Source organism: Trifolium pratense, linkage group LG4 (genome assembly GCF_020283565.1).
Source record: "Trifolium pratense cultivar HEN17-A07 linkage group LG4, ARS_RC_1.1, whole genome shotgun sequence".
In the NCBI taxonomy this organism is placed as follows: domain Eukaryota; kingdom Viridiplantae; phylum Streptophyta; class Magnoliopsida; order Fabales; family Fabaceae; genus Trifolium; species Trifolium pratense.
In genome coordinates, this window is record NC_060062.1 from 6,998,007 (window position 1) to 7,131,024 (window position 133,018).

The window sequence follows — 133,018 nt, forward strand, 5'->3', positions numbered from 1 at the left end:
TGAGACACAAAATTGTGTGACACATTAAATGTACCAAATCTGATTCCCTTTATATGGAGTGAGGGAGAATAAGGTATGAAAAGGACAAAGAAATGTCAAAAAAGCATATTTTATTATTAAAGTTGAAATGAACGGAAATAACAAAGTCCACAAATGAACCCACTTGGGTTGGTTGATCTTTGGAATATGCTCCTCTCAAGGTCTTAAGTTCGATTTTTTCTGATGCTAATTTCGATGGGTTAAGTCCATACAAAACAAAAAAACTCTGGCTTTAAATGGAACCCCACAAGTGAGAGAAGCAATTAGTCGATCCTAGGGCCGAATACCAATTTTTTTTTTCAAAAAAAAGTCCACAAATGGAATTAGGAGGACCACCAGACGGCTCTATAGACAATAGGCTGAGGTATGTATTCCAAATAATAATAGTATAATATATACTTAACATATGTTGTCAAATGTTAATAAAAGATACAAAACTAAGAAGAATTAATTATTATTAATTTTGATCAAAGTCCTCCTTTTCTTATGATGAATTTGTTAGCAGCAGCTGTATTGGTATCAGTGATCTCTATTGCTAATGCATTCAGCAGGAATGATTTCCCTCCTCACTTCTTGTTTGGTGCTTCAACTTCAGCTTATCAGGTTCCACTTTCTCAAAATTGGTTTTGACATGTTTGCATGTTCTTGTTTTTACTCTCAAATTTATTGTTCAAACATAAATCAATTTACATAATCAAGTTTTGCTGTGAATTCTTTGTAGAGATGTCTGTCATGAGGTTTTTTTGTACAATTTGCAAAATCTTGTGTATCTTTTGCATGCCCTCTGTTTGATCTTGAGCCTATTAACACATTTTTCCCTGTCAAAACAAAAATGAAAAATTTGTACAATCAATTCATTAAAAATCAAATTTTGTCACCTCAGAGTCAACCATAGTCATACACAAACAAACACACAAGGGGTGTCTGAATCAAATAGGAGGACAATATATTAGAGGAGTTAATTTTGATCCAATATCATGTATACATCAAACCTTAATTTTATTTAGATTTGATGCCTTGCAATGTATATTTATAAGTATGTAGATAAGGTGGAGGATACATTTAAACTGGAAATAACTTTCGTCATAGTTACACTGTTAAATAACTTATTGTAGATGTTAAATTTCATTAATCTAACCGATGATTATCGTTGTATTATCTTGTTATATTGATTTCAAGAAAAGAGAAAAAAAAATAAGAAAGTAGAAAATGTGACTGTGTATGTTGGCATGTTGCATCAACAAACTAAGGGTGTTTCGTAGGCGTACGTATGAGCCTCCAAAAGCACATATCTTCATATTGTTTTAACCATGATGCACACCAAATTTCAGTTAAAAGTTATTAAACAAATGATTAATTTTGGTTCTTTGTTTATGGTTAGACTTAGACACGCTAAATTAGCTCTGTTGATTCTGATGTTCTCACTATTTACTATACTTATATTTTCATTCTAAAGCTAATTTGGTGTTAATTTTTGTATTTTGGATGATGCGAAAGGTTGAAGGTGCAGCAAATGAAGATGGAAGGAAGCCAAGCATATGGGACACCTTTGCACATTCTGGCAATGGTACTGCTCTTTCTTATTTATTTGTATTACCATCTTCAATTTTTGTGAGTGTTTCCTTAGGATAATTCATTGGGTGTATTTGCCTATTTAAATATTAAACTCTTACCGCTGAGCTGACACCTACAACATCATATTGCGATTAATGTAGTATATATAAGAAAAATTCTCATATCCGGAACATAAGTAAGAATTTTTGGCTATATGTATAGAATACTGGCTAAAAAGAAAACATAAAACAATTGTTATGAGAGTTTCGTATAATCCAAGTCCAAGGTTTGGTGTCGAGAAATTATATTGATGTTACCATGCCCCTGCAAGTGCATCAATTAGCATAAAATCTCAATCTATTTACAATATAAGTTGATGCTAAAAAGTCATAGTTACAACATTGAAATTCGGCATTTGAATTAAATTTACAGGAGGGCTATACAAGGGAGATGGTGACATTGCATGTGATCAATATCACAAATATAAGGTATACACTATAGGAACATCTAATATAGTCGATCCATAAAATATATCTAATCTGTCATCTGACTTACCAAGAAGAGACTGGTTTTAATTTAGGTAGTCTTCCTTACATATATGCTTTCATTTCTTGCAGGATGATGTCCAACTCATGTCTAAAATGGGTTTAGATGCCTACAGATTTTCTATATCATGGTCAAGACTTATTCCAGGTATGATCTTACAAAAGGTTACACATGATTGATTCTTGTATGTGTTGATATGAACTAAGATCTAAGAAAAGTAATTATTTTAGCATCAGATTCAAGACTAATTTCTAAAAATAATGTCTGGAGATGATTGTACTTGGTTTGATTCTGGAGCTAATTTGTAGAACCAAGACTAATTTGATTATGGTGCAATTAATGAATCTCTTTAATAGAATCTTTAAATTCATAGCTTCTTGCATCAACTGTTTGTTATTCTGACATTGATCTCATTTTAATACAGATGGGAGAGGGCCAATAAATCCTAAGGGATTGGAATATTACAACAACCTCATCAATGAACTAACAAGCCAAGGTTCTTTTGCGAACTAGTTTTACCTTGTAAAAAGTACAATTGGTGTTGTCAGTTGCAGACTGTGGAAAATAACAGTTTGTTCAAATTCCGCTACACTATAGTATTATGGCGCTATTGTTGCCTCTATTTCACTAAATAGCGTATTGAGGAACAATAATAATTTTTTCAAACTCCGCTCTGCTAGAGAGCTGCTGTAATCGCTATTCGACAACACTGAGTTCAATTAACATTAAAAAATAAGGCCTTTCAATTATATAGTCATTTCCCCCCTTCATTTGTAGGAATTCAACCACATGTTACATTGTATCATTGGGATCTACCACAAGCACTTGAAGATGAATATGGAGGATGGGTTAGTAGAAGAATTATGTATGGTTTCCAAACTAAAATTTTCCTATTAACATGACCATTTTGTGTTAGATAGGAGGAGATCAAATTAAACAAATTATATCTAACACAAAATAAGAAATCTTTCCGGAAGTAACATTTGTATATTTATGTATGTTTTCTTGCAGAAAAGACTTCACAGCATATGCAGATATATGCTTCAGAGAGTTTGGAGATAGAGTTAAACACTGGACCACAGTGAATGAAGGGAATGTGGTTTCAATTGGGGGCTATGATGCAGGATTTTTACCACCACAAAGGTGTTCTCCTTCGTCTATATTTAACTGCTCCAAAGGAAATTCTTCAACTGAGCCATATTTGGTAACTCATCATATGTTGTTAGCACATGCATCAGCTGCAAGACTGTATAGAATTAAGTACAAGGTAAACCAGTGTATGACACATGCACCACTTTACTTTGTCATTCATCTAAATATTTACACATTTAGTAATAGTGTTGTCAATCACAAAAAATAGCGATTTGTTCAAATGCACCTTATGTTGCTGCAACACTATATTGCTTCTGTGATCATTATTCGACAACACTTTGTACTAAAATATAGCGTATCTGATAGGACTCGATCTCGATTACGATTAAACATTGATCAATAAAATAAAACAGTAGAATATAGTAGTGAATAGAAATTCTTATTGCTGGAAATAGCTAGAGTTCATGTAGGATCTAGCTCACAATACAAACAGAAGACTAAAATGTAAGGAAATAAGCTGTAAATGATAAATGAGGCACTTCGAGAGGCCTTAGCTCTCCTAGGGTAAAATTCACCACTCAAATCATGCATAAAAAACAATGGCAGGGAAACACTCTCCTATTTAATCAATCAGATCTAGATTTACTTTCTCTTCCCTCGCTGAATAAGGAAACATTCCTATAAGGGAATGATTAGCTGTATCCTTCTGCCCACGTTTCCTTTTATAAAATCTGTCATAACTATCAATACCTCCCCCTTCAAAATTCTCCTTGACCTCAAGGAGGAATCTGGGAAACTCTTTTCTCATCTTGTCAGCTAGTTCCCAAGAGTTCTCAACACCTAGAAGTCCTTTCCGCGTGACTAACACTTCAACCTCCCCACTTGCATTCCTTCTGGTATCTAATGCTTCTTCAGGTTCTGGTTTCAGCTGCCACTCTTCATTCAAACTAGTTGGTAAAGGTTGGAAATGATTATGTTTGCCATAGACCCAATTAAGCAAACCATAGATTGAATAAGATTTTCTCCAACAACTTTCACAATCAACTTTAGCCTTAAACACATTGAATTTCCCGGGGTCCCATGGTATTATCCTCACTGATGAATTTAATATCATAGTTGCAAACATCAAAGCTTTAGAGATAAAATAGCCCCTTTCCATCTCAAGAAATTGAATAAGTGGAACAACAACAACCTTGACATCATACTGTTGCAATACCATCTTCACAACCACCCAAATTGATTTCCTCGCAATTGGAATGTCTGCATTGGCATTATATTCACGCTGCTCTGTCACCATCTCACCTGTGTTACTTTCATTTGCAACTGCGGTCATCATTTTCAGCCTCAACTTTTTGACATCTGATGGCCCACTATACTTGTCAGTAATCAGTATATCCAGTGGCGTCTTTTCTACAAAATCAAGAAGCATGATAAAATCACAGACTGCATCCTTTATTGAGAAAATGGTTAAATGAAAAACAATTGCTGCTGGTGCTATGCCATTTTCTCTGTTCTTGCTGTCCATAGTTGGATTTAAGAGCTTTTTCACCAACATTGGTTGACCCCCAATTTTATCCATGTCTTTAAGACTTGAATTGAACTCAAGCATGTTATCACAGATAAAATATTCATAATCATGTCTACGTTCTGCTATATCAACTAGAACCACATCTAACCCATTATGAGAGGCCTGTTGACATGCTTCCTTTGCCACACCAACAAGATCTTTGGCATGACCTTTCTTTAATACATATGTTTGAAATATAATTGCAAGTGCCCATAATTGTTTAATAGCTCCCGACTGAATTGCATCACAAGTAGATAGTATAACTTTGTTATTGTGTTGTTTGAGCCAACAATCAATCCTAATTAGATTAGAATTCCCCACTCCCATAGATACAACGACAGGTCTGCTTAGCTCCTTGGTAACATTGATATCCTTCAATGTGCCAACATAATGATTTGGAATGAAAATATGAACACCTATTTTCTTCCCTGCATGCCATGCATACTCACATGTAAATGCCCACTTGGCTATTGCATATGTCAACATCTGTAGCACCTCTAATGCCTTGACATCTTTATATTGCCACTGGGAAATGACATATGTAGACATCCTTAACACATCTAACACTTTGACATCTCTAATCACTATTAGTAGTGAACCAAGACCACAAGGAAGGTAAAGTAACCTTTCTTCTGTCCCTTGAATTGGGATATGTGAATTTCCCTTTTTCTGAACCCACAAGTTGTTAGTTTTGAATTGGGCCAACTCTATTATTTTTGCTCCTGCCCCATTGGTGAATATCTCAAAAAGCAAAACCTCATTAACATGGGTCTGGTTCATTAGATTAAAAGATGTACCAAATTCACAGATTCCCCATTTTGCCCCCAGTTTTTCTAAAATTCCTCCCAATATAGAAATTACCTTTTTTGCCCTTCGTCTTTCCAGATTTTTCTCAACTGAAGTGAGATCGATCTGCTCGGTCGATCTAGAGGTCATCTTCGCCGGTGTTGCCTGTGGTGGTGGACTTATCTCTGCTCCTGAATCGGTGGTCAGTGACTGCGATGATGGTGGTAGCTTGGCCAACGACCCATTCCCCTGAACATAATTTTCCGGATCGGGAGGTTTAGGTAGTGGAACTCGTTGTGGAAGGACCATCACTGATTGGTTGGAATCTGACGGGTCTGGCTCTAGTAGCTGTGTGTGCGCTACCGGTGCTTCAATGATTTGGAAGTTTTTGGACACTGGAGGTTTGGGCGGCGCAACTTGCCGTACTAGTGTCGTTGTAGATCGAACGACGTTCAGCGGTGGTGTTCGAGACTGCAAAGCTGGTGTAGGTGCACAATCGTTCTCCTCCGTCGTACATAGCACCCTCATCTTCTCTGTCACAACCTTCACCGCAGTTTCACAAACCTTCAATTCTGTTTCTGGTTGAAACTCTAATTTGTTGAGATGAATTCCTTCTTCAACGTCACAGAAACTCTGATCATTATCACCGTCAGTTTGCTGTGGTTGAGATTGTGAGTCCCACGACCACGTGCTATTATCGGTCCATTCCTCTTCTTCGTCATAGTGGTGATCTCTTTCCCGTGGTCGCCCCCGACGACGGTTACAACGATCCCGTTGTTCTAGGATGAGCTCGCGAATCTGCTCCACCGTGACTGGTGGCGGTCGTGATTGTTGTTCCAAAACCAACTGACGAAGCTGCTCAACTGCAACTTCAGCTTTGCTCATCCTTTGTTCTAACGCATCAACACGTTTCTCTATTCGGTGATTGGATTTTGGATTGTAACCAAGGCTCTGATACCAATTGATAGGACTCGATCTCGATTACGATTAAACATTGATCAATAAAATAAAACAGTAGAATATAGTAGTGAATAGAAATTCTTATTGCTGGAAATAGCTAGAGTTCATGTAGGATCTAGCTCACAATACAAACAGAAGACTAAAATGTAAGGAAATAAGCTGTAAATGATAAATGAGGCACTTCGAGAGGCCTTAGCTCTCCTAGGGTAAAATTCACCACTCAAATCATGCATAAAAAACAATGGCAGGGAAACACTCTCCTATTTAATCAATCAGATCTAGATTTACTTTCTCTTCCCTCGCTGAATAAGGAAACATTCCTATAAGGGAATGATTAGCTGTATCCTTCTGCCCACGTTTCCTTTTATAAAATCTGTCATAACTATCAGTATCAGAGAACTATAGCAATTTGTTTAAATTCCGCTATACTATAATGCTATTGTGTGCTATAGGCTAGTCACTATTTGACGACATTGCATAGTTATGCAGGATATTATATAAAGTCGTAGTTATGATATCATTTTCACTATGATAATCAAAGTATTTTCTCTTTAAAAATGAAACCTATGGTAACTTGCAGGCCAAGCAACAGGGATTTATTGGGTTTAATCTCCTTTTTTTTGGTTTTGTTCCACTAACAAATACTAGTGAAGACATAATTGCTACTCAAAGAGCCCAAGACTTCTATACTGGGTGGTAAGTAACATTTTGGTTATGATATCTATCACTAAAATATTTTGTCATTGTAATTTTGTCATACCATTTTAGAGTATGCAAGTTTGTCTTCGAAATTGTATCATCAGTCAAAACAGTTCCCAGTTTTTGTGAATTGGCAAATACATAACCTGAAATTATAAAGTGTCCATCAAAATAGTCCCTCTATTAGCTTTTACCGTTAGAGACTGTGACATGACAGACACATTAACCAAATATGTGGCATGTTAGTGAGATAATTTAAATATCTTAGGGATTAATTTGCCCATAATTTGTCCATGCCCAATTGCAATCATTGACGTTATGTCCCTAATGAGTTGGTATTGATGTAAGATTATTGTGCAATGTGACATGATCATTTGTCGTGTCACGTCATAGCTTATAACAGTAGGACTTCACTGCAGGGACATTTTGAATTACATTTAACAATTTCAGAGATGTATTTGACAACTCGCAAAATTGAAGGGCTATTTCAACCGATACTTACAATTTCGAGGACCAATTTCCATATACAATAATGAATTACTAGAATTAATTTTATCTATTCTTTGTGGTGAAAGGTTTATGAATCCCTTCATTTTTGGAGAATATCCTGACATCATGAAAAAGAATGTTGGCTCGAGGCTTCCTTTCTTCACCAGTAGGGAATCAAATTTGGTTAAGGGCTCCATTGACTTCCTTGGAATCAATTTTTACTACGCATTTTATATTAAGAACAACGCGAAAAGCTTGCAAAAAAAGAATAGAGATTACACAGCAGATACGGCTGTGGAATTTAAACGTATGATTGTTTCTGTGTCATTTATGGTGCTGCATAACAGTCTATATTGATTTTAAACAAGTAGCACACACATAAATTTCACTTTATTCTATGCCTCTTTCATCTAATTTTGAGGTAATTCATCTATTAATGTTTTTATTTTCTTTCTATTTTTAGCCTTCCCTGGAAATGGTACATCTACAGATGAGGTAAAAGTAGAGTATGAACATTGAAGTTCCTTTTATTCTTTGAAAGTTGAAACTTCAATATATTCCAACTTACTAGCTGATTGATTTGTTTAGATTCCAGTTATACCCTGGATTTTGCAAGAGCTGCTTCATTCATTGAAGAATAATTATGGCAATTTTCCAATTTACATTCATGAAACTGGTATGTCTTCTTTAGATAAATATGTTGAATGCTTCCCAATCCTTTTGTCTAGGGATGAAAATAGGCCAAATTTGTTGTCATGAACCTATGGCCTAACTTGCATACATTCACTAAGAACATATTATTTTGCCACTTCATATTATTAATTTTAAGATTTAGTTATAAAAGTTGGCTGATATGTTAGACTATTGAATTCTCATCAGATACTTGTCTAAAATTGGTTTACCCTGATAGTGCATCCCTTAAAGATCCTTAAAAAAAATCTATTTATAAAAATAAGGTTAGGATACAGATAAGGTTTAATCTTTTGAAAACTTAGTTTAACCTAGTATATTTCTACCTGTACTTGTATCAATAACATCAAAATCTTCATGAGCTATGATGTGAATCTTTGAACTTCAATTCTCATCAGGTCAACAAACACGTAGAAATTCATCCTTAGATGACTGGCCAAGGGTGAAATATATGAATGAATACATAGGGAGCCTGCTTGATATGCTAAGGTACTGCTATTTTCATTTTCAATTATGCATTTCCAATATTCCTTTAGTTCTAGGGTGTCCTTAATTGATAAGCACCAAAAAAAAAAAGATGTCTAACGGGAGACCTCTTCTGTAGCAGGTTTATCGAGTTGTTTTTGTTGTTATTTTTTCTCTCTCTTTTTCCTCTCCATAATTTTTCTGTTGCTGTGATCACCTTGACAGGAATGGACTGAATATAAGAGGTTATTTTGTATGGTCCTTTTTGGATGTGTTTGAGTTACTAGGTGGATATAAAGCAAGTTTTGGCTTATATTACATAGATTTGGAAGATCCAACCTTGAGGAGACAACCTAAACTTTCTTCTGTTTGGTACTCAAATTTTCTAAACAACAGAACTATGGACTCAAAGATCACCTTGAAAATTGAGGATAATTCATCTGCAGTCTCCAACACTCCCTTAATGCATGCTTCCACTTAAAGTAATTAGAACAGGTTAAAATAAATGTTTACTTTCTAGTTTCCTCAATCTTTTTTCCTTGGTCATATTTTGCTTCTTTGTGTGACCATGTGAGAGAAAGTAGCATGAATTATGGTGTTTAAACATATGAAAATGATCAGAATTTTAATAGAAATGAGATTCACATATTTCCTATTATTACATTAGGACTATGCATAAAAATATGTCTATATATTATATTCCTGATAATGTTTTACATGAAGTTATGTCTGATATGAAGCTGATACACTTGATCTTATATGATTAATGTATACATTTAGTTCATTGAATTATGCTGAAATGACATAATTATTTTCCTAGTGTACATCACAGAACAACATAAAGGAACTTAACATCCAATTTCAAAACACAAACTGTCGAAATTAATGCTAAAGATAAATTACAATATTCAAATATTTGACAGTTCACATAACGTTTGAACAAGTACTAAGGATATTCTTCAACGCATAAAAAAAATCGGTAAACATGTACGCATAAGCTTTTGAAGGTTTCATTTACTAATTTCGATTTCTACCATTGATTATTTATCTTTTGAAGCATTACACTTGATGTTAATAGAGAAAAACCTTAATTTCAACTTTGTTCCCTTATATATTTGATCATATTCACGAAAATAAATGACAAGTGTTGCAAATAAATTAAATAACGATATAGGGGACATAGTTATATTAATTTCCATATAAAAATATATCAAACATAAAATTAACACATTTTATATATCTTGCTCAAGTGACATACCACTGCTTTTGTATCCTAACTTATAGAATAAGGTGATATCAAACTTTCAAAGCAGATTGCAAAGTCTTCTCCAAATACATTAAACTTTGAAGTACCATTTTTACAATTGTAAATAATAAACTTCCATTTGAAACCTACTAGACACTTCAACAGCACTTGATCATTCTCAAAAATAAGAATTGTGTGGACACATAAATAAGATGGTGTAGGAGGAGCTCCCATTAAAGAAATAGTGAACAATTTGGTCCAAGACTCTTTATTTCCATATTCCTTCATAATCCAAACATCTTCGCCAAAAATCAAGCACAAGGAATGCCGAAAAACACTCAACTGCAAAGTAGTTCTATCTCCCTCGCCATAACTGAGTATAGAGTCATATACTTTAGGCAGTGGAAAGTGTGTGTGGTTGAAAGATTTAGATGTTTGTTGGCGAAGTTGGGATGAGAGATTAGAGAGTTCCACGACTTGCAAACACATCGAAGTTGAAGAAGGAGTTTCACAGGTAACATACTTAATATCTCAATAATAAGATCAAAAGGGCGTGATGGTAATGTTAGGGTTCCGCTACATAGAGCCATTTGATCACTGTGCGGCAACGCAATGCAATTGATGAGAGGGAATAGTATATATATAAGATACAATTGCCAGGGTGTGTTTGTTTCAAGGTTTGTAATGTTATTCCTGGAAATGAGATCTGGAATGTAATATTACTATGTTTGTTTCAAGTTTTGAAAGTTTGTTCCCAGGAATTTTTTAATCCCAGGAATGTTAATTACACATAACTTCCACACTTGTTATTCTCATGCTAATAGGGTGGGAATATAACATTCCCATGGGAATAAAACTCAACTTCCTATAACTTATCATAACTTCCCACTACCACTCACATTTATTTGCATTTTTATTTTTTCAATTTTTTATTTTATATAAATTTTAAAAACATTCCCAGGAAATCTAAATTTTAACCAAACACATGAGTAGGAATGTTATTCCTGGAAATAATATTCCTAGGAATATCATTCCAAGGAATGCAATTTCATACCTTGAAACAAACACACCCCCAAAATAAAGGCGGTTCTTTCTTCTACTTCTATTTTGTAGTATAATATTTATTTTATAAGTTCAGTAAAAATTGTAATTTTATAAACTATTTTATCATAAACTATCATGACAAGCTTATAATAATATATAAAAATTGTATAAGCTGTTTGCATAAGCTCTAAAAAAAGTTGGGCCAAACGAACCTAAGATTTATAAAATCTAAATCAATCATGTAGTATTTAATTAAGACAATTGAGATTTTTTTAAAGTAATGAAATTTTGATATTCAACTAGTTTAGAAACCTGTGCAAGATTTTTATTCGATATTTAAGTTTATCATTATATTAAATTAAAAAATTTATTCTATAAAAAAATAAGTTAATTTTTTTTAGGAGTAAGAATAAAATATTAATTTTTTTTATAAAATATAGTTAAACTATTTGTGAAAAAAAAATTATGTATCACCGTCAACACTTGTCCCATAACGATTTAAGACCATTTAATTAGAAATTTGATTAGAAATATTTAGGGTAATTTAATAATTAAATTTATTAAGTTATTAAGAGTAGTTAGCTATATAAATAAAATTAGTGTATAATTGAGTGGAAAAAAATATTTTTTTAGTAAATCAAAGATATCATTCGCGCGGAATTATAGAGACTAATCCCCTCGAGGTAACTGAGATTAATTTATTGGGTTGACTTGACTTCTTCCAACAAATGTTTCTCTATACGCACCGATTGGAGATCGAACTCAGAACCAAATGATTATGGACCCAAGTATCTACCACTTGTGCCACTACATTTTTGGTCGTAAAATTTTCGCTGGTTCAATCAAAACGAATGTTTTCTTTTCCTCTTCTCGTCGTTAATATATGTCATTACATAAGACTACTTACAATGGTGGGTATTAAACCCCAAAATAAGAGTTGAATAGATGCAATGGTGAGTTTAATGTTGGAGTTGAATGAGATGGAGGAGAGAGGGGTTGAATTTATTCAACCGGGATTAAATTGAAAAGGTGAGAAAGAGAGAAAGTGGGAGAGTGGGAAAGTGGAAAGATGATGGAGTGTAATGAACACGTGGCACGATCAGATTGGATACTTCCAGCAAGTGTGATGCACTTGCTTAATAGTTAGGTGGGTTTTGTTTTTTCGTTTTTTTTTTTTTAAATGTATATATATTTGTCATATTTTGATTGGGTGTGTATATTTTTATTTATTCTAATACTTTCAGGGCAATTATTGCATAGTATATTTTTTTAAATATTTTTTTTTTAATACCAAAATTCATAATTTTTAAAACTCTATAAATAGAGATATGGTTTCATATACTTTTAACATGAAAAAAAAAACTCATTTTTACACTTCCTTCTCTAGTTTTTATTTGTGCAATGGATCAAAACAATTACTCATGTAACAACCAAAACATGAATAATCATCCATTTCATAGCCAAAGTTCAAGCAATTTTCCGGTGAACAACCAAAACCCTAACCAACCACAACCTCAAAATCCATCAAATTATGGTTTTGCACCTATGTTTGGTATGCCTTCAACTGTGCCAAATTATCCACCACAATACGGATCCATGATGCATTATGGACACCATTCTTCCCAAACAACCCATTATGCGATCAAAGTGCACATCACCAGTTGAAGGCTGATCTTGTTGAGCATATCTGGAAAACATTTGGAATGTTTCGTGACTAGCATTGATTAAGTATTTTAAAGTGTGATTTACGAGTTTGGTTTATTTCATGTGTCGAGTAACTTGTATTGTGTGCTACACTTTTTATTTATTTATGTGTTTTACTAATTGTACTCCGTGTGTAACAATTTCTACTATAATCGAGTTGTTTTTGCGTATCTTAATTGAGTTAATAATAATAAAAAAATTATGGTCATATTCATAAATTTAGCTGATAAATTAAGGAAGAATAATAATATTAAATATGTAAAAAAATATTCATTATTTCAAAAAAATATAAATAATAATTATTATTATACAAAATTAAATAATATAAATAAAGAATGTGAGGTATATGAAAGTGAGTTGGAAGAGAGAGTATTTGGCTTAAACTAAACCATTGTAGGAGTGAAAGTTGAATAATAGTTTAATTGGTATGTGGAAGAGAGAGAAAATGATGTGGAGTATTGGGAAGTGAAAAAATTGGGGTTTAAACCCAAAACCATTGTTGATAGCCTAATGTGTTTCAAATGAGTCCTTTGTTTTTCGATGGCACACAAAATATATTGAATTTTCCTTACACTGAATTTATATGATGATGTGTCATACAAAACTCTATTCCAACTTTTTATTTTTATTTTTGAATAACTATTCCAGCTTCTATTACTTCATTACTCTATTATATATTTTGTATGGTTATCCAAAAGGATCCACCAATATAGAATTATTGTGAATAAATAGCTATTTAGTTGATCGATTTTTTTTTTATTTGTATTATTTTCAGTTTCCATTTTTGATTTGGTGTGTTTTTTAGTATTAAAAATAAATTTTTGCCTTGGTGGTTGAATTGTTGAAGGATTTTTATTTTATTTTTTAATAATAAGGAGATAATTTTTTTTGTTTTCATCACAGTTTAATCTGGTTCGAGGTCAGTTCCGACATCAAGTGATGTTATTTTAAAAGGGTAAATATGAAATAAAAAAATTATAATTTATTTCGCTCCATTTATTTTCCAAACAATGGAATGGAAGAAAGGAGCAAAGCTGCACTCTATTGTTAGACTATGATTTCTTTTTTATGTTAATTACTAAAATAATTATATTTTTATGTTATTTACAATTTAAATCAATGATGATTTCTTTTATAAAAAAACTTTAAATTTTTTATTATTTAAGAATCACTTTTATATTTTGCATAGAACCTCCCACCCTTGGCCTTAAGAATTCTGATATCTTTCAACTTCGTCTCAATAAAAAAAAACTCCAAAATATATTTTTTCATAAAAAAATAAATAATTTAAATACCTAAATGAGTAAATCGAATTCGAGAGTTGGTGTAGGAATTCACATATGGAAATAGCTATCTTCTCTCCATCATCACTCTTCTTCGAGGAAGATGATGATGATAATGATAATCACATTCATACAAGTGGTACTACTCTCTCTCTCTCTCTCGGCTTCTTCTTCTTCTTTCTTCCATTGACAATTTGTGTTTCTGAATGCAGTTGAGGAAAACGCAGAGACTCAAGAAACCTATGTTGAGAGGAAGCACCAGTTTCCTGGAATGGTAAAGCTTTCATTTTTAATATCTTCAGTTGTTACTTTATCATATTCCTCATCTGGGTTTTTTTTTGGGACTGTCAAATTGAATGTTTTAGCTTATTTGAAGAGTACAATTTGAAGGGTTTAGCTTAATTGAAGGGCTGTGCACTTTGTTTAGGGTACAAATAAGTTTGGAATTGAAATGAGTGTTATTTATTATGAGTGTTTATTTGTTTGTATTCATAGTGTTGTATACAACAATGAGGTTTTAATCAAGGTTTTAAAAAGTGGTCGCGGTAATGGTCGCAGTTGCGTAATCACCTTTGCTATTGCGGTCAAGTGCGGTTGACGCCTTGACGTGGACTCAATCGCAGCTGCGTTTGAGATTGTGGAGAAAACCCTGATGATGTAGTTCAGATGACAGTTGTAGACCTATACTTAAAATCTTGATTGTATTGTCTCTTCAACGGAGGTTCAATTTGATATGTGTTATGAAAGGTGGAATTTTTGAGTTGATGTTGATTTGTTCTACCATGAAAAGTTAATTTTTTTTGAAAGCTAGTGTATTTTGCTGAGCTAGTATTAAATGGAGATCACCAACCATGTAGGGTTTCTAAAGTCTTAGAAAACCAGTTGTTTTCTTATTAAGATCTTAGTGTTGAACACATTTTTAGGCAATATACCCATTTTTCAAAATGATTAAATGTACTTGGTTGGGATGAAAACAAGGGAAGTAAAGATTGATAGTATTCACTTGCTTGTTGAGTATATCAGAATAAAGGAATAAAACAAAGATGTCTAGTGTTCAAATATAGCAAATTATTGCTTCCAATTGTATGCTTCTATGATCTACTTGTAGAAAGAATAATTAACATTGTTGTTTCATCTGAGAGTAGTCAAACGACCAAGCTGCATAGGTGCTAGGAAGGTGAAGCATGTTGGAAATGTTAAGATCCAATTTGTGTGATTTGCTTTTGCTGTTTCTGTTAAGAACATGGGATGGTCATTATGTATGTATTTTCTTTTAGACATGCTACTTGTGTGAATTCCCTTAACAGGACATAAAACATTTCTAAACTTCATTTCTTCTGTGTTTGAGGTTTTGTTAGCATCAACTAGTGGTGTTAAATAGTGGCACTATAGTGTGGTCACCACACTGTTGTGGAATTGGAACAAATCACCCTTGTTCTGCGATATATTATTTAGTACAAAATGTTGTCAAATAGGGGCGCCATAGCACCAGTGTGCTGCGGAACTTGAAATTTTGAATAAATTATTTTTTTTCTTTCTACTATCTGTGATCGACAACACTGAAATCAACATGTATTGTTCTGAGTAGCTTTGTGCCATTATCTTTTATGCAGGAGTTGATAATCCGAGAGTTTTCCTTTCATCAACTAAATGCTAATTTGCTCTGGCCAGGAACTTTTGCATTTGCAGAATGGTTAGTTCAGCACAGATCATGCATTGAAGGACGGCGTATCATTGAGTTGGGGAGGTATTTTAAATACTCTCTCATCCATTTATCTATATAAGCTATAATTTGCAAAGTATGCAATTCGTTTCTAAAATTTTGAAAGTGACCCCTCCACGGCTGTATATGTCTATGTTAAATTTTTCAACACTTATAAACTGCTAACTTGATCCTATGTCATTTGCATGCATCTATGATCTATCAATAACCACTCTTGGTTGTACGTTTCTCTTTTTGAATAGAAGACTTAACTACCCTCTCTTGCAGAAATGTATTAACATGTTCGTAGTTAGGGGTGAAGCATTGATCCTTGATGGTGATCAAATCAATGGAACTGTTTGTATTACTTTGAGATGTATGCCACTGAAAATTAATGACCTTAGTTGCTACGATATTTTTGCCGTATAATTTCATGAGCCAACACATGAAAATATCCAGCATAAAAAAATGAGCTTGTTGATGTTATATGATTTCATATCCTTTGTAGATTGCTCTTCTAATTTCAGAAATTTGATTTCATTTTTTGTCTTGCTCCTGCTGCATCTGTTTTCAGTGGCACGGGTGCTTTGGCGATATTTCTTCGAAAATCATATAATCTTGATATTACAACCTCAGACTATGATGACCAAGAAATAATGGAGAACATAGCTCACAACTGCAGTGCAAATGATTTACCTGTCATTCCTCATATAAAACGTGAGTATTCTTTCAAATGATCGAGTCATCTTTTGTTCCTCAAACACGCATATGCTATCTGCCAATTATTTTTCTTCTAAGAAAAGGTTCTTTCAGGTAAAATTAATACATATTTGTTAACTCCAACGACCAGTTTGCTGATATGTTTGGAACTCCATAGACTTTAGAGAGCCGTGCATTTACTTTGTTTTAATATTTAAGCACATATATAGTGACTTGTTAGAAATAAGAACATGGATAATATTTAGAATTTGTTGTTACTGACTTATTGGTTGATCAGCGTGATTAACTCTAATTTGGGAGATAATTGGTTTTAGAATTAATATGGTACATAATGTAAATATCTGCTTGTTTACCAACAGGGTGTTGGGAGAGTTGGCCACATGACTCCCCCAGGAAAATAACCTGAGTTTAATTCCTGGAATCACCATTTGGAAGGAAGCCGAACCCTAATCAAAATAAAAAATCTAATTTTCTGCTGCCGACTCAAGAATTAGTCTTGTAGTTGTAGCGGGTCCAAAGGGCCTAAGCCTAGGGATACCTTGGGGTGCGTACTGTGGATCACAGATCCCAATTAGTAATTATGCTGGTTAGCAAAAAAAATGGTTGTTTAAACTCACGTAGTTTTTCTCTAATTCTATATCATTTAATGCACCCTTTGCTTTACCATGTATCATGTATTTGCTTTCTCTTTTCGAAATACTAAATGTGTTTGTGTTTTCAGACACTTGGGGAGACAAGTTTCCAAATTCTGACCCTGATTGGGACCTTATCATTGCGAGTGACATCTTATTGTGTAAGATTACTATTACTATTATCTTCTAATTTGCTGTCTTGATTGCCCATAAGTAATGCAGTTTATCCATTAAGGAATATCCTAAGTTGTTATTGGTCTTAAACCAGTAAAACTGCCTCTCAGAATAGCATTATTGACAAGTCTAGTGTCATTTGCTGATATTCTAAGGGAAAATTGCTCTCATCGCCTGAGATAAGTCTAAATGACACCCCCCCTCCCCACCCCCCCTCTGTTTTGTAAAAGGAAATTACCTCCCTTCAATTACACTTGCCTCATAATATAGAGAGGATGTATGTGTTATTTTGACATATCTCAGGGGAGCTGTGTGCCATCTAAACTTATCTAGGGGTAGATGAGTACAATTTCTCCGCAGTAAAAAAAAAGTACAATTTCTCCAACAACTAATGGTGGTTAATTTTTGTTGAATAAATCAGTAAAACAACATTTTAGTTCTTGAAATTGTAAGAGTCGGTCAATATAGTTCCTCAAATTGGTGAAGTTGCAATTTAGTCCTTTAAATTGAACAATGTTGGTCACTTTAGTCGTTTTTTCAAATTTAACACCACAATGTTAAGGGTTCTAGATTTGTCTGCAACAAGAGACCATTAAAGTTAAAATGTAGGTCTTTCATTGGTTTTGAATTTCGATAGATGTTTAGATATTTTGGAGGAAAGACTAAATTGATTGACATTCTTTAAGGGACTAAATTGTTATTTCGTAGATTTCTGTTTCTCTTCTCCTTTCTTTCAGAGTCAAGATTATTACATGTGGAATCAAATTCCTAACTAATTTCTCTCTTAAATCTTAAATGTTTGTAGATGTGAAACAGTATCCAAATTTGATACAGACCATTTCATTTCTTCTCAAGAGTTACAAGCACAGCGACAAGACTAAAGTTTCTCCAATTAGGAATGATGAGACACATGGTATCTTGCTAGCGACCCCTTTTAATCATCTTTCTATTTTAGTTGCTCAAGATTGCATTTTTACCCAGTCTTGTGTTTGCAGGAGATGTAGTGTTGCCTTGGCCAGCTTTCCTGATGAGCTGGAGGCGTAGAATCGGAAAGGAAGATGAATCGATTTTCTTCGGTGGTTGTGAGAAAGTTGGTCTAGAAGTGAAACATATCGGATCTCGTGTATATTGCATCAGTCTCATTGGAAATGAGAAATCAAACTAATGCTTGATGAAAGAAGATAGTGTTCAAGCTTCATCAGGAGGAAAATGAAGTGAAAATTTGAAGTTTGGTCTATTAACAAAGTTTCTTAAGGGTCATTGTTAGTTTAATTTGCTTCAACTAGTAACTGATAGTAATCATATAACCATTATGAAATTTTCCATCAAGTTTAATATGATTAACCTTTGTGCTTTGGTAGACAAAATAATCATAAGCTTATAGATAGACTATTTTTTTTTCAGTTAAAGATTACTGGACTTGAACCGTGAACTTCCAACTCCTTAATCCTTACATTAAGTTACTGCAATCTCCATCTATTTCTATATACATGTTTTTTAAGGTTAACCACATTTAATATTCCAATAGGCAGAGCCTTAAGTCTATCTTAGACTTGTTGGCTCAATGAAGAAGAATTTACTATACTGCATTATGAATTTATGTGACGGTGTAGCACATGCATGTGGGGACATGCTTTGGCGCACGTGCATTGAACAATGACATTCATGCAAGTGTTGAATTTTGGAAGTGATTACATGATAAGTGTAAAGCTCAACGAAAGCTAGTTAGGGGGATTCTTATAAGTTACAGTAGGCTTTAGTGATAAGGACAACAAAAAACGACATTCATATTTTTTTTTCTTTAAATATCTCTTTCAATAAAAGAGGGGTATAATTTTTTCTATATACTATGTTTAAGATAGTGATATTTAACATATGAGAGACTAATTTGTGTGTCCTAACTCTCTCATTCTCTCATCTCCTAAGTTCTAACCCTAGCCATCACCTTTTTTCTTCTTCTTAATTTATCAAAGAGGGGTGATTTCAGGTCAAATCTTGACCTAAAATCACCCCTCCAAATTGTTTTTTCTTTCTCGTTGTTAAATAAGTGTGATTTTTCACATATTTGTTTGGTTTTGTGGTATTTGTTATCCCGTCCTTGTGCGGTGTATTCTGTTGTGCCGTCTCTGTGCGGTGTATTTTGTTTTCCCGTCTTTGTGCGGTGTTCATTTGTTTCAGGTTGAAGGATTAGATCCGATCAAGTACAAATCTATCCAATGTCGACTTTTGTGTCATCAACGCTGCAGATCTGGGGGCATGGACATTCCAGACACTTCAATATAGTCATATATGTAGGCTTATGTAATTTGCCGTTTTATGCTATTAACATCGATGCTGTGAGTTTGTTTGCAGATTCATCCTTTTTGTTTTTAGTAAATTTGAATTTGTATTACATCGATGTACTCTATCAGTTTGAATGAATGAATATCCTTTATTTTTAGTCAAAAAAAGAAAAGAGAAGTACAACTGGGTCTAAAAACATTGTTTACGACAACTTTATTTATTTATTTTTTTTTAAAAATAGTCTAATTGTTAGAATTTTGCTTTTAAAATAAATAAATAAAGTGTTTGAAATTTGAACCTTCGACTTTTACATATAAAATGCGATATTCATACCAACTGAACTGTTTGACGAAGAAATACCAAATTCATTCGATTCATTTTTTAATTAGTTATATAGTTTTCCTGTTTTGTAAAGATGGATACTTTTTTTTTGACACATTTAAAGATGGATACTTATCGTTTGTAAAAACAAAGTTTTATGAAAGTGAAAATAAGAGAAAAAAGATGTAATATTTCGTTAAAGTTTCCTTAAAGTAGTAAAAATACAAATTTGAAATTATCAAAAATAAAAAAAGAAGTACAACTTCGAAATATTTTTTAGACGTGAATTTTAGATGCACCCATTACCCATAAAAAGGGAAATGGTTATAATATCATTTTTTTAAAAAAAAAAATTGTAAAATCACCTTTACATTTTTTTTAAGGGTCATGCTAAACGGTTCTCTCGGACACTAATTAAGCATATTAAAAAGGAAAACAAATAATAAAATTAATGATGAGAGAGGATAACATTTTACATATTTAAGGCATTGAATGCACAATTTACAATAGAAAATTTCCATTTTTATATCCTTAATTGAGGCACTGTCTAGCATTTTAATTCATACTACCTCCGTTTCAAAACAATGGTCCGTACGCATACCAATGCATAACTTGAATCATTAATATCTTTAGTTTTCTTTCATGAAAAATTATAAAAATTTAATATTGTGAAAATATTTATTGAGACAAATCAAACAAAACCTTATTTGTTAATATTTGTCTTTATACATTTGTTAAAAAAATACGGTCAAAATAAATGTCAACAGTCAACCGAGACAATTGTATTGGGACGAAGGAAGTATTACATGCACCTTTATTTCATTGTATTGTATAATTTATTATTTTAGGAAAAACAATACTCTAAAAAGAAACATGTATTAATTCCTATTTAAGATAATTTAATTTTCTTCATTTAAGTTATAGAAAATATATAAAATAAAATAGAAAGTAGGAAGCTTCCTAGAAATTGCACACAGATTCACATGCCACACACCCAAGAATTTCTCCTTAAATTAATCCCTATAACATGCAACATTGTAACATATATGTGAGTGCCTCTTTTTTGTCCTAATTCTACCACAACAACAACATCATAAATTTTGTTGTTCTTCATCATTTGAAAAAATGGGTTCTCAAAACTATGATCATCATGAGTATGAAGCATGTGTTTTAGAGAATGGAGGCAACATAAAGGGAATATTAACCAAGGAAATTAGTATGAAACATGGTAGAACAGCACATAACATGTCATCATCTTCATTGCGCATGAAATCTGACATAATTCTTGTCTCAAAAGTTCACTATGGAATCATTAGAAATCTTTTGGATAATTTCCAAGAAGTTATTCTTGGAACAAAGCTTTCCATTCTTTTTCCAGCCATTCCTTTTGCCATTTTAGCTCAATGCTATGGTTTTGCAAGAGTAAGTATATACTATACTTTTTAAATGTATGCAATGGTTCTAAATTGTGATCGCAGTGTGATTGTTCTAAATTGCGATTGTAGTCACAATTATGTTGGGAATTTTTATATTACAACAAAATGCAGATAAATGCGGCCGATATAGCCACATTTGTTATTTCAATGCCATTTCAAAGACGCTAAAACAGACACATTTTTTATTGTGGCCGTAATTACGTAATTACTGAACACAATTTAAAAGTGTGTATGTTTTGTTCTTGCAATGTCAATTAATTTTTACCTACCCAAACTAAATTGTCTGCATGTGCTATACGTGTTACATAGCAATCTAAATTGTGGACATGCTGCAATTGTATTTGTAACATGTATCATAGTTAATACTATTTTATTATAATTATTATTACTTTTCGATGCCTATTTATTCTTTATTTACTTATTTATTTTGGTCAAACTTTTCAATGCTTAATTACCTTAATTATAGTTTTTATTTTTAATGACATTATGATTATGATTATGATTACACTATTTTTTTCCTCCTATTTCTCTCCTTGTGTAACACTTTCCATAATTATTTTTTTCATAAAAAAAATAACCACAAAATACATAAATATGTTACTTCTATATATGTTTTGATTTTGTAATAATAAGACTAATGATCTTTTTTAATTCAAAAAAAAAAAGTACTAATGATCTCTTTAATTGTTTGCATACATACAGCCTTGGGTTTTTGCATTGAGCTTACTTGGTCTTATCCCTCTTGCTGAAAGAGTCAGCTTCTTGACAGAGTAATAAAAATATGACATTTATTGCTATTCTTTTTGACACACATTATTAATATTTATTTATTATTTATTTTTAAATTTTTAACTTTTTTTTTTAAACATTTTCTGGTCTGAAAGCTAATTCTAGTTTTTGATTTTTTGCTCATTGGTGATGTGGCAGACAGATAACTTATTACACAGGTCCCACAGGTATAAACCCACAACTAAAATATACTATCAACTATATTGTTCATTATCAAGGTTTTAAATCACGGTCGCATCACAATCTTTGATACTACGGAGAATCGTGATAAAATGTGGCTGACGTAACCATGGTCATAATTAAGTCGTGATTGCAATTACCGAGACATTAGAAACATTGATGTTGCGGTCTAAATTGCAGTCACGAAAAAAAATTGGTCATTGTTACGAACCATGTGATATATGTCAATTCGTACCATTATTAGAAATAAAAATGTTCCTAGAATTTGTGATTGCAAATTTGATCAAATGCTAGTTCATGTTACTAAAGTTTTTTCATTATACACATATTTTGAATAACAGTGGGAGGACTTTTGAATGCAACATGTGGGAATGCTACAGAACTCATCATAGCAATATTTGCACTTAGAAATAACAAAATTGCTGTAGTCAAGTATTCTCTACTTGGTTCCATTCTCTCCAACCTTCTTCTTGTTCTTGGAACCTCTCTATTATGTGGCGGCATTGCAAATATTAGAGCAGAACAAAAATATGACAGAGTAATTCTGCGCATTCCCTTTATCTATTAATTATACTTTTACATTGAAGTTTCTGTCTTAGTTACATTATAATCGTTGATAGTACAGACAATTGTAGATTAATGTAGTGTTTGTTTGGTTCTTCCGTGAAAAAATTGATTTTGACTAAATTGATATTTATGAAATAGATTTTGGTCGAAAGTGAGTCGAATATAAAGTAATTTATGTTTAGATACATTCACGAAAAAAACTTGAGAATTGATTATGTGTCACAACAGAAGCTGAAAATGTTAGCTTTTTTGTGGTCAAATCACAATCACGTTTGACTAACCTAAACGTAGAACCAAACATAGGCATACCAAAGTAGTGCAGCTGCAATTGAGGTCGCGATGCGGTAACAGAAGTCGGCAAAACCTTTATATTGCAGCCGCAGATACCGTGGACCGCAAATTATGACTATTCCACTGTCTTGTATATAATGACTTGCGTTGTGGATGGAACGTTTTATAATTTTCTTCTTGCCTGATTAATTTGCAGAGACAATCAGATATGAACTTGTTTATGCTTCTTATGGCATTCTTGTGTCACTTACTGCCAATGTTGTTTCAATATGGTGGTGCTTCGATGGCTTTCGATGCAGACTCATCTCTGCAATTTTCAAGAGCTGCTAGCATTGTGATGGTTATTGCATATTTTGCATATCTTATCTTCCAACTATGGACTCACAGGCAATTATTTGAAGCACAAGATGTATGTTTTGTTTTCTTTAATTTTGAAAGAGTGAAGCTAATTGTAAATTTTATATATGTTTTGTGGTAATGTTTGATTAGTAATAATCAATTTCACTAACTCAATGCAGGAAGATGATGAAGAAAATGATTCGGAAGAAGCAGTTATAGGATTTGGGAGTGGTTTTGCTTGGCTAGTTATTATGACTGTTTTCATTGCTATTTTGTCTGAATATGTGGTTGACACAATTGAGGTAAATGAGACTTCTTTTAATAATAATTTGAGCGATGAAACTAAGGTTTAAATCATCGCCACGTCACAAAAAAATTTGAACACCTGAAAATCGTGGTAAATCACGTCTAAACTCGTGGTTAATGAATGTAACTCTCTACTGAACATAATTAACCACATACTTGAACTACAGTCGTTCCATATTGACTACTATAACACTTTGACAAGAAAAATGTGAATTGGAACAGGATGCATCGGACTCATGGGGTCTATCTGTCAGCTTCCTCAGCATAATCATGCTACCAATAGTTGGAAATGCAGCTGAACATGCAGGAGCTATCATATTTGCTTTCAAGAACAAACTGGTTTGAGTTTTTACTAGTAGTTTTTATAAAATTTTACATTTCTTATTTATTTGACACAAGTTTCTTAAAACTAACCTATTGACATTACATTAGGACATCACTTTGGGTGTTGCTTTGGGTTCTGCAACTCAAATTGGAATGTTTGTGGTAAGAATTAATTAATCTACTATTATTTATACACCTATGAAGATAAAAATTTGATTTATGAAAGCTTACATCAAGGAAATTTAATTTAATTTTGTTACAATATAGGTTCCTCTATGTGTAATTGTTTCTTGGATTCTTGGAATCAAAATGGACCTTAATTTCCACCTCCTAGAAACAGGTTCTCTTGCTATGGCAATAATAACCACAGGCTTCACATTACAGGTTTTCTAAGTCTTACTTTGGCAATCATTTCATCTAACTTGTACCTATATCTTGATTTAATATTTCAACGAAATTTAAGTCTTTTTTTATAATTCTTTTTTATAGGATGGAACTTCTCACTACTTGAAAGGCCTTATTCTCTTGCTCTTGTACATTGTTATTGGGGCATGCTTTTTTGTACAAAGAACACCCTCTGGTGAGCATAATATATCATATACAGGCTTCCTACAGTCGTGACAAGATGCATTTTTGTATTCAGAAAATTTATACTGTCGGATCACGATCAGACGACTCATTCAAAATTAGTATTTTGAATCATATTTACGAAAGTCAACACATAAGGCGTCCAATCTTGATCCGGCATTGTTGATTTTCTGATTGTGGCAACCACAGTTTTAAATTGCGGTCATGGTAACAATTGTGGTCGTGAAACCTTGATATTGTTGCAGCCAAATGCAGCCTCATTCGCTGCACATTATGTTGTTGTGGCTCAGATCGCAGTCTCAATAAGTCTCATACTTTTATTTAAAACCGTGGTTGCCATTGCTTTCATTTGCAACCACATGACATATAAATCCAATTAAAACCTATACACACATACATATCCTGAAAGCCTAATTCATATCTAAAATTTGGTCACCTTTTTTTCTCAGACCATGCTGATATTGCTAACATAATGCTTCATTCAGCAACTGATGCCAATTTTAGAGCTTAATAGGTAAGTTCATGTTATTATGTATACACATGTACACATAATATTTTCCTTACACAAAAAAGACTTATATGGAATTAACTGCATGTATTTGATTGCAGGCTTTGGCACATTTTAGTCTATTGGAGGTCAAAAGTAGCTGCAGCAACCAAACTTATATAATAAGATTTAATTTAATGGATTTGTTATTTGTTCATTAGTTAGTTATAGACTTATAGTAATCTCTAGAAAGATAGCTAGCTGTTTTAATTTGTACATAGACCTTTTCAAATGACTGTGTCCAAAAATTTAAACTTATTCATGTAATATGATATGAGGGTCCTGACAAGAGTTTGTTAGAAATTTGGTGTACTTATGCGGGCGGGTTCTTACTTTATCATTGGCATGCTGGGTGAAGACCACATCTAAAATTGTTCTTATGTGACAACATAAATACGAACACTTTTCGAATTAAGCATGTCTCAATTAGACATACGTCGGTATCTGATACTCTCACAAAACACAGACACAAATTATGTTGAATTGATGTGTTGTCGTGCCAGTACTTCATAGCTTTTAAGCATTAGTGTAACTCTTTTCTAAATGCCTAATGTCATTGATAATGAAGGTGAATCTATTATCCCGTTGGTATACTCAATTAGGATACTATTGGATGAGCAATTTTAAAGTTTAAGTTTATATTTTTGGTTGTTTAAAAAAAAAAAGTTTATATTTTGGTATATATAAATTTTTTTATTTTTTGTAAGAATAATGTGATATATAATAATTTTTTTGACACCATTGTGATATATAATTATATAACATTTTTAAAACAAAATAAAATTACTCCTATATAACATTCAATTACACTTAATTTATTTTTCCAAATTATATTACAGCTTCTTTAATTTAAAAAATATAAAAATAACTCCCCACTCCTCCAAACTTCTTCCCTCAATCCCTTCATAATTCTAGAATTGAACAATATCGTCTACTTCAATTTGTATCTATGGTAAGTTTTTTTTTACCTCACTTTAATCTGATTTGACAGTCATTTCTGGAACTAATAACTTTTAGTACAAATGCATTTAGAAATTTCTTTAAATGTAGCGTTTCCAATAAATTAGTCATTGTAGATTTTTAAGTATTAAATCAATCATTTAAAGGAGAAGTTTGTTTGATAGTCAAATGTAACTATTGAACATAAGATAGACGTTAATAGTATTGAAAGTTTTTGTTTTATACGATATTTGGTGGATAAAATATTATTTTGGTATATTTTTTTTGGCTTTCACTATCGATTTAATCTGGTTTGGCGGTCAGTTCTGCTGTTCTGACATCAAGTGGTTTCAGCCCCCCGAGGTCCTCCCTACCAAGTTCAGCGCCAATCACCATTGAACCAACTAACAATTTATATTATTTTGGTATTTTTGTAGATGATAAAAATTGTCTCGTTGTTCAGTACGGGACAAAAATTTAAGGTCCAATTTGCCCAAAAAATTTAAACTTATATCAAGTGGTTCTAGGTCATTTCTGATCACAGTTGCGAGAAATCAAACTGTAATTTCTCATAACTAACGTCAATCATCACTAATCCTACATCCGTGTTCTAGATACACATCGACCACATTTCCGAGATGTAAATCTACAAAACACTTGTTAATATTACAATTAATTAACGTGTTGGATTGGATTAGAGAGAAGTGGTGGCATTGAACAAAAAAGTGTAACTATTTTCTCAGATCGTTGTCTCTAACTTATCCTGATCACAATGACAGACACAAAGCACAAAACCGTCGTCACGTGGCGCAATATCCCCAACCTCAACTCCACCTCCCATGGCGTCGTTTCATCTAACCACCTCTTCAACGACGCCGTTTTCACTTTCACCGACGCAAACACCATTCGAACCAAATTCGCCACCATCTCCACATCACAAACTAAACCGAACAACGAATTCACTCCGACGCCGGCTCAGCTTCTAAATCACCCGCTCGCTGTTGTCGCACTTGTTCCCAAAGATGCTGCATTGTTTCTCGCCGGAGCTGTTGCCGGAGCTGCTGCTAAGACCGTCACTGCTCCACTCGATCGAATCAAGCTTCTCATGCAGGTTCGTTTTCGCTTTCCACTTGATAGCGTTGTTCTTTTCGCCGTTTTGAGAGGTTTGGTTGTAATTTTGATGTTTATGAAACGACATTGCGTTTTTGCAGACTCATGGAGTGCGAATTGGACAAGAAAGTGCGAAGAAGACAATTGGTTTTGTTGAGGTACTATTTAATCTCTCACATTCTATGAAGCAAGGACACTCCTTCCTTTGATTAGGCGTGTCCCGATTCTCAATGTGACACCGATTTATTTATGATTACACTCAACTATGTTATTTTCTCAACTTATTATCAGAGCATGTTCTACCGAGGGAATTATTCCCTTCTAAAACTGAAAAATCAGTTTCTGTGAATAGATCCCAAACAGTCCCCTCTTTCTAGACCCACATCTGTTTATATCTCGACTGTACAATAGTAACTCCAATTTAGCTGTCTACTAGTGTACAAATTTAGTACTTCTCTCTTGGAACCACACATCCAGTGATGGTGTCTTTTAGAATATTAAACACTCTCGAGACTATGAAATTTATTGAGTCAATTATTATATGATGGATGAACTTGCCACATGCCCTTATGATCTCTTCAACTTGCTAAAATATTCCTAGTGAGCCTTAGCCAGATCCTTTTATACCCTCAACTTGATGAAATACAGCTCTGTTAAAACATTTTTGAAAAAAGTTAACAGAGGAACAACACTCAACACTGCTTTACAAAAACATTCTTGTAGATGTGACTTCTTTCAAAATGAAAAAGGTAAATATATTAATGAGTCATATATCTCATATATAACACTATATTATATAAAAAACTAGAAGATGGGAATCGTCGATATGACTTTCACATGTTTTATTTTTTAAACTTATGATAACATTACCTGTAAATTTCATTGGAGCTTACGTTGACAAGATTTGCAGGCAATAACAATGATAGGGAAGGAAGAAGGTATTAGAGGTTACTGGAAGGGTAACCTACCGCAGGTTTGCATCACTAAGTATTTCTGCATGTATATGTCCTTATAATGTCGAATAGTCTTTTTTATTTGTTTTGGTCTTTCTTTCCAGGTTATTAGGGTTATACCTTATAGTGCCGTCCAGCTCTTTGCTTATGAACTTTATAAGGTTAACTACTAACTATCTTTCACGAATTACTTATACCACACATCGCATATTCAGTTCTAAGTTTTACTTTCAAATTTATAGAAAATATTCAAGGGAAAAAACAATGAGCTATCTGTTGTGGGAAGACTTGCAGCAGGTGCTTTTGCAGGCATGACATCAACTTTTGTAAGTAATATTTCATTATGAGACCTGTCCTTGTTTGGTTTACAGTTGAAAGGTTTAGTGGTTGTATTAACTATTAACACTTTGAGTAATTTTTTTTTGTAACATGACTTTTTATATTTTCTCATATATTGATGTCAATATGTCCTACTTTGTTTATATATGTAGATAACTTACCCTTTAGATGTCCTGAGATTACGATTAGCTGTTGAACCTGGGTGCCGAACAATGACAGAGGTAAATGATTAGCTTGTTAATTTAAGATTTTTCTTAGATCTTCGTGTTTTAATAAACCAAATTGTGGCTTTTCTAGGTCGCCTTGAGCATGGTAAAAGAGGAAGGTTTTGCATCTTTCTACTATGGCCTTGGACCTTCTCTTATTGGAATAGCTCCATATATTGCAGTTAACTTTTGTGTTTTTGACTTGTGAGTTCATTAGCAATCTCTTTATCTTTGTAAGTACATTGGAGTTTGGGTGTTGACATTGAAATTAAAACATCCTAACCTTTTATGGGTAATAGACTAAAGAAGTCCTTGCCAGAGAAATATCAGAAGAGAACCGAAACATCTCTAGTCACCGCCGTGCTTTCAGCATCTCTTGCCACACTTACCTGCTATCCTCTGGATACAGTACGAAGACAGATGCAACTCAAGGGTACCCCTTATAAGACAGTATTAGACGCCATTTCAGGTTCGTTAGGATTGCTCAGCTTTTCTTTTTAGCATCATCATTTCTTGTGCAAGCATTATAGTTGAACAATCTCAATTAGTAACAAATGTATCAGATTAACTCCCTTCATATGTAAGCACACTGATGGAGAATATTTGATGCTTAAATGCTTCAATGTTCTTGTACAACTGCCATATTAATATTTTGGTTGATGCAGGTATTGTGGCTCAAGATGGAGTTATTGGCTTGTACCGGGGATTTGTGCCCAATGCTTTAAAAAACCTTCCAAACAGCAGGTATTTGTGATACTTTATTTCTAATCGATTTCAGTTTAAATTCCAATTTTGTTGATAGTTGATACATAAGTAACATCTTGCGACGTTCAGTAAATTTGCTGAAAAATAAGTAGATAAAGTCCTGTTTGAAACTGGTTTTTTTTGTATAAGATTGATATACCAAACTACTAAGAACACAAAATTATGATATATTTAGCTAATAATGGTAATTTATTTTACTACGTAGTAGATTTTGTTTTGTTATTTGTTCTCTAAAAGAAGAGATTGTGATTAATTACCTGACCTATTCCTAGATATTTTTGCAGCATCAGGCTTACTACATATGATATTGTCAAACGACTTATTGCAGCTAGTGAGAAAGAGTTTCAAACAATTGCCGACGAAAACCGCAACAAACTAAAGAAACACCCATAGTCAATGATGGTGAACTTGGGATTTATATTGATTTAGCCATTTTTTCATGCTGAAATTGCTTGCAGATTAAATGCTGCAATAAATTATCCATCATTTCCTGAAGAGGGCTGCTAGCACTGATATATCTCAGAAAGGGGCTGTAAATTTTGTAGGACACAACTTTATTCTTTTCCTGAATGTATGCTGTAACTTATTTATTAGATAAATTTAACTTAGAACTGATAGGTAAAAAGTTGTACTAAAAATGCTAACTTAATGGAATAGAAATATAATAAATTATGTAACCAAAAAAAAAAATATAATAAATTACAAGGCACAAGACTTGATTGCTGTATTACTAAATTACAATATATAGTTTTTTAGATTAACTATTATTTACAACAGAGAAATGAGTGTCTCCGGAACACTCTTTATGCATTTCAATTCGGAAGTAAAATTTAGCTGCTTAGAAGCGCCTCTCAATTCTCAAATATATCATTTGAAAATCTCGAAAATATATCTCATTTTATCAATTGTATGTAATATGCAATTAATATTCGAATTCTGATATTCTTACTTAAAAAATTACTTTTTTTACCCCAACATTTATTCTTCCACCCCTACAAATCAAACGTTTTCCCGATTTTACCCTTTATCATTTCTCTTCACCCATCCCACAAAGAATTACATACCGGAAGAGATTGGAAATAATTTCTGGTTTCCTCCCATTCCCTTATGTTTCACCCTCTCTCACACCCTTCCATTACTCTCTCCCTCTACCAGTTCCTCCTCCAAACCCTTCAGTGATTTGGTTTCTTCCTCGGGAAATAGTACTCGACAATGGGTTGTTCAAATTCAGTAAAAAACAAATGAGTATTCCTTATTCACTTAAAGGTTGTTTCTTTGCAAAAATTTAGTGATGATTCTCACGCGGTGGTTTTAAAATAAACCATTTTAGTGTTTTGGTCAAAAGGGTGTACTTGGATTCATGATGATTTGGATAATTTACAAATTATCATGGTATGTGGTTTGAGTTGTTCTTGGACAAAATTATATATTCTTCATGATGATTTTTAATTTCATGAAATTTGTTGTTGCAGTGAATGTTAATAATCAATTGAAATCATATAATATATCTTAAACGTTATTCAATTTTTTCTACATGGGTTTTATATTCACACTTTGGTTAACGGTGGCTAAATATCCATGGGTTTCAGGTCACTTAATTCAAGGAATCTGCAGTTTAATATTCAAAGGGAGTTCTCTGAATTGAAAATTGGTAGTGAAATTCTGCAATTCAAAACGAGGCTATGGTTTAATCTTCCTCGTTGTCATGAACTCCAATTCAAACCTCTATCTTGTTTTCGTTTTCTATATATCGATCCAATATGAAAAAGAAGCATAAGTAGTGGGTGTGATGTTTAAGGTTTGTGATGTGAGGGAGGCTTCTCTTCAGATCTAGAAATCCAGATTTTGCTTCTCTTCAAAGTTTTCCGCTAGCAATTTCCATGGATTTTGTTACATACCAGATCTCTTTTTTTTTTTAATTATTACGGTTTGGAATTTTGACCACTAAAAAACAAAAAAAAAGTTGTAGGGGTGAAGTCAAATGATAAAAAGGATAAAATTGGGAAAATTAATTATTTGTAGGGGTAAAGTTCTAATTGTTGGGGTAGAAAAAAAAAATTTCTCTTACTTATTCATTTTAAAAAATCTAATTTTATACAAAAAATATAGGTTTAAATGCAGTTTTGCTCTTCCTATTTTGATTAAATCGGAATTTTACCCGCCGTTTTAAAACGTGGACTTTTACCCCCTGTTTTATAATTTTTTGGATTTTGCCCCCCCTAAAATTCTGCTTTCGAGTCACAACTTCAAAGCTTCGCACACAACTTAATTTGGATCAATAATTCACCAAACGAATATCGAAAAGACCGTAATCGAGTTATCTTTCCATAGAATCAAACCCTACTAAATTTGGAGTTACAAAAAGAGATTAATTACCGTTTTAGTGAATGTATGTCCCCCAAAATTCTGCACAAAATCTGCTTTCGAGTCACAACTTCAAAGCTTCGCACACAACTCAATTTGGATCAATATTTCACCAAATGGATACCGAAATGATCATAATCGAGTTAGCTTTCCACAGAATCAAACCCCACTAAATTTGAAGTTACAAAGAAAGATTAATTACCGTTTTAGTGAAGGTCTGTCCAATTACTAATTTTGCAGAAAACTACTTATGACCTTCAAATTCAACATCGTCTACCAAACACATCGTAACTTCAAATTTGACGAAATTTAAATGAAAACAAGGGTAATTTCGTTAGCTTTCCGGACATGTAAATACTATTGAAAAATGAGCTACAGGGTGAGAGACATGACAAAAATATCAGTAGTAGTTCCATACAAGAATTGATTTGGACAGACCTTCACTAAAATGATAATTAATCTCTCTCTGTAACTCCAAATTTAGTGGAGTTTGATTATGTGGAAAACTAACTCGATTGCGGTCATTTCGGTATACGTTTGGTGAATTATTGATCCAAATTGATTTGTATGCGACGCTTTGAAGTCGTGACTCGAAAGCAGAATTTTAGGGGGGCAAAATCCAAAAAATTATAAAACGGGGGGTAAAAGTTCGTGATTTAAAACAAGGGAGGTAAAATTCCGATTTAATCAAAACAGAGGGTAAAACTGCATTTAAGCCAAAAATATATTATAAAATTGTCCTTTATTCGAAAATGGTATTTAGAAAGAAAAAAAACATTAATGATCTGTTATTAATTAATATTATAAAGTGATTTGTAGAGATTGTTTTGCTAAAATCTTTCATCATCTCTAGTCAACTTCGAGTCTTTCTTGTGCTTCTAGGATGTTTCTTGCACTAGAAAAAGGTTCATCTTTAAAGAAGGTGATTATTGGAATTTGACTAAATACTGAAACACGGTATACATATATTTGTCGAAGATGAAGTGGGGTATTGCTTGTAAAAGATGGTAGTCAAAAACATGATTATGCTTATTGAAAGCAACAACTAAAGCCGCTTGATCTAATATGAGGGAATTGAGTAGTACGCTATAAATTTTGGATTCGATCATTAGCTCATTGTAAAAAAAAAAAAAACAACAACTAAACTACTAATGTCCACATAAGTTTGATCTACTCTGCTGCGAAATGCTTGCATAATTTCTCTCCTCTATGAACTTAAAATAGACACTCACCATCGATTCCCACTAGTGCCAATTTCGGTAGGCTAAGTCCATACAGAGCAAAAAAAACTCTGGCTTTAAATGGGCCCCCCACAAGTAGGCGGTGAGATTGGTCCCCTTGGATTAGTCGGTCATAAGCCAGATACGAAGTTTTCAAAAAAAAAAAAATAGACACTCAGCAGAAATGTAAACCAACACAAAAAAAAAATTTAACGTGGAAATTTTCTCAATGAGTTAAATTATGTTGAGAAAATTTCCACGGAAAGAATAGCAGAATGAAGGAAAAACCACATAACATGTAGGCGTGGGCGGATCAACTTGGTGGCATGGTGTGGCTTTAGCTACACCAGATTATATTGAGACTGAGTATAGTTTTTCGACTAATTTAAAAGTATCGGAAACTCATGATTAAAAAAGAAAAGAAAAAAGAAGTATCGGAAACTCAACATGAAAGTGAGTCACAACCTAGAATTCTACCCAACTTGACCAGGAACATGATTATGAGTTGTTGAAAATGGATTCAGGAACTAAGCCTCCAAATTTCAAGCTATCATCTTGACACCGGCTTCATAATTATGTTAGAAATGTTTGATGTGATCCAAAAGATGCAAAATTAAAAGGACTTTTAGATCTTCGTGCAAAACGTCTGAAAACAAATAAGTGCAACATATTTTATATGGTTTTATTAGCTTCTGAAGTTGCTTTAGTCTTATCGATAGAATTTACGTGGTTTTTGATTTTGAAACATTTAAATATTTTTATTTTTTAGGAAGACCAGTAATTGCATTACTACCATTATTATTAATAATTTGGAACATTATGATTTAAGAAGACTAATGATTGCATTATTGTCATTACTTTATTTGTCCTCGTAAATATTTTTATCTTCATGTCGTATCATTAGTAATCTCATATATTGTTTATTGTTTAACTGAATTAGGATGAAAAAAAATTTAGAACAATCAGAAGTAATTTTTGCTCATTTATATAGACTATTTTCTTTGTAAATGTAGTTGCCACTGGATTTTAACTTTTTAATAACTAAAAATATTAACCGGATTGATAATTTATGTCTGATAATAATAATAATAATAATAATAATAATAATAATAATAATAATAATAATAATAATAATAATAATAATAATAATAATAATAATAATGGAAATACGAATTAGGTGAATCTCACTATATATTTCAATTTGTAGATACAATTCTCAGAATTGCCAAACATTTCAAAATGTTTCTGACACACTTTGAAGTTAAGCAACAATGAAGAAAATAGAGAAACCCATGTGTTTCTCATGGTTTGGAACGTGTCCCACATAGTCAACTCCAAGTCTTTCTTGTGCTTCCATGAAATTTCTTGCAGTACAAAAGTGTCATTTTTTAGTACTATATATAATAAGGTGATTATAGGAATATTCAGCATAAAACTATAGAAAGTAACACAATATATATCCATAGATTTGTCAAAAATGAAGTTGGGATTGATAATTAGTTCCTTTTTTTATTTTGTGATGATAATAATGTTAATGCAAAATGAAGATGGATCATGTAACGGATGTTTAGAGAATGAGAGAATAGGCCTTCTAGAGATCAAACACTACTTCTTGTCACATAAAGGAGCAGATCTTTACAATGATTTGGGTTCATGGGTTGATGATAGAGGTAGCAATTGTTGTACTTGGAATAGAGTCAAGTGCTCTAACACCTCTTCTGGACACATAACTGAACTATCCTTCGATAGGTTACTATACTATTCATCAGATCCTATGATAATGATGAATGTTTCTCTGTTTCGTCCATTTGAAGAATTACGCCTCCTCGATTTGTCCTGGAACGAAATTATAGGCTGGATGGGCAATGAAGGTACTACCTTAATTTGTGTTTATATATAAGATTTCTTTATCAAATTCATACTTGTTTGCGTTAAATATGTTAACAATTTGAATTATATTTTCAAAATTATAATACTTTATCAATGAGTACAAGTTTAAGTTTTATAAAAGAGACCGCTAGTTATTCCACAACATGAAAAGTTGATGTTCAAATCTCAATTATAAGATTGAGTGATTATTTTTTAGCTAAATTGTTCATTAACTTATTTTTTGTAATTTTACTTTGGTCTCATACCTATTGTTTTGTTCTTATAAATTTCAATGACAAAATTCCTATTAAAAATGCTCTAAATGTAAGCTTATGATAATTTACTCCGCTTATTTTGAAGATTTTGCTAAATTACAAAGGTTGGAGACCTTAGACCTTTCATGCAACAGTCTAAATAATACAAGCATATTGTCAAGTTTGAATGGATTAACTGCTCTCAAAACTTTGAACCTCGGTGGTAATTCACTCGATAGCTTATCCGCTCAAGGTATGTTCAGTTTCATATAATTTATTTATTTTTTTGACGCAAATGAAACTTATTTATTAGGAGGAAAGAAATTGGAAAAAACATTCGATTTTTTTTTTTGGGAAAAAAAGTTTCCAATTGTCATATCTTACCATCGGCTTCTTTTGAAGGTTTTCCTGGACTACAAAAGTTGGAGACCTTAGACCTTTCATACAACAGTCTAAATAATACAAGCATATTGTCAAGTTTGAATGGATTAACTACTCTAAAAACTTTGATCCTCCGTCGTAATTTAATTGATAGCTTCTCCGCACAAGGTATGTTCAGTTTCATATAATTTATTTATTATATGAGTCAGGATCCGTTGACACCAACTAGTTTGACACCAAATGTTACACCTCTCAATAACGTTTTAACCGATATAAATTTTATAAAATCCACCGTTGGATTGAAAGTTTACATCATATAGATCATTTGTGTAAAATTTCAGACAAATCCAAAATCATTTGATATGCTATTGAGACACATAAAGATTAACGGTTTTTGTATTTTTTTAAATGCCGTTAATCTTTATGTGTCTCAATAGCATATCAAATGATTTTGGATTTGTCTGAAATTTTACACAAATGATCTATATGATGTAAACTTTCAATCCAACGGTGGATTTTATAAAATTTATATCGGTTAAAACGTTATTGAGAGGTGTAACATTTGGTGTCAAACTAGTTGGTGTCAACGGATCCTGACTCTTATTATATATGTGATGAATATATGTTTGCTAGTAGATGAAACTTTTTAATTATAAGGTAGGAGAGAAATTGGAACAAAAAGTGAATACAATTAACACAGCTTGTTTGCACATTTAAACTACACTTATCATTCTGTCTTTGTTGAAGGATTTTCAAAAACAAAGGAATTGGAGATCTTAGACCTTTCATTCAATCAGCTAAACTGCAGCATCATAACAAGTTTGCATGGATTCACGGCATTAAGGAGTTTGACGCTGTATTATAACAACTTGGATTGTTCTCTCTCTGCATTAGGCACGCATCTTCAATTCTTAAAACATTTATAATATGTGATGTTTTTAATTTCATTTTTTTGAAAATTATATTATATGTCCTTGCAACAGATTTCACCAAATTTAGTCAGCTGGAATTATTGGACTTGGCCGGTAATAACCTTACTGGTTCTCTACATGTTGAAGGTACTTTTACTATTACGTTGTTTCAACTATTACAAATCCAGAAACTAAATTTTTTATCACTATTTATGGCAAAATAGTTAAAAGGAAATTTTCTTTTCCGTCTGAGAAATTTAGGCTTTACTTGGGAATCATATATAGATAAATACATAGAGAGAGAGAGAGAGAGAGAGAGATAGAGAGACCAACACCACACAAAACTCAAATGGTTATAACACAAAATAGGTTGCACCTTCCACTCATAACTTTCTTAATTCCTGTTGTTTAGCTAATAAGATCATATGTTAGAGACAAAGGTACCATACAAACAATAACAAAGACATCAATCAAGCCACAAATATTCCAAAAGTAATACTTTGATGAGTGACACCATGTTGAGAATTATATCTCTGACTATGTGTATTTATATACCTTTTATGCTGCAGATGTTTAGAATTTGAGAAACTTGAAAATGTTTGTGTAAGGCATAATTACATGAAAAGTATATATCTGACTATGTATTTATATACTTTTTTCTTGTATGCTGCAGATGTTCAGAATTTGAGAAACTTCAAATCTTTAAGTTTAAGCTATAACCACATGAATGAGTCAGTTGAAGGTATTACTATTACTCCTACCTATACCAAGGACACACATAAAAAATTGGTTTGAATTGACATATTTTCTTTCATCTAGCCTCCATTGTATGGCATGCTCTCATAATCACTTCAACGAATATTAGGGATGGATTACAATTAAGATAAGAGTTTTACCATCATGTGTAAATTTGTACTCCCTCTGGTCACATTTATAAGTAAAAAAACCAATTTAAATTTTAGTCACTATTATAAGCAAAAGTTAACTACTTTTAAACTAATTAATAGTACTATACATAATATACTCTTATTCATACTATTTTAAAACCTTACTAAAAAAAATTACTATTTAAAAAAAAAAGTATTTAGGTCATTGACATCATTATCAATAATATTTATGTTTCTTATTATTTTCTCCTATTCATTCACCTAAATAGCACAAATTCAACGATAAGTTTCACAAGATGGATTTAAAATGCAAACTATAAACTTGAGACATATTGATTTTGACAGGACTATGCCAATTGAAGGATTTGCAAGAGCTAGATATCAGCCATAACATGTTCAGTGGTCAACTTCCTGAGTGTTTAAGCAATTTAACAAACCTTAGAGCTCTTAATGTTGACAGTAATTTCTTCCGTGGTCGTTTTCCATCCTTCACTACCAATCTCACATCCCTGGCATACTTATCACTCTGTGAAAATTACATGAATGAATCATTTTCATTGAACACTTTGGCTAATCACACCAATCTTGAGGCTCTACATATTTCATCATACAACATTGGAGCACACATTGAAACTGAAAATACAAAGTGGTTTCCTAAATTTCAATTGAAGTCACTCATTCTTAGAAATTGCAACCTAAACATGGACAAAGGAAGTGTCATTCCTACTTTTCTTTCATATCAATATAATTTGATACAGATGGACCTCTCTAGAAACAAACTAGTTGGCTCATTCCCAAGTTGGTTGATACGTAATCATCACATAGAATTTTTGAATATATCAAACAACAATTTAAGTGGTTTTCTTCCAAGAGATATTGGTAGATTCCTTCCTAATGTAACATATTTGGACATTTCACGGAATAGCTTTGAAGGAAATATACCATCATCAATTGGTAAAATGAAAGAACTTTGGTACTTGGACTTCTCACATAATAATTTCTCTGGTGAGTTACCTAAACAACTGGCCACAGATTGCAATAACTTAGAATTCTTGTTTCTCTCTAACAACTTTCTAAGTGGGAATATCCCTAAATTTCGTAATTCAGTGAATATGGAAGTGTTGTTTCTCGATAATAACAACTTTAGTGGTACACTTGAAGATGTATTGGGAAGCATTAATACAAGATTAAGAGTGTTATCCATATCCAATAATTCAATCTCAGGCACAATTCCAAGTTCGATTGGGATGTTTTCTGATATGTATATCCTTCTTTTGGCTGAAAATCGATTAGAAGGTGAGATCCCTATTGAGATGTCCAACATGACAAATCTTGAAATTATGGATCTTTCTCAAAACAAGTTAATTGGATCAATACCATATTTCAGTAATACAAAATCTCTAAGATTCTTGTATTTAGGAAAGAATAAACTCTCTGGATCCATACCATTTGATTTGATTGGAAGCTCACAGCTGGAACTTCTAGACTTGACGGACAACAAATTTTCAGGTAAAATTCCAAACTTGATGGGTAATCTCTCAGAGTTACGTGTTCTTTTACTAGGAGGGAACAAATTGGAAGGAGGTATTCCAACTCAATTGTGTCTGTTAAAAAATATCAACATAATGGACTTATCACGGAACAAGCTCAATTCTTCTATACCATCTTGCTTCCAAAATATGCCATTTGGACAATATGATGTTGATGGTTATCATCCTATTTTTGAAATCATGGTGGGTGGCATGTCATTTTCTCGTTATTGGTTCAATTCAAGTCTGGAGTCTTTTTTTCCTGATCTAGAGCATGTCAACTTGCTACATTTGGAAGCAGAGTTCAGAACAAAACACATCAATTACAATTACAAAGGTAAAGTTGTAGAGAACATGACTGGATTGGATTTATCATGCAACAATCTAACAGGTATCATCCCTTCTCAAATTGGAAACTTGCAAAAACTCATTGCCTTGAACCTATCTCATAATTACTTGTCAGGCCCTATTCCTATCACTTTTTCCAATCTTACTCAGATAGAGAGTCTTGATTTATCCTACAATAAATTGAGTGGTAAGATACCTTATGAATTAACCCGGTTGAACTCTTTATCAACCTTCAATGTGTCATACAACAACCTTTCCGGAACACCGCCTAGTACAAGACAGTTTGCAACCTTTGATGAAGAAAGCTACAGAGGTAATCCCGGTCTTTGTGGACCACTCCTTAACCGGAAGTGTGAAGTTATTGCTTCTTCACAATCCAATGACAGTGGAGAAAAGGAAACCAAAATTGACATGACATCATTTTATTGGAGTTTCACAGCATCTTATATTACAATATTGTTGGCCACCATAACAGTGTTGTGCATCAATCCACATTGGCGCATGGTCTGGTTTTATTTCATTAGTAAGGTTATACGTAGATGTTTTCCATCTTTTCCAATATTGTATTGAAGAATGTCCATAGTACCTGTTGAAACATTGGATATTGTAATGTATCTTTAGCTTTAATTTCGACAGTTTGATCAATGTTGAAACATTGGATATTCAGTTCCTTTTGTCAACTTTATGTTCATCCTCCTTGTGTTTGTGTGATGTACTTGTTAGAGTTGTTTGAAGCTATCGTTATATATTATTGTAGTTTTTCTTCTTCTTTATATTAATGCTGACATAATTATATTGTTTGAGCTTTTTGAATTGAAATAATACTATTGTAGATTTGTAGCAAAACAAACACAAAACAGAACAGAACCTATGGACCATGCATGATGAAAACAGAGCATAGCAAAAAAGGAACACAGCAGAAGCATAAATAAATAGATCCATTCTTGACAGGTTATGCTTTGCAAGGCTTGAAACGGTGGCGCGGTCACCGCGGTGATAGAATGAAACATATTTCATCTAATTATAAAGCACTTTTTGGAAAGAGAATTTGTGACTAAATATAATTTGATTAGTGCAAAGGATGAGTTAAAAAAGATATGTTGTTTTGAATTTCTTGAAGGTAAAATGCTAGAGAACATGAATGGATTAAATCTATTATGCAATAAATATGACATGTATCATCTCTTCTCAAATTTGAGGTCTGCAACAAATTCAGGTTTATTCATATAATTACTTGTCAGGTTTATTCCAATCAGTTCTTTCAATCTTAGATAAAGGGTCTTGACTCTTAAATTATATCTTACAATAACTTGACTGGTGAGATGAGATACCTTCACAACTAACTCAGTTGAACTTTTTATCGGACTTATGTGTCTCTTATATCACATCACACGCCTCCTTAATTATATCTAGAGAATGATTCTCTTCTACAACTGAAAAATCAGTTTATTGTGAATAGATCAACGTCTACTTGTCTCCCAACTGGACCGTGGTGTACACATTTAGTACTTCTGTTTTGGAACTTAACATCCAATGGTGCCTTTATTGAGTCAATTATTATCCAAAAGATGAACAATTGCCATATATATGCTCTTATGAATTCTTCAACTTGCTGAAATATTCCTAGTGAGCCTTAGCCAAATCCTTTTATACCCTCAACATACTGAAGTACAACTCTGAGCTCTTACAAAACATTTCTGTTAACAGAAGAACAACTCTGATTCACAAAAATTATTTAACTCGTAATCTTGTAGACGCGACTTCTTGGAAGACATAAAAAGTTAAATATATTAATCAGTCATATATCTCCCTTAAACATGTGATAACATTACCCGTAAACTTGTTAGTTAGTGGTTGGTTAGTTAGTTACTTGCTTTACAAGTTAACCACCTTGTGTTTTTCAAAATCTATAAGTAGTGTTAGATCATGATTGTATCAATAACTTTCACTCTCTTAATCAATAGAAAACTCCATTTTTCTCTCGTTTTCTTCATCTTTCTCAAATTACAAAGCGTTTGTGTGTGTGTGTGTGTGCTCATAGGCTCGGTTTGCGCCTATTGCTTGCTTGTCCCAACAAATATCAGTGATAGGGAAGGAAGTAAGAAGGCATTAGAGGTTACTGGATTGTAACCTACCACAGGTTTAGGGTTATACCTTACAGTGACATCCAACTCTTTGCTTAAGAAATTTACTTATACCACACTTTGCATGATCAGGTCAAACTTATACTTTCGAATTTACAGAAAATATTCAAGGGAAAAAATGATGAGCTCTTTGTTGAGGAAAACTACAGAGGTAATCCCGGTCTTTGTGGACCATTCCTTAACTGGTATTGCTTCTTCACAATCCAATGATAGTGGAGAAAAGGAAACCTCGATGTAACTATAAGTATTAACACTTTGTGTAATATTTTTTTGTAAAGTGACTTTATCTATTTTTCTTGTACCTTGATGTCAATGTAACTTACTTTGTTTATATCTCTGAAGATAACTTACTCTTTAGATGTCTTGAGATTACGAGTAGCTGTTGAACTTGGATGTCGAACAACGACATAGGTATATGATTAGTGATAACTCCCGTTATTACACATTAAAAGTGACCAAATTCAAGGTAGTTAGGAGGAATTGGAGCGTTTTACTCTTAAGAAATGAAGAAAATGCATGAAAAGTGAGATTACTTGCAAAGGAAGAAAGAAGGATAATTTTGGACGATTTACTGAAAATTTCGCCCCAAGCTAAAGAAGTTGTGCCTATAGGGCGAAAAACTGAAGCTCTGCAGCCTTGATTAACTGGAATTTTCGCTTGGGGCGAATGATGTTTAGCCTGGGGCGAATTGTTGTGTGTTGCTGCCTACGTGAGTAACTGGAAATTTCGCCTGGGGTGAAATTGGCTGCACCTTGGGTGAAAGAACGATATACTGGATGGGTGTAGAGAAGAAGCTCGTGGTTTCACCTGGGGTGAAACATGAAGCGCCTAGTGCACTTGTACCAAAAACTTCCTAGTGCCACTTCCTAAGTAAAACTTTCAATTGTACCAAAAAAAACTTTCTGTTGGGTTTTTGTATGTTGGCTACATTTTGCAAAAACATCTTTTAGTTAAGTGTTGAGACATATGTGCATACATCATGTGTTGAGACAGATGTAAGTACACATTGGAACAACACCTGCGTGATCTGACTGCGCGCCAGCTAGCGTTATTGTTTGATATTCAATCTTTTGAAAATTTGCTGGAAGAATTATTTCGTGGTGACTTATACAACAAGACGCACGTGGTGTATTAGTTTCTGAAGGCAATCGAACCCTAGTTCAATTTTCTAAAGGAATAATAACTTTAGAAAATATATTTATGTGTTTCAAAAATATAACTATGGATTTCGAAAATATGTCTGCTTCTGCCGCAATTCCAGAAAACCTAATTTTGTCTTGGAGCCCAAGCTATTCTACTACTATAAATACAAAGACAAGCATATGGTTTCAAGTATCTAAAACCGTGTTCTTACAAAGCGTGTGTCTTAGGGTTTTAGAGTGTTAATTGTGAGCCTTTCTTGTATCTCATTGATGCAAGCTTAGGACCTGTGTTTTATTGAGTTGTAATTGTGAACTTCTCCTAAGCTTTGAAGTACGGAGTTAGTTCTAGAGTTGTGTGTGATTTGCTCGTAAGCTTTTAAGCAAGAGTGAATCGTAGTTTCATAGGAGAGTGTCTGTTGACACCAAAATTATAATATTGGTAATATTCATTTCGACTTGGTGTTATAATTTGAATAGAAGAAAAACTCATTTCGATTAGGCATGGAACGTGATTTGTCGAAGTTAGCCATATTAAGTAGAATTCGACTAAACTATTTTGCTGTCGAAGGCTTCATTTTCAACAAGAAGTGACATATGTTTTAAGACATCGGAAGAAGTCATTCAAAGAGTCGAATATTGACATGGTTCTTCGATCAAGCAAACAACTCCTACGAAGAAGTTATCGGAAGTTATTCAAAGGGACATGTGTCAATCTTAGATATAGGAAGTTATTAAATATAAGACACTTGTCAAAATCTAAGATGTAGGAAGTTATTTTCTATTTTCTATAAATAGTTGTAATTTCTATGTACAAAGGGTTGGATCTCATTTTCTAAAAACTCTGCAATGCCCACGCCACGGAGCAAACGGGTTCAAGGAGTGCATAGAAATGGATTCCAACCACCCTTTACATTTCATGCAATTTAATATATTGCTTTGTTCTTGCTTTCTTTTTCTTTTTCTTTTGCAATTATGCATTCATTTTCATCTTCTTTATTTTTCTTTCTTTTCAATACTCACTTGAGTATTTTTTCTATTATGTTGTCGTGAGATAACTTGTTATTAAAAGTTGTTGGATGCGATTCTAACACTAAAAAGAACAATGATTTTGTTCTTAAAGACGCATGAATTACATCATAAATCCCGAGACTTGAACAAACACTTCAAAAAAAGGATTCTTATCGGATCCTGCAGTTAGAAGGACTTTTATCCAGGTCTTAAAGTAACAATGGATAATTATGTTTACGTTACCAAAAATCGGTGTAAACAGTGTCTCCACCATTGGTTCTCATTGAGTTGATAACAACGTTGTCTGTGTTGTTAGAGAGAATTGGGACGGGGTCTCATATCTAGGAGTTCCTAGGTAGAAGTTGCATTGGGTAGGGATTAAGTGAGGAGTTGTAAACGAGTGAGTTTAGCTCTGAATTAATACTATTGATAGTACAAATTCAAAATCATTTGATATACTATTGCGACACATAAAGATTAACGGCATATAAAAAAAAGACACAAACCGTTAATTTTGATGTATCTCAATAACATATCAAATGGTTTTAAACCTGGATTGAGAGATTTTAAAATTAACCACCAACAACAGAAAACATCAATGGTTCCATCAAACAACTACAAAAGTGGATTGGTGAATACAATAAGCCGAATTGACATGGATTGGTGATTGCTCAATAAGCAGAATTTATAGTGTAAATATCAGATGCAACAAAAAATTTGTTTACTAAAATCAATCTCTCGCCAAAAGAATGCATATCCTCTAACTCCACTTCAAAACAGAGTGCATCCAATGAGCTATATGAGAATAACATGTGTATCGATTCACAATTCTCAAATAAATTGAAGATATAAGAAATAAAAATATCACAAATGCATCTTTGTTTTACTCGTTCTGGTTTTTGCCATGAAAATTGAAGAGAAAGGTAAAAGTCTATTCCAGTAAATTTTGAAGGGAAAAATTAATAACCTGTGAAATTATTAAATTTTAATTGAAAAAAAAATAACTATTTTATTCAAACAAAGTTAACAACGTTTAATCATTATATATCATCTTGATTCTTAAATTAAAAATGGAGTTATCAATGATATATATATCTCAAATTGCAAACTATAAACTTGAGACATGTATTGATTATGACAGAACTATGCCAATTGAAAGATTTGGAAGAGCTAGATATCAGCAATAACATGTTCACTGATAAACTTCCAGAGTGTTTAAGCAACTTAACAAACCTCAGAGATCTCGATGTTGGCGGTAATTTGTTCAGTGATCGTTTTCCATCCTTCACTAGCAATCTCACATCCTTGACAAGCTTATCTCTTTATGGAAATTACATGAATGGATCATTTTCATTGAGCACATTGTCTAATCACTCCAATCTTGAAGCTCTATATATTTCAACACACAACATTGGAGCACACATTGAAACTGAAAATACAAAGTGTCATTCCTACTTTTCTTTCATATCAATATCATTTGATATTGATGGACCTCTCCGGAAACAAAACGGTTGGATCATTCCCAAGTTTGTTGCTACATAATAATGATGGCATACAACATTTGGATATATCAAACAACAATTTAAGTGGTATGCTTCCAAAAGATATTGGTATATTCCTTCCTAGTGTTACCAATTTGAACTTTTCATGGAATAGCTTTGAAGGAAACGTACCTTCATCGATTGGTGAGAAGAAAGAAATTGTATCCTTGGACTTCTCTAATAATCATTTCTCGGGTGAGTTACCTAAACATTTGACCAAAGTAAGCGATAATTTACAAATCTTGATGCTCTCTAACAACTTTCTAAGTGGGAATATCCCTAAATTTTGTAATTCAGTGAATATGAAAGTTTTGTTTCTTGATAATAACAACTTTAGTGGGACACTTGAAGATGTATTGGGAAACAATACAAGATTAGTAGTGTTATGCATATCCAATAATTCAATCTCAGGCACAATTCCTAGTTCAATTGGGATGTTTTATGATATGCAAGCCCTCCTTTTGAGATTTCCAACATGTCAAGTCTTCAGATTATAAATCTTTCTCAAAATAAGTTAATTGGATCAATCCCAAAGTTCAGTAAGTTGAAATCTCTAAGATTCTTGTATTTGGGAAAGAATGAACTCTCTGGATCCATACCATTTGAACTATCTGGAAGTTCATATCTGGAACTTGTAGACTTGACGGACAACAAATTTCCTGGTAAAATTCCAAACTTGATGGATAAGCTATCAGAGTTACATGTTCTCTTACTAGGAGGGAACAATTTGGAAGGAGGTATTCCAACTCAATTGTGTCTGTTAAAAAGGATCAACATAATGGACCTATCACGAAACTTGCTCAATGCTTCAATACCATCTTGCTTCCAAGATTTGTCATTTGGACAATATGATCATGATTATGATCCTATTTTTGAAATCACAATTCCCACCTCATTTGCTACTCCATATTATCATGGATGTTGGAGACTTAGCCCTTTTCTTTTTAGTACTTTTTGGAATTACGGCCGGCTACACTTGGAAGTGGAGTTCAGAACAAAGCACAATGATTACTTTTACAAAGGTAAACTACTAGAGAGCATGACTGGATTGGATTTATCATGCAATAAGTTAACATGTACCATCCCTTCTCAAATTGGACTCCTACAACAAATTAGAGCCTTGAATTTATCACATAATAACTTGTTAGGTCATATTCCAACAACTTTTTCAAATCTTACTCAAATAGAGAGCCTTGATTTATCGTTCAATAACTTGAGCGGTAAGATACCATATGAACTAACCCAATTGAACTTTTTATCAATCTTCAATGTTTCATACAACAACCTTTCTGGAACACCACCTAGTACTGGACAGTTTGCAACCTTTGATGAGGATAACTACAGAGGTAATCCCGGTCTTTGTGGACCACTCCTTAACCGGAAGTGTGAAGTTTCATCACCATCCAATGACAATGGAGAAAAGGAAACCAAAGTGGACATGACAACATTTTATTGGAGTTTCATAGCATCTTATATAACAATACTATTGGCTTTCATAACAGTGTTGTGCATCAATGCACGTTGGCGCATGGCCTGGTTTTATTATATCAGTAAGGTTATGCGTACATGTTTTCCAACTTTTCGTCTTTATTGATGAATTTCATTTAGTCCCTATTAAAACTTTATGTGGAGTTTCAAATATTTGAATACTGTAATTTATCTTTGCACTAATTTCGACATTTCAATTTGAGACATTTGATGTTAAGTTCTTTTTTCTTTGTTGTTTGTATGATGTACGTACTTATCTACAGTTGTTTGAAGTTATTGTTATGTGTTTTACATGTGTTTCTTTTTTTTTTCTGTTTTATTTCATACTAATGCCTATATAAGTTACTCTATATATAATCGGTCAGTCTCTAATACCAATCATTAATCATCAATTTATAAGGAAAAAATGCACTGGTGCAGAAAGGGGATTTCACTACTGGCCAAACGGACTTTCCACTACTGGCCGTGGCCGTAGTGATTGCTGGCGTCGTTGTAAGTCCAGACTTTCCACGTCTGGTCTTTTAATACCCGTCGTGGTATGTATATTTCTTCTTTAATTATTATTTAAAATTATGGACTTTCCACGTCGGTTTTCCAATTACCCGTAGTGGTATGTATGGGATTCCACGTCGGTTATAATGAATAACAGTAGTGGTATGTATGGTTTCAAATTTTTTTAATATAAATCATGGGGATTCCACTACGGGTATTTACACATACCCGTAGTGGTATGTATGGGATTCCACGTCGGTTATAATGAATACCAGTAGTGGTATGTATGGTTTCAAATTTTTTTAATATAAATAATGGGGATTCCTGATTAAATCTATGTCATACAAATGGTAACAAAAAGAGTATAGAGAAGTCCTATTGAGCCCTCTATATTAACTTCCTATTTCATGTACATGATTCATTCCATGTTTTTTCAAACTCATAATTATGATAAAAATGAAAGTAAACTTGTAAGGAAATGGCTTAATGAATGGTTTACTAGTTTAACCTTCACTACAACATTTATTGTTTCTGGCAACACATTTTTATACAACATGTGTAAATGGTTGCCTAAAAGTAAGACAGGCAACAATTGCCGCTTGATGCCATATATGTTTTGGCAACAACATATAATTGTTGCCTAAAATGTGAAAGGGTACAATTTTAGCATGTAACAATGACGTTCATTTGGCAACAACTGATAAGTGTCTCCTAAGATGTTTTAGGGGACAGTTTTGAAGCGATGCAATATTTCTAATGGAAAGGGTACATTTATCAAATGTTTCTTTTAAAATTCAGCATTACATTTTTTTGGCGGTATTATTTAGTGTGAAAATTTTTGGCGTATTGTTTCCCTCCAAACTCCAAAGTGTAAAATATTTTTTTTCTTTTTGGAACAAGTGTAAAAATGTTTTAATAATAAAAATAAATTTTTTTGAATAAATAATAAAAATAATTACTAATATAATTAATGTAGTTATTTTTGTGAGTCCTCTTTGAATTGCTTTAAGTTCTTTCTCTACCTTAGCTTAGATTGAGACATCATTTTTTTACATGATTTTTTTCTTCTAAAATATAAAAATAAAATAGAGAAAATGATACATTCATTAATAGTATAAAATAATTTTACAATACATTAACAATGTATTTTTTTTACACATTTATCCAATCAAATTATATCAGTGTCACTTTTATAGATTTATTCTTAAAATATATCTTAAATGTCTACATATCATGATATAATTAGATGTGTGTCGAAAAATTACATCGTCGAGCTATATAAATTGAATAAAGACTTTAGACCTATCATGTTGTCCAATATTGTTTACAAGATTATTACCAAAGTCTTGGTTCTCTCCCGCTCCTAACATAGGGTTAGTTGATAGACATATCAAATGGAACAATAATAACTATACTTGTGTCATTCTTAATGTGGATGGAAGTTGTCTCGGTTCTCCCGTTCGATCCAGATTTGGCGGCATCATTAGAAACACTTCTGGTAACTATCTTGCAGGCTTCATTCAGGGGTCATCTGACATTTTGCTCGCTGAAATGTATGCTATCTACAAGGGCCTCCTACTGCCCAAAGATATGAGTATTGATGAACCTGTTCGCTACTCTAATTCTTTACACTGTGTCAACCTCGTCAAAGGTCCTCAAATTAAATATCATATTCATGTTGTGTTGATCCAAGATATAAAGGAGTTGCTCTGTCAAACCAATGTTTCTCTTCATCACACACTTAAAGAAATGAATCAATGTGCAGATTTCTTGGCTAAACTTGGAGCCTCCTCAGATGTCGACTACTTGACTCATGCTTATTTTCAAGAAGGCGTTCATGAACGATGCAATTGAAACCTTCTTTCTTCGCGAATAATTTTTGTTTTTTTGTTATTTTTCTTTTCTTATTAGGTTCCTTACAAAAAAAATACAAATTGAATTCAAAAAATAAAATAAAAATGCCAAAAAATTGAAGTGAGTATATATATATATATATATGGGTTTTGCTAACGTACACCCGCTTATTTTTAAGAAGGTGTGTGTTAGCAAGTTATAACTAAAAAATAGTTAAATACACCCTAAGGTGCATGTTGCTAATGCACACCTTCTAAAAAATAAGTGGGTGTACGTTAGCAACTCCTATAGGCATTTGCTATAATACACCTACTTAATTTTTAGAAGGTGTGTTAGCAAATGATAACTAAAAAGTAGTTAAATATACCTTAAGGTGTATGTTGCTAATGCATACCTTCATAAAAAATAGTGGGTGTGCATTAGTAAATCCCTATATATATAGAGTCAGGATCCGTTGACACCAACTAGTTTGACACCAAATGTTACACCTCTCAATAACGTTTTAACCGATATAAATTTTATAAAATCCACCGTTGGATTGAAAGTTTACATCATATAGATCATTTGTGTAAAATTTCAAATAAATCCAAAATCATTTGATATGTTATTGAGATACATCAAAATTAACGGTTTTTGTATTTTTTTAAATGCTGTTAATCTTTATGTGTCTCAATAGCATATCAAATGATTTTGGATTTGTCTGAAATTTTACACAAATGATCTATATGATGTAAACTTTCAATCCAACGGTGGATTTTATAAAATTTATATCGGTTAAAACGTTATTGAGAGGTGTAACATTTGGTGTCAAACTAGTTGGTATCAACGGATCCTGACTCATATATATATATATATATATATATATATATATTTTGCTTTGCAGCTAGCTTAAGAAAAATAAAACAGTAAAATTTATCTTTTTGGAAAAAAGAACACTAGTCAAGCCATTGGACAACACGTCAGGATATACTTTTTCTTTCTTTACTTCTTTCTTAAAAAATCCCAAATTCACTTGAGTTCTAAAAACCCTATTGTGAAGATGAACCATTTCCACCCACTGTGACGGTGGCTGAGAACCATTAAAGGGGAAATCTGCATAACTCTCACCTCAAATTTATCAATAATCTTCTTCTTTCGGTTCCCATTGTGACGACGCAAAAGAGTGAAGTTCGTGACACGAAACGGAGCAAAATAGTCAACTTCTAAATCTGCAATCACATTGATCGTTCAGATTGATTTGTGAGTGAAATTAACACTGATTGTTATGTTATATTTATTCTTTGGTTTAACCATACTTAGTATTTTTCGATTTTTTTTCAAGGATTCACCAGATTCGCCGTCCTATATGTTCTTGCGACAACACTGAATCTTCCTCTGCGAGAAGATTTGCGACACTTCTGTCTTCAAAGGTTAGTTCTTTTCCATCTACCAATTTCCTCTTATGTATTATATTTTGATTGTGTATCATTTTGCTTCAGCTTCTCTATTCGAAATAAAAATGAAATTTGAATTCTTTTTATAAACAATGAAGTTGAAAAGGAAAGGTAAATTAGGGAAATAATATATCCTCAACTATTTTGGCTATTAGAAAAAACAAATGAGGTGATTTATGTTGAATGACTTAATTGCCACCTGTTTTTTCTAAGTTGCTTATCAGTTCTAGTTTCACGAGGTGTTTGTTCTGTTCTTGTTGTGTCTTCTTTTGGCTACGGTAAGGCTTTGTTGTGGTGTGTGAATTTGGTGCTGTACATGTTCTAGTGTGTGTTGTATTTGAGTTTGAATTAAATGTTACCCTACCTACTCTACTCCACAACCATATGAGATTTAATTTCTGAGTTGGATTTTCTATTTTCATCTTTATCAAGCGATTCATCTTTATACAACCCTATGCTTAGTTTATTTTTTTATGATTAATATATTAGGTTTTTAATTCCTTAAGGTACTTATGGATACTGATAGTGATAGTGATGATGAAGTATCATCCGATGATATTGATGGCTTACTATTTGAGATGTTTAAAGATGTCACTGAAGCAGATGGGATACATGAAGGGCTAAATGAAGATGTAAAGAAATTTTATAAACTAGTTGATGATGCAAATCAAGAGCCATATCCTGGTTGTATCCTAGTTGATGATGCAAATTTTATAAACTGAAAGAGTAGTGTCTGACTTAAGGCTCTTCTTAGGAACATTGGCTAGGAACTCATCATTTTGTCCTCTAATTTACACAAATTGGTCAGGAATGCCAGATAAGAATACAAAACGTTTCTGGAAATATACTAATGTATGTGTTTGTGTGTATGAATTTGAATGTTAAAAATTCTTTGAAATTTTGATCTTATTTTATCTTGTAATTGTTGTAGTGGAAGTTTATCTTGCCAAATGAAGCACAAGATTGGGTTGACACTACTGCATGCATGGAGAAGATATAAACACAAAATTAAGAAGAATCATTTTTTTAAGTATTCCAACATGACTTAGAGACTTAAACATCGTCCTCCAAAGATGCTAGAAGTTCATTTTAAGAAGCTTTGTGAATACTGGAGTTTGAAACCTATACAAGTAAGATTTATAATTAATATGTATGTATGTATGTATAAATAATGTATTGTAATATTTTCTTTTAACTATAAATGTAGTCAACAAAAGTGGAGGCATGAGATGGGTCTCAAAAACTTTGCGTTACTTTGTGAAAAATGGTAATATTCTTGTGTTTTGCATTACTCTGTTAATATTTACTTGAACTGCTTGGATTGTGCTTTGAAAGATAGAGCTCAAATTGAATTGCCTGATCTGATTACCCAACTTGAACTGATAGATTAAAATGCTTGAATTGATATCTTTTCTGCATCAGTACTGGTATGTTGCTATCTGCATAAGTGCATATTGCTGCTGTTGCACTGATGTTATCTATTTTTTCTTCCTTTCCTAGTTTTTTTGTGTTGGTACTGGGCGAGTTTGTTCCCCTCACCTTTGATGTTTTTGTTTCCTTTTTATTAGCTTTTTCTTATATCAGTATTCATTTGATTTATTATGGTCTGATATAGACCGAGGGGTTTATTACGGTCTAGTAGGCAATTGAATTATTTTGATTTGTGCAGCGTGCAAAGGAAGGAAAAGAGTCCACCCAAGCAGAAGTTTTTGTTGAAACTCGGAAAGGAAATAAAGGAAAGAAATTGGATGTAGAAACTGAGAAAGCAATTGTATGTTAAAATTTATCTTTAAAATAAATTTAAATTATATGCAGTAAATATTGATATATTAGTAGATAATATTTAATTTTAATTTTTGCTAGGCCAAACTTCAAGAAATGGTTGAAATTGAGGAAAATGATACAGAAGCATTTGAAGTTGTTTTTGGGAAGGAGCATATTGGCATTTCAAGAAGATGCATTTTCGCATTAATTTTCTCCATTGGCAACTGATTTGGATGGTTTTTTTGCTAGGCGCATACTTGAAGTGTTAAATTTCATCTATGTGACATTTTGTTTACCATATGCGTCAAAGTATCAAACTACGTTAGATATTTTGTCTACTATTTTGTATTTGACTTTTAACACGTTACGTTTCTCTATCAATTTTTTATTTGGCACATTATATATCTTTGTTAAATTATATGGCTAATCAAAGAGCTGATTTGAAATTGTAGTGTGTTGTGTATGTAATTAATTAACGGATTATAAATTATTGAGTGTTTAATTATAATGATTTGTCTAATATAGCAAATTTAAATGCAAAATTATATCGAAACATGTTGCCTAAGATATATGCAACACTTTTCAGGTGTCTACGATTACCATGTATTGAGATCATGCCTACAGCATATACTGCTACTGTTAGAAAGTGTTGCCTATGCTAATAGGGAAACACTTAAAAACTGTCCCCTTTGCTTAACCTTTAGGCAACAGGCACAAAATGTAAACAAAGATGGCAACACTTATCAACTGTTACCTAAAGTTTGCTAACAAACTGTTCCCTATTATCAATAGCTCAGGCGACAGTTTTCGAAAGTGTGGCTAGAAAGTGCGAAAACTGTAACCTTATCCAATAGGTAACGCTCGCTTATAAAACAGTTGAAAACTGTTCCCTATACCTTTTGGTTACAGTTTTCATGGTTTACGCTACACTTTTGAACTGTGGTCGAAAAGCAAAAATGTAGTAGTGCTTGCTGCTTTGAAGTATTTGCATAACTTATCAGAATCAACGCAAAATAAGATAGTGTGCATAGATATCAAAATACATAAAATCCAAAACAAATTATAAAAATGGTGCATAATCCATGGACCATGACAGAGCACGATCCATGACATTGTAAAAATTTAAGGGGCACACTCAAGATAACAATTGAAGAAGTGGATTTTTTAAAGTCATTCTTAACATGGCTTTTAAATATTTACATATATGATACTTCCAACTCATTGTAAAAACCACAGATACACATATTCACACCTCATAGATGTGAAAAAAACATAGCAATGGAAGTGAATATTTAAATAAGAGACACATCCATGAATGAACCATAACCTCCAAAAACAATATATGAAAAACAATATATGAAATCATGAATTAACATGCAGAACAAAGTAAACCTTTTATATAAAGAAATCAGATAAATTGCATGTCCAGGAGTGCAAACCTTCAATCATTGCATGTCCTGACTGTAATGTGATTAAATTTCTTCTAGTTTTGTTTTTTAGTTTGTTCATCATTCAGTAACCTTTCATCATTAAAACAAAAGATAAATTGAAGTGAAAAGACATGATAGAAAGGCAAACATGTGTCAATTACGACCATGAAATTAATAAAAACATTAACTGCATGTATGTCTTACAAATCACAGGGTAATTCTACAAAAAATTCCATCAAATCACCACATATTCTTATTGCGACTGTTAGAGAAAGTGATCGATGAATTGATTGAGTGAATACTTACCAAGAGGTTTGATTATGTTTGTTCTTCAACTGTTACGTCTTCTTCAGGTCAGAGTGAGGCCAGGGAACTTCTTCAAAATCAATGTAGATGTTGCTTTGGAAGAAAGAGTGTGCTCGTTCAAGATCCGTTGATTGCTGAAATTCTTTCATGGTGGAGCTCGGTTGCCTCACGGTGGTTTCTCCACCGCCACAGCTAGCACAGCAAGTCAATGACTAATCAAGTAACCCTGTTAATTAAGCCTATTTATTAGCAAAGTAATGGAAAGGAAAAAAGAGTCGAAGTTAATATTCTAGCATTCTCCATTGATAAGCACTCAAGAACCTTGTGGATTATTTAGAATAAATACAAACATTCATGATAAGAAGATAAACATATGCAATTTTAGAAGCACAAATGCATCAAATAAAATGGGGCGCGAATATAAATGTTTTCTGGTTTTCTAGATCTGTCTTAACTGTAAGCTAGTCCCGTACTGTAGGGGATTATTAACAGTTCAATGTCTACTCTACTCTTATCAGTTTCCTTTGCATATGAAGTTACAATTACAAGAAATAACCTAAACGGTATATATACCTGTTTAGATGAAATTTCATACTCGTGTTCCCAACTTATTTGGGCTGCTTCTAAAGATGAAACTTTTGAATATTTCTTAGTTAATTCTGCCAGATGCATATCCCTACAATTGCAGGGGAAAATGGGTAAACAAGAAAGTTATACTAAAAGAAGGCCAAGTAACTGAAATACATACCGAGGTGATTCTCCGGTGGTGGGACGAACTATCTTATACATAGCTGAAGCAGAACTGCAACAGAAAGAAGAACAAACATAATGACTTCAGTAAACTGTCATTAATTGAAATTGAATCCTCATACAAGTATGACAAAAATCAGGAACAGTACCTTTCAAATGCTAAAATAACATGGCGTTTTCCCATAAACTCACTGTTGGACTTGTAGAAGCCATCTCCAGATGAACCAAACTCAGCTTTCTGTTTCTCTTTCAGCATGGTATTCGCCAACTTATACGTAAATTATAATATTATATCAGTAAACTATGTATGTTAGAGGAAAGAAAAATTTAGTTAGGACATCTGAGAAAGCATACCACCCAGAATCTTCATCATCTCCTTTAAATATAAAAAGTCAACATTTAATAATGAGGGAAAACACAGATAATTTGGTATCATAAACTTCACAACAGTCAACGATGAAAACTGAAACACATTATTATATACCTATTCAATCTAATATACGACAAGGGTCATGATAAGAAGATTTGAAAGAAAGATCAAAGACATTACTCAAGCTTACTTTTCATTGTTTTGTATCATCAGCAAGGATAGGCCTTGACAGTATGAAATCCCAAGAGTTGATCAATCTGTCTACTTCACTTTCATTGAGAAAAAGCAAAGATTGACAACTTTCATTGAAGAACACATGTGAGTCTTTTCCTAGTTTTGTTCTTATTATCATCCACTTACATGTTATAGTAATTAGAACATGTCACTGTAATGTGCTGAAAATAACTACAACAAGGTAACCATATATAACCTCACAACTGAAAGATTTAATGAAATAATATTTAATGAAATCATAAAAACTCTAATAAACTAATAAACTATTGGTACCTGATTCTGTCAATCTCGGCGATGTCTCACGAAACTCGAAGGCTAATAGCACCAAAGGTAGCAAATAGGAAAAACTGAAAAATAAGATAAAATTAAGGGTAAATAGTGTTATACCCCCTGTAAAATATGTGAGTTTTGCGTTACCCCCCTGCAATTTTTTTTTTTGAGATTACCCCACTGCAATGTCAAGATTCCTTGCGTTACCCCCCTGGCTCAACAAGTGGACATATGACATGGACGAATCTTGACGTGGCATGACACGTGGAAATTAATTTATTTTTTATTTATTTTTAATTGCCAACTCTGTAATTATTTATTTTTTAATTAAAAAAAATGAAAAAAAAAAACTTTTTTTTTAAAGAAACTTTTTTTTTTTATTTTCCGTAAAAAAAGAAGTAGTTTTCTTTTTTTAATTTTTCCGTAAAAAAAAAATGAAACCCAACTTTCTATCTTCTTTCTTTCTATTTTCCGTAAAAAAAAGTTGTTTTTTTTTTATTATTAGTTATTATTATTATTATTGTATTTGCTATTATATATATATATATATATATATATATATATATATATATATAATGTATTATATTTTTTTTATATAATAAATGCCAACTCAGTAATTATTTATTTTTTACTTAAAAAAATGAAGAAAAAAAAATTAAAAGTTGTTATATTTTTACGAACATACTTAAAAGAAAGTTTTGTTATTTTGTTTTTTTTTACTAAAAGTTGTTATTATATAAAAAAAAATATAATACATATATATATATATATATATATATATATATATATATATATATATATATATATATATATATAATAGCAAATACAATAATAATAATAATAACTAATAATAATAAAAAAAACAACATTTTTTTTTACGGAAAATAGAAAGAAAGAAGATAGAAAGTTGGGTTTTTTTTTTTTTTTTGACGGAAAAATAAAAAAAAAAAACTACTTTTTTTTACGGAAAATAAAAAAAAAGTTTCTTTAAAAAAAAAAAGTTTTTTTTCATTTTTTTTTAATTAAAAAATAAATAATTACTGAGTTGGCAATTAAAAATAAATTAATTTCCACGTGTCATGCCACGTCAAGATTCGTCCATGTCATATGTCCACTTGTTGAGCCAGGGGGGTAACGCAAGGAATCTTGACATTGCAGGGGGTAATCTCAAAAAAAAAAATTGCAGGGGGTAACGCAAAACTCACCTATTTTGCAGGGGGTATAACACTATTTACCCTAAAATTAATAATAGGAAACAATAATTTAAAGAAAAATTCTTGATTCTTGAAACATAACAGGACTGAAGCAAAGAAGAATGACCTGGTATATTTTCCCAGTGGTGATGTTATTATCCTTTGTAAGAGTGACATCAAGAAAACGCTCATAATTTCCCAAATCCAAATCAACCTTTATAATTCAAAAGCCAAATAGTAAATTAAACAGTCGAAAAACCATAATAAATTCAAATTGAACCGCGCAAAAGTATATGAAAACCTCTCCGCCATCATCAAGAACAAAAACCTCTCCATGTTCAAACGGAGACATGGTGCCAGCGTCTATGTTCAAATACGGATCTGCAAAAGTGAAGGAATGATAAGAAACGGTTACAAATAAGTTTGAGTTTGTTGAAAAGATGATGAGAGAGAGAGAGTGAGAACCGATTTTGATGGAAGTGACGCGAAGGCCGCAGGCTTTGAGTACGACGCCGATGCTGCTGGCGGTGACGCCTTTGCCGAGGCCGCTGACGACTCCACCGGTGATGACAACGTACTTCATAATTTGTGAATTTTGGGGAAATGAGAAGAATTTTTAGGGATTTTTAGGGATTCAATGAAATTGGGATTTTTAGGGACGATTTAGCCATGGCTTCGCTTTAGGGATGAATGAAGAGGAATGAACAAATTAATTAATTAATGAACATTTCACTACTGGTGAATACCAAATCGGTAGTGAAATACAATTAAAACAAATTTCAACGTAATTACAATATTGCCACCGTGTCTACTTTTCACTACTGATTTAAGAAAACCAGTAGTGAAATCCCTTATCTATGAACTTTTCACTACTGGTATTCAAATATCAGTAGTGGAATCCTTTGGTCAAATGGTTTTAACTACTGGTATTCACATACCAGTAGTGGAATCTCTTAGCCAAAAGTCATTTTTCTACTAGTGATGACATAACTGTCCTGCTTAGTTGTCACAGTATTTGTCATTAACTCAGCCAAATATGAGAGAGACCAATTCATCTTTCAAAAGATAAAACAGTAGGAGCAATCCTTGATGAAATACATCATATCAGATTGAAACAAATCATTATGTCTAGTCCTCAAGAGGAACTTTCCCACTGACTTTCATATTAGAGAAGTGTAGAATGGTTAACACCTACAACGACTTAAATTTTGTATTTTTACGTTGGAATCAATGGAGTTTGAACTTAGGACATTATGTATACTATTAAATTCCTCATCACTAAACTAAGGGCATGTTTATTATTGATTTATTTAAAGGGTCTTGCTAATATACACACCCACTCACTTTTGTGTGAAGATGTGCATTAGCATGATACACCTCATTTTTAATTTGTCACAAAAAGCCTCACTCTCTCTAATTGTGATTATTTTATTTTATTTTATTACTTTCAAAAAAAAATTTATTTTATTTTATTCCTTAAAGTAACTTTGCTTCCAACCAATCATTCTAGTACGGTGGAGAGAAAGAAGAAAAGCTTGTCCATGTCTATGGAATGGAAGTGGCTCTTTGGCATTTTAATCATCAATTTATTTTATTTTTTTCAACAAAAATATTTAAATAATTAATCAAGTTATTTCATGTTCTTTACTAATCAACACCAATCATTCATTCGGTGTCATATTTAGAATTTCATCATATTCTTTCATGAAAATGGAGAAACTATTTATTTTTTTTAACGAACAAAGTACCGACATTTTAGTGTTCCATTAAAAACTAGTTTCTCAAGAAGACAATGAAGACAAAATAAAAGGTTGGAGGACGTTGAATACTGTGGATGAATTTTGGTGAGAAGAATCCAAATGCAAAGAGGGAAAATCCATCCGGGAGAAGTAGTGAGAAGAGGATAAATGAATTTAATTAACAGAAACCAATTTTTAATTGCAAACTTAAATGCAATTACAATCATGTCCTTTGGTCTTCATTTATTTTAAAATAAAACCAAGGGCATTTAATGTCCAATTAAACGGGTGTATCATGCTAATGCACACCTTCATAAAAGTGACTGGGTGTGTATTAGCAAGACACTTTTCTAAAATAGATTCTTATAGTGTTAAATAATTTCATGTAAATTTTGTTTACAAAGAAACTTTTTATAAAAGTTTCGAATGAAAATTTTGTTTGAATAGTTATTCTTAAAATGTTATTTTAGATATTTGATCATTTTATTAAAACATTTTTTGGAAATCAAAATTTCAAAAAATCTCTTAATTTTGAAACCATTTCAAATAGATTTTCATAAAAATCATTTTTGAAATACAACTTTTTGAAAAAATTGTGATTTTGACTATGTTTTGATCTTTAATAATGTGTGTATATGTTATATGATGTCAAAATTAGTGTTTAAATTTAGAAAAAACGAATGTAAAAAAACTTGTAATATTTTGAAAAACGGTTTTAGAAAATCTATTTTAAAAAATACAAAGAAAAAAATCTATTTTTTTAAATCTAAAACAGACATGCCCTAAATCGAGTGACTTGTGATTTAAACTTTCAAATTAGTTATAGTTTTACACAATAGTTTAGGTATAGTCAATGTGTACATATATTCTAATTTGAATTTTTGAGTTAAAAATATCTCTTGACTAATTAAATTCTGAAAATAAACATGATTTTTTGGTTAAAGAGTTTATTTAAAGGGATAAGATGGAGTCATGACCTCTTTTCCACTCCAAACCACGAAACATGTTAAGACTCCCGGCCATTTGGTTACAAAAATGAAAGCAACAACTAAACTACTAATGTTCACATAAGTCATTAATCATGCAAGATAAGTTTAGCATCTTTCTTAAATGTCATTATCTCTAGTCAACTCCAAGTCTTTCCTGTGGGTGTTTCTATGAAGTATCATCTTGCAATAGAAAAGTCTCATCTTTTAGTACTATATATCACAAGGTGATTATAGGAATATTTAGGATAAAACTGCATAAAGTAACACAATATATATCCATAGATTTGTCAAAAATGAAGTTGGGATTGATAATTAGTTCCTTTTTTTATTTTGTGATGATAATAATGTTAATGCAAAATGAAGATGGATCATGTAACGGATGTTTAGAGAGTGAGAGAATAGGCCTTCTAGATATCAAACACTACTTCTTGTCACATAAAGTATCAGATTCTGAGTTTGCTTCATGGGTTGATGATAGAGTTAGCAATTGTTGTACTTGGGATGGAGTCACGTGCTCTAACACCTCTTCTGGACACATAACTCAACTATCCCTCGATTGGTTACTAACCTATTCATCAGATCATATGATAATGATGAATGTTTCTCTGTTTCGTCCATTTGAAGAATTACGCCTCCTCGATTTGTCTTGGAACAAAATTAAAGGCTGGATGGGCAAGGAAGGTACTACCTTTGTCTTTATATATATATATTAGATTTCTTTATCAAATTCATACTTGTTTGCGTTAAATATGTTAACAATTTGAATTATATTTTCAAAATTATAATACTTTATCAATGAGTACAAGTTTAAGTTTTATAAAAGAGACCGCTAGTTATTCCACAACATGAAAAGTTGATGTTCAAATCGAAATTATAAGATTGAGTGATTATTTTTTAGTTAAATTGTTCATTAACTTATTTTTTGTAATTTTACTTTGGTTTCATACCTATTGTTTTGTTCCGTTAAATTTCAATGTCAAAATTCCTATTAAAAATGCTCTGAATGTAAGCTTATGATAATTTACTCCGCTTATTGTGAAGATTTTGCTAAATTACAAAAGTTGGAGACCTTAGACCTTTCATACAACAGTCTAAATAATACAAGCATATTGTCAAGTTTGAATGGATTAACTGCTCTAAAAACTTTGAACCTCGGTGGTAATTCACTCGATAGCTTCTCCGCTCAAGGTATGTTCAGTTTGATATAATTTATTTATTATATATATATATATGTGTGTGTGTGTGATGAATATATGTTTGCTAGTAAATGAAACTTTTTAATTATAAGGTAGGAGAGAAATTGGAACAAAAAGTGAATACAATTAACACAGCTTGTTTGCACATTTAAACTACACTTATCATTCTGTCTTTGTTGAAGGATTTTCAAGATCAAAGGAATTGGAGATCTTAGACCTTTCATACAATCAGCTAAACTGCAGCATCATAACAAGTTTGCATGGATTCACGGCATTAAGGAGTTTGACACTGTATTATAACAACTTGGATTGTTCTTTCTCTGCATTAGGCACGCATCTTCAATTCTTAAAACTTATAATATATATTTGATGTTTTTAATTTCATTTTTTTGAAAATTATATTATGTCCTTGCAACAGATTTCACCAAATTTAGTCAGCTGGAATTATTGGACTTAGCCTATAATTACCTTACTGGTTCTCTACATGTAGAAGGTACTTTTACTATTACGTTGTTCCAACTATTACAAATCCAGAAACTAAATTTTTTATCACTATTTATGGCAAAATAGTTAAAAGGAAATTTTTTTTCCGTCTGAGAAATTTAGGCTTTACTTGGGAATCATATATAGATAAATACATAGAGAGAGAGAGAGAGAGAGAGAGAGAGAGAGAGAGAGAGAGACCAACACCACACAAAACTCAAATGGTTCTAACACAAAATAGGTTGCACCTTCCACTCATAACTTTCTTAATTGCTGTTGTTTAGCTAATAAGATCATATGTTAGAGACAAAGGTACCATACAAACAATAACAAAGACATCAAGCCACAAATATTCCAAAAGTAATACTTTGATGTTTAGAATTTGAGAAACTTGAAAATGTTAAGTTTAAGGCATAATAATTAATATTATATACATGAAAAGTATATCTCTAACTATGTATTTAATATTTATATACTTTTTTCTTGTATGCTACAGATGTTCAGAATTTGAGAAACTTCAAAGTTTTAAGTTTAAGAAATAATCACATGAATGACTCAGTTGAAGGTATTGCTATTACTCCTACCTATCCTACCTATACCAAGGACATACATAAAAAATTGGTTTGAATTGACATATTTTCTTTCATCTAGCCTCCATTGTATGGCATGCTCTCATAATCACTTCAACGAATATTAGGGATGGATTACAATTAAGATAACAGTTTTACAATCATGTGTAAATTTGTACTTCCTCCGGTCACATTTATAAGTAAAAAAACATTTCAAATTTTGGTCACTATTATAAGCAAAAATGAACTACTTTTAAAATAATTAATACTAATAGTACTTTTCATAATATACTCTTATTCATACTATTTTAAAACCTTACTAAAAAAAATTACTATTTAAAAAAAAAAAAGTATTTAGGTCATTGACATCATTATCAATAATATTTATGTTTCTTACTATTTTCTCCTATTCATTCAACTAAATAGCACAAATTCAACGATAAGTTTCACAAGTTGTATTTAAAATGCAAACTATAAACTTGAGACATTGATTATGACAGGACTATGCCAATTGAAGGATTTGCAAGAGCTAGATATCAGCAATAACATGTTCAGTGCCCAACTTCCAGAGTGTTTAAGCAACTTAACAAACCTCAGAGCTCTTGATGTTGGTAGTAATTTGTTCAGTGGTCGTTTTCCATCTTTCACTACCAATCACACATCCTTGGCTTACTTAGCTCTTGATGGAAATTACATGAATGGATCATTTTCATTGAACACTTTGGCTAATCACACCAATCTTGAGGCTCTACATATTTCATCATTCAACATTGGAGCACACATTGAAACTGAAAATACAAAGTGGTTTCCTAAATTTCAATTGAAGTCACTCATTCTTATAAATTGCAACCTAAACATGGACAAAGGAAGTGTCATTCCTACTTTTCTTTCATATCAATATAATTTGATACAGATGGACCTCTCTAGAAACAAACTAGTTGGCTCATTCCCAAGTTGGTTGATACGTAATCATCACATAGAATGTTTGAATATATCAAACAACAATTTAAGTGGTTTTCTTCCAAGAGATATTGGTATATTCCTTCCTAATGTTACCACTTTGGACATTTCATGGAATAGCTTTGAAGGAAATATACCATCATCAATTGGTAAAATGAAAGAACTTTGGTACTTGGACTTCTCTCATAATAATTTCTCTGGTGAGTTACCTAAACAACTGGCCAAAGATTGGAATGGCTTATATTACATGGTGCTCTCCAACAACTTTCTAAGTGGGAATATCCCTAAATTTCGTAATTCAGTGAATATGAGAGTGTTGTTTCTTGATAATAACAACTTTAGCGGTACACTTGATGATGTATTGGGAAGCATTAATACAAGATTAGGAGTGTTATCCATATCCAATAATTCAATCTCAGGCACAATTCCAAGTTCGATTGGGATGTTTTCTGATATGTATACCCTTCTTTTGGCTGAAAATCTATTAGAAGGTGAGATCCCTATTGAGATTTCCAACATGACAAGTCTTGAAATTATGGATCTTTCTCAAAACAAGTTAATTGGATCAATACCATATTTCAGTAATATAAAATCTCTAAGATTCTTGTATTTAGGAAAGAATAAACTCTCTGGATCCATACCATTTGATTTGATTGGAAGCTCACAGCTGAAACTTCTAGACTTGACGGACAACAAATTTTCAGGTAAAATTCCAAACCGGATGGGTAATCTCTCAGAGTTACGTGTTCTTTTACTTGGAGGGAACAAACTGGAAGGAGGTATTCCAACTCAATTGTGTCTGTTAAAAAATATCAACATAATGGACTTATCACGGAACATGCTCAATTCTTCTATACCATCTTGCTTCCAAAATATGCCATTTGGACAATATGATCATGGTTATGGAGCGTACTTTAGACCATATCACTTCAATTCAAGTCTGGAGCTGTCTTTTGTTCCTGATCTATTAGATGACAAGATGCTACACTTGGAAGCGGAGTTCAGAACAAAACACATGGATTACTATTACAAAGGTAAAGTTCTTGAGAACATGACTGGATTGGATTTATCTTGCAACAATCTAACAGGTATCATCCCTTCTCAAATTGGAAACTTGCAAAAACTCATAGCCTTGAACCTATCTCATAATTACTTGTCAGCCCCTATTCCTATCACTTTTTCCAATCTTACTGAGATAGAGAGTCTTGATTTATCCTACAATAAATTGAGTGGTAATGTACCTTCTCAACTAACTCAATTGCACTTTTTAGAAATCTTTAATGTGTCATACAATAACCTTTCTGGAACACCGCCTAGTGCCCGACAATTTGGAAACTTTGATGAGGGAAACTACAAAGGTAATCCCGGTCTTTGTGGACCACTCCTTAACCGGAAGTGTGAAGGCATTGCGTCTTCACCTTCATCACAATCCAATATTGACGGTGGAGAAAAGGAAACCAAAGTGGACATGATATCATTTTATTGGAGTTTCGCAGGATCTTATATAACAATACTATTGGCCTTCATAACAGTGTTGTGCATCAATGCGCGTTGGCGCATGGCCTGGTTTTATTATATCAGTAAGGTTATGCGTACATGTTTTCCAAGTTTTCCTCTTTACTGATGAATTTCCTTAGTCCTCTTCTATTGAAACTGAGTCTCAAATATTTGAATATTGTAATTTATCTTTACACTAATTTCGTCATTTTGATTTGAGACATTTGATGTTAAGTTCCTTTTTCCTTGTTGTTTGTGTGATGTACTAAACTACAGTTGTTTCAAGCTTTGTTATATGTTACATGTGTTTCTTTTTCTGTTTTATTATTTCATACTAATGCCTATATAAGTTACTCTATATATATTGTCAGTCTCTAATAACAACTAGGAGAAGAATTATGTCATTTGAGCATAATTCAATTAGCTAAATGTAAACATTAGTCCTATAGAACAACAAAAGTCATGCAGACTTGATAATATTGAAGGGTCACATGACAGCATCTACAGCTGATACACCCCTTAAGAGAAATAATTAATAATATAAATAGAATTTATAAAATTATTTTCTACACTAGATGAAATAAAATTTATAAAATTATATTAAACATTAATACAAGAAGATATGACCTGCATTTCTCCTTCCCTTGATGTTCCCCACATTCAACTCCTAGCAAGTCCCTCATTTCAAAGAATGCCTAAATATGCAGATTCACTTAAACAATTAATTAATTAATTAATTTTTGAACAAACCAGCAACTTCACCTTTCTCAAACATGGAGGTCAATATATCACAACCACCAACAAGTTCACCATTCAAAAATATTTGAGGGAATGTAGGCCAGTTACTATACTTTTTAAGTGTCTCCCTCAATCCATAGTTATAATCTTCATCCAACACATTTACACTCTCATAATCTACTCCTTCCTTTTCAAGAATGCCTATCACTTTTTGCGAGAATCCACATAACGGTGCACTTCTAGATCCCTTGATGAATGCAACTACCTTATTCTCTTTTACCAACTTGTCGACGAGTTCCTCAAGAGGGACGGTAAGTTGCACATGCCGACCGGGTGTTAATCGAAGATCAGGCTTCTTCTTAGGTTGTTGTCTTGTCCAAGTGGCATTTCCAGATTCATTACCAGGTGGAACTTTCCCAGTGACTTTTATGTATTCTTCCATCCATGACTTCCACGCTTGGGTCAGAGCCTCTCTGTCAGGTTCATCCACTACCCCAACCTATTGGAGCAGACAATTTTATAATGAAAATCAAACATAAGGAAATTAATATGACTAAAGATTTGGAGCATGAGGATCTTAATCAGAATAAAATATAGTGCAAGAGTATTATTTTTACAAAAAAGGCAATAACTTTCAGCAAATCATTTCACTTCCAATTCCAAATACTTTTTATTTATACATGATTCACTTGGCCCCATATTTCTTCCTCCTATGTAGCACTGACACTTTAGATTAAAGGAGTATCTTGTGTTTGACACGTGTTGGTGTCCGACACAATAATATTCAGTCACTTCCATTTCCTTGAACTATCACTAGTGTTTATGTGTCATGTCACTATCGTTTTTGTGTCTCTGTCATTTGATCAATGTCTTCCTCACAAACTCTCTAAGGGGTTGATTGTTTTTGTGGGTTCTGCTATGGCCAGCTATTCTCAACAACCAGCATATAATAAAAGACTGTGATCAAAGAACATACTTTGTTCGACGATGAAAATTTTACCAAACATCTCTTTCATTATCATTATTTATCACAAAGCTCTACAAGAAAATTATAATTAAAAAGTATGAATTTAAGAGAATGAAAAGGAACATGACAATAAATTGAGGGAAACTTATCCATCCCATATAACCTATGACTGAAACACAGGAAAGCAAACATCTCAGAATCATAACTACTAGGAATGTTAAAATACTCTTAACACTCCATATCATTGGGTTATGGCATTACTAAACTGTGCCAAATTTTTATTTGCAGGGGCAGCAAGGGAACACACCAATCACCCAAAAAGTCCCTCATTGGAACTTCGCTTTTAGCCCTATTTGCTAAACAAACAAACATAAAAATAAGTGCAATTATACAATTTCCTTCTGTTTTGCCTAGTACGTGAAACTATGTTTCAATTACTATTCTTGTTTGCACTAACAATTTTAAGAATTTTCAGGTTCCTCCATAAAGAATAACAAAGTAACAAGAATCATTTGTTTCTCTTTCTTTTAAACTCTAGGAAATGCTAAACAGTGCACCCGGGCACTAGTTAAGAATATAAATATGGAAATTTCATCTCGTAAATTGTGCATTCAATGCTTTAATATGTCAAAAAGTTATTCTCTCTCATCATTAACTTTTTCATTTGTTTCTTTTTTTAGTATGCTTAACTAGTGCCCCGGGGCACTGTTTAGCATGACCCTTTATATTATAATGTTGAAAATTATTCGTATAAATTAACAATAACAATAACAATAACAATAACAATAACAATAACAATAACAATAACAATAACAATAACAATAACAATAACAATAACAATAACAATAACAATAACAATAACAATAACAATAACAATAACAATAACAATAACAATAACAATAACAATAACAATAACAATAACAATAACAATAACAATAACAATAACAATAACAATAACAATAACAATAACAATAACAATAACAATAACAATAACAATAACAATAACAATAACAATAACAATAACAATAACAATAACAATAACAATAACAATAACAATAACAATAACAATAACAATAACAATAACAATAACAATAACAATAACAATAACAATAACAATAACAATAACAATAACAATAACAATAACAATAACAATAACAATAACAATAACAATAACAATAACAATAACAATAACAATAACAATAACAATAACAATAACAATAACAATAACAATAACAATAACAATAACAATAACAATAACAATAACAATAATATAAAAGTGATGTACTTATCACTTCCTCCAACCAATATATATATATATACCTATATGTATAGAGAATGAGTACGGACCATCAAAATTGAATGAAATATGATAATGATAATGATAATGGTTATATATTTCAATCCCATAACCTAACTTTTTGCATAACCTTCACTCTTCTCTACAATTATAATGTAATTAAGTCAATAATGTATACACTCTTCGTTGTTCAAAAAAAAAAAAAAATGTATACACTCTTCGTATTTTTTTGTGTGACTAAATTATAAACTCTTTGTTGTTTCTATGAAAACGGTTGACATTTAAATGGGATAATTGTTGAAAGAGAATCCAACTATGTTCATTTTCATTGTCACTAAGGAATGTTATAATAATGTAGAAAAGTGTAACATCTTGTGACATCAATTTTTGGATAATTGGAGAAGCATAATTCTTTATTATTTATTATGAGATTGATATAATATAAAAACAAAAAAAATAGAGATGAGAATGATATAATATAAGGAAGTGATGTGGCATTATTGTGTGATTTAATTGGATGTGAGTGGGTGATGTGGATTAGGGTTAAGATGGATAGTAGGAGAACTATCTAGGAATTCTATATATAGATTAAGATCATGGAAATGGGAAGTGAAGTCATTGAAACTAAACAAGACATCATTAAGTTGCTCCCACAATGAGATTGTATCAAATTCAAAACGATCTCCATCATGACCGAAACCCAGAATTAAGAGACTGATTTTATGATGCAGTGCGTTTTAATCTTTTTTTTCCCTTTACACCTAAGCAACTCTTTAACACTATTACACGATTCAATAAAATTTTACCAGATTATCATAGTTCAAAATTCAGGATTCGAGGTTACAATCATACATACCAATCATATCTATAAAAGTTAACATTAATCCAAAACTATTTAATATGCTATCTACATATATGCCAAACTTAACTCAATATACACTTTTGAATTTGAAATATATTAAAAATAAAACAATCCTATTATTATAAACATATTATCTAAATCTTATAAGATTTCAAGATAAATAATCAATGTGTTAATATTTATTATTCAACATCACAAAAACCACATTACAAATAAAAAATGAGAATAAATAACTAAAAATTTATCAAATTTCAATTCAAAACTCATATTTCTTATTGAAAATCTTACCTTGACGGAGCTACAAAGCTCCGGCACTGATTTCCGGTGCGTCGAAACGGTGGCAGCAATATTACGCGACAATCCAATGAACTGAAGCTCGCCATCCTTATCATAAACAGCATAAACTCCGGCTTCTGACGGCAATTCTCCGGTTGGTCCATCATTTTCCGGCGACACCGTCACTAACTCCGTCTCGGCAAGGTTTTTGACTGCCATAGCTATTATCCGTGTCCTAGGCTTTACTGAATGGTAGGGTTTGAGGGAAATTGGGCGTAGGGTTGTGGAAGAGTTTGGGTGGAAATTGAATGAAAGGGTAGGGGTATTTTTGGGATAAAAAGAGGAAAATCGATGAAAAGATAGAACTTGCGGAGAAGAAAGGTTAATTATGGTAGCCATTGATGAATGGTCAGTAGAGTGAGTTTGAGTGAGAGAGAAATGAGAAAGTCAACATAGGTAAAATTTTGTCTAATTTGAAGGGTGCAATGTATGGGCTAAGCCAAAGTGATTATTTTGGATTAATTCTTAAGCCCGATGAGATTATTTTGGTTTTGGAAATTACAAAAAATAAAAATAAAAAGAGTGTGTCATTAAACGAAGTCACAAATGCTACTAAAATTCATGCGCACAATCGTGACATCTCGGGTAAAGGTGTTCAATCTAACAATATTAGCATTATCATTAGTTGAGCTATCAATAATTTCAATGTTAATAATTATTGATACAATGGGTATTTTCCTTATTTTTTTCAAAGAGGTACAATGGGTGAATCTTAAAAAATGGTTTTTCAAATTGTAGGATAAAAAACTAGAGAGCAACTTTTTTTGTCGGACTTTCTAAAAAAATATTACATGTTTTTTAAAAGTATATTTATGTCATATTTTATCTGAAAGTGTATTTTTGAAGACACAAAATTCGTGTTTTTTAGATTTGTACATCTGAAATGATATTAGGAGATGTGAAAAATTGTTCTTTTTGAGATGTTAGATTATTGTCGCTAAAGTAATTCTCACTCATTTCTCAATCAATATATGCAACTACTCAATTAGATTCATGTAAATGTGTCAACCAGTTATAACTGTCATTCTTATGATCTAGATTGTTACCTACACACTTTGGAAAAAAGTGTTCAGGTAAAAAAAAAATTTGAAAAATTTTACATACCTACACACTTTTTTTCAAAGTGTTCAGGTAAAAAAAAAATTAGAAAAATTTTATATAGCTGAACACTTTTTTCCAAAGTGTGTAAGTAACAAAATAAATTTGGAAAAATTTTACATACCTACTGTTGGCGAGTTTAAATACTTAAACTAGCGGTTGTTTACCAAATTTTCACGTAAACACCTACACACTTTTTTTCAAAGTGTTCAGGTAAAAAAAAAATTGCATATCAGAACACTTTTTTCCAAAGTGTTTCGGTAACCAAATTTTTTTCTTCAGGGTTTTAGTTTATATATGAGGGTAAATTCGTCCATTCAAAATTAATGTTGGGGTAAATTGACAATTGTTGGGATAGAAAAAAAAAATTTCTCTTTTATTAGACACATGAAGGCGTGAAATGGGCTTATCTGGCCCGCTAGTATTAGATAATATATATTGCAATGTTTTTCAAAAATATATATATTGCAATGTTACAGTATATATCCGTGTAAAGCTGAAATGATTAATTGGAGCTCAAGCCTCAAAGAAATGGGGTTTAGAATAATCAAATAATCTAACGGTTAATTTATTGCAGCATGATGGCAGTAGGGATGTATGCTGCCGAGGATCCATTTTCGTTGACGACAACATTGATTGTATGGTTTTAACAAATGGAGAGGATCTGGACTCATCTACATGGATATAAACAATCCAAAAGGTGTTAACTGCTAACCTTTCAATGCCATTTCTTAACTACTACTCCCTCCGGTCCTTATTATAAGGAACAATTTGAAAAAAACACACATACCAAGAAACCTTATCTTTCTTAATAAAAATTCTAAAATTTTACAATCTATTCCAAAACTAACCTTGGTGTATTAATTTATCTTTAGGGAATATATCACTCTAATTAATGCATAACTTTGGAATGGATACAATTTAATAAGGGTAAAAATGAAATTGTAAGAATAAATTTAATGATTGTTTCTTATAAAAAGGACCAAATTTTTTTCTCAAATTGTTCCTTATAAAAAGGACCGGAGGGAGTATATAATAATTTTTTTTTCTTTTCAAAATGAATAAATTTATTAATTAAAATTGCACAAATACCACATAGAATTAAAAATTTATCACTTGAGGTTACAAGGTCTTAACACCTTAGGGACAATGAACTGACCGCAATTTTATTTAGAAAAAATTGAAAATTTAGAATATTATTATTAATTAAAAGACTTAACTACATCATTTTTTAATTACTAGTAATCATGAATGGTTGGATCAATGTATAGCTTCCACTACATGAATACAAAATAAGCAAAAAAATGTTAACATTTTTCAATGTCATTTCTTAACTACCAATATTAGCATAGACATAGTTTATATTCACAACCAAAGCATACTATAAATGCTTTGACTTCACTCCTACTCAAAAAATAATAACCCTCTCAACAATTTCATCATCATTCTGTTTCTTTATGCATTAATACATACTCTTTTTTCCATCTTTACTACCTTAAACCTTCATTCACCCTCCATTCACATGAACCCTTCAGAAACAATGAAGCTTCTTAGAAAAAAGCTTCCTCTTCCAATCATTATCACTACAATTTGTGTTCTTATCTTCACAATAGTTTTGTATGCTGAGAGGCTCAGTTTCATTTCTTCCACTTCTATTTTCAAGTCCAAAACATGTCCTAGAAAGCACACCAAACCAAAATTTAGTAAGTTATTACTTCCTCTATTCCTTTTTAATTGTCGCTTTTGTAGAAAGAAAAGAAAAAATTCTATATATTTGTCATTTTTAAAGTTTGTTTAATAAATAATACGCTCGATTATTTATTACAAAGAGAGAAATAGTTGGAATTAGATAATAAATAATTAAGGGTATTATAGCATAAAAAAAATTAATAAGAAATATCAAAATTTATTTGTTTTCATGATGTGTAAATAATCTTAAAACGACAATTAAAAATTAGCTGAGGGAGTAGTTTAGCTTCACAAATATGCACCATAACTCTACTTTTTCCACCAATTTGGCTTTTTAATAATGTCATTGTTCAACAGATGACAGAAAAATTGAGGATGTGGTTTTTAATGCCTCATGGATGGATGATAGGTTTGATTTTGACTCAGAAGAATGCAATGTTGCTAATGGAAAATGGATATTTAACCATTCAATTAAGCCTTTATACTCAGATAAAAGTTGTCCATACATAGATAAGCAATTTTCTTGTGTGAAGAATGGAAGGAATGATTCTGATTATCTTCATTGGGAGTGGCAGCCAGAAGATTGTACCTTGCCTCAGTAAGTTTTCTCATACTCAGACTCATTCATTTTATTCATCTTCTATGTAACATGGACACTTTAGATCAAAGACGCGTCTAGTATCTGACAAGTTTGTGATGTGTCTAGTGTCTGCATTAGTGTTTCATAGCATATATTCTAATTTTTGGCCATTGAGGTGTATGGTTACCTAATTTAAGTCACATTTTGATAGACTACTTCATATTTGGTAGATTTAATCCAGAGATAGCCCTCAAAAAGCTTCAAGGAAAGAGGCTTCTATTTGTTGGAGATTCATTGCAAAGAAATCAATGGGAATCTTTTGTATGTTTGGTTCAAGGTATCATACCTAGAAAGAAGAAGTCAATGAAAAGAGGGCGAGTTCATTCCGTCTTCAAAGCCAAGGTAATTGAATTCGAATTTCCCATAGTACATAAAGGTCACATGTCACAATCATGCGATTCAGACTTTCTGGTATAAATCAAACGGCTTATATAAACTCTCTTAATTATATGAGTTGTTTAATCTCGATCAAACGGTCTAAATTACATGACTATGACAACTACATCCTTTTTAATACGAGCCTTCCGATATTCAGGTCAAATGGCTCGAATTGCATGGCACCGTCTGACCATTTTTTACTACAGGCAATCTGGATCCAATGTCAAACATGTAGATTCAAGCATCTGCAACTCTAAATGAAACTCTTATATGGTTATAAATTATGTAAATAAAAAAGTTAATACAAGAAAAACTACTAAGAATTCCTTGGAATTGAACATATATACTTACTTTTTAATATAAGTTATAACAGGACACAAAAACTAACACAATGAAAGCAAATTTATATTTATTTTTTTTTAATAATGTGTTTGATTTTATTTGATATAGGAATATAATGCTACCATAGAATTCTATTGGGCACCATTTCTTGTGGAGTCAAACACTGATATTAATATAATAGGGGATCCAAAGAAGAGGATAATAAAAGTTGATGAAATCACTGAACGTGCCAAAAATTGGACAGAAGTTGATATTCTTGTTTTCAATACCTATGTTTGGTGGATGAGTGGTCTTAGAGTTAAAGCATTGTAAGTCCTATCTTTTTACTTACCTACCTAGCAACATATAGTTTTGCTTGAAGGAAACTACTTGATATTTTTTCTTCATAGTCATTTTCATTCATCAATAGTAGATTTATTATAACATTTTATCTTGCTTAGAATATAAAATTTGATTATAGTGAAAAACTATATTAGCAATTGTTTTTCATAGAAATTTCTAAATATATAATGATCAATTATTTTATGTAAAAATCAAATTTTTAAATGTAGGTGGGGCTCATTTAGCAATGGAGAAGAAGGGTATGAAGAATTGGATACATCAATTGCTTACAACTTAGGTTTGAGGACTTGGGCCAATTGGGTGGACTCAACTATCAATCCAAACAAAACTAGAGTCTTCTTCACAACTATGTCCCCTGCACACACAAAGTCTCTATCTCTCTCACTCTCAAACTTTATATTTATATTATATCTTCTATTTCATTGTTTCATCAAAATAGTGTTATCAATGATATAATGTTGATATAGAAGCACAAACACTCTTCGGAAGCACGGAGACTCTTCGGATTAGGCGTGTTCCAATGTCAGACGTCTGACGGTGTTAGACACCGACACATGATTACAATGAACTATATTATATCGTTGATAGCAATTTGTTCATATGCGCTATAGCGGCTATATCAGCGCCATATAGCACTATATATGACTCTGATATAGCCGCTATTTAACAACAGTGCATTGAAGCAACAAATTTAGTGAACATATGCACTAATGATTGATGTGACATGTTTTTCAGAAGTGCTGATTGGGGCAACAAGAATGGTGTAAAATGTTTCAATGAGACAAAGCCAGTAAAAAAGAAGAATCATTGGGGAAGTGGTTCAAATAAAGGAATGATGAATGTGGTAGCAAAAGTTATCAAGAAAATGAAAGTTCCAGTAACAGTAATAAACATAACACAAATCTCAGAGTATAGAATTGATGGTCATTCATCAGTTTATACTGAAACTGGTGGCAAATTATTAACTGAAGAGGAAAGGAATAATCCATTAAATGCAGATTGCATACATTGGTGTTTGCCTGGTGTTCCTGATACTTGGAATCAAATATTTTTTGCAATGTTGTGACAAATTATGATCCTTTTGTTTTTTGTGACATGAAGATGTCAATTATGTAAAACTATGTGTTCATATTCATTTTACAATGGCATTTTTGTGATGCAAAAAATAAAGTGTCACAAAATGCTAAATGAAGATTAAAGTAAACAAAAGTATCAGATTATTAAAGAATTTGCACAGATAAAATGGTTATTGGTAGATCATATGTTTAAGCTTATATCCAGTGTCTATGCTTCATTGCATTGGAAATGTACCCTCGTTACAAGTACTATACTTATCAAATAATCAAATTTCTGGCATGATATAACCCGACCTATCATTCTTCTCATATTTGAGATGGTTGATGCTCAATTGCAATAATTTAATTGGAGAAATATCCATGAGCATCTGATCGCTTAAGAAGTTAAAGATGTTGTTCCTCAGCGAAAACTCTTTTGAAGATGTCGTCTCTGAATCTCATTTCACTAATCTCTAACTTTATGGATTGGACGACGTTTACACCAATTAGTAGTCTTCGATTCAATAACTTCTATGACAAGTTACCTTCAAATATATGTTATTTGAGAAAACTTCGAGTCTTAGATCTGTCACTAAATAGTTTATCACGTAGAATCTCATCTTGTGTAAAACAATTTACTTCAATGGCTCAGTACTTTCATTTGTGAACTCAACTACATTAATGGAATGTCGGTATTCATCCAAGAATTCGTGTTTTATTGCACAATATGATTTGGCACAAAGATACCAAAATGCAGATAAGTTTTTAAAAAGCATTGATACCAACTGAAATGGAGTACTTAATTGGATTGATTTCTTTAAATTTTTCAATGAACAATCTCAGTGAAGAAATTATTTCAAATATAGGAAACTTGAAGTCACTTGAATTTCTTGATCTATCACAAAATCTTCTTTCAGGCGGAATTTCTAGAAGTAATTCATGTTGATCATCTCACTATGTTAGACTTGTCAAACAATCAACTCTATGGACAAATTTCAATTGGAACACAGTTGTAGAGCTTTAATGCTTCAAGTTAAATGATTAATCTCATAATACCATAGTTGTTTGCACAGTTAAATGATTATAGGTACTTGATTTATTTGCTGCCCCCATAAGCAATTTATTCCATGAAAATTGCAATGCTTTTGATGTTGTTTCCAAGTACTAAAATTAATTAATTTTTTGCAGGATCTCCTATTGTTCCCAGTGTGCAGTTCATTGTTTTGTATGAGTAGAATGAATGCCTATTCTTATTGTGCAGTAAATAAAATGCATGAATGGCATTTTGTTAAAACTTTCCTATGACAGAGTTTGATTGTGCAGTAACTCAAGTACATAATTAGTATCACGATAAATATGTCAGAATCACGATGATCCAACTTAATTTTACAAAAACTATATAGTATAGCTTTTGAAAAATCAAAGCGAATCACCAAAATTCTAAAATACTCACGGTAAAACTAAACATACACTATGTCAATCAATACTTGTTACCTGTTCTATCTTGTGAAATTTGTGTTAAAATTTCAAAAACTATAGTAATTGGTCACATCTATATTAATTAATTATTTGATTAATCAACTAGTAGTATATAAAGAGATTGGTACTCATGAATTTAGCTCAGTTGAAATATCTTATCCACTTTAAACGCTATACACTCTACTTATAACAACTTAGGAACAAAATAGAGAAACTAATTACATCACACATTGAGTAAAAAAAAACTTTGCATTTGCATTGTGAGAGAACCGCAACCGAGCAAACTCACTAAGCTGTAGAGCTCATACGTGTCATTAGAATAGTTCCAAAACATGCGTGTCTTATTCTACCTTAGCCACATCTAGGTTACACGTGTTAGTTTAAAACCACTATTACTGTTCCCTATTTACCTGTTGTCATCTTCTAGTTATTTCTCAAATATTTACCACTCTTTAAATATTATCATGCAACATTAATTATTTAATTTATTTTTCACTTTTTGATGTCTATATAAACCTTTTAAACCTTTGTTTTAACCATATAACTTTGAATACTGATCAAGAAAGTGACACTACATACCATAATCAACCAATCCAAATTTGAGAAAGAAAGATGGCATCTCAACAAGAACGAAAAGAACTTGATGAGAAGGCAAAGCAAGGAGAGACTGTTGTTCCTGGTGGTACTGGAGGCAAGAGTCTTGAGGCTCAGGAACATCTTGCTGAAGGTTATATATTATACATGATTAATCCACTTTTAATAGAATGATTTTTTTTTTGTCAAGTACTAGTGTGTCTTAGTGTTTAAGATTGATAAGTAAGGTGTTCAATATTGTTAAAGCAATGTCCTTATTAGCCCACAATGATGTTTTTTAGTTTTTAATGTTGTGGCTCTAATTTTAGATTTTATTTTTTTGTTTGGAATCATTTTGTTACTTTTTTATTAATAATTTGATTTGATATTATTTTTGGTGATTAATTAAGGGAGGAGCAAAGGAGGGCAGACAAGGAAGGAGCAACTTGGGACAGAAGGGTATCAGCAGATGGGTCGTAAAGGTGGACTGAGCACTATGGAGAAGTCAGGAGGAGAGCGTGCTGAAGAGGAAGGTATTGACATTGATGAGTCCAAGTTCAAGAACCAGAACAAGTGATCCATGATCACTAACATGTGTTTTAGTATATGCTAGCTAACTTCAAAGTGTGTCAAAAGTAGTTTGGTTTAGGAATATCGTCATGATGTTAGTTATATAACTAACTAGTGATCAAAGTGTGTCTTGTTGTGTGTTTTAGTATGTGTAATAAATAGCTAGCATGTGGTAGGGTAGTTGATGTTAAAGTGACTTAGGTGTGTTTAATTCCATGAGTGTCTTTTGTGGTAGTGAAGACATGAATCTTTGGAGGTATTGCCTTCGTTTCCACGTAACATGTATGTAATGTTAGTGTTTAGTCATCTTAAACGTTGTGTTGATGCTCCCCCCATGCTCACCTAACATTTATATATTTGGTGTTTTAATATTTTTGTATGTAGAAAACATTATGTAATTCAGACATTGGCCTTGAACTCTTGGCAAAAAAAAAAACTTTTAAAATAAAACAGGATGAAAACAAATAAAACAGGGTAAAAACAGAGAATCCTGCAATTTTTGTAAAACAGAAAAAAAAAATTGTAAATAAGAATAAATGATATTAGAGCCCTTTACAAAGGCCCTTTCTCTGATAGGGTTTACTTTTCCCCTACTTAATTAATGATTTATTAAAAATGAAAATAAAAACACACCTCTTGACATTAAATTTACAAAAATTCCCTAAAATTAAAACCTTGGAAGTATTTGTCCTTTATCAACAAAAAAGCTCAGAAGTGAGCTCTGAATTTTTCTCAAGTTATATATATATGACTTGGAATATGGATGTTTTATTCAAGTGAGCGAATTTTGTTGATGCCTAGTAGTAGAAAGGGAAAAATCACAACTTAAATTAGAGTGATGTAAATTTTCGTATCAAGATGACTGATTCATTTTTTATGGATCACTGAGATAGAGAAATATAAACTCAAAATCAGGAAAAACATCACTTATTAATCCTAACCAATAAAAATTGGGTCTTGTTAACATTCTCCATAAAAATTAGCAATCATTATAAAAAACATTACTTTTTAATCCTAACCAATAAAAAATTAGCAATGATTATCTTTTCATATAAATAGATTTATCAATAACAAAATTTAACAACCCTTTTAGAAAGGTTCAATGGTCGTTTAATGTTTGGGAATTCAACATCTTTTAATGAACAGAATCGTTTGGGACAATATATATTATTCAACACCAAGCCAAACTTTGTACCAAAAAGACACCAAACCAGTCTTTTTTGGCATTCTAATGGCTCTGCGTGTCATCATCGAAAACGTTTACAATAAATAAAAAAATTGCAATATGACCCATTAGCTTTCAAGTAACAAGCACTAGGAATCAAAATTTTGAGAGAATCTCCCTCTAATAAAGGATATTAACCTGTATTTCTAACAGCAACGTGCATCAGCAATTGCTGCAATTATTACCGGCTCTCATTCTTAATTCTAGCCTAAATTATAAATATAACACTTTCCCGAGCTCTATTGCTCAAGCTCGGTGATATTCAGCTGTAAACCTTATATATCGGGTTCGTATAACTGACCCAGTGTTGTAACATCTTCGGCCTTAAGATGTCTCTGATGTTGAATGGGTGCTGAGGAACTCACTTTCTCCGTTCTTTCTCTCTATACAAGTAAACAACACACATTCGGTTAGCTTTGGAGCAAGTCAGGAATTGCCAAATTGCAATACGAAAACCAGCAAAGACTGTGAAAGGAAGAACAGAAAATAAGAAAGTAGAACCAATTTCACAACCTCCATTACGAATGTATGAAAAGCAGGATTTCGCCACACTATTTCTCTATTTCTTCAGGAATGATAGATTTTCCCAAATAAACCTGTTGCATCTCCTCTCTCCAAATCTGCAAAAACAACAATCCTTGTAAACATTCAGAATCTATTTATGTATACATTAGATTTTGGTTCCTATTTATTTAGGCTTTGGTTTCTACCATTAAATATTGATTCATATATTTTTTTCACATATTCAGAATTTAGTACTTGTAGTTTCTGTCAATCAAAAGTTATTATTTTCTGTTTACAGTTTAACATATTATTGCATTGGTGCCTGAGGGACTGAAACAAGAAAAAACTATATATAGTGTAAGTATTACCGTGTCACGGAACTCCAACCGAATGTGAGGAACGTTTGTTCTGTGAATGTCATTTCCATTTGGCCCTCTCTTATAGTATTCCTTACCAATCCAATGTGACTGAAACAAGAAACGGATCAGTTGAGAATAATGCAAAATAAATTGCAACCGTATTTTTAAATAGCATAAGATTCACATTTATATAAAGATCTACCATCATAATCATTACACCATCTCATGTCATGCTACCACTCCAAAGGAAGTACATATGCACGATCCATGTAGGGATATGAGTATAGATTCAGAAATTATTGTAGGATTGTTTCATTTTCATCACATACAATAACTCCAGGTTGAACCCTCCAACTTAAGGTTGTGGGCACTTAGGACCTCAAACTACAAAAAACTGCGACGGAAACCCCAAACTTTCTGAAGTGTGCATTTTGATCCTTTCATATAATTTTCCATCAAACTAACGTAAAATAGTCATTATTTTACAACCTAACTTCAATAGGTAAAATAGTAAATTAAACTTTTCCCATCAAGATTTATTTTCAACAAATGACCTTTTGATTAGAGCATTTGTTGCTAATGTGGAAGTTGTGGGGGTTTAGATGATGGAGAGAAGACAAACAAACAGAGACTTTGAGCTGTGTTTATAGTGTAACAGGTAAAGTTTTTCAGTTCCAAACACGTCAATGTTATCAACACAAGATTCATTGACCATTATTCTGATCAAGTTATAATTGCCTCGTAATTCTGAGAATGAAATATTCAAAATAAATACTGAACATGAACGGAGTAGAATACATTAAAGATAATCATATTAAATATTGACATTATGCATTAGGTCATGCGCGTCTGAGACAACTTTTTGTGGATTTCCCTGAATACATGTAGGAAAAAAAAAACATGACGAATGCCTTGGTGGCCGAGGATTTGTTCATAGGAGTTGGGAAAAGAAATGTACCTTTAAAGCATGCGAGAAACCTGATTGATAAACCGAATTACGGGCAATCTCACATAAATCACATGAACTCAACTTCCACACCTGCAAAGGAGGAATATGTCTAAAATGTAAGCATTATCTGTTGTCTATTGATAGAACACACACACATACACAGGCAAAGAGAGAAAGGGATCTCACAGAAGCAGCTATACTATACTCTTCAACCAGTGGTTCCTTTGTTAAATGAATTTGGAGTGGATCATCAGTAGAAAGTGATACATTCAAACCCCGTAAGAAGAAAATGGGAAGAGGATTTCGATGGTAGTCTAGAAATAGAGAGTTATTGCTCAGAGGAGACATTGCCAGTCCAATCTGTAGAAGAATAGTAGTCACCGAAAAATAAGTAGTCGTTGCATTCATCATAACCAAGCAAAAATAAATTTATAGAACAGTCCTACCTGAGCCAAATAATACAAATATTGAAGCACAGGCGATTTTCTCAAGTTAATTCCATGTGCGATGTTATGAGCGGTAAGGAAGGTAGCAGCAAGGTGGTCAATATCACCAGCCTAAAGTCAATATGATGCATTAGGTTACCATACGGTTCATACTACAATAAATTGACACGAAATATACTCCAATATATACCTCTCCAGAATGAGGACGGAATTTGATTGTTGTCATTCCCTTTGATTCACGAAGCTGAGAAATATTTATATTAGGATAAGTTAGTGTGACAAAGTTCAAATATTCATGAAGTTAGAAGCATAAAAAATAATCGTGAAGTACATATTTAAGGCAGTGTATGACTTTATGGTCACTACGCTACAGAAAGAGAAAAAAGAATGGGATTTGGATTCTCTAAAGTCATAGTTTCCTAAATTTCCTACATTTAGGCAAAACTCTAGGGTATTTTGGTCTTTACAACATACATAAATGCACCTAGATATGCAATATTTTATCTCTCTTAGTTCATTTTTACTTGAATGTAGGTGAATTTAGGGAAAACAAATTTAGAGAATCCAACTCCAAAATAATGCATAGACTATTGACAGTCAGATCAATAATGGACTGAAATTATTATGTGAGATCAATAACAGACAGTCAATTTGACTTCAAAAAAATTAATTTGGGAAGGGTAAATTATTATTAATATCGGTAACACTAATGACCATTTAACAATTGTTCCATATGGGATTTGAACGAAGTCCCTCGAGGTTACAAAGCAAAACTCATACCACAAAATTGATAGTTAGGTCAGAATTACTGCTAGCATATTTATCAAAAAAGTAAATTAATGGTAACATAAAAGATTTGGATATATGCAAGTGCAGCTTAAGCTGTTACCTAGTACATATTACCAACTTAAGACGGGCAAGTTAGAGTGAATAACAAAGTACCCAAAACTCTAGCAGCAATTTAGAGTCGTGCTGGTGAAAAAGCATTACCTTGTTTAAGGTGTACAGATTTGCGTAACAGTAATACACATAGTATGAATATGCCGGATTGAATACATTTGTCCATTGAGCAGGTGTAGGCATGTGTTTTGTAGGCCGTCTTTCAGGTTTGCTTTCATCATCCACCAAATCTAACCCAACGACCTTAAAAATGAAATCAAATAACAGCTAGGTAATTAATGTTGTACCGTACTACTAGATTACAATAATGGATACTACATAATAAGCAAACGTGTTTATACAATGCATACGTGGAGTCATTTACACTCCTTTAGATACTTAATAAACGTAGATGATAAAATAGCTCTTAGATAAGCACTCACTACAAGCATCCATAAAGGTAGAACTCATACATTATTAACTAAAAAAATAGAGTTAGCACTATTTCAATCCTTAAAAAGTGTCATTAGTGAGAGCGTCGAATGATAAATATAACAAAATGTCCTTCATTTTCAATCTTCTGCATTAAAATATCAATACTGGTCCCTTTCAAAGGATTGATTACATTTCATTTTTGACATGGAGTCATTTCAAAATATTTCTTATTCGGGAACCAAACTGCCGACACTTGTATCTTTGGAGAAGTAAAAATGGATGTTTAACTGAAGGAAAAAAAATACTATAGAATGTAGATAAATACCAGACCTGTTTCAAGAAAACATGCAGCTGAGGATGTGAATCAGGGTCAACAGTAACCTCAAATAGTGGAATGAAGATATTGTCAAGCATGTTCTGGAATGAGGTCACAATTCCCATTTCTTTGTATATATTGTACAATCGTGGAAGCTGCAAAACAGATTTTATAAGAACTAGCATCAATTTTCAAAACTATAAAATCTCGTGAACAAACTAAATCATAAATGGAAAAGTTCCTGAAATACTACCAGATACTTATACTCTTAAAAGGAACATCAGCATAATGAGTTTTAGACTTGGAATAATGTTTAACCTTAAAATATTTAAACTAAATGTGAAAAGACATACACCAATTATAATATGAAACTAAAAACTGTGAAATTGACAACTATAGAGATTACTGATTTATGCAAATGTGGAATTAACAATAAATCTATTATACCATTTTAACAGATAAAACTAACGAGTGATTTAAGCAAATAATTAGAGAATACCTGAATCAACCAAACAACATTCTCGCTGTACAATTCATTATTCACTATCCAACTGGCTAGTTGGTCCCATTCACTTTGCTTCCTACCATATATTGATACTCTATATTCAGCCATCTGTGAATGAATTATGTACAACAATACATGAGTAAATAATAATCTAGGAGGGAATAAGCATACAAAAATAAAAATCAATATATGGTAAACTATTATTCACAAAAACCAAGACTTGTACCATGTTAGGAAGGGAAGTGATTCCGTCAAAAGGGAGGGAAGTGATAATTGATAAATCATTATAGATACAAACATAAATGAATGTCAAATTCTATTCCCTTATAGTTGTACAAACAAAACACAAAATGCCTTATCTGGTTACTAATTGCTTCTCAGAGGTTAAAAAGGATGATTACAGATATAAACCTAAAAACAATTTGAAATGTTTCGGAGTCTATCCAGAGAATATTGTAACATGTGTTATGAGCACAAATGCTGAAGCTTAAGAAAGGTATCACCAATAACAATTCACAAAGAAAAAAAAGAAGAAATGTTAGTAGATATCTTTGTAATGCAATTGAACAAAAAGTGTGTTTTGAAATAAATGGGCACCCGCAAATAAAATTATACTATCATCTGCCTCAAATGAAATTTAAATAAAGAATACATGCTCACAACCACACACAAGTTGGAGGGGTATTAACTCAAGTAAAATAGCAATAATAAACTAATCCATGCCTATGGTTAATGTCAGAAGCAAAGAAGCACATATACAGAAGATCGTGACAGAAAAAGGAGAGAAAGATAAGTGTTTTCTATTAGAACTTAACATCTTCAGTAATGGTTAAACAAAATTATAGATAGTGATTCAGTATCACACCTGATATTTACTGGCTTCAAGATCAGAAAACACTTGCTTTGTGAGCTCACCAAGGAAACGACCTAATCAATGTGAGTGAAAATGTCAAATTGAAGAAATTAACATAACTTGACACAACCTTAGCAAGAAATTACTTCATTGGTGCTGTAACTTAAGAAGATCATACGGACAAGGATCAATAAAATATATGCATTATATCGCTAAAAATCAATGGACCAAAAACCTAACAAATACTTGTCATGTCATTTTCTTCAGATTTGTTGGAATATATAAAATAAAAAATCTCATGAATAATATTTCATTATATTGTATGATTTATTTATTTTTCATATAATTAGGATTAAGAGTCTAATACAGTTTTGTCTTTCGCAATACATCTTAACATCATCTCATATCAAGAAAACATCAATGTGCAACCAAATTATCATCTTTCGCAACCTTTGGTCATCCAAGCTACATTGCCACTAGTAGATCTTCAACACAGAAATAAAGTCCATTAACATGTCATTCTATTTAACATTGACTAAGAATGGAAATAGCCATTGGCATCATTTGATTAACCTCGTTGTCCTCTCTCCATATCTAACCCACTTCCGTCCAACCAATTTTGATTAATTCTGGAAGTTAGTATCCACCCTTAATCCAGCATACACCTTAGTAGCTTCATCTATCACGCCTCTAATGCCAGTGATTTATTCAGCCCCTTTGTCCTAAATGTGATCTAGCGTGACTATTGTCCCAAATAGAAGCTGGCCTTTGGCATCATTGATCAGACCTGGTGTGACCCCTTCCCTTTATCCCAGATCCAGTTTGGCACCACTGGTCTACAATCAATAAATAATTCATCCTGATCTCCATCCTCAAACCAAGTAGTGCTAATCATGTTCCCTTTCCAACAGTGACCGTTCGTGTTGCTTTTTCTTACCAGTAAGTCATTTCAATACATCTGGGACCAAAATCACCCATTTAACAGACTACAGATGCAAGTAAGCCAACTTATTTTCATTTCAAAAAGTAGAAAGATAGGGTTTGAACTGTGAAAATTGAATGGAAGAAAATAAAGTCCCCTTTATAGTACCCACACACAAGTTGTCTAATCCAACCTCATGACACAACTCCAATGAGAGAAAAAGGGGAGTGTTTTGTAAGTCGGAAAAGTGAAACATTATTTATTGTTGCTGCCAGCTTTTAAACTCTGTTGTCCATTGTAAAAAATAAAAATTATAAAATAATTTTTTTTGCACAAAGTCAACGAAAGGTTTGAAGGGTGTTCACATTTGGTTGGTCTATACCGTCCACTGGTTTAACTGGTGGAGCAGATATCACCAACTCACCATCAATCAGAGGATATCCAATCATGGCGGAGGACTTGATTTGTTTGTCTATTAACATGATATTTGCTCTCTTGAGAAAGGAGTAGAGGAGAGTGAAAATGGAGAGAAAAGGAAGTACTTTTTACATCTTTGTTGTCCTGTACATGAGACGAAAAAGTTGTTTCTGGGTTTAATGAGCAAATATTTTGATTTTTCTCCCTGTAAGTTATCCTTTATTTTGTTCTATCCTATGACCATTTCTAAATCAAACATAAACCAGATTTTTGTGCTGCTCAGTCCTTAACTTTTAGAAAATCAAACACTCCCAACAAGTCTAGTACATATATAGCATAGCAATCCAGTTTCACATCCAACACAACATCAAGTACATATCTAGTATAGGGTATTTAATCTCTATTATCTCCTTTTCTTCTTATAAACACTAGTAACATAATAATTTTGATTAGTCTGTATTGGAATAGAAATATCAAACAAAAAAATAGAAAATGGTGATTGTCTACAAATATAATGCAACCCAAGATGCCATGGTATTGATAAAGGGCTACATTCAGAAAATGCCTCCCAATGCCATGGCATCTTTGAAGTAGAACTTACCCTCCACCTTATTTGTGCCACATTGGCTGCGGTTAAAAGTAAGCACATAGTTGTGACTTGTGATGAATTCAAATGTGACATACCAACAAAAAAAACTACCTTGAATGAGATTATCCTGCTTCAAAAATATCTCCCTGAGCCTACTCTGACCGCAAGGATTGTATTTAAGATTGAACTTGTCAAAGCGATGAAATGTACTCTTGTCAGCATGAACATCCAAAAGGTCAACATTGAGATCGTATCTGTTAAAAGAAATTCAAAAATAATGAAATTTATTTCCAGCATGTTTCAATGACAATTACAGTAGCAATTTTAATTATAGAATTACATTACCCAGTTAAATCTAGACTCTCAAAAACCTCTTTCAACGTCAGATATGTCCCATCTCGAAATATTACAACCTGTAAGAATGTTAAAAGATACATTAGTATTCAATTCATGTCACTTCCTAAGATAAAATTCAAATAATCAGTAATATAATAAAGAACATAGAACAGTGAATATGATATTTACTTATTGCATTTAATGACAAGATGCAATCATTTTGAGCATACATGTAATATTTATGTGTGTCTTATAAAACAAGTGATTTGTCTTCCTCCTTACAGTTAAATGTCGACATCCAGGAAAAAAAATAAAAGGCTACTGCAAAGTATGGTATAGTGCAGGGACAAAGAGTTTTAAACAATCACCTCATCAGGCTCTTTCCTCAGCTTTGACTTTATGAATCTCAAAAGATGTTTCTGATTCATGCATGCTGAGTGGTGGACATGTGTATCCACCTTTCTAACATTATAGAAGTCTCGATGTGGAGCACTTTTCTGGGCAAGAAATTCCCTGTCCGCATTGAGCATCAAATGAAGATTGAATTTCTGAATACACAGACAAGTTTTTATCAGAAACTCAAATACATAGGCTCCAGAATATTTCTTATATTCAGTAATTTAGACGTGTATTTACTTGTTCAAGAAGATTAAGCCTGTGGTGGCATAAAGTTCTGATATTCCCTGCTGCTATAACTCGAAGTATCTGATGAAGGTCGGTGAAAAAGGTAGTTGCATCAGCAACAGGAAAAAGCTCTTCCTTGGCTGCAAGTAATAGGCAACATGCATAAAAAATCCAGCTACAGGGATAACTTCAGAATTTTTAAACTTGTTCCTCATTAACTTACAGTTTCTATTTGGAAATACATGAATAACTCCATCTTGCATTTCAAAATAATGCTGTGGCACCATAGAAATAAAACTCGTTTAATTACAGGAAAATTAAAATGAGGAGATCCAACTTTTATCAGGTGTGAAATATAAAAATAACTCACATCAGACTTTCCTTCAGGTGTGAAAAAGAATGGCTCTAGGTTAGGTTTTGGAGTAGTGGGGTCAGATATAACTTCTTTCTCCCATGGAGCAACTGCTTCTTTAAAAATATATCTTTTCCTCATTTCAAGGCATTCTTGAAGAATCACATAGGATTCAATTTCATCAGGTGATGGTGCCTCTGAACAGAAAATATTAAAATTAGTGTTTGCTAAATGCTTTTCTAGAATTGCAACTGTTTTCAGCAACAACAAAAAAAAATGTTTGGAGGAAGTGGATTTCATGCCACTAGAAAATCATTCGGAGAAATTTATTTGAATTCAAGAGAATGGCCAATATCTGACAGTTCATACCCATAGGAGTAATTTTTAATCGAGCAAAAACTTCTTGCTCTGGCTCTTTCCTCAAAATGTCAGCTGCTATTGGGTCAGGCTGCACACCATGCAGATCACCAGAAATACTATGAGAACGGATCATACTTGAAGCAGTGATTGCCATCTGCTCTCCATTAGTATTGACATGATTAGACAAAGTCTCGTATGGATTTTTACCTTCTCCACCCTGCACACCAGGTGATTTCAAATTCAATATCAGATAGAGAAAATTGCATTATGTGATGATTAAGGCATGGCTAAATATTAACGGAAAAAAATGCTAAAATTGCAACCTAGGGGAGAGGAAGGGCAGGGGACGCATTAAAAAAATGGGAGAAAGAAAGATTGCGACGTTTACTTATCATTTCAAGAGTAAGCTTTCTTTATATATAGAATATCAAATGAATGGTAAACTTCATTTAACAGGTGCATTGCAAACTTACTACATTTCCATTTGTGTGCAGATATGTAGTATCCAGTTTGGCTCTGTCTGACAAATTATCTTCATCATCTGATCCCTCCACACTTTCAAAGGCACTAGCACTAGCAACAGGAGACTTGGGAGAAGTTGGTCTTAAAATATTTCTCTTAAATGAACCATTGTTTGCAGATTTTCCTGTATGATACATATCTTAGTCAGGAAAAGTATTGAGATTAACACTTTCAGTTAGACAGCTCATGCATTTATGCAGGTAATGTATCAGGATAAATGCACTAGTATAGTATAACATATAAAGCAAAAGGAAAAGCATCAGTAATCGAACACGAATATTTTTCAATCCTTCCCCCACCCTTTTCCTCCAAAGCCATATGTTGTTGCTACTCTACTACAATTTTATCCTAGCACCTTCACGGTTAAAAACAGGAAAGAATCAGAAGTATATTTTAATTCTCCGGACACCAGGGCATATTAGTACAACAATTAAACAAAGCATAAAGAAAACAATGATCGCCCCAATAGCGGGATAGCTGTTGAATTCCAGCTGGGTTGGGAAAAGAATGTGGTCCAGGAAGATTTATCCACCAAAAGCAATTATTGAAATAGAATAATCTTTTTTCAGTTTTCTAATTATTCTGATACTTCACTTTATTCTCTTTTACTTTTTTCTCTCTAAAACATTCATTTTCCTTTCGAAGTTATTTGATTTCTATTTTACTATGCAATGAAGCCGTTGCCCCTAACAAATTTCTTACATTTTCAGCAAGCAATTTTATGTTCAGAAGTTAAATCATATTATATCTGTAAAAAAAACCCAGAGAAATAGAGAATATATGTATTTACAAAATTACAATTAACCATCACGGAAGCTTGAACAACCTCATTACTTAATAACATGAATAATCACACTCCTTTGTATAACAAAGTATCTAATTTATACATAATCAAAGCTGCGTAAATCAATCAAGGAGAGATTAACACACTAATGAACCAAATTAAACACCAAAAAATTGCTTAATTATTGCTCAGCTCAAATAATCAGAAGAATCTCATATAAGAACAATACCTTCAGGAAGTGTTTGCAGCCGAGGCAATCCAGCCGGAATCCCTTCAACATGTAACAGTCCATTTCCGTCGACTCCACCAGAAAGAGCCGTAACATCCGGCAACGAACCCGAACCACGCCGGTAACTTCCATTTCCTCTCCTCTTAGAACCACCGCGCCGCCTCCTCGGCGAATCGCCGCCGTCAGAACCACCTTCAAGCTCAACCGTACGTGCAAACTCCAATAACTGCGTTAGCGTCTTGCGATGCATGTAGTACGCCGATACAGCAACAATTGAAGCTCCGAAGAGTGCCGCCATAGCCAAATGCACCGCGTGCGCATCCATGATAACGAATTCTCTCTCTAACTCTCCAAGTTTCAAAGTTTCTCTCTCTATAACTGAAAATCGTTTTTCAGTTAGAGAGAAAGTGATGAAGAAGAAGTGAAAAAACCCTACTGAAGAAGAAACAATAGCGAGTCGACTCAGTGAAAGTGTTGCTGAGTGAGAGCGAGTTAGCTCTGTGTTAAACGGGAGAAAGTGTTGTAACCTATGAGCTATTTATACAAAAACGACGTTAGAAGATGACGTTTAATTCTCTCTCTTACTTTTTCTTTTCTCTACTGCTTTTGAAAATGTCATTATTATCCTTTTTATTATTGGAAGAGATTATACTAGTATTATACTCACTCTTCTCTGAGATATACTATGCCTAAATAGCATATACTTTTTTTTATCTCAAAATTCATTTTCACAATATTATTGCTTATTGCTCATAATACTATTATTGTTAAAGATATTGTTATCAATAATTTTCTTTAAAAACTGACATGTTTTCTTTTCTTCTCAAATTTCACTTTCATCTTTTTGTGGTGATGGTGTGAGAGGTTTGGTGAGTGGAGACAAAAAATACTTAAATCCATGAAATATATGGGGTACTTACTCATAATAACAATAGATAGTAAATAAATATTTTTAGCATAAGTGATAAATACTTAATCCCTTTAATTATTTGGTTTTCGGTTTGTTCTTCAATCCATGTATGTAGAAAAACATTTGTTAAAAGTGATTAATTCCTTAAATAAATTTCAATTACCTTAAAAAAATTAGATTAGACAGTTGCACGCGGAGGATATATTAATGAGCTTGGACCTGATTTTCTTTTCTTGCTTTTCATTACACTTAGTTTCAATTCCACACCCTTTGTGACTTTTTTTAACTTTAATTATTGCTTAACCAATTAAGTGTTTATTTAAATAAAATGCTTATTTGAGTTATTTTAAGTAATTAAGTGCTTATTCAATTAAGTGCTTAAATGATTAAGTGCTTAAATAAGTGTTTATTAATCAAGTATATTAGTTAATTAAGTACTCATTCAAGCCTATTTAAATAAGTGTTTATTAATATAAGTGCTTGTTTAATTAAGCTCTTTTTCTCATAAGTGATTTTTTCTTAAGTGCTTTTTCTTTTCAAAACTTCATTTCCTTAATGAATAATTAAGTACTCTTTTATTTTGATTTATGACTATTTATATATTATTATGTCACATGTGAATTTGCCGCCTACGATTAAAATTTTGTCCCGGACTCTTTAACATTATTGGCCAAGAGATATCCAAGAGGTGAATCAAAAAGAAGAAGATCTTGTACCTGCACGACCAACAAAGTATGTGATTATTCTTCTCTTTTTTTTGTATGTTTAAGATTGTCAAAATATCAATAAAAGAAATTTGTTAACCTACTTGGGTTGGTGCATTGGTAATTGGCTTAGGGCCTGGGAGTGTGCTCCTCTTGAGGTCTGAGGTTCGATTCTCTCTAGTGCCAATTTGGGTGGGCTAATTTAGCTTCTTCAATAAAATAAAAGAAATTTGTTCTAGTGAAATACTGTATTTCATAGGGTTAGATGAACAGTTACCAAAAAAAACATATTGTCTGATCCAGCCTATGCAACCCATCCATTGTCATCCCTACCGGTTTTCGATGTTTGAGTGAGTGACAAAAACAAAGGAGAAAAATGTGATGTATCATCAAGAGTGTAATCGATTTAATTTTTTTACCAAAAAAAATTCGATTCAGTTTTGACCGAATTTTAATTAAAAAAATGTTTGAATTGATATTTTTTTATAAAGATTCAATTTTTTAAATTATATCATTTTTCCTTCAAATTATTTCATGCTCTCTATTATCATTCAAGCAACTTTAAATCAAATAAATTCATTCAACATACTTAAGACGAAATAAACTAACATAATTCTATTTTCTTATTTTATTAAACAAAGTTTTATAATAAAAGCCAAACAAACTAACCTAATTTTATTTCCTTGATTAAACAAAAATCTACTTTCATAAGTTATTATACACTGAACCATATCGTTTCATCTAATATTTATAAAAAATGGTATTAACAAGAGGTTCGGTTCGGTTCATTAGTTTTTAAAATTGAAACTGAGAACTGAACCGAACTAGTTCGATTTTCTCCAGTAAATTAATTTTTTATCTTAATCAAACTAGGTCAGTTAATTTTCAGTTTGGTTAAGTTTGATTTATCGGTTTAATTGGGTTTTTATGAACTGTTTACACCCTTACCTATCATGAGGGAAATTCATTTTTTTATTTTTTTTACTATGACAAATTGTTTTGATTTTTCTTAGTGCAAAATAAAAATTCAGCAAATGCTAAGTGATGACTCTCGATCATTACATTCATTTGTAGATCATTTCAATGGTGTTTGAGAGGTATTTTGATGTGTTTTCTTATCATAGTTTAAGTGGAAAAGGCTTGGAATGAGAGGTAACTTGAAAAGAAGAAAAATAGCAAAGCTAGACACTTTTGCCTTTCTTAGGCGCGCACACTTTAGGCTTGGAGTGGCACACAATTGCTGGTGTTTTGGCCACTTTGGGTACTGTTATAGGCGCGGCGAGCGCTAAACTGGGCGTGGCACACAGATATGGCCTGTCTAATAGGCACGGTGCACGCCTACTGCTACTTGGGGCGCGGCCTGGACCTGTTCTGGAGCATTTTTGACCCATTTCTTGGCCTATAGAAGGGGGGACTTGATCCATATTAAATGGGGTACGAATTTTGGATGAAAATGGGGTCTTGGGGGCATCATTGGAAGCTTTGAAACATGGATTGAAGATTGGGAAACATGGATTGAAGGCTTGGAAACAAGATTGAAGTCTCATTTCAACCCAATTCTCATGTATCTTGTTTCTAATTCGTTTGCATCTTTCGTAATTATGAATTTCTAGTTTTCTTTAGATTGAATTTAATTTGTAAGATGAATTTGTATGAATCTAGGGGTTTATATGTTAGGTCTTTGAACTAATACTCTTTTGATTAATTCAATTTGCTATTCAATCAACCTTTGTGTTTAATGTTTTTGGGTATTGATGAATGTTCATGTATGATTTAAGATTCATATTGTTTAAGAGATTAAGTGTATGAATTGGATCTGATTGTTCAACCTTGTAATTATTGGTATAGAGATATGAAATTAAAGATTGTGACTTATGGTTTAATGATTAATGTTTTGCCTATTTTAACTATTTAATTGGCCTAAGAGATTAGGGGATTATAGTGTAAAATAGTGAGTTATACCATGAGATTGAGTATAACAACTTAGTTAAGCCGTCGTGGTAATTGAATTGATTATCATAAGAGTATTAGACGCCAACATCCATAGTGAAATATAAGGGATTCGAAACAAACTCCAATCATTTTCCTTTAATTGTTGAATTCAATCTTTTTACTTTCAAATTGTAAAAACAACTAGCAATGCAAACCCCCAAATGTCATTTAATTTCCTCATAAGGAATAGTTTAATTATTTTGCTTTAGATTAATCTCAAACCTTGAGGATCAATAATTTTTACAACTTGACGATAATATATATATATATATATATATATATATATATATATATATATATATATATATATATATATATATAGGATGGAAGTTGGTTTTTATTTTGTCATTTTGGCTCAAGTTTTTCTAAAGGCTCTTTTCCATATCATTCTTCTAAAAAAGATGATCATTTTATTGTGGTAAAGGTGAGTGAGTTAAATCGCACATTATTATAAAAAATAAAAATTAAATACTTTATAAATAAGATGACTCATAAACCTTAACATTTTAATATTTTGAGTTAAAGTATAATGTCCAACTAACTTATATAGTTATTCTGAATCCAGTGTAAATGATATCCCCAACTATCCCTCTTAACCCAACATATATAACTTGAGTTTTAGCAAAATTCAGTTTTACACTAACAAAATATGTACAAATTAAATCCATATATAAAATAAAAGTTGAAAGTGGGGAATATCCAAATGAAAAAGTCCAAGAGTACCAAAAAAGCTTTATACAAAGGTAAGTGCTAGGATGAGTGGATTGGTGAGAGTCATTTTCATTATCCTTCCTATTGAGTAAGTACAAAACATGCCAAAATGACTCGACAATGCCTACCACATAATAAATGATGAATTTTCCATTAATCTAATAGTATAGATATGGACCCATATTGAATTATCATTGCAGACATTGATTGAATATGAGACACAATATAGTGACACCTATAAGATAGACCCAAAAATATTCCATGTTTTCATGTATATATCACAATCCATCTAATTGACATAATTAATAATCAAATAATACGATAAGACAGCAATATCTTTTTTTAAAATATAATAAGCCATCGTGATTCATGAGTGATAAATCATATCAACTAGTTTTCTCAAAAATATATTTGTATTCTTTTTTTACGGAAATAATGTATATTTTTATATTATTCTATGCAATTTAGTATTAGACATAACATAACATTCTGTATTATCTATTATGCTTTATAGAGTGTTATTATAGGAGGAGATGAATTTGAAAGGAAGAAAGTAAAAAAGAAAAATCTTTTATATTTTTTATCGATTTTTTTATGGAGCAAAATAATGCTTATGATTAATATATTTTAAATTTTAAAAATATTAATAACAACATAAATTAAATTTTAAGAAAACAAACCAAAATCCTCCTCAATCTAATTATTTTTAGTTCTACTGAATTATGAAGTTTTTGTGTCATAAAAAAATTAACCTTCCAAACTTCTTATGAATCTTCCCTCCCCTCCAACTTCGCAAACAAAATTAGATATATCTATAATAGCAAATAGCAAATGAGTGTCGGTCTTGTGAGTGTGCAAGGTGAGTCACCGCGCAGGACCTCAAATATTTAGGGGCCTCTAATTGTTTATATCGGTTTATTAAAAAAATTATATATGTAAAAAAAAATTAATGACTTGGTTACTATTAAAAATATTTTATTACTAAAAAAAAATAAAAAATAATAGACATACTCTTAATTGTATAAGTAACCTTAAGTTGATTGTAAAAAAAAAGAAGAAACATCACAAGAAATTTTTTTTAAATAGAGAATGAATTTTTTTAAAAAAAATTATATTTTTATTAAAAATACATTTTAAATTTTTAAATAGGACCTCCAAATATTCTGGATGGACATGCAAATGTGCCAAAATATCTTGGCCAAGATTAAATGCATGTACTTCTCAATCTCTATATATAAGATTATTTAATTCATAAATAATAGAAATAACATATGAAAGACCAAAACGAATACTGGAATCCATAAAAAAGAACAACAAATTCTTAAACATGACAAATATAAATTCAAGGTGACAGAGAAGTAAAAACAATGTGAAGTCTTTAAATCCTTGCTTGCTAAAAAATACATATAAAATGAAATATCACTTGTCCTCTTATTAATATCACTCTGTCTTATTTAATTTCAAAGTCAATTTATTAATATCACATGTCCTCTTATTTCTCCTCATCTTTATCCTCGTCCTCATCTTCATTCTCCTCCTCCTCCTCATCCTTCTCGCCATCTTCATTTTCTTGTTGAAATATTTGTGCAACTAAAAAAGCGAACATAACTGGATGGTTGCGGTAGAATAATTGCCTCACTCTGTTTCTAATTTCTTCTTTCAAATGTTGCTTAAATCTCTCCCATAATTCAGCTTCAATTTGTACTAAAAATGAAATTAAAAAAAAAACAATCAATTTTAATAACTTGGCTAATCACAAAAACTCTTGATGCACATAAAAATGTGTGTGTAATTGTGTATTTTGAGATATCATTTTTCATGTAAGATGACATGTTAGTCAAAACTGCATGCAGAGTCATGCAGTCGGAAGAGATTTGGCCTTTCGATTAAGATCGGACAGTTCAGATTTAAAGCAGTTATGTAGACTGATTAAAAATTCTTTAAATTATCCCTGTAAACTTAGCTCAGTTGATAAAAACTGTTTTAAATTTGATTCATGAATCCTCCAATTTTAATCAGACTGTCAGATCTCTCATAACTGCATGACTACATACAGTTTTGGCTGTATCAAATCCAAATCCAATCAACCTAAGAAAACCAACCAAATAACCAACAAAATGTTGCAGCCATTGGTGGACCTCTTATTTAAAGGATCCGAGCCACTTCTTGAATTGGTACTTACTAATACATAAAGGAAAAACATAAATCTTAAAGATAAGGTGAAAGCTAATGACTACAAATTTTTTTATGAAGTAGTCTAATTGTTAAATGTAATTCAAATGTTGTGTCAGTTGTAGTAACATATGGACCTTAGGATGTTAACAGTTAGTTTTTATGTTATGACAATTATTGTCAAGTTTGTTAGGGAGTTAGTTAGTTACGCGTCCAGCTGTGCAAGGTAGTTATGTTAGTTGCTTAGTTAGCAAGTAAATGTGGTTGTTGTATATAACACCACTTGCATTCATTTTGTGAATTGAATGAAAACATAACTTTTCTCCCTAAATTTCTCTCAATTCAATTCTTTCTCTAAAATTCCCTAAGTTCTAACACTAGTGATTAGAAATTCTACTTTAAGATGAATAAGTGGGATGATTGGAGTTCGAACTCCGATCCGTTGCATATATAATGCAATGTCCTTACTAACTGAGTTAAGTTCACGGGACAAAGACTACACATTATTTCAATAATTTAAATAAATTTTAATTTCCAATTAATAAATAAAGCTATAAAAAAATTATTTATTTCCATTTGCTTGTTCTAAAACCAAATGTATTTTATTTTACCGCCTATTTAATACCATAAACCGTGTCAATATACTTATGCATATTGCCATATTCTATGAAGTTTTCACTACATATATCCCCCCAAAATAAAATTAGGTTTAATCTATTTTTTTACTTGTTATAAATCATGGTAATATTATATACATTAACAAAGTCACATCTAATCTAATATATTATACATTTATTTGTAAATAATTTTTTGTATTTTACAAAATTGTAAATAGGAAAAAAATGATAAAGCACTAGCGTACCATTTAGTGAGTGAATCTCCTCATCATTGATTCGCAGCCGCTCATTCTCGATGTTCCTTCTTTGAATATATCTCTGACATTAAGAGTATAATATAATTGTTATAATTTTTACTATATTTTTTTTTAATCACAAACTATGTTAATGTATATAATGCAATTAAGAGGACCAAAGATCACACATACATATAATAATCTAAAAAAAATGGAATAATCGTTGTTGTTAATTAAAATGATACTATTGGTAATTTTACAAATGTTTCTTAGGGCATTTTGTCCTCGACATTACAATGTCAATCTCTTACTACTCCTTAATTACACATTCATATAAATAAGACACACAAGTTATAATCGAAGCATTATATAACAAGAAAATATATATGACATATATAGATGATGGTAATGGTGATGATGAGTTAAGACATACCTTTAACCTAGTAAGTCTTAATCTTGCAAAGAATTTTCTTTTTGCCAATATCCTATTTTATGAAACAATAAAAAACGAGTATTAGCCAAAAAATTTACTAAAATAATGATGAAAAGTGCTATGGTAAATAAACGATGAATGATACATGAATAATTATACAACAATGGATATGTATATAGTACAATATAAGAGATTTATGATGTTATGAATCTATATTAATGATACCTTCTAGCATGCTTGGGGTTAATCAAGGAAATCTTTGTGCGCTTGAGCAATGGCTTTTTAGAATCAACGCTCAACATATTAGATTTGTTGTGTGTGTGAGAGAGAGAGAGAGATATGCTATAGCTAAGTACGTTCTAGCATAAGACACCACCCACACACAAACACAAAATAAGCTATAATCTTTTTTTTGATAGAAAATAAGCTATAATCTTAAATAGCGTTTTTTTTTCTATATTACAAATTATTTTTTTGGTAAAAATTTATATATTATTCGGTGTTTAAATTTTAAGGTCAACCTTTGACTGTATATTTAGTTCTTCTAATTAATTTCTAAAGAATAGTTTAATATAAAATATATAGTAATTATTTTTCAGTCAAAAGATTCGTTTGATTATATATATTTAGTCAAAAGAAAAATATAATTAATTATTATTTTTCAAAATATTATTAATAATCTTTCTAAAAAAATATAAGTAATTATTGTTCAGTCAAACCAAATTCATAAGTAATAATTATTTTTATTTAAATACAATATATTTCAATAATTTAATGAAAGTTTAAATGTAATTTTATTCTCTGCAATTATATATAGGATTTAGATTCATGGCTAATGTTACGGTGGACTACCTTCACAAGTGGTCCAACGTGAACAAGTGATCTACCGAATATGAATTTTACAAAATTCACTATTGGATTGAAAGTTTATATCGTATAGATCATTCATAACTTTTTTTGAAAATCATTTGATGTATTATTGAGACCCATCAAGATTTACGTTATTTAATAAACCGTTAATCTTGATGTGTCTCAATAACATATCAAATAGTTTTCAATTTTTCTAAATTTTTTTATGGATGATCTATATGATCTAAACTTTCAATTCAACGGTGGATTTTGTAAAATTCGTGTTCGTTATAATGTTATTCGTGACTGGTCCACCATGGACTACTTGATGAAGTGATCCATATTAGAATTTACTTAGATTCATTCCATGCAAAAATGAAAAATTGTTGGTCTTAGTCCCTATTAATGAGAAAATTTGTTTTCTGACAAAAATAAAATAAAATTGTTTTAACATATAAAATTCAGAATCATACCATCCTCATTTAGATATTAGCACATTGTAAATAAGATTTTACCTATTGAAGGGAATTGTATGATTTTTTTTTATATATTAAATTCCTTATTTAGACACTACAAAGAATAAGGAATTTAATATGTTAATATAAAATCAAAATGGATTAGGTTTGACCAAAATCAAAACTCGAATTAGATAGGACACTCTAAATCGGGTTCAACAAAATAATCACCTCATATAACATTGAATTGGGTTGGATAAATACACTAATTTTTAAGTTAGATAATGAGTTATCCAATTTTTTTGTTTTTTAAAATTAAATAAATAAATGATAAATCATCATATTTTTTCATAAAACTAACTCAACCATTGTATTTTTCTTTTATCTTGCTCTGGATGACAATATTTGCAGGAAAATCTTGGGAATACCTGCATTATTTCCCGCAGGAAATAAACAAAATTTTAGTAGTTTTTTTTTTAAAAACAAGTAGTGTTAATAACAAGTTGAAAGGTAAAATTGTAAAAGAAACACCTAGTGATATTTTGTGAAAGGCATAAATCAATTTTTGATGCATGCATAATTTTCTCTTGCACCATTCTCTCCTCTCTATTGCCCTTGTGATCATAATTCAAATTCACTCAACCCCACAAAAAATTACTTGCATGCATAAAAATTCCTTCAACCATCTCAAGTGGACCGATCGTGGAAGTAGCAATTGTGCAGTTCAAGATGCCTAAAGTCAAGGATTTGAGGAGTTGAAGCTTTGGAAGGAAAAAAAATTCTTTCTCACAAATTTGTGACTAGAGAATCCAATCCAACTATAGCACAAGGGTGAGTTCCTTAGGTTTTTTTTTTTGAACAGCTTTAAATTTATTAAAAAGTTCTCAACAAAATACAAGGAGTATTTGCCGAGACAAAGAAACCAACCACTTAAAAAGTGGAGAAAACAAAACAACCTCAATGGGAGGCTTAACAAACTTGCACAAAAAAACAAGCAGCACATGCTAGCAAAAAAAACCAGACACATCAATTGCCAAGAGAAAGCACACACCTTGGACGGTGCCCCACACTTCCATAAATTACTAAAAGCAAATTCATCTGCCGGATCCATAACACGCTGCACACTAGTCATATTTTCCAGCAAAGCATAGCACGCTTTAACCGAAAAACCTTCCTCCCTATTCTCACGCCAGACCCAAATATCGCCCCTATCAGATGGCACAAACTGATTTATTAGCTCAAAAAATTCTAGCTTGATCGGTTCCTCCCATTCAAAGAAATTCCTGCGCCAATTCAACTCCTATCTCCACATATTTCCTTCCCATCTTCCCATGTTAAAGATAGTATTTTGTTTTTTATCAGAAATACTAAAGACCCTGGGAAACCTTTGTTGCAGTGGCTGACTACCAATCCAAATATCACACCAGAATGCCGTCAAATTCCCATCACCTACTCTCTTCTCTACCGCTTCTGAGAACCAATTGGAGTTTTTATCCAAGTAGCAGATATCCCTCCACCACTGTGAAGCCAACCTAGGAGGTGCCGTAGACCCGAGATTGCCTCTGCCAATTATATGTTGCCCATATCTTGCCACCATAACATCTTTCCAAACATCATTATCCTGAGACAGCAACTTCCATCTCCACTTAGCCAGCAGACTAGTATTAACTAAGCGGAGGTCTCTAATCCCAAGCCCAGCCTTCCTCTTTGGTTTGCAAATATCATTCCAACTTACCCAGCAAATTCTACTCCTATTTGACAGTCCACCCGGTAGAAAACGCCGTTGGATCTTTACAACTTCTTTCCAAACTTTCACTGGCATTTTCAAAAAAGATAGATAGAAAATTGGAATCGCACTTAAAGACAGCATTAATCAAAACAATGCGGCCGCCCAAGCTGACATATTTATTTCCCCAACCACCGAGCCTGCCCCTAATAGCATTCAACATCGGATCCCATGTCGACAACTTGCGTGGATTAGCCCCCACCAATAAACCAAGGTACTTGAATGGCATGGACCCCCTCCGACAGTTTAGAAACTCCGTAGCCATACCCATAAAATCTTCTGACACATTCACACCTATGAGGCATCTCTTGCATAAGTTGACCTTCAATCCCGAAGCCATCTCAAAGCCACGCAAGATCGCCTTTAAAGTCCATAAATTTTCAATTGAAGCTTCCCCAATACATAATGTGTCGTCAGCATACTGTAGAATAGAGACCGAGACCCCATCCCTTCCAACCAGAAATGGTTTGAACCGATTCAGTTCCACCGCCCTTCACATTAAAGTACCCAAACCCTCTGCTACCAAGAGGAAAAGTAACGACGCTAAGGGATCGCCTTGCTTCAAACCTCGTTTAATATTGATTTCCTCCGTGGGGCACCCGTTGACTAACACAGCCATATTACCCGCACAAATGCATGCCCGCATCCAAGCCCTCCATTTTAAGCAAAAGCCGAATCTTTGAAGCATAAAATCCAAAAATCCCCAATCAACCGAATCATATGCCTTTTCAAAGTCAACTTTCAAAATCAAGCATTCCATCTTCATTTTCTTCGCATAATCGATTACCTCATTTACCACCACCACACCTTCCATCAACTGCCGCCCTTTCAAGAAAGTTGTTTGTGTATTCGCAATCAAGGGCCCAATCACACTAGCAAGGCGAGCAGCCAACACCTCCTACCAACACAGGCCTGCGCCACACATCGTTATCAAAGTGTTTTTTAAAAAATACAACTGTAGCCTAATTGCAGCAGGACCTTCCACCCAAACTTGTGGAGTATGCAATGCTAACATATTGTTACTTCTTTATCTTGCGTTTATACAAGAATGAAAATACCGGGTATTAGCATCACCTTCCTTCATCCATTTCACCCGAGACCGCTGGAAGATAGAAGCATCAATACTCTTGAGAAGTAGCCACAATTCATCAAAGAGGCGTTTCCGAACTCCTACCTCCACGACAGAAATACCGGTATTCTCGCTTCTTAAATCAAGCTCAAGAATCTTCTCCATAAGTTGTTTTTTCTTCTCGTTTGGCTTCCCGTACACCTCAGCACTCCACCCCTTAATACTTACTTAGGTTAGCTTCCACGTTATTTAGGTCCAGTCATTAAGACTTAAACTATTGCACATGCATGAGAAATTTATTTAGCTCCCTTAAGTTTTCCTCATTAACTAGTGATTTTAATTTTAATGGTTATAATTGATTAACTATGCTGCCAGTGTAACTGATCTTGGATGGTAAGTTAAGTTACACATGTGATTGTGTGCAGGAAAAGCCGATTCTTAATGAAAGTTTACTATTATGGAATGAAAGCTTCTTCCCTCCCATGTAATGTTGTAAAAATATAGAAAGCTACGATGTACATTAAAATGGTGATGGTAAATTATTGCATAATCATAGTCGTTCTAAATATAACTTTATTAGATTAGATTATTAGATTATATTTGCATGTGAGTATTTTTAAAATTAATGGTGGTTATAAACTTAAATTTGTTCAATATATCTAATAGTAGGAAAATTCTAGCGTGAAGTCAGTAAATTGACTTCTTTTGTGAAGTTGCCACTATGGCCAATGAACAAGCAATATTGACTTAGTCAGTGCCACATAGAATTATAGGTAAAATGTTTTAATACATCAGTCCAATATATAGTCTATCATGGATCATCATTTAAACACATGTATGTGAAAACCAATTTAAGGGCTGAGATTAAACATTAAGTAATTCTTTTTGTTACGAAAAAAGTATCTGTTTAGTTAAAAAGGAAGAACAGAAATTGCGTTTCAATATTTCTCCATCTTCCTGTTATTGTTGCCTCTTCATCTTCTGCTCATCACCGCCCGGCGGCCGCCTCACTCCGTCTGTTCAAGCGGTTGCGTTCTTCTGCTTTGTGAACCCTTCTGTTTCACACACATCTTCCTTGCCAGTTGCCTCGTCGTCGGAGTAAACCTCCATATTCCACGGCACCGCCGCCGTCGTGATAGAAAACGTTCTCAGATCCATCTCAATAGCACCATCAAAATCAACGAAACAATAATCTAAGAATCTTAGAGCAAAATTGTTATGTTGATTAATACAACAGATCGAAATTGTATTATGACTTGTGAAATTGTTTTTGAAAAAATAAGAAAGATTGAAACAGAATCTGGTATGAAACAGCAGATTTATCCAACCGGTGACACAGTTGTGGTGGTGTTGCCGAGAGGAAGAGGAAAGAGGCAACGATAATAGAAAGATTGCTGGCACCGTTGAGACAAAAAGAAAGAGCAGGAGGCGGCGTCGGCGACGGAGATATGAAAAGTGAGAGACGACAACGATGAAGAAGATGAAAGGATTTTTTTTTTACGCTTTTTTTTTGTTCAATAAAAAAACACTTGTTTTAATTATTAAATAAAATATTTAATATTATACACTTTTTTTTAATTATTAAATAAAAACACTTTTTTTTATTTTTACGCAAAATTGAAACCAAATCAAAAGAAAATAATTTCTTATGTATTTCTATACGAGTCTCACAACTAATGTTACTTCATTTTTCCAAGTAGTTGTTTCCAATGTTTACTTGACACGCTAATGTTAGTTTTTTTTTTGGAAAATGTTAACTTGTGCCTTTAAGGTACATTTTAATGAGATAAATGTGGAAATATGCTCTTGAAAATCGTGTAATCAACTCTTTAACATTTAATATTTTGTATCATTATATACTAAATTTCTATATTTAGGTATCTTATCATATGCCCTTAGGGCACATGTTAACATGACCCTTTTTTTTTTTAACCGAATTAATACCGTAAAGTTACTAGTAAGTAGTTGTAATTGTAAATGAAACGGCGGGAACTGATGACAACAAGTGATTGTAAAATTCCAAAATTTTAAATACGTATAGTTTCATCTAAATATGTACAGTTTAATTAAATTTTAATATTTTATTAGTTTAAAAACACGTGCATTGACACGAGTCATTGACTTTTATTCGATATTTAAGTTTGTCATTATATATATTATGGTAAAAAAATTATTTAGAATAAAATATTTAAAAAAATTGTTATATAATATTGTTAAAATATAAGTGAATAAGTATAACCGGCAATCAAAGACTAAAATAGTGTTTCAGTTGAACTGGAGTATAATCTTAAGTCAAATTATACTTTGTTTTGAAATTTTACTTTATTTTTATAATTTTAACGTGATTAACTTCAACTAGAGTATAACCCGCAGTCAAAGACTATGGTTAATAGTACTTCAGTGGAATCAGAGTATAATCTTTCGCCAAATTATTTTTTTATTGGTCTAGTGGTGAGGGATTTGGATAGTATGTTATAAGGTCTTGGGTTCGATCCCTAGCTCATTGTAAACAAAAAAAAACTACATTAAAAAAAAAAACATAAACAATATTTTTCATCAAAACAATATTTTTCATCAAAAATAAAATAAAATAAAAAATATTCCTACCAAGTTTACTACTAACTATTAATAATAATAACTCAAATTTGTGGTGGTCGAATCCATTGCTATATATGAGTTTCGACTGATTGTATTTCTCTAATGATCTTGTAAACCTTTGTGATCTCTATTGGAACACCTTGTGTTGAGGAAATCACTTGTTTATTTCACTTTTATATAAATAAATTTTCTACATTAAGATAATGATAAACTTAAATATCGAACTAAAATCAATGGATCAATGCGAATGCACGGGTCTTTAAACTAGTTGCATGTAAAATGCAGGGACAGAGATTCGAACTCTGGTATTCAGGTATCGTTTGACCAACTTATTTCAGACTTTTTACTCCATAAAAGGAGAAGCCGGACCAAACAATATATTACTAATATATTAAAACTGATTACCACAAAAGTTAATAATTTATCCTTGGTACTTTTAACTACGTTGCAAGTTTTATATCTTTCATTTTAATTTCACCAAAAAAAATAAAAAACAAAGAATAAATACCAAAAATATAGAAAGAATAAGATGAGTACAAAAAAATATATTATATAGGAATCTATGCATAAAAATAGGAACAAATAAAAAACAATAAAAACATTATAGGCTATGTTTAGTAAAATTAAGCTATAAGCTAGTTGATAGCTGAAAAGCTAACTGATTGAAATTAAAGTGTTTGGTAAAATTAGTTTTTTAAATGATTGATAAATATAAAAAGACATAAAATGACATTTATATGTAGTGGGTAGTTTTTTTAGTGGGTAGTTCTTTATTTTCTAAAAAATAATAAAATTAAAGGTTATAAATGAAAAAAATTGTAAAAAGCTATAAGCTATAAGTTCAAACTCTACTTAAAATAGCATCTCAAAAAAAGCTATAAGCTCGTGAAAAAAGCTTTTTACCAAACACTTTTATTTTTTTCAAACAAGCTTATAAGCTAGTTCAATAAGTTATAAGCTAGCTTATTGGACTTACCAAACACACTCATAGAGCGTTTAGTCAATAAAAATAAATTATCGAAAGAATATAGAAAAATAAATTGAATACATAAAAATAGGAATATAGAAATAGAAACATAAACAATAACTCTATATTAAAAAAACAGAAACAATATTTTTCATAAAAAATAAAATAAATAGTAGTACTACTAACTTTACTACTAACTATTAATAATAATTAAATAAAGTTAAGTAATATCCAATTTACTATATTACTCTAGATATTCCTAATAAAATTTCTAATTTTCGATTAAAAAATATATACGGCCATTATTTGTTACTTAAACAAAAAAAAATTGGATAAATAAGTTTTACCAAAAGTAACACAATAATTTCACTTATATTTAATAATATTTTATTCTAAATAAATATTTTACAATAAGATAATGATAAACTTAAATATCGAATTAAAGTCAATGGAACCGTGCGAATGCACGAGTCTTTAAACTAATTGCATGTAAAATGCAGGGACACATATTCGAACTCTGGTACTCAGGTATCGTTTGACCCAACTTATTTCAGACTTTTTACTCCATAAAAGGAGCAGCCGGACCAAACAATATTTTTTTAAAGGTACTTAATAAAAAAATGTTACTTATTTTTATGTGTGAAATAACAGTTTTACACTATGTAGGATCGAAATCAATAATAGTTTTACATCATGTAGGATTGACATCATCAACAGTTTTACATCATGTAAGATCGACATCAATAACAATTTAAGCTCAACATCAATAGTCAATTAAATCAGCAACTTAAACAATCACAATCTACGACTTATTTGGACATCAATAGCAACGACTTAAAGTAATACCAACATACAATAATTATTACCAACTTCGATTACAACAACAATTAAAATTCCATAGACTCAATTAGTCACTAGCACCCCTCAAAATAGCAGCCTATTACTCATCTTTAACGATCCCCTTAACCCAAATTAAATGAATTTAGTTTACCGACGAAACGTACGAATTTTTAAATCAATTTAATTAATAAAAATTGTGAAACAAATTCCAATTCTTAAGATGATATAAAACCAGAGAGAGAGTGAGATACACCAGAGGGCTCTAAAATATTCCAAACACTGTACATAAAATTTCGAGAAATGTTTGTTAAATTATAATATTTTTAATCATCTGTTTACCTCAAATAATTAACTAAAAATATCTACAGGTGTCCAAAAATTCCCAAAGAGGTACCAAAATTTTAAGAAAATTATTTACTATTTTTCTGTAAAAACAATTTAAACAAAATATTTATTAGCGACTCGCACGCGCCTCATATGCGACTGGGCATGGACGACGTGCACTGTTCATCATCCTCTTCACCCAGTTTCTGCAAAACGGGCCGCGACGACCCGCAGGTGACCCGGTCGGTTCTCTCTCGTTCCTCAACGAAATTCAACGTTCTATATACCGTTTTGATTGTAATTCAATTTTAGAAGGATTCCTGGTATTATTTTTTTAAAATCGCCAATTTAACCGGACGTGTAAAGAGGGAAAGGTCCTCACGGAAAACAAACCAAAACAACAGATCAAACAGAAATCAAAGAAAAAATCAAAAAGAAGCACACGGAAAAGAAAAAGAATTAACAGAACAAATAAAACCGATTTTGGGTTTTGAACTAGATTTCGTTGTTTTGGGGGTTTGATTTGTGTTTAAAACTGATAAAAAATGTTTAAAAAAGGATTTGGGTTTTTTTTGGGTTTAATTTGGAATTTTTGAGTGGTTTTTAGGGTTCCAGCACGGTGGCTCCTCTGCCAGGAAACGACCGGCACGGTGGTCCAGCCGCCGGTGTTCTTAAGCTCCGATGAATGTTCATCGTTGAGGATGAACTTGAGAGAGAAGAGATAACAGAGAGAGTGAAAAAAAGGAGGAAGAGAGAGAAATAATTTGACAAAATAAAATATTTTTTAAGAAAGGTATTTTTTCAATAAAGGAAGAAAAGAAAAATAATATAGACCATTGGTGATATCTTAATCTGATGGTTATAAACCATGATCTATGATAGATCATAAGTTGTATGATTCATTGAAACACTTTACTTATAATCCTATGTGGCATTGATTTATTCAAGATGCTTTCTGATTGGATAATTGACCTAACTTAGCCAAACAAGTGATTTTTGTGACTTCACCCTAGAAGCTCCCCTAATAGTATTATAGGAATTGTTTCATGGTAAATTTGAAACATTAATTGATATTACCCCGAACAATTATTTGTATATCGAGTATACATTTGTGTTAAAATCCTGCTTTTGTGAGAAAATATATTTTTCATATCCATAATAACAAATGTTCCAAAAATATGTTGGCAAAGATAAATATAGCATATGACCGAACAAACAAAATTATTGAATCCAACAAAAAGCGAAGAAAAATGATAAACAGAAATTCAAGGTGACGGAGAAGTAAAGACAATTTTGTTTTAAGTTTGTGCTTGCTAAATAGTACACATAAAGATGAAATATTATTTCTTGATGTTTTCTCTTTTCAAAGTCTCCAGTTTTGTCATACTACTTGTCCTCTTCCTCGTCTTCTTCCTCTTCCTGCATAACTTCGTCCTCCTCCTCTTCCTCATCGCCATTATCATTCTCTTGTTGAAATTGTTGTGCAACCAGAAAAGCATTGTTGTGATAATATTGTTGCACCAATCCGATCATAGTTTCTTCTTCCAAATGTCGCCTTTTCTCATTTAAAGCATCAATGATTTCTAAAAGTTAAAAAAAAAAAATAATTAATTATTGTAACATTGCTAATCACAAAAGACTGTTAATACACATACACATTTGTGTATATATACGTAAATTTTCTAAGCTATGAATGTTAATGTAAGACATAAGAAAATGTTGCAGCCATTAGTGGGCTAGACATGCATATATTATATATAGTAATGAAATTCAAATGTACGAACTTGGAGGGAGGCATAACTTTGGTAAATAAAAATATCTTTGTGTAGATTAATTTCATATGTATACTTGAGTTAGTGCAAATGAGGTTTCCTCCAACAAAAAAATTCTATTTACAAACATTGAGGATCAAGATCAAAATCTCTTATTTAAAATATTCAAGCCACTTGAATTGGCACTTACTAATATATAAAGGAAAAACAAAAATCTTAAAAAAAAGGTGAAAGCTAAACACTATATTTAATAGCATTGAATATGTGTCAATGAATATGCATAATTTATATGAAGCTTTCACTCAAACCCTAATTTTTTTTTTTTTGCTTGTTATGAATCATGGTAAAACTAGTATGTCAACAAACTTCACAATAACTAATAGTATGTCATACATTTTTTTGTAAATAATATTTTTTGTTTTGCAAAATTAGAAATAGAAAAAGAAATGACAAACCACTGGCCTAAAAAATTTATTAGAACAACTTACCCTCTTTTGAGTCAATTTCCTCTTCTATGGTTTGCACGATGGACCTCATTTCATTGTTCTCAGCCATCAATTTTAGAGTATCTATCTGCCATCAAGAGTATAATACAATTAAGAGGACAATGAATATAAATGATTATGATAGCAACGACGATGATGAATATGAGTTAAGACATACTTTTATCTTAGATAACTCAGCAGACATAGATGTTGCTTCTGTGTACAATGCTAGTACACTCTTCTCAAGGTTGGAAATATACTTATTAAGCTTCCTTTCTCTAATTCTTGCAAAGAATTTCCTTTGTGCCAATATCCTATTATATGAAAATACATTAATACAGTATTTGTCAAAATATTTTACTAAAATATAATGATGAAACATTGAAAAGTGATATGGTAATACACAATCTATTGATGAATGATACATGAAAATGGAATGCATAATTATATAATATAGAGCCCGTTTGTTTTGAATTTTTTTTAATGATTTTTATTGTGTATTGTATTTTTTATAAAAAAAATTAATAAAGTTTTTTTTTTATAGAAGCATCAAATGAAAAATCGGTTTAAATAATTCTCTTAAAATATCGTTTTAAGTATTTCATCATTTTATTACAAATTTTTTGGGATAATAAAATTATTATAAAAATCATTTTACAAATAAAAAAATAATAAAAACCATTTTAAAGTTAAAACAAACGCATCCATAATGTATAACTCTTGATTTACCTTAACTAATGTTTGTGAAATAATTAAAACCCGGACCGTCTAATCTCAATTAGACGGTAGGGTTGAGCACAAACCTACGACCAGACTCGAAATCGACATAATCGATAATATATTGAATCATCCGATCAGATGGGAGTCAGGTCTCAGGTCAATAATTGTTAAAAAAAATGGGCATGAACAGTTGCACATGGACTGGTGCGAGTGTCTAAAATTCAACCTCTTCGTAACCGAAACTGATCGAACAACCATTAAGATGCAAATTAATTGTTTTCCTTTTGTCCCTCTCTCTCAACTTCGTATACTTTTCGCTTTGTTGTTTTTATCTTTGATATAGGAGAAAAATGTTATATTTTACAAGCTTATAATATATATGTTAATGAAGGAGGTGTGGAAGATATTATAATATATATTAAAGATCTTTTATTTTTAACACTATAGAGCTTTTTTAATTTCTACCTATATTATATTTGATTGATTATTGTCTACAAATCTACATATTTGAAACAAAGTAACTGCATATAGTGATCTTTATTTTTTCATTTAGTTCTTCCATAATTTTTTATACTGTGTACGAGGTATTGAACTATTTAAAAATTATGAATTTTTGGAGAATGAAGTCTTAGATGTAAACAGAGTTTCAATCCAACTCGTAATTAATAACCGACTCGTTCTACCTACCACCATAACAAATCGAAAACATAGATAATCGGATTTGAATCCAAATTAAGTGGTTGCAATTTTTATTGGTTTGATAATTTTTGTCCCAAATCCGACCAAAACCCATCGATACTCAGATCTATCAAATGGTCCTATATTTTCGACTGCACGACTGCGTGGAGTCTGTGACTGTATCCAGATCTCATACACACATAAACATAATATGAAAGACATTTATAATGTTAAGAAATGCATTAATGATACCTTCTAGCACGCTTGAGGTTAACGAAGGAAAAATTTGTGCGCTTGGACAATAATTTTTGAGAATTAGCGCTCAACACATTAGATTTGTTGGTTGTTGGACCATCCATGGAGTGGTTGTGTTGGTACCTAGATAGATTGCTATGGTATTGATAGCATTACAAATAGAAGAACACACATGTTAATGCCAATGACCATAGTCATAATAATCAAATGAAATAATTAAAATTTGACAAGTAAACAAATGATAGTGACGATGAAGAAAGTTATTATAATTGTACTGATGTTGAATTTGAATCAATGTAAACTCAAAACTATGCAAACAGTGAAAATTTAAGCAGAATCATCCATAATGTTAGTTTTTCACACATTAATCACATACATCAAACATTGAATTAAAAAAAACAATGCATAAACTGATAATCACTTACATAGATGAGAGACACAATGGAATATGATATGTAATTATCCTCTTATATAGTGTGTTTTTCTTTATTAAAAATAAATATACGATTTAGTGTCTAACTTTTAAAGTGTTTTTGGTTTTACAGAATGAAGGAAAACACATAAATTAATGAATGAATTTGGACTATAATTCAGTCCAAGTTCATTTAATGGTTTTCGTGTTTTTTTTCTTTCCTCATTTCCTTCCCTCAAATCAAACACACACATAAGGTCAACATTTGATTATATGTATGGTGTGTTCAGTTTTAGGGAAGAAAAGATGAAAGGAAAACACAGAAATCAATTAATGAACTTGGACTAGAATTCAGTCTAGATTCATTCGTTAGTTTATGTATTTTTTTTGGTAGAGATTGGTTTATGTATTTTTCTTCACTGTTTTGGAACATATTTAATATTAAATATATAATAATCCTTAACATTTAATTTTTAGTCAAAAATTAATCTATAAGTAATTATTCTTATATGTGAAAAAATAATAATTACTTAATATAATGTATTTTTGTTTTTTTACTAAATAAATATATAAGTAATTATTTATTTTTTTGACAAAAAGAAATTATTGTTTTTTTGACCAAATAATAATTGTTTTTTTTTACTAAAAGTAGTTACTTTTATAATGTATATATCTGACTAAATAAATATATAAGAAATTATTATTATTTTTCCTTAAATATAATGTATTTCAATAATTTAATAAAGATTTAAATATAATTTTAGTCCTTACAATTAAAGAATTTTTGCCATTTAGTCTTTTTTTTCCTATTTGGTATTATGTGGCATGCCATGATGATATTTCTACGTAAGACCATGTGCAATGGGGAGTTGAATGGATGTTGAGAGTGTTGAATGATTGGAGGAGGTATGTTAAAGATGATGTGGAGGAGGGAAGAATTGAAAATTTTCAACTGTGTTAAACACTGACGGAGGGGACACGTGACCCTGCTTGATTTGGCCAAACAGGCACGTGCGTTACACGCGCAGACAGGGAGAGTGAGCTGCAGAAAACGCGGAGAGAGAAGAAGAGATAGGGACGCGTGTGGCGCGCTGATTGGCTGTCCAGATTTTTATCACATTAATACTTTGAACTCAATTATTTCATTGCAAATTAATTTTTTAGTTTTTTTATTTTTTTTACCAAAATTCATGTTTTTTTTTTGTCTATAAATAGAGACTTGATTCATTTGATTTGGAAATAGAAAAAAAAACGGATTTTTTCACTATATTAATCCTATTATTATCTTCCTATTAATGTTAATCTTGAAGTATTAGTCTTTTTTTTTTAGTGAATTGGATCCCAATAATCACTTCAACACCCAAAATTCTTCTAATCATCCCAACAATTATCAAAATCCCAACAATTATCAAAATTCAAATCAATTTTTCAACCAACATCCTCAAAACATACCTAATTTTGGTTTAGCACCAAATATCAACCAGTCATCCTTTGTTCCAAACTTTCATCCATATTATGGATCTATGCTGAAAAATTCATCTCAAACACCCCCATTTAATGGTTATATGCCAATGGTGAATGAAAATTTTCCGAGTGGTGGTACACCTAACTTTCCCGAATTTTCAACACAAATAACTATTGCTAATGAAGTCACTCCAAATTCAGATGATTCAACTCCTAAGAGCAAGAAAAATCATCAACCAGCATGGAACACTGATCAAAATTTGGTGCTAATTAGTGGGTGGATTAAATTCAGATGATTCAACTCCTAAGAGCAAGAAAAACCATCGTACTAATTATGTTGCTTGTGTGTTGTATTGCATTTTAAATTTTTTGTATCGTACTAAATTATTTAAATAAATTTTGTTTTTATTAAAAAAAAACTAAAAAATAAATTGTTAAGTGTTTATTATTTTAATTTAATTTTAATCGATAATTATAATTTTATGTAATCATAAAAACAAAAATATAAATTTAAATAAGAATATGAAATAAAAAGTGGTGGGGTAGAGAAAGTGGTAAATGAAAAAACCATTGGAGAGGGTAAAAGTTGAATGAGTGTTGAATGATAAGGTAGAAGAAAGAAAAAATGATGTGGAGTGTTGAGAAGTGAAAAAATAGTGTTAAAGATTTTGAACCATTGTACATGGTCTAAGACATCATTGATTAAAAGTAACAGTTTTTTAATTTCCAATGGTTGAATTACAAAAGAAAACTTACAGAAAATAAAACAAGAAAATGTTATTAGGGACTAAAATCATATTTAAACTTGACTGTGAAAAGATAGTGTTAATTTAAGAGTTCGTTAAGAATTTCTAATTTAAGAGAGGTAATATGTAATTTGGATATAAGCAGGGCATATTTGGAGTGAGATATGTTCTCATTATCCAACCATCCCCGTTTTTTGAAGTAAGGGAAATCCTAAATTCAAATTCAAACTTAGTCAATTCGGGATTTTTCGCCAAAATCGGGTCAAGTTCGGATGGGTACCCCGCAGGTGCGGGTTTTGTTGCCATACCTACTTAAAAAGCTTAGAAGTGCAAGTAGATAAGACGAAACCTATTAAACCGAAATTCCAAATCAAATACAGTAAAAAAGATTGATCTATTTTGTTTCGTTCCAAAAATTGAACCAATAAAAACCTATTAGTTTTAGTTTGATTCTCGATTTTTATTTTTAAAACCTGCATAAGTGATGAACCGAACCAATGATGGACATATTTTAATACAACCATAAATAGTTGGCCGGTCCGACCCAACTCATTAATTTGTGTATGAAGCTCAAAACATGTTTCTTTCCTAAACACTAAATGATGTGTTTCCTTTCCATCCTTAAAACTTAAATGTTGTTTTCCTTTGAGTGTTCTATAAAGTACAAGAGATATTCTACCCACTGACGTGAGATAAGTATAGAGCTGTCAAATGAGCTGCCCAGCCCGATGGGTCAGACTATATATATGGGCTAGTCCGCTTCAGCCCAATTCTTATTTGGCTACACATTTATGAGCCCGACCCATTAGTCGGCCCTTTTTTGACAGCTCTAGATAAGTACAAGTAGTACTCCACCAAACCAAACCACGAAAACAAAAGGTAGCATGAATCCCCAAAGTCGTAACCTTGTGTTTTCAATTTACTTCATGACGAGTGAATTGGTGATTTAAGTTGGAAACAATTGAAATTTTATTTTGGTTATATTTATATTAGATGGTGAATTATTATCATTTTAAGTATTGAATATGAATTTATTTGTATTTTTATAGTGAATTATCATCATTTTGAGTTTGTTGTACAAATTTATTTAATTTCATGATGAATATACAAGATCAATATATTATTTATTTTTTGGTTGATAGACGAAATGACAAAGTCATTGAAAACTCACACACACAGAGTGGAGTGACCGGAGTTCGAACCCCGATCCTGACGTCCGATACTAGCAATTTCGACATTTCTGCCAGTTGAGCTAGGATTTGTGGACAAGATCAATATATTTTTTAAAGAGAAAAATGATATGCTATGATGGTGTAAAATTAATTTTAGATTGTCATTCAATAACAATAGTATATTCCACCAAATCACTCAATCCCACCTACTCGATGATTTAAACCGATAAACAAGAAGCACTTTAAACTAAATAAACCGAATCAAACCAATCCAATTAATTTGTTTTAATTTCATGTTAGTTGATTTGATGCTGAATTTGATATGAATTACCACAGTTTGATCTCTCACAACTTGGTACAGAACTGACCCGCAAACCACATTAAACGATGAATTCTCCTAAACCGATACAAATATATATATATTTTTTAATAAAAATCGATCCAAAACATACCCCTAAAAATGCTGATTTATTTCTCCAATTTTAAATTCTTGGTATATATTTGAAGTTATTCTTTTTCTTTCTTCGTTGTGATAATAGTAGTTGTTGATGAATTTGAAGTTGAAAACTAAAGAAGAAAGAGTAGTTTTCTCTGTAAGCAAAAGTTGAAGACGAACCCAGTCATCGATACAAAGTGAAGAAGAAAGCATTAAAGGTAACATCAACACTGTTAGCAAAATCCTATATTTATATTTTCTTCTTGTATTTGAGAAAGAGAGGTTTGTTAATAACTAACCATTTCACATTCCTTTTCTAACTGTCACGGCAATACCGTTTTTGATCCATTATCTGCAATGTGCAATTTGTTCAATTTTTTGTGTGAGAAAACTCTGAATTTGTTCTAGAAATGGATGATTTTGCTATGTGTTAGCTCAGATCAGAAATTTTTTGCTATCGTTTTGGGGTCAAATTCAAAAATATTCTGTTTGACCTAACTCTCTCTCTCTCTCTAATTTGTAATTCACTTAAGTTCTCAGTTTGATTGACTGTTAGTGACTGATGTTAGTTTTTTTTTTTGTTGATCGAAAAAGTTTAGATGAGTTGGATCTCGAATCCCTAGGACTCTAGGAGGAGCCTGTGAAGCACTGAAATATACATGAGCACCAGACACGACACTTATACACACATGTAAATGCTGTCAATTTTGGTATATAAAATCCGTCAATTTAGTCCCTACTATTAAGATGTTAGAGACTAAATTGATGGATTTTTCATATACTTTAAGGACTAAATTTATGGATTTTATATATGTAAGGGACTACTTATTATATTTATATAGTCTAGAGACTAATTTGGAGAGAGTGATAGTTTAGAGACTAAGTTTATGGTTTATTCTTGTTTCTTCTTTCAAGTTCTAGGTTCTATTTTGTTTACTGGACCAACAACTCAGTCTACTAAGGAGTAAAGAGGAGGTGAAAAAGGAGAATGAAATAAGTTGATAAATAAGAAGATGGCAGCAAAGCAAATGGAAGAGATTCAGAAGAAATTGGGAATGCTAAATTATCCAAGAGCAAATGCATCTGCTCAATCCCTTTTATTTGCTGGCATGGAGCGCTATGCCCTTCTCGAGTGGCTCTTCTTTCGGTATCTTCTTTTCTTTCTCTGTCAAAATCCATCCTGATTTTGTTGCCACTTGTTTTCAAGGTTTAAAGTCACGTTGCATCATAATTTTTGATATTGGAAAAAATTATAATCAAATATTGATTGTCAAAAAATTTGATGTCACAGCCACAATCGAGGATGCAGACTATATTTTTGAAATATTGCTTGTAAAGGCATTTTTTAAAACAAGTCAATGGAATCTGGAATTATAAATTATTAGGTATTAGATTTGAGTAATAGTCTTTCATAATTCATACAACCATCCAAGTGATAAGGATTCATAGTGCTTGAGTAATAGGCATTTTTTGGGATTGAAGCATATTTCTTAATCATTAGAGTTAAAATTAGGCAGGTGAAAATAGGGGCAGACGAGCAGTAGAAAAATTGGAACAAAAATTTATTCTGCATTTGCTTGGCCTTGGTGTTTTAAATAACTCCCAACTTTTTTTCTTCTACTACGCATCTATAGCTTCAAAACTATGAAGCACAGACACTTTTCGGATTAGCAGTGTGAGTGTCCCGGTGTCAGACACATGACACATATGATTACATTGAATTATATCATTTTTTCAAATTGTTATCGGTGTTGACGTGTCCGGTGTCCGTGTCTGTGCCAGTGCTTCATAGCTTCCATGTGATATTTACTGATTTTCCTTTCAAGTTTTCTAATCACTCTATTTGGCCAATCTTTCTATTTTCTACCCTCTGCCTGCCATGTACAGCCTGAGCAATGCCCTCTTTTCAAAATGTTTGACAGTTCCTTGTTTGAGCGTATTTGCAGCAGCACTGCTAATACTATTCTATGATGTATGATTTAAATGTTAAGACAAAATGATTAGTTTTTTTTTTTGGGTACTTACAACAGGCTATTGGGTGATAAGTCACCTTTTTCTCAACAAAACTTACAAGGAGATGCCCTTGATCGTGACGAGGAGACAGCTCGAATTCAATGTAAGAGTTTTATTTTTGTTTGTTTTGAAAATTCAAAGTTGGCTGGTTGATACCGCAAGTCCGCAACATCCAAGCTTTCTTTGCGAATTTGTTTTTCCTTTTTCCACAATTTTGCCTTTATACATAGTAATAGAATAAAATAAAGTGTGTGCTGTTCAGTTTCTTGTATCAGTCTGCTCAAAATCAACATCTTTGAATGCTGTAACATTCCTACTTATGACTAATGTCAATTTTTCTCTTATTATTCTATTCCGCCTGATCTGGCAAAAGAATCAGTTATTTTTTTCAATTTCTTTAAGTAGCCGCGTTAGAAAGATTTTTTACTTCTCAGTTGTTTTCTGCTTTGTATTTAGTGGCGAATTACTTGTAAACAAATTTTCCTCTGATGCCCCTTTTGGTTGTGTCTTGTCTTCTTTTATTAACGGTGCTACTTATGACTTATAATGTGCAGATTTGGCAGAAATAGCTAAGTTTCTGGGCATTACAACAACTGTAGATACAGAAGCCATTCAAGTTAGTCATCTGAATCTGATTACTTCTATTACTTTTTTTTTTACCAAATTAGTAGCTATCACTATGTGAGGCCTAGGCGACTGACCAGTGGATACATGTTTATCGACAAGTTTGAATTCCTTTATGTTTCTTTCTTATATGAAGCTTTTGCATTTTTGAATTGTTCTGCTATTAATATTCCTTTTTCATTTATTTCTTTTTTATTTAAACAATTGGAAATATGGTCTCAGCTCTTACCACAATCAACTATATGCTTATTGCTCTTTACTTTATTATTCTCTCATCTAAACCCTACTGCCTTCATTTGTGCACACCTTTTGAATAGTTCTGTAGATTCCCCATTTTCTGTTAATTTTTATGTTAGTTCTTTGTTTATTCACTTGCTGTATCAGATCTCAATGTGGTATGGGTTGTTAGTATAATGCAGCATGACATTATCGCGGGTAAAAAGCGGATTATGAGTTTTTTTCTGAATTAATGTAATATTTTGAGTGATAATACATGTAGCAACGGTGTTTAAAGAGGCATTTAGATTGTTAAAAGTAGCATAGCATCATTCTAAACTTTTATTCTTGTGACTTCCTGGATAAAGTCTTAGCATATTTTAGTTATCTTCATGGCCCATTGTGTTGGTTTTAACGAGCGATAGTTGATTTAAGATAAGGGCTCAAGGCAGCAAGCCAGAATGCCACAGGCAATTAGGAAAGTTGGGATAAACTTGCTCATGTAGTAAAACACCAGAGTTGATTCGTCTGATCTTGTCTTATTTTGTATTTAACTCACATGTGCTATTAATGATTCATAGCTAACCCATTGAGAGTCCCTCTAAAAAGCTTAGCTACTCTTTAGGTTTAATAAAAGAGAAAATATACTTGCATGTTTGTAAAGAAAGCAGGTTATTGATAGGCTAGCTACTAGATTAAATATTTTTCCTTTATACGCAGTAGCCTACCATCTTTTAATATACAGAGAAATGAAGATTTGAAGTTTTATGCCCAGAGCAATTGTGCCATGCATTTATAGCAGTATTCAATATTCATACACAATTTGTTTATGAATTGCCTTGTAAATGGGTAAATATTATGCATGTGTAACAGGGACATGGAAGTTATGAGGACCGCACTGAAATGCTTCGTCTTATTGTAGATCTAGTGGAGGCAACCATATATGCTGATAATCCAGAATGGAGGTTGTCCTTGATATAAATGATGATTTTTTATTTTACCTTTTTATATTTATGGCTTTGCAGAGATGGTATTCACATAAACTCGGTTTGTATTTTTTCCTTTAGTGTTGACGAGCAGGTAGCCAAGGACATCCACTTGATAGATTCCATTGCAGAAAAACAGGCTCAAATATTTTCTGAAGAATGTAAATTATTTCCTGCAGATGTTCAGATTCAGTCCATATATCCATTGTGAGAGTTTTTTGCTCTCTTTTCTTCTGCTTATGAATTTTCATCAATCCATTCTGTGATTTCTATTAGAGGAATACATCTTTATTTCATTATTACGATGGGATTCAAGCTTAATTGCATTTGTATCTGAAGTTACTGCCGTAACATCTGATATAGGGTCTAACATGGGTATCACATTAGGGGTTATTAATTGGATTGGCATAGTTTGTGGTGCATGTCAAATGTTTGAGTTCAATCGAGAGAGGCGTTCCAACTAAAGAATAATGACACGGATGACACGATTATGGATAGGAAACTGTTACTTGACAAATTTATTTTCCATGAATATGAACATTGTGGGAATATAAACTGCTGAATGCCATTTTAAATTTTGCCCTTGTGGGAATATAAACTGGTTTTTAACCTATTTTCTGTCTTCCAGGATATTTTATGGTTTTCTTAATTGATATATTTTTCACAAAAATACAAAATAAAGTACTGCATGGTAGGTGACAAATAGTTAAAAGAGTGTACACAAGGAGAAATTAGATGTGCACAGAGGATCATATCACCTCTAACTGATGCAGTCATGCAACTAAGTGATTAGTTACCGGTTAGGATTAGTTGAAATAGGAGGAGGAAAATAGTGAAGGCAGGGAAGGAAAAGTAAGGTTAGACTGGGGAGAGAATCAGAATCTCTGCCAACATCATGTAGAATAACACACTGTACTTCATCTTCCACCTCTGGATCACCTTGACTGATCATCATACTGTTTCTTGATTGATTACTATGTTACTTCCGTTACTGGTTTGGTTGTCACTTGGAAATTGAACTTGATAAAAATTTACACTTGTTTGTTTCTTTAGCAAGTGACATGTAGAGAAGGTTCATATGTACTCACAAAATTTCACATAACACATTAAACATCTCAAAAGTTAAAGATTGGTGTCATCATTTGAATAATTTATTTAGTTTTAAGCTAATTTTGTTTCCCTGTCTTGCGCAGTAAATAAAAAAGTCCAGCTCACACTCTGGATTTGACTGCTCAATCTCATTCATTCATATGAAAATGATTTTGTTTACATGGATTAGAACTTTCTTTAATATGTTGTCGTAACATTCTTTTCAGGCCAGAGGTTTCTGAGCTGGAGTCAAAGCTCACTGAACAATCAAAAATATTATTGAATCTTCAACAAAAAGTAGATGACTTGGCATCCAAGGTTTACTGAAATCTTAATCTGATTCTTGTCTTCTAGTAGCCATATGATATCTTTATGAACTCCTGGAAATCGATCTCAAAACTTAAAATTTTCTCAATTACATTTCTATGGATTTCTATTTTCATCATATAAATGCCATGCATTTTACATCACATTGATATCATTGAAATAAGTCAATTTTGGTATGTGGCCTTTGGTATCTAGATCCACAATGAACCTCGACTGATCTGCATGGAGGTGGATGGGACCACTTAAGGGATCAAAATTTTCCTTGTACCTTTTTCTTTTGGTTCACAAAACTCAAACTGAAGACATTACTTAAGGAAACCTATTTTTTCCTTGACCCTTTTTCTGAGCTTTCTTGTTATTGATTTTTCAATTCTTTCACTTCTTTCAGAGTAAAAATAAGATAGGAATATTCAAATGCTTAAATTAATAAGAGACACAGCAAAACATCTATCTATATGTACAATTTGGAAGAAGATAAAATGAAACTAGTCTTAACTCCTTAATACAATGAATCAAAGAATACAGTGATCCCTATGATACTATGAATTCTTCTAATAATACCTGGAAAGTGGAATTGTATTTCTACACTTCCGCTCAAGTTGGAGCATAGTGATAAAAAACTGTCAACTTGCTTCACATATAAGAACTCGTTAGTTCCTCAAAGTGGTTTGGTGAGCAAATCAGCCAATCGTCATTTGAGTTAACAAAGGATCTGCTATTTTATCCATAAACAACCAATGTTCATATGTTTTGTTGCACATGGAAACTGAATTAAATGAAATAGGAAGAGCTGTTTGATTATCACAAATTGATCTCTAAGTTTGAACCTCTCAAAATTTTAACTCTTTGATGACCTGTTTCAGAAATATTAGTTCACATATATCAAGAGTCAGCTTGATATTTTGCTTTAGCGTACACCTTGTAACCAAACTTTGTTTCTTGCTTTTCCATTAAACAATACTCCCTCCAAAGAGAACATAATATTCAGAGGTGGATCTGCTAGTAGAAAGAGTCCCAACCGAGTCTGCATTAGCATAGGCAATAATCTTCTCATGCCTTCTGTTGTCATACACTAATTCTTTTCTTGACGATCCTTTATTAATTCCTAAAATTCTGAAACCTGCATTTCAATGGTCAACCTGAGCTTTATTTTCTTGTCATACACATCTTTTAAATTAATAAACTTTGATATCATTTTGTTTGTAGCATGCTTATAATCCAGACGAAGAGTATACTGATGTGGAATCTCAACTGCGGGGACATTTGGAATCTTTCCTAGAAACAGCTAGAACATTCAACATGATTTACACCAAGGTTTGACCAGGCTTTGCTTTAATATATTATACAAACCCTAATTATCTGATTGAACCAACCTTATTCAAATAAAGATTTGGTGTATTATAAGTGAATAAACAAGCATGGCAATGATGAACTGTCGCTATCATTACATGCTTATTTGTGAAATTTTGATTTCAATTAGTTAGAGCCTATATGCTTCTATATTTATGGTGAGGAATTGTCACAACTTTATGTAGAAATAGGGTTTAATATATTTTAATAATGTGATTTTGTAGGGTTGAGTTAGGCCTAACCCAAACTTCTAACACCGCACTGCATTACCAAGGCCATATCTCTAGTTGATGTGGGACTTCTCAAGATACCCCTCATGCTAAGGGCTTGTAATTTGAAATGTGGCCTAATGCTGATGAAATAATAAGGATTGGACATCCGGACCATGGAAAATGCGGTGGAATAAGATATCTTGGCCCAATAATAGATTTAAGATAAACTTTGATTTGATACCATATCAGAATTTTGGCTTCATGCCTAACTGAACCCTACAAAATTGATTTGTATGGTGGGTGAGGACTGCCTGAGCCTCATAATAAGCTCTACTTAGGCAAATCTGTAGGCAATGTGAAACTTCTCAAGACACCCTATCACTCTCAGGAGTGGACATCTGAAGCTCAAAAACTAAGACTAAGATGGATGGAATAAAATGAATCTTGACAATTCATGTAGGATTTCATGGACAATTAGCTTTTCTCATTATAAGACAATACTGTAACTTTATATGCCCACCAGCATCACACACACACACACACACACACACACACACACACACACACACACACACACACACACACACACACACACAAAATATACAGGGAAGCTTATAAAAGAATGTTGTTGTGTAGGAAATTCGTCCATGGACTCATATGATGGAGGTTCCACAACTTCATGGGTTTGGACCAGCGGCTAACCGATTATTGGAGGCGTACAAAATGCTTCTAAAGGTAACCTTTCTATGCTTGACAAAAATAGTTTTCTTAAAACCTATGAAACCTATGATATTGTCTAAATTATTACTCCGTAGAAATTAAAAATCAAGAAGCTACACATAATTCTAAATTTGTCTATCACCAGTTTATTGCAAGAGTATCTATTCACAAATACGGAGCACCTTTTATTACTTCAAGCTGACCATCCTTGCATACGATTTTATATGTATATATTCGCGCGTCCGTTTGTTTAACGGAGAGAAAAGTTGAGAGAATCTTTCTCATATTGTCATCTATTGAAATGTGAATTACAGTTCCGATCTGTTCTAAACAGATGCTGGGGTTTTCTATGCTAGTTATCCTGCACCCAACATCAGCTTAACCTGCACTTAGATCTAACCAACCCCGAGGCAGTTATGCTGACGTGGCGTACAATTTTAACACGTGCCTTGTTACAGCTGGCAAGAGATAACAGAAAACTAACTAGCGATGCCGATACTTATATCTCACACATAATTCAATCTTGCTGCTCACGTTGAATTTTCTCATTTTGCATTAGTTCATTGTTCTCATCCTCTATTCCTCCTTGTTTTTATGGTATCTAATCTGAAGCAATTATCCCTATTTTCTTATGGACTTACCCATTCGTTTTGTACCAAATTGTTCTCATCCTCTATTCTTCCTCCTGCTATTGCGTGAATCGGGTTTGCATCATAAACCGACTGTTAATTTTATTAAATGTTTGTTAGTATACCAAATTGTAAACGGATTCTTAGCCCATTTATATTTGAATAGACATAATGAATAAACGTGTTAGCAGATACTACCGTATTAATATAGCAAATCTGTTTGTCTGCAACAGTTTTTAGGTAACCTACAGAATCTGAGAGACTCACATGCTGCGCTTGCTTTTGGATCTTCTGAAACATCAGGAGGGCCTTCTTCTGTCTCAAGAATCATCTCTGAATGTGAATCTGAAATGACAGTCATAAATCGGGATCTTGGAATTCTTTCCGCTTCCATTGCTCGTGAGCATGGAGAGAAGATGAGCATTTGATGAAACAATATGGAGCATAAGATCAACCCTGAAGTCGTTTTCTTTTGTATTTTGTGATCTTTTTATTTTATGAAAATATTTTGGGATCTTGTGCATGGTATTCATATTGTTGACATGTGATGTGAATGTCGCAAAGCCGAATTGCTGCATTATCCGTAGGAATTTAGAAATTGCAGTTATATTTATTGAAGAAAGCCAGTACTGGCTGTAAATGTTATTGGAAAAAGGCAACACTGGCTGATAATGTGGTGCAGTTTGTTTGATCTACAATATGAGTATATTGTCTTGGTGATGTTTATACATTGTAAATTACTTGTGCACTATTGAAAATCACAGTTTAAAGTTTTAGTGTCCGACACGTCTCGAATAGAGAACATATAAGAAATATATAAAAAAGAAGAGTATAAGCTGGTGTTTGGAATTTGACTCATTTCATTTATAAGCAAAAATCTACTTTCTTTTTTTATTTTTATTTTTTTTTAAGATTTATTGAATAGTTCATATATCTTATTCATATTATAGACTAGATATATTAATTATTTAATGAATATGAAAAGTAGATTTTTACTTACATGCGATGAGAGGGAGTATTTTATAGACGCTTGGATCACCTATTTGTTGGTATAAATGAATTTTCAATTATTTAGTACTTTTTGTTTGTAGCTTTTGTATGAGGTTGACAAGAGTCACATGAAGTATGATGCCGACATCTAGAAAGTTGGTTACTTAGTTTAATTAAGCAGACAAATTGGTCTAATTGAGCAGACAAATTAGTGGACATAAGCTGCAATCATGGTACAATTTCCTTCTTGGAATCTTTGCCATCATCATAGATAATAGATTAACCACATATGAGACACAAACGCGCGTTTTACATTCATCCATCAACGCGTTGCACATGTATACCTTCAATTCCAACGTCCCAATTGATCAAAAACCTGCTCATGTGCAGAATCACTTTATTAGTTTTAATAAGTTCAATTACCATCAACTATCTTTCACGGTATGGTATACCTTATACTCCGTACCTTCAAATCAAATCGGTGGACTCAATTTACTTCCATATATAGTTTTCACGGATGATAGCTCAACAGATAGAAATGTTAAAATTGTTAGATTGAATATTGTGACTGAAGTTTAAATTCTGATTCTTCCATTTTGTGTGTGTAAATTTCTAATGACTTATTATTTCCTCTGTCTACTAAAAATAATTGTCACGGTTAAACTTCCGCACATGCCAAATATAAAACTCCTAACTATTCTTGTTAGGTCTCATGTCAGATGTGAATTGACCTGAACATAATTTATGAAAAAGAGACAATCATCACCTTATAAGTCGATTTTATAGGATTAAGTTAGATCCAATGTAAAAATCTAATAATTGTCATAATTTTTTTTTAACTATTGGTATTTTTATTTACTTATCTATTTGTAAAAATTATAATAAGTTGATATTTTATAAATATTCATCAACACATATTTATTTTTTGGGTAAATTCGTTACCACAATTTGAACAACATTTTACATTCTTTAGACATTATTATAAGTAAAAATTATTTTTTAGATTCATTTGATATAAGATATATATATATATATATATATATATATATATATATATATATATATATATATATATATATATATATATATATATATATATATATATATATATATATATATATATATAGAGTCAGGATCCGTTGACACCAGGTGTCAAACTTTATTGAATAATGCTAGCAACACACTCTTTAACAAACACACTCTAACACACTCTCTTCTATTGGTTAAAATTTATATGGGTCCCATAAAAGTTATATGGGTCCACATTTTTTTATGGGACCCATGTGAATTTCAACCAATAAAAGAGAGTGTGTTAGAGTGTGTTTGTTAAAGAGTGTGTTGCTAGCACTCCTCAACTTTATTTTGACACCAAATCTAATCCATTAATTCATTTTAATCCAAGGGTTTAAATTAGGCAACTTAAAAAATCGTATAAGCACTATTTTTCTTTTTCCACCGAATCCCTAGTTTTGTGTTTGGTATCTCGGATCAATATATGCAACAAACGTTATCTCGTTTCTTTCTCCTTTTTTTTTTTTTGACAAATCGTTTCTTTCTCTTTGGTAAATCACTATATGGACATTCACCATCCAAAAACATTGGTTCTATTTACTGTTCATAGGTTTTATATTTGGTTAATCACTGTTTTTAATTTTAAGCAAATTTGTTATGATGTTTTTAAAATTTCAAGTGGACCATTTTAATTATTTGTGTCAAGTTTTAACCGGTGAAAAAAAAATCCATTCTTTAATGTTGCCGATGTTCAGGAATTTGTCAAAGAATTTCAAGCGATCCATTGCACTTTGTTGCAATTAGCTTCCTTTAATTATAACTGTAATATTTTGATTGAAAGAGAAATAAATAGAAGAAAGAGGAGGAACCAGAAGAGGGGAAAAGAAACAGATCTGGTTTTCAGAGAGAAAGAACGAGGAAGAAGATGGAAGAGAGATGAAAGGGGAGAGATGAAGGTGCAGACCAAACACAAAATAGGGATTTAGTGTATAAAGAAAATATTGCGCTCAAGTGATTTTTTAAGTGGCCTAATTTAAACCCTCAGATTAAAAAGAATCAACGGGTTAGATTTGGTGTTAAAGTAAAGTTTGACACCTGGTGTCAACGGATCCTGACTCATATATATATATATATATATATATATATATATATATATAAATAAAAGTTATTCAATAAACTTAAAAATTAATTTTTGCTTGTAATAGTGTCCGAAGAGTGTTACAATATATCTTACATTAAAAAGAAAAATACAGTATATAATTAGAGTAGATTATGTGAATAGCGCACATGATCAAACCACTATACTAGTACTTAATTTGACAAGAAAATATTTAATTTTTTGGTAATGATACATCATGTACGAGAAAAGATCATCTCATACTTGAGTATCACATCGTAGACCCCCACCCCAACTCTATCTTCCTTATCAAGAGGGAAAAAATTTGAGGAAATAATGTGAACATCAAGACCACTAAATTGTAAATATAGAATAATATTTAGATTAAAAAAATGAAAAAAATTTGAGACGTGAAAATTAAAAAAAAATTGTAAAAAAAATAAGATATGTACACTTACTTTTCTGTACAGATTCATAACACTTGATTAATGAAGTGCAAAAATATGACAAATTCAATTGAATAGATAATTAGTTTAAAAAATTAGTTAGTAGTTCTATTGAGCTTAGCCTAGTTGATAGAGACATAACGTTATATATTATAAGAGTTTGTGGTTCGAACCCCGTACAATCTATGTTCATCTTAAAAGTTAATTTTTTTATTCACTAAACTACTTATCAAAAAGAAAAAAACTTGTTAATATGTGCCTTAAAAACATATGTCAACATTTGTTTTAAAAGTTTTATTCTAATTTATTTACGCTTTTTTTTTTTTGAAAACTTGGTATCCGGTCTTAGGACCGACTAATCCAAGGGGACCAATCCCACCGCCCACTTGCGGGGGCCCCATTTAAAGCCAGAGTTTTTTTTCTCTGTATGGACTTAGCCCACCGAAATTGGCACCAGTGGGAATCGAACCTGAGACCTTGAGAGGAGCATACTCCTCTAATTTATTTACGCTTGATAATTTAGGAGTATTTATTCATCAATCAATAAGAAGTTATATGCATGTGAATTAAAAATTAATTACAAGTTAGTAGTAGATACCACATATAAATATATTTATGTGTTTTTTTTTTTCCTTTCACCACCAGTTTCGGATGTTAGTTTTTGCATCAAATGTTTCAGCCTCTTCCCGATCATAATTAATTGCGGGAATCGAACTGTGGTCATCCCTATTAAATTCAGCGTCAATCAATATTAAACCAACTAACGATTAATAGTTTATTCTCGTTAGTTGTATACCCTTAAATTATTCGGGAGTAGACGAATAGGTCTCACCTTGTTTTAAACATTATTGTTAATTTGTTGCATCCTATATAGTTTATGTTGTTTTATTAGCCCGTGGAATCTATTACTTCCAAACTCCTATATCAATTCAACTGAGACCACTCTACAAAGAAGGTGTAATGCTACGCTGTGACGAATTTACACCACTCCGATCATGTAGATCGATTCTCTCTATTAATGAAAGGCAACAACAAATTGAAGAACAAAAACAATAAATGTGGTATCTACTGTCATTTTCGTCCTTTGCCAAATCACCAGCCACTTGTAAAATTATTGTCAACTCAACAAGCTGATGTGTGCCCAAAAAAATGACACATCAATTTTTTTTCTTCCAGTTAACGGCAAAATGTAACGCCCGGGACTAAATTGACTAATGAAGTGCACATTGGGGACTATATTTTAGTTTTTCCTCAGTGAGGGACCAGATTGACAGCGAGTTGCACAATGAGGGACGAAAATGACTATTTCACCCCTATTATATATTATAAAAGTTGTGGTTCGAACTCGGTACATTCTACTTATTCATCTTTAAGGTGAATTTTTCTAACTACTAAACTACTTTACAAAAAAAAAATCTTGTTAATAGGTGTCTTAAAAACACATGTCAACATTTGTTTTAAAGTTTTTTCTAATTTAGTTACTTGATAATTTAGAAGTATTTATTCATCAACTAATAAGAACAAGTTATATGCATGTGAAATAAAAATTAGTTAAAAATAAAAGTTAGTTATAGCTTATAGATACCACATATAAACATATTTATGTGATTTATTCTCATTGGTTGTTAGACAAATATTCTTAAATTATTAGATGAATAGGCCTCACCTTGTTTTAAACATTATTGTTAATTTTTTGCATCCTATAGCTGTTTACGTTGTTGTTTTATTAGCCCGTGGAATCTAATTACTTCCAAACTCCTATCTATCAATTCAACTGCGACCACTCTACAAAAAGGACAGCCTATTTAACCAATTGACTATAGTGTAGTACCACGAAACTGGTCCACCACCATTGACAATTTGACACTAGGTAGCTTATTCTCTTGTGCAACACCTTGGCATCTACATATCTAGTTCACTTCTTACAACTTACAAGTACAACCGTACATGATGTAAGCGTTCACCAATTACAAAAATATTATTCAAACAATATCAATAAAATATACAACATTTATATTTTTTGTTTTTTTAATATTTTTTGCATGTTTCGAATTGCGTGCTGTGAGGGAAGAGAGAGAATGTGTCGTATTTTTGTCTACAAAGTTGTGTTGATATATCACTCCCCTCCACCAATTAATAAGCTTATTTTGAATTTGTTTTTGGTACAAAGCTTATTTTGAATTTTATTTTTTTTCATAGTAGGAGTAATACTTTTGAATAGAATTTCATTTGTGTATAAAATAATTTATAATTACTAGTATTATTTTTTAACTTATTTTTTTAATTGGTGTGATCATTTCACACAATTGGTCTTGTATGGTCACAAAATTTAAAAAACATTTAGACACACATAAAAAAAAGTATATTATAAAAAATTAAAATATAATTTTCCATTAGTTACCATACCATATATATATATATATATATATATATATATTTCCATTAATTAGCATATATACCTTTTTTTTATGCAAATTAGCATATATACTTGAACAACAAGACAAATAACACAACCCTAATTTCAAAAATCCATAAATTAGCAAAAACAGAAAACCGCCCCTTGTAATAACACTCCACCCACCATATCGATCTCATGCAGTTTCCTCTCTCCCAAGTTTTTAATTTATTTTTTTCCTTTTTCCTTTTTTCCTTTTACCTCTTTCCCAAGTAACACAAGCACACAATTAAATTTCTCTACTATAAATCCTCTCCATCTTTCATTCACATCTCACTCACAAACACAAACACAAACATCTTTCAAAACCTCAAACACATAAAAAAAAATTATTTTGTCTTTTTCTCCAATATGGCCACAACAAACCTAGGATCCCTCGAAAAATCCAAACCACCATGCAACGACATTGCTAACCCACCAAACGGCGAGGTTGCAACGATCCAAAAATCCCCCTCAGCAACCACCTTAGCCACATCAGAATCAACCCTAGGTAGTCACCTGGCACGACGACTCGTCGAAGTTGGCGTAACCGACATTTTCAGCGTGCCGGGTGATTTCAACCTTACATTACTTGATTACCTGATTGCTGAACCCAAACTGAAAAACATTGGTTGTTGTAACGAACTCAATGCTGGATATGCTGCTGATGGTTACGCGCGTTCTAGAGGCGTGGGCGCGTGTGTTGTAACTTTTACTGTTGGTGGATTAAGTGTGATTAATGCTATTGCTGGTGCTTATAGTGAGAATTTACCAGTGATTTGTATTGTTGGTGGACCTAATTCTAATGATTTTGGTACCAATAGAATTCTTCATCATACTATTGGTTTGCCTGATTTTAGCCAGGAACTCAGGTGTTTCCAGACTGTTACTTGCTATCAGGTCCAAATCTAGACTCTTTTATTTTATTTTTTTTGTTTTTTGTTTTTTTATTATTATTGTTTTAAATTATTATTTTTCATTCTCACTATAGAAATATGATTTTTGTACAATTCACTTTTTGTTCTAAGATATATGCCGAGACATTGAATATAAATGTGACCTATTGACATAGATGAACACCAGTAGTAATTTAAAAAACAGAAGTGTTTTAGTGTAATTATATGTATCGGTGCTGTTGGTGTTAGACTTAGACATGAATATGCGTCAATAGTAGTGTACGCCATACCAACTTTGACACTCTTATCAAAACTCACTTTTTTTTGGGTGAAATTTATCGAGTCTTACCGCTTTATGCGGATCCATTATAAAAATAATGAGACTCATAAATTTCATCAAATTAGAAAGTGAATATTAAAAATAAAATGTTAAAGTGGGGATTGCTTATAAACATTCAACTAAGTTTTCAATCTAAACTGTATGTGATACATGGATTATCATAGTATAAGTTACAATGAGTAGATGAAATGATTGAGTGTGTTGATTAAAATGATTTATGTACATGATTTGATTATAGGCTGTGATCAATAACTTGGAAGATGCACATGAAATGATTGATACTGCAATCTCAACAGCATTGAAAGAGAGCAAGCCTGTTTATATAAGCATAAGCTGTAACTTAGCAGGCGTTCCTCACCCGACTTTCAGTCGTGAACCTGTTCCATTTTCCTTAACTCCAAAGTAAGATTAATTTTACTCATTATTTATAATTTGTACCGAACGAGTTTATAATTCTGTAACAAACGGATCATATTTCGGTCTTTATTTGGATTTTTCAGATGGAGTAATCAAATCGGGTTGGAAGCCGCAGTGGAAGCAGCAGCTGAGTTTCTAAACAAAGCAGTAAAACCAGTCCTAGTAGCTGGTCCAAAAATAAGAGTAGCAAAAGCAGGTGATGCTTTTATGGAACTAGCTGATAAAAGTGCTTATCCATTTTCAGTTATGCCATCAGCAAAAGGACTAGTTCCTGAGAATCACCAACATTTCATTGGAACATTTTGGGGTGCAGTTAGTACTGCATTCTGCGCTGAGATTGTTGAATCGGCCGATGCATACCTATTTGCAGGACCGATTTTCAATGATTATAGTTCAGTTGGTTACTCACTTCTTTTGAAGAAAGAAAAAGCTATTATTGTTCAGCCTGATAGGGTTGTGATTGGAAATGGTCCTGCTTTCGGGTGTGTTTTGATGAAGGATTTTCTTAGTGCACTCGCGAAGCGTATTAAGAAGAATAATACTGCTTATGAAAATTATTATAGGATATTTGTTCCTGAAGGTTTGCCAGTGAAATCTCAGCCTAGAGAGCCTTTGAGAGTTAATGTTCTTTTTAAACATATTCAAAATATGTTGTCTGGTGACACTGCTGTTATTGCCGAGACAGGGGATTCTTGGTTTAACTGCCAAAAGCTGAAATTGCCAAAAGGATGCGGGTAAGTAGTAGTCGATAGAATATAATGTGCGTCGCGGTCTTTGATACTGCATTGAGTTGCATTGAAATGTTTTTGATCAGTATGCAACCTTTATTGCGGTCACAAAGGCATCAAAAACCTTGATTTTGCAGTCTAAATCGCTGTCGCAGACCTTGTTTTAAAACCCTATTGACCATTTTATGAAAAACTTATTTTTGGTATTGGTCATCTAATTTTAAATCACAGGTGTGTCGCGATCGCGTGCCTTTTGATAAAACATGGCTATGCAACTATGTTATTAACTTTGTAGCATCTTTTTTTTTGATAAAAATTACTTGTTTACAGTTATGAGTTCCAAATGCAATATGGATCAATTGGATGGTCTGTTGGAGCAACTCTTGGTTATGCACAAGCTGTTCCCGAGAAGCGAGTGATTGCTTGCATTGGTGATGGAAGTTTTCAGGTTTGTGTAGCACATCATAACTACTTGATCAATATTTCAATCACTAAGAAAAAATTATATTCAAATTCCAAATTTTAGCTTTAAAATTTTGCTGGTACATTTTTCCTCTATGCTTTTACATGAACTGATTATAATGTTTATATCTTGAATTTTAAATTATATATGCAGGTGACAGCACAAGATGTGTCTACAATGCTGAGATATGGTCAGAAGACCATAATCTTCTTGATTAACAATGGTGGATACACTATTGAAGTTGAAATCCATGATGGACCATACAATGTCATCAAGAACTGGAATTACACTGGCTTGGTTGATGCTATCCACAATGGTGAAGGAAATTGCTGGACCACTAAGGTAATTAAGATTCTTTACATTCTTCTCAAAACTTCATTTTGTTAGCCATGAAGCGCATAAGCAAACATTGAACATAACACTGACACGTAGACACAAATAGTAATTTGAATGAAAGTAACTGAATGTAACGTAACCACATGTGTTAGTGTCGTGCCAGTGTCATACACAAGACACGTTTAATTTGAAGTGTTGGTTTCATTAATTTATGTAATGATTATTGTAGGTTACTTGTGAAGAGGAGCTTGTTGCAGCAATTGAGACAGCAACAGGACCAAAGAAGGATAGTTTCTGCTTCATTGAGGTGATTTGTCACAAGGATGACACAAGCAAAGAGTTACTTGAATGGGGATCAAGGGTTTCGTCTGCAAACAGTCGTCCTCCTAATCCGCAGTGAACTCCAGACACTTAAAATTTAAGGCATTAGAATAAAGATATTGAGTTTTGCTTTTTATTAAGTTGAGATTACTTTAGATTCTTATGTTTAAGAGAAATTTTCATTTGAAATTTTTATTAAGTTGACTGGTTTATGTGATAACTGATAATTGATTCATGTCTGGACACACATTGCAGATGAGTTATAATAATTGGTATTTTAATTTTTAATCACTTTATTGGTGATTTTGTTTCAACTTTATCCAATAGAATTTGATTTATAGAGTGTTCACTTTATATGTGTATGATGGAAATTAAGAATGGTTAATTGAAAATCCATTTTTTTAAGAAAGAAATTGAGATTATGTAATGCTGTAAAAATAAATAAATTAAGATTATGTACTACTAAGGTTTCATAAGTTAAGTTAGTGCGTGTTTGTGAAGTGACCCATTGATTAAACTCTCTCCCCCGTTTATCTCGTATTTGAACAAATTTCTATCGTAGTGTTTGAGCTAACTTTTTTTCTTTTTTTTGCGCTTATGCAAACAGCTTATGCAATTTTTATGTATTATTATAAGTTTTTCAACGTAGTTTATGATAAAATAACTTATAAAAATACAATTTTAACTAGTATGAATTTATAAAATAGCATAAACCATAATTTATATTGCATAAACTGTTTGCATAAACTCAAAAGAAGAGGAAAAAAAGTTAGGCCAAACGGTAGCTCAAAAGAAGAGGAAAAAAAATTAGGCCAAACGGTAGCTAAGTCAAATAATAAAAAAAGGGTATTTGTAGCTTCTTGGCAAGGGTGCTCGTCCTAGGTGGGTGTATGTTCAGTCTCATTCCACAATCTTAAAAATTGAATTGGTCAAACTCAAAGTTCTATGGTTGACGACGAACAAACATGTTTTTGAGTTAACTTCACGAATCACGATTGCGGTTCACAATCACACTCATAAAGGTAATTTTTTTTATTGACTTAGGATATTATAATGTTATTTTAGGATTTTTTTTTCTTTCTAGGAATTGAACTCCGTCGTCTAATTTCTTACAACTTAACCAATTGAGATACTCATCTCAGCCCCCATCAGTGTCGTTCCTGACATTTTATGGGTCATAGACCAAAATAAATAAAAAACTTCTTTCATTTAATATAAAAACATTAATACATACCGTCAAAAAAATAGCATTAATAAATAATAATAGTTTTATAATATATAAAAAATAAATTACTAGAAAATTCATAAGAATCAATTTTTTCGAGCGTTTTGAGATGCAAAATCATTGATAAACACATCAACATCGCCAAAACCTGTTAAGTATTAACAATTTGTAGAAAATAAATTAAATAACTTGTTAATAAAATTGGGAACACAAAATAAAACAACGCCAAAACCTAAACAAGAAAAACATATAACATCCATGCATACCTTACAAGAATGTAAGAAATACAAAAAAAAAAAAAAACTCAATAGGAATCAGGAACAAAGACAAATGGTGCCGTCTTTTTGTTCTGCAGAGTTCTATTTTAATCCTATCATTATCCCTAATTATTTTCTAGGTATAAAAGAAAATTGGACATCGGTTAAAGAAAATGATAATTAGTTAAACATATTAATACAAAAAATTGTCTTAAAACTTGTACATTCAATACCTTAACAGTGTAAAAATTTATTCAATTGTTAGAATCTTTCTAATAACTTTTAAGTCTTCAAATGAATTACACTATAAAGATCATAAAAGTCTAAATCTATTTTAAAATTTAGTCTTAATAATTTCATAAAATTTATTTATTTTAATACACAAGAACACTTGCACACTCGCACGCACACACATATTAAGTAAAAAAGTTGGTGCCCCTAAAATTTAGGCGCTTTATACGATCGCTCCTCTCGAACACACACTAATTTTTTTTAATAATGTGTGCTCATGAGCACTACCTATTTTCAGCACCCCGCTGAATATGACCAAAAAGTTCCCTCTATATATACACTTTGGTCACCCTCTAAATTTTCCCATCAATATTGCCACAATATTCATTAGAAAAACCATGGACTACATAAAATTTCTCTCTCTCATTTCCTTTCTATATGCATTCATTCATATCATAGCTTTTGGCCTAACTAGAAACACAAAATCTAGGCTCCCACCAGGTCCTCCAAGTTATCCTTTAATAGGAAACATATTGCAACTTGGTCCTTCAAAACTTCACCAATCACTTGCTAAA

At 32.0% G+C, this 133,018-nt stretch overlaps 16 protein-coding genes and 1 pseudogene across 26 annotated transcripts in view; 12 read left to right on the plus strand and 5 right to left on the minus strand.

Moving 5' to 3' along the window:
• Window positions 1-424: 424 nt before the first annotated feature.
• Window positions 425-9,622, plus strand: LOC123924877 (beta-glucosidase 11-like). The gene is made up of 13 exons (XM_045977856.1): window positions 425-642; window positions 1,537-1,606; window positions 2,026-2,081; window positions 2,211-2,286; window positions 2,564-2,635; window positions 2,917-3,004; window positions 3,151-3,406; window positions 7,125-7,240; window positions 7,819-8,039; window positions 8,196-8,227; window positions 8,321-8,408; window positions 8,821-8,911; window positions 9,113-9,622. The coding sequence occupies exons 1-13, from the start codon at window positions 526-528 to the stop codon at window positions 9,366-9,368; spliced, it is 1,539 nt and encodes a 512-aa protein (XP_045833812.1). The 5' UTR covers window positions 425-525; the 3' UTR covers window positions 9,369-9,622.
• A 4,525-nt stretch (window positions 9,623-14,147) lies between these two features.
• On the plus strand, window positions 14,148-18,988 carry LOC123924880 (EEF1A lysine methyltransferase 3). 3 transcript variants are annotated; one of them, XM_045977861.1, is made up of 7 exons: window positions 14,148-14,303; window positions 14,377-14,438; window positions 15,778-15,911; window positions 16,441-16,583; window positions 17,308-17,379; window positions 18,198-18,305; window positions 18,391-18,988. In XM_045977861.1, the coding sequence occupies exons 1-7, from the start codon at window positions 14,222-14,224 to the stop codon at window positions 18,555-18,557; spliced, it is 768 nt and encodes a 255-aa protein (XP_045833817.1). In that variant the 5' UTR covers window positions 14,148-14,221; the 3' UTR covers window positions 18,558-18,988. The 3 variants fall into 3 exon arrangements, with proteins under 3 accessions (XP_045833817.1, XP_045833815.1, XP_045833816.1); XM_045977859.1 differs by having other exon boundaries at window positions 14,149-14,303; window positions 18,388-18,988; XM_045977860.1 differs by having other exon boundaries at window positions 14,158-14,300; window positions 14,374-14,438; window positions 18,388-18,988.
• Window positions 18,989-21,039: 2,051 nt separating this feature from the next.
• Window positions 21,040-25,797, plus strand: LOC123924881 (vacuolar cation/proton exchanger 3-like). Its single transcript, XM_045977862.1, has 12 exons — window positions 21,040-21,418; window positions 22,135-22,202; window positions 22,360-22,388; window positions 22,743-22,939; window positions 23,456-23,668; window positions 23,778-23,900; window positions 24,127-24,243; window positions 24,337-24,390; window positions 24,496-24,612; window positions 24,718-24,808; window positions 25,266-25,330; window positions 25,426-25,797. Exons 1-11 carry the CDS (start codon window positions 21,122-21,124, stop codon window positions 25,325-25,327), a joined length of 1,368 nt encoding a protein of 455 aa, XP_045833818.1. The 5' UTR covers window positions 21,040-21,121; the 3' UTR covers window positions 25,328-25,330; window positions 25,426-25,797.
• A 1,169-nt stretch (window positions 25,798-26,966) lies between these two features.
• LOC123924883 (probable envelope ADP,ATP carrier protein, chloroplastic) lies at window positions 26,967-30,394 on the plus strand. Of its 2 annotated transcripts, none has more exons than XM_045977864.1 (10): window positions 26,967-27,413; window positions 27,514-27,570; window positions 28,323-28,385; window positions 28,470-28,526; window positions 28,608-28,691; window positions 28,857-28,925; window positions 29,002-29,114; window positions 29,210-29,379; window positions 29,576-29,654; window positions 29,960-30,394. In XM_045977864.1, the coding sequence occupies exons 1-10, from the start codon at window positions 27,075-27,077 to the stop codon at window positions 30,066-30,068; spliced, it is 1,140 nt and encodes a 379-aa protein (XP_045833820.1). In that variant the 5' UTR covers window positions 26,967-27,074; the 3' UTR covers window positions 30,069-30,394. The 2 variants fall into 2 exon arrangements, with proteins under 2 accessions (XP_045833820.1, XP_045833819.1); XM_045977863.1 differs by having other exon boundaries at window positions 26,987-27,413; window positions 29,948-30,394.
• A 4,088-nt stretch (window positions 30,395-34,482) lies between these two features.
• Window positions 34,483-40,211, plus strand: LOC123924884 (receptor like protein 21-like). Of its 2 annotated transcripts, XM_045977865.1 has the most exons (7): window positions 34,483-35,130; window positions 35,489-35,635; window positions 35,785-35,931; window positions 36,511-36,657; window positions 36,747-36,821; window positions 37,348-37,416; window positions 37,907-40,211. In XM_045977865.1, exons 1-7 carry the CDS (start codon window positions 34,737-34,739, stop codon window positions 40,006-40,008), a joined length of 3,081 nt encoding a protein of 1,026 aa, XP_045833821.1. In that variant the 5' UTR covers window positions 34,483-34,736; the 3' UTR covers window positions 40,009-40,211. The 2 variants fall into 2 exon arrangements, with proteins under 2 accessions (XP_045833821.1, XP_045833822.1); XM_045977866.1 differs by lacking the exon at window positions 37,348-37,416 and having other exon boundaries at window positions 34,486-35,130.
• Window positions 40,212-44,866: 4,655 nt separating this feature from the next.
• Window positions 44,867-46,867, plus strand: LOC123881375 (annotated as a pseudogene).
• Window positions 46,868-53,923: 7,056 nt separating this feature from the next.
• On the minus strand, window positions 53,924-55,110 carry LOC123881377 (protein FORGETTER 1-like). Of its 3 annotated transcripts, none has more exons than XM_045930048.1 (4): window positions 54,940-55,110; window positions 54,789-54,842; window positions 54,614-54,716; window positions 53,924-54,232 (listed from the first exon to the last, which is right to left on the minus strand). In XM_045930048.1, the coding sequence occupies exons 1-4, from the start codon at window positions 55,044-55,046 to the stop codon at window positions 54,158-54,160; spliced, it is 339 nt and encodes a 112-aa protein (XP_045786004.1). In that variant the 5' UTR covers window positions 55,047-55,110; the 3' UTR covers window positions 53,924-54,157. The 3 variants fall into 3 exon arrangements, with proteins under 3 accessions (XP_045786004.1, XP_045786005.1, XP_045786003.1); XM_045930049.1 differs by having other exon boundaries at window positions 53,924-54,266; window positions 54,940-55,103; XM_045930047.1 differs by lacking the exon at window positions 53,924-54,232 and having other exon boundaries at window positions 54,315-54,716; window positions 54,940-55,109.
• A 556-nt stretch (window positions 55,111-55,666) lies between these two features.
• LOC123881378 (CTP synthase 1-like) lies at window positions 55,667-57,465 on the minus strand. The gene is made up of 4 exons (XM_045930050.1): window positions 57,323-57,465; window positions 57,159-57,238; window positions 56,985-57,071; window positions 55,667-55,741 (listed from the first exon to the last, which is right to left on the minus strand). The coding sequence occupies exons 1-4, from the start codon at window positions 57,438-57,440 to the stop codon at window positions 55,694-55,696; spliced, it is 333 nt and encodes a 110-aa protein (XP_045786006.1). The 5' UTR covers window positions 57,441-57,465; the 3' UTR covers window positions 55,667-55,693.
• A 2,131-nt stretch (window positions 57,466-59,596) lies between these two features.
• On the plus strand, window positions 59,597-64,614 carry LOC123881374 (receptor-like protein 9a). 2 transcript variants are annotated; one of them, XM_045930045.1, is made up of 6 exons: window positions 59,597-60,266; window positions 60,627-60,773; window positions 60,964-61,110; window positions 61,200-61,274; window positions 61,761-61,829; window positions 62,334-64,614. In XM_045930045.1, exons 1-6 carry the CDS (start codon window positions 59,879-59,881, stop codon window positions 64,415-64,417), a joined length of 2,910 nt encoding a protein of 969 aa, XP_045786001.1. In that variant the 5' UTR covers window positions 59,597-59,878; the 3' UTR covers window positions 64,418-64,614. The 2 variants fall into 2 exon arrangements, with proteins under 2 accessions (XP_045786001.1, XP_045786000.1); XM_045930044.1 differs by lacking the exons at window positions 60,964-61,110; window positions 61,200-61,274.
• A 122-nt stretch (window positions 64,615-64,736) lies between these two features.
• Window positions 64,737-68,883, minus strand: LOC123881376 (bifunctional monothiol glutaredoxin-S16, chloroplastic). The gene is made up of 2 exons (XM_045930046.1): window positions 68,443-68,883; window positions 64,737-65,527 (listed from the first exon to the last, which is right to left on the minus strand). Exons 1-2 carry the CDS (start codon window positions 68,827-68,829, stop codon window positions 65,024-65,026), a joined length of 891 nt encoding a protein of 296 aa, XP_045786002.1. The 5' UTR covers window positions 68,830-68,883; the 3' UTR covers window positions 64,737-65,023.
• Window positions 68,884-71,004: 2,121 nt separating this feature from the next.
• LOC123881379 (protein trichome birefringence-like 3) lies at window positions 71,005-74,330 on the plus strand. The gene is made up of 6 exons (XM_045930051.1): window positions 71,005-71,291; window positions 71,635-71,875; window positions 72,088-72,259; window positions 72,746-72,945; window positions 73,189-73,347; window positions 73,715-74,330. The coding sequence occupies exons 1-6, from the start codon at window positions 71,111-71,113 to the stop codon at window positions 74,043-74,045; spliced, it is 1,284 nt and encodes a 427-aa protein (XP_045786007.1). The 5' UTR covers window positions 71,005-71,110; the 3' UTR covers window positions 74,046-74,330.
• Window positions 74,331-76,120: 1,790 nt separating this feature from the next.
• On the plus strand, window positions 76,121-76,983 carry LOC123881380 (em-like protein GEA6). Its single transcript, XM_045930052.1, has 2 exons — window positions 76,121-76,240; window positions 76,497-76,983. The coding sequence occupies exons 1-2, from the start codon at window positions 76,126-76,128 to the stop codon at window positions 76,661-76,663; spliced, it is 282 nt and encodes a 93-aa protein (XP_045786008.1). The 5' UTR covers window positions 76,121-76,125; the 3' UTR covers window positions 76,664-76,983.
• A 787-nt stretch (window positions 76,984-77,770) lies between these two features.
• Window positions 77,771-89,031, minus strand: LOC123881381 (AMP deaminase). Its single transcript, XM_045930053.1, has 20 exons — window positions 88,263-89,031; window positions 87,201-87,373; window positions 86,737-86,944; window positions 86,386-86,564; window positions 86,239-86,290; window positions 86,028-86,155; window positions 85,760-85,939; window positions 85,401-85,468; window positions 85,167-85,309; window positions 83,140-83,201; window positions 82,269-82,382; window positions 81,784-81,924; window positions 81,130-81,282; window positions 80,330-80,383; window positions 80,140-80,250; window positions 79,880-80,053; window positions 79,703-79,783; window positions 78,754-78,852; window positions 78,395-78,501; window positions 77,771-78,264 (listed from the first exon to the last, which is right to left on the minus strand). Exons 1-19 carry the CDS (start codon window positions 88,585-88,587, stop codon window positions 78,433-78,435), a joined length of 2,514 nt encoding a protein of 837 aa, XP_045786009.1. The 5' UTR covers window positions 88,588-89,031; the 3' UTR covers window positions 77,771-78,264; window positions 78,395-78,432.
• Window positions 89,032-93,868: 4,837 nt separating this feature from the next.
• On the minus strand, window positions 93,869-96,430 carry LOC123924531. Its single transcript, XM_045977459.1, has 4 exons — window positions 96,263-96,430; window positions 96,038-96,089; window positions 95,614-95,686; window positions 93,869-94,283 (listed from the first exon to the last, which is right to left on the minus strand). Exons 1-4 carry the CDS (start codon window positions 96,337-96,339, stop codon window positions 94,072-94,074), a joined length of 414 nt encoding a protein of 137 aa, XP_045833415.1. The 5' UTR covers window positions 96,340-96,430; the 3' UTR covers window positions 93,869-94,071.
• A 16,644-nt stretch (window positions 96,431-113,074) lies between these two features.
• On the plus strand, window positions 113,075-121,926 carry LOC123923418 (AUGMIN subunit 7). 4 transcript variants are annotated; one of them, XM_045976106.1, is made up of 10 exons: window positions 113,075-113,283; window positions 113,981-114,212; window positions 115,096-115,181; window positions 115,633-115,694; window positions 116,792-116,883; window positions 116,986-117,111; window positions 118,221-118,311; window positions 119,527-119,634; window positions 120,519-120,617; window positions 121,465-121,926. In XM_045976106.1, the coding sequence occupies exons 2-10, from the start codon at window positions 114,079-114,081 to the stop codon at window positions 121,657-121,659; spliced, it is 993 nt and encodes a 330-aa protein (XP_045832062.1). In that variant the 5' UTR covers window positions 113,075-113,283; window positions 113,981-114,078; the 3' UTR covers window positions 121,660-121,926. The 4 variants fall into 4 exon arrangements, with proteins under 4 accessions (XP_045832062.1, XP_045832063.1, XP_045832064.1 ...); XM_045976107.1 differs by having other exon boundaries at window positions 113,987-114,212; XM_045976108.1 differs by having other exon boundaries at window positions 114,005-114,212.
• A 5,449-nt stretch (window positions 121,927-127,375) lies between these two features.
• Window positions 127,376-131,044, plus strand: LOC123881550 (pyruvate decarboxylase 2-like). Its single transcript, XM_045930262.1, has 6 exons — window positions 127,376-128,129; window positions 128,704-128,867; window positions 128,966-129,616; window positions 129,941-130,058; window positions 130,227-130,415; window positions 130,639-131,044. The coding sequence occupies exons 1-6, from the start codon at window positions 127,602-127,604 to the stop codon at window positions 130,807-130,809; spliced, it is 1,821 nt and encodes a 606-aa protein (XP_045786218.1). The 5' UTR covers window positions 127,376-127,601; the 3' UTR covers window positions 130,810-131,044.
• Window positions 131,045-132,916: 1,872 nt separating this feature from the next.
• The window catches only part of LOC123924376 (cytochrome P450 76T24-like), a 2,640-nt gene continuing 2,538 nt past the window's right edge, over window positions 132,917-133,018 (plus strand). Inside the window, exon 1 of the mRNA XM_045977243.1 lies at window positions 132,917-133,018. This exon is cut by the window's right edge and continues 711 nt beyond it. The gene's annotated coding sequence lies outside the window, so the exon portion shown is untranslated.

Coding starts and splice junctions, on each gene's coding strand:
- LOC123924877 (XM_045977856.1), top strand. CDS start 526: ATGATGAATTTGTTAGCAGCAGCTGTATTGGTATCAGTGATCTCTATT. Junction 1,607..2,025: donor CTTTGCACATTCTGGCAATG/GTACTGCTCTTT, acceptor TTAAATTTACAG/GAGGGCTATACAAGGGAGAT. Junction 8,912..9,112: donor AGCCTGCTTGATATGCTAAG/GTACTGCTATTT, acceptor TCACCTTGACAG/GAATGGACTGAATATAAGAG.
- LOC123924880 (XM_045977859.1), top strand. CDS start 14,222: ATGGAAATAGCTATCTTCTCTCCATCATCACTCTTCTTCGAGGAAGAT. Junction 16,584..17,307: donor TGTCATTCCTCATATAAAAC/GTGAGTATTCTT, acceptor TTGTGTTTTCAG/ACACTTGGGGAGACAAGTTT. Junction 17,380..18,197: donor TGCGAGTGACATCTTATTGT/GTAAGATTACTA, acceptor AAATGTTTGTAG/ATGTGAAACAGTATCCAAAT.
- LOC123924881 (XM_045977862.1), top strand. CDS start 21,122: ATGGGTTCTCAAAACTATGATCATCATGAGTATGAAGCATGTGTTTTA. Junction 22,389..22,742: donor TTATTACACAGGTCCCACAG/GTATAAACCCAC, acceptor TTTGAATAACAG/TGGGAGGACTTTTGAATGCA. Junction 22,940..23,455: donor CAGAACAAAAATATGACAGA/GTAATTCTGCGC, acceptor ATTAATTTGCAG/AGACAATCAGATATGAACTT.
- LOC123924883 (XM_045977863.1), top strand. CDS start 27,075: ATGACAGACACAAAGCACAAAACCGTCGTCACGTGGCGCAATATCCCC. Junction 27,414..27,513: donor GAATCAAGCTTCTCATGCAG/GTTCGTTTTCGC, acceptor GCGTTTTTGCAG/ACTCATGGAGTGCGAATTGG. Junction 28,692..28,856: donor CAGGCATGACATCAACTTTT/GTAAGTAATATT, acceptor TTATATATGTAG/ATAACTTACCCTTTAGATGT.
- LOC123924884 (XM_045977865.1), top strand. CDS start 34,737: ATGAAGTTGGGATTGATAATTAGTTCCTTTTTTTATTTTGTGATGATA. Junction 35,131..35,488: donor AGGCTGGATGGGCAATGAAG/GTACTACCTTAA, acceptor CTTATTTTGAAG/ATTTTGCTAAATTACAAAGG. Junction 37,417..37,906: donor CATGAATGAGTCAGTTGAAG/GTATTACTATTA, acceptor TGATTTTGACAG/GACTATGCCAATTGAAGGAT.
- LOC123881377 (XM_045930047.1), bottom strand. CDS start 55,046: ATGCTGAAAGAGAAACAGAAAGCTGAGTTTGGTTCATCTGGAGATGGC. Junction 54,843..54,939: donor GTTATTTTAGCATTTGAAAG/GTACTGTTCCTG, acceptor TTTCTGTTGCAG/TTCTGCTTCAGCTATGTATA. Junction 54,717..54,788: donor ACCACCGGAGAATCACCTCG/GTATGTATTTCA, acceptor CTGCAATTGTAG/GGATATGCATCTGGCAGAAT.
- LOC123881378 (XM_045930050.1), bottom strand. CDS start 57,440: ATGAAGTACGTTGTCATCACCGGTGGAGTCGTCAGCGGCCTCGGCAAA. Junction 57,072..57,158: donor TTCTTGATGATGGCGGAGAG/GTTTTCATATAC, acceptor TGAATTATAAAG/GTTGATTTGGATTTGGGAAA. Junction 55,742..56,984: donor CCACTGGGAAAATATACCAG/GTCATTCTTCTT, acceptor CTTATTTTTCAG/TTTTTCCTATTTGCTACCTT.
- LOC123881374 (XM_045930045.1), top strand. CDS start 59,879: ATGAAGTTGGGATTGATAATTAGTTCCTTTTTTTATTTTGTGATGATA. Junction 60,267..60,626: donor AGGCTGGATGGGCAAGGAAG/GTACTACCTTTG, acceptor CTTATTGTGAAG/ATTTTGCTAAATTACAAAAG. Junction 61,830..62,333: donor CATGAATGACTCAGTTGAAG/GTATTGCTATTA, acceptor TGATTATGACAG/GACTATGCCAATTGAAGGAT.
- LOC123881376 (XM_045930046.1), bottom strand. CDS start 68,829: ATGGCTACCATAATTAACCTTTCTTCTCCGCAAGTTCTATCTTTTCAT. Junction 65,528..68,442: donor AGCTTTGTAGCTCCGTCAAG/GTAAGATTTTCA, acceptor CTGCTCCAATAG/GTTGGGGTAGTGGATGAACC.
- LOC123881379 (XM_045930051.1), top strand. CDS start 71,111: ATGAACCCTTCAGAAACAATGAAGCTTCTTAGAAAAAAGCTTCCTCTT. Junction 71,292..71,634: donor GCACACCAAACCAAAATTTA/GTAAGTTATTAC, acceptor ATTGTTCAACAG/ATGACAGAAAAATTGAGGAT. Junction 72,260..72,745: donor ATTCCGTCTTCAAAGCCAAG/GTAATTGAATTC, acceptor TATTTGATATAG/GAATATAATGCTACCATAGA.
- LOC123881380 (XM_045930052.1), top strand. CDS start 76,126: ATGGCATCTCAACAAGAACGAAAAGAACTTGATGAGAAGGCAAAGCAA. Junction 76,241..76,496: donor TCAGGAACATCTTGCTGAAG/GTTATATATTAT, acceptor TGATTAATTAAG/GGAGGAGCAAAGGAGGGCAG.
- LOC123881381 (XM_045930053.1), bottom strand. CDS start 88,587: ATGGATGCGCACGCGGTGCATTTGGCTATGGCGGCACTCTTCGGAGCT. Junction 81,283..81,783: donor TGCATGTTTTCTTGAAACAG/GTCTGGTATTTA, acceptor TTCATTTTTAAG/GTCGTTGGGTTAGATTTGGT. Junction 80,384..81,129: donor ATCTGTACACCTTAAACAAG/GTAATGCTTTTT, acceptor AATATTTCTCAG/CTTCGTGAATCAAAGGGAAT.
- LOC123924531 (XM_045977459.1), bottom strand. CDS start 96,339: ATGTTGAGCGTTGATTCTAAAAAGCCATTGCTCAAGCGCACAAAGATT. Junction 96,090..96,262: donor AACCCCAAGCATGCTAGAAG/GTATCATTAATA, acceptor TTCATAAAATAG/GATATTGGCAAAAAGAAAAT. Junction 94,284..95,613: donor GGAGATTCACTCACTAAATG/GTACGCTAGTGC, acceptor TTTCATTTTTAG/TACAAATTGAAGCTGAATTA.
- LOC123923418 (XM_045976106.1), top strand. CDS start 114,079: ATGGCAGCAAAGCAAATGGAAGAGATTCAGAAGAAATTGGGAATGCTA. Junction 115,695..116,791: donor TAGATACAGAAGCCATTCAA/GTTAGTCATCTG, acceptor CATGTGTAACAG/GGACATGGAAGTTATGAGGA. Junction 120,618..121,464: donor CGTACAAAATGCTTCTAAAG/GTAACCTTTCTA, acceptor TGTCTGCAACAG/TTTTTAGGTAACCTACAGAA.
- LOC123881550 (XM_045930262.1), top strand. CDS start 127,602: ATGGCCACAACAAACCTAGGATCCCTCGAAAAATCCAAACCACCATGC. Junction 128,130..128,703: donor AGACTGTTACTTGCTATCAG/GTCCAAATCTAG, acceptor ATTTGATTATAG/GCTGTGATCAATAACTTGGA. Junction 130,059..130,226: donor TTGGTGATGGAAGTTTTCAG/GTTTGTGTAGCA, acceptor TTATATATGCAG/GTGACAGCACAAGATGTGTC.